The 140,303-nt window shown below is 37.2% G+C and overlaps 17 protein-coding genes, 1 long non-coding RNA gene, 1 other non-coding gene and 2 pseudogenes across 29 annotated transcripts; 11 read left to right on the top strand and 10 right to left on the bottom strand.

The window, feature by feature from the left end:
* On the top strand, positions 6,277-7,228 carry LOC109948895. The gene is made up of 2 exons (XR_002271342.1): positions 6,277-6,330; positions 6,811-7,228. It is a non-coding gene; the product is annotated as an uncharacterized LOC109948895 (long non-coding RNA).
* On the top strand, positions 8,607-11,333 carry LOC18779360 (receptor-like protein 2). Its single transcript, XM_007214419.2, has one exon. The coding sequence runs from the start codon at positions 8,882-8,884 to the stop codon at positions 11,147-11,149; it is 2,268 nt and encodes a 755-aa protein (XP_007214481.2). The 5' UTR covers positions 8,607-8,881; the 3' UTR covers positions 11,150-11,333.
* Positions 28,894-31,332, top strand: LOC18781211 (annotated as a pseudogene).
* Positions 31,469-36,277, bottom strand: LOC18780808. 4 transcript variants are annotated; one of them, XM_020562878.1, is made up of 7 exons: positions 36,190-36,277; positions 34,774-35,186; positions 34,627-34,679; positions 34,318-34,355; positions 33,043-33,436; positions 32,206-32,472; positions 31,469-31,717 (listed from the first exon to the last, which is right to left on the bottom strand). In XM_020562878.1, the coding sequence occupies exons 1-6, from the start codon at positions 36,204-36,206 to the stop codon at positions 32,239-32,241; spliced, it is 1,149 nt and encodes a 382-aa protein (XP_020418467.1). In that variant the 5' UTR covers positions 36,207-36,277; the 3' UTR covers positions 31,469-31,717; positions 32,206-32,238. The 4 variants fall into 4 exon arrangements, with proteins under 4 accessions (XP_020418467.1, XP_020418469.1, XP_020418466.1 ...); XM_020562880.1 differs by lacking the exon at positions 31,469-31,717 and adding an exon at positions 35,464-35,905 and having other exon boundaries at positions 31,921-32,472; positions 36,190-36,238; XM_020562877.1 differs by lacking the exon at positions 31,469-31,717 and having other exon boundaries at positions 31,921-32,472.
* Positions 36,900-42,635, top strand: LOC18778332 (UBP1-associated protein 2C). Of its 2 annotated transcripts, none has more exons than XM_020561550.1 (2): positions 36,900-38,338; positions 40,909-42,635. In XM_020561550.1, exon 1 carries the CDS (start codon positions 37,015-37,017, stop codon positions 38,335-38,337), a length of 1,323 nt encoding a protein of 440 aa, XP_020417139.1. In that variant the 5' UTR covers positions 36,900-37,014; the 3' UTR covers position 38,338; positions 40,909-42,635. The 2 variants fall into 2 exon arrangements, with proteins under 2 accessions (XP_020417139.1, XP_007211635.1); XM_007211573.2 differs by lacking the exon at positions 40,909-42,635 and adding an exon at positions 40,133-40,418.
* Positions 43,991-50,532, top strand: LOC18778424. 2 transcript variants are annotated; one of them, XM_020562101.1, is made up of 6 exons: positions 43,991-44,360; positions 45,657-45,795; positions 45,933-47,598; positions 47,685-47,801; positions 48,566-48,720; positions 50,161-50,532. In XM_020562101.1, the coding sequence occupies exons 2-6, from the start codon at positions 45,700-45,702 to the stop codon at positions 50,326-50,328; spliced, it is 2,202 nt and encodes a 733-aa protein (XP_020417690.1). In that variant the 5' UTR covers positions 43,991-44,360; positions 45,657-45,699; the 3' UTR covers positions 50,329-50,532. The 2 variants fall into 2 exon arrangements, with proteins under 2 accessions (XP_020417690.1, XP_020417689.1); XM_020562100.1 differs by having other exon boundaries at positions 45,681-45,795.
* Positions 50,720-53,747, bottom strand: LOC18778163 (protein trichome birefringence-like 31). The gene is made up of 5 exons (XM_007211730.2): positions 52,854-53,747; positions 52,318-52,489; positions 51,925-52,124; positions 51,447-51,590; positions 50,720-51,192 (listed from the first exon to the last, which is right to left on the bottom strand). The coding sequence occupies exons 1-5, from the start codon at positions 53,228-53,230 to the stop codon at positions 50,838-50,840; spliced, it is 1,248 nt and encodes a 415-aa protein (XP_007211792.1). The 5' UTR covers positions 53,231-53,747; the 3' UTR covers positions 50,720-50,837.
* On the top strand, positions 54,231-59,546 carry LOC18778576 (tRNA dimethylallyltransferase 9). Of its 2 annotated transcripts, none has more exons than XM_020561210.1 (11): positions 54,231-55,040; positions 55,621-55,674; positions 56,402-56,444; positions 56,639-56,747; positions 57,075-57,273; positions 57,446-57,668; positions 57,868-57,962; positions 58,107-58,198; positions 58,460-58,535; positions 58,749-58,888; positions 58,985-59,546. In XM_020561210.1, the coding sequence occupies exons 1-11, from the start codon at positions 54,774-54,776 to the stop codon at positions 59,049-59,051; spliced, it is 1,365 nt and encodes a 454-aa protein (XP_020416799.1). In that variant the 5' UTR covers positions 54,231-54,773; the 3' UTR covers positions 59,052-59,546. The 2 variants fall into 2 exon arrangements, with proteins under 2 accessions (XP_020416799.1, XP_007213909.1); XM_007213847.2 differs by having other exon boundaries at positions 54,234-55,040; positions 58,973-59,546.
* LOC18780643 (malate dehydrogenase, mitochondrial) lies at positions 60,611-63,554 on the top strand. Its single transcript, XM_007213748.2, has 7 exons — positions 60,611-60,953; positions 61,048-61,221; positions 61,333-61,501; positions 61,729-61,790; positions 61,932-62,053; positions 62,384-62,501; positions 63,071-63,554. The coding sequence occupies exons 1-7, from the start codon at positions 60,720-60,722 to the stop codon at positions 63,209-63,211; spliced, it is 1,020 nt and encodes a 339-aa protein (XP_007213810.1). The 5' UTR covers positions 60,611-60,719; the 3' UTR covers positions 63,212-63,554.
* On the bottom strand, positions 64,443-68,669 carry LOC18780547 (transcription factor GTE4). Of its 3 annotated transcripts, none has more exons than XM_020562002.1 (5): positions 66,714-68,669; positions 66,582-66,627; positions 66,366-66,440; positions 66,195-66,271; positions 64,443-64,730 (listed from the first exon to the last, which is right to left on the bottom strand). In XM_020562002.1, the coding sequence occupies exons 1-4, from the start codon at positions 68,244-68,246 to the stop codon at positions 66,222-66,224; spliced, it is 1,704 nt and encodes a 567-aa protein (XP_020417591.1). In that variant the 5' UTR covers positions 68,247-68,669; the 3' UTR covers positions 64,443-64,730; positions 66,195-66,221. The 3 variants fall into 3 exon arrangements, with proteins under 3 accessions (XP_020417591.1, XP_020417590.1, XP_020417589.1); XM_020562001.1 differs by having other exon boundaries at positions 66,366-66,470; XM_020562000.1 differs by having other exon boundaries at positions 66,366-66,473.
* Positions 69,616-71,171, top strand: LOC18780567. The gene has a single exon (XM_007214709.2). It carries the CDS (start codon positions 69,616-69,618, stop codon positions 71,062-71,064), a length of 1,449 nt encoding a protein of 482 aa, XP_007214771.1. The 3' UTR covers positions 71,065-71,171.
* On the bottom strand, positions 77,152-77,745 carry LOC18779510 (CLAVATA3/ESR (CLE)-related protein 1). Its single transcript, XM_007212266.2, has one exon. The coding sequence runs from the start codon at positions 77,645-77,647 to the stop codon at positions 77,414-77,416; it is 234 nt and encodes a 77-aa protein (XP_007212328.1). The 5' UTR covers positions 77,648-77,745; the 3' UTR covers positions 77,152-77,413.
* On the bottom strand, positions 83,004-89,264 carry LOC18779078 (uncharacterized protein ycf45). Its single transcript, XM_020562777.1, has 9 exons — positions 88,833-89,264; positions 87,250-87,464; positions 86,727-86,877; positions 85,843-86,034; positions 85,292-85,454; positions 84,962-85,197; positions 84,068-84,247; positions 83,858-83,980; positions 83,004-83,581 (listed from the first exon to the last, which is right to left on the bottom strand). Exons 1-9 carry the CDS (start codon positions 89,262-89,264, stop codon positions 83,276-83,278), a joined length of 1,998 nt encoding a protein of 665 aa, XP_020418366.1. The 3' UTR covers positions 83,004-83,275.
* LOC109948608 lies at positions 90,200-91,341 on the top strand (annotated as a pseudogene).
* On the top strand, positions 100,211-103,557 carry LOC18780672 (transcription factor TCP4). The gene is made up of 2 exons (XM_020562644.1): positions 100,211-103,096; positions 103,197-103,557. The coding sequence occupies exon 1, from the start codon at positions 101,741-101,743 to the stop codon at positions 103,058-103,060; it is 1,320 nt and encodes a 439-aa protein (XP_020418233.1). The 5' UTR covers positions 100,211-101,740; the 3' UTR covers positions 103,061-103,096; positions 103,197-103,557.
* TRNAI-UAU lies at positions 106,784-106,857 on the bottom strand. Its single transcript has one exon. It is a non-coding gene; the product is annotated as a tRNA-Ile (tRNA).
* Positions 110,584-114,231, top strand: LOC18778623. Its single transcript, XM_007211565.2, has 5 exons — positions 110,584-112,556; positions 112,678-112,791; positions 113,152-113,318; positions 113,398-113,605; positions 113,711-114,231. The coding sequence occupies exons 1-5, from the start codon at positions 111,873-111,875 to the stop codon at positions 113,882-113,884; spliced, it is 1,347 nt and encodes a 448-aa protein (XP_007211627.1). The 5' UTR covers positions 110,584-111,872; the 3' UTR covers positions 113,885-114,231.
* On the bottom strand, positions 114,401-119,261 carry LOC18778416. Of its 2 annotated transcripts, none has more exons than XM_007213894.2 (8): positions 119,163-119,261; positions 118,379-119,058; positions 116,873-117,058; positions 116,284-116,465; positions 116,012-116,157; positions 115,520-115,796; positions 115,059-115,364; positions 114,401-114,780 (listed from the first exon to the last, which is right to left on the bottom strand). In XM_007213894.2, the coding sequence occupies exons 2-8, from the start codon at positions 118,812-118,814 to the stop codon at positions 114,532-114,534; spliced, it is 1,782 nt and encodes a 593-aa protein (XP_007213956.2). In that variant the 5' UTR covers positions 118,815-119,058; positions 119,163-119,261; the 3' UTR covers positions 114,401-114,531. The 2 variants fall into 2 exon arrangements, with proteins under 2 accessions (XP_007213956.2, XP_020417706.1); XM_020562117.1 differs by having other exon boundaries at positions 118,379-119,078.
* LOC18780689 lies at positions 119,382-124,268 on the bottom strand. The gene is made up of 7 exons (XM_007211952.2): positions 123,718-124,268; positions 122,630-122,815; positions 122,036-122,217; positions 121,170-121,309; positions 120,748-121,024; positions 120,343-120,651; positions 119,382-119,864 (listed from the first exon to the last, which is right to left on the bottom strand). The coding sequence occupies exons 1-7, from the start codon at positions 124,112-124,114 to the stop codon at positions 119,616-119,618; spliced, it is 1,740 nt and encodes a 579-aa protein (XP_007212014.2). The 5' UTR covers positions 124,115-124,268; the 3' UTR covers positions 119,382-119,615.
* Positions 129,269-131,315, bottom strand: LOC18778786 (uncharacterized protein At5g64816). Its single transcript, XM_007212173.2, has 2 exons — positions 131,152-131,315; positions 129,269-129,813 (listed from the first exon to the last, which is right to left on the bottom strand). The coding sequence occupies exon 2, from the start codon at positions 129,777-129,779 to the stop codon at positions 129,402-129,404; it is 378 nt and encodes a 125-aa protein (XP_007212235.1). The 5' UTR covers positions 129,780-129,813; positions 131,152-131,315; the 3' UTR covers positions 129,269-129,401.
* On the bottom strand, positions 131,748-136,829 carry LOC18778993. Of its 2 annotated transcripts, none has more exons than XM_020562911.1 (9): positions 136,309-136,826; positions 134,956-135,180; positions 134,484-134,665; positions 134,244-134,389; positions 133,706-133,964; positions 133,449-133,594; positions 132,838-133,099; positions 132,285-132,590; positions 131,748-132,091 (listed from the first exon to the last, which is right to left on the bottom strand). In XM_020562911.1, exons 1-9 carry the CDS (start codon positions 136,709-136,711, stop codon positions 131,843-131,845), a joined length of 2,178 nt encoding a protein of 725 aa, XP_020418500.1. In that variant the 5' UTR covers positions 136,712-136,826; the 3' UTR covers positions 131,748-131,842. The 2 variants fall into 2 exon arrangements, with proteins under 2 accessions (XP_020418500.1, XP_020418501.1); XM_020562912.1 differs by having other exon boundaries at positions 131,919-132,091; positions 132,410-132,590; positions 136,309-136,829.

A 140,303-nucleotide genomic window follows, 5' to 3' on the forward strand; every position in this document is an offset into this window, starting at 1 on the left:
GTCGATAACGCAACTGTTTGGGCCTAAAAACCGTGCACCAGCCCAATTTGGTTATGGACTTCTCTTTGCCAAATTATGTTGGGGCCTTTTTACCAAAAGTGGTGAAAAATCCATACGATTGGTAAAGAAGGGAATTAACTTAATTCAAAAATCCGGTAAATTGGGGGTTGAATTACCACCAAATGGTGATTTAAATCCAAAGAGACCGGATTACTTGAATTAGTCTCAACCCATTTAACTTTTCTTAGCTATCAAGGTATCAAGATGAATTCTCATCGTTGGTAACTAAACTCCAAATAGTTTTGATGACCTCAATAGCTAGAAATTAAGGTCGGTATGGCCTTAGTTGAAGAAATATAGCTATTTATTACAAATCGCCAAAATGCTTTACTTAAAAAAGGATATTTATTGCATCCAACAATGGAGGGTTTTTTGAGCATCATATTCACGCTAGTTCAGGCCTCTCTACAAAAAGGAACGATCTAGAGACATTCTGGTACATTGAGGACCGGAAGCCAAAATGATCAATGCAATGACTGGTAGAGCTTTTTTAGCCACTTGTGCATTAAAATAAGGTTTAGCCTAAGTCTCAAAATATCCAGATTTCCTCATGACATTTTCTTCTATAAATACAAGAGTGCCTGGACTAAACAAAAGACACCCAAACAACCTACCAATCGGACAAAAAGAAAACTCAAAAATCAGCTCAGGCTAACCCAAGAAATCAAAGATCACAAGATCTTACAAGCTACCGAAAGCAAACAAGCAATCTTCCTCAAGAAGGAGTTCATATAACCAAGAGGAAACCAAGGTTTCCTTCGCAAAGCCAGATAAGGTAAAATCAGACAGAATTCAAAAGAGAGTGATCTCTCTTACAAATTTGGTTCAGCAAATTAAATGAAACAAGTAGGAGTCAGGTATTTCATCATATGAAAACCTGAACAAATTTTGCAAAGACATCTATAAAATGTCTTAAAGTTGTCCAGATAACTCAGAACCAACCAGAACAAGTCCTTGCCGACAGTTCTAATCACTTTTAAAGGCCTCTCTATGGCCCAACTTGTTCATAGCTCTGCCAACATGGAACTTGGTATCAAATCCCAGCTAATCTCTTTTTGTTGGGGCTCTTGTGTCTGAAAGAGAGACTTCGTACAAAATCAAATGTACTTCTGCTTCTATTGCTTGGGCTTTTTGTTTTTGTTTTTTTTTTTCGTGTGTGTGTGTGTGTCCGGGTTCTCATTTCAGATTTGAACTTCTTTTTTTTTTTTTTTTTTCCAGATTATTCCAGAATTGCCTAGAGTTATTGGAAGTATAGCTTGGTGGCTGCTAGCTGTGATTGATTTAGGGGATTTCCTTGATTTAGGGGATTTCCTTAATTTAGGGGATTTGATCTTGTTGCTTGTAATTATAGTTTTTCTATAATTAGGGGTTAAAGTCAAGGTGGTGGTTGCTTGTAATTATAGTTTTCCTATAATTAGGGGTTAAAGTCAAGGTGGTGGTCCCTAGCTTATACATATATACGTGTGTAATCCTGTAAACTAAAACACAATGAGAAAACATATTCTCCCCATCATCATATTCTCTCCATCATTTTCCACATGGTATCAGAGCAGGAACCTTAACCGGCCTGTCTCCATTTTTACCTTTCTTTCTTCTGTACATGCTATTCAATAATGGCAGAAGATAATCCTTTTGGCTTTGAAGCTAAAAGCTTCACAGTACCTCCTTCTAGTTTTCCAGAAGCTGAAGTCAACCCAAACCAGCGACTGTGCTCTGTGTTGTTAAATGAGTTTAACTATCTTCCATGGTCTAGAGCAGTAACTCTTGCCCTTGGAGGAAGATCCAAACTCGGATTTGTTAATGGAACCATTGAGGCACCTGAAGATTCGTCTCCGGAGTATGAAGCATGGCTGTGCAAAGACCAACTGGTCATGTCGTGGCTCCTTAACTCCATGGATCCTAAGCTGTCTGAAATCTTCAGTTTTTCAGAATCCTCTCTTTCTCTTTGGAAGGCAGTCAAAGATATGTATGGCAATCAAAACAATGCAGCTCGAGTGTTCCAACTTAAGAGGAATCTTGCAAGTCTCCAACAAGGTGATAAATCCTTTGTTCATCATCTCGGTTGCATGAAAAATATGTGGAACGAACTAAATATGTATCGACCACATACTATCGATGCTGCCATACTGTTAAAGAGGTCTGAGGAAGACAAAATTTTCCATTTGCTTGCAAGTTTGGGGTCTGAATATGAAGATCTTAGAAGCCATATTCTAATGAACCCCGAACTTCCATCATTTGCAAGTATTTGCACTACTATCCAGCGAGAAGAAGTACGTAGGAAAGTCATGAATGTTGACATCAAATCTAGTGTGTCTGAGGCTAGAGCGTTTGTGACAAACCACAAGTCATCTGGAGATAGAGTGTACAAGGGAAAAAAGCCAGATCTGAAGTGCTTACACTGCAATAATATTGGACATCTAATAGATCGATGCTGGATATTACACCCTGAGTTGAAGCCAAAGTTTGAGAACAAGCCTTCAAGAGACTACAAGGGCTCACAAACCAGATCACATACAAACAAAAACCATGCTACTGTTGCTGCTACATCAATTGATGGGCTGACAAACTTCACAGCCAATCCGGCTAACTTGATAAATGAATTCTCTGCCTATCTTCAAACCAAAAAAGGAAGCACAGGCGAAGTATTGACTGCTGGAAATCAAACTGCTCTCCTTGGGCAGTTTGCAGGACTCTTAGCTGAGTCTAATCGTGTACCTCAAGGAGATGTTCCAGGTATTATGTGTGCTCTTTCAACTGCTCTAAATGTTAGTCATTCTCATGATTTTTGGATTATAGACTCAGGTGCCACTGATCACATGACAAATCAATATTCAAAGCTATACAATTTTGAAAGCTACACTACACCATCACTAGTTTCTATAGCAAATGGTAGAGGTGTACCCGTTCTAGGTAGAGGGAAAGTTAAACTAATTTCAGATAATGTTGAGTCCACAGCATTATATGTTCCATCCTTTCCTTTTCAATTGTTGTCCGTAGGAAGGATTACAAATTCTCTCAACTGTCGTGCTATTTTCTCCCCTCACAATGTTGTTTTTCAGGATCTAGCCACCAAGAAGCTGATTGGTGAAGGTCGCTACCTAAATGGGCTGTACTATTTTTCAAAGAACCTTAATGTTCCAAAAGGGTTCCAAGTCAGTTCAAATCTAGAACATCAGTTGTGGCACCAACGTCTAGCACATCCCTCAGAATTTGTTTTGTCTACTTTGTTCCCTAGATTATGCAAATCCTCACTTGTATGTGAAATCTGTCATTTGTCAAAATTTACTCGACTTCCATTTAATTCTTCCATATCTAGAGCTAGCAAACTTTTTGAGATGGTACACTCCAATGTTTGGGGACCTGCACCTCTAGAGTCTTTTGATGGTTATAGGTACTACGTTACCTTTGTTGATGATTTTTCAAGAGTCACTTGGTTGTACCTCATAAAATTCAAAAGTGAAGTCATGGATGCTTTCAAGAATTTTCATAATCTTGTCATGAACCATTTTTCGTCTCAAATTCACATACTAAGGTCTGATAATGGCACTGAATATACATCCAAAAATATGACTAACTATTTGAGCACACATGGCATTATACATCAAACAAGTTGTGTAGGTACTCCTCAGCAAAATGGAATTGCCGAAAGGAAGAATAGGGATCTACTTGAGAAAACCAGGGCTCTAATGTTACAAATGAATGTGCCTAAGAGGTTTTGGTCTCAAGGAGTTCTTGCAGCTACCTACCTCATCAACAGACTGCCTAGTCGGGTTCTGGATTCAAAATCACCATATGAGGTCATGCAAAACAAAAAAATTAACCTGTCCTATCTGAGAATTTTTGGATGTACTTGTTATGCTCATATCCAATCCCATCACCGAGACAAGCTAGATCCCAAGGCAATTAAGTGTGTTTTCATGGGTTACTCATCCACTCAAAAAGGTTACAAATGTTACAATCCATGTTCCAGGAAGCTATTTGTCTCAAGAGATGTAAGGTTTGATCAAAATCGTCAGGGGGAGCACTTACTGGATTTCTTTCCATTACCAAATCCAGCCGAAACAAGTGATTGTGTTCATTCAGTACCTCACACAGTGACTCTCATGCAACCCAATATTGACAACGTGATTATTGGAGATGAAACTGAAGCCTCCGAAGCACAAATTGGAGATAAAACTGAAGCCTCCGAAGCACAAGTTGTTCCTCATGACAATGACACATCATCTATAGAAGAGAGTGGAGCTGAACCTACTGTGATCCCATCTCAACCTCGGAGGAATCCAACTCGAGATAGACATCCACCATCAAGGCTACAAGATTATGTAACGTTCAATGTAAGGTACCCAATTCACAAGTTTGTAAATTACTCCAAAGTCTCTCACTCCCATGCAGCTTTTCTCAGTAAATTGTCAAATGAAAGTGAACCAAGGAATTTTCAAGAAGCCAATCTTCAAGATGTTTGGAGGCTAGCCATGGAAGAAGAACTCAAGGCTTTGGATGAAAATAAAACCTGGAGTGTAGTCCAGCTTCCAAAGGGAAAGAAGGTGGTAGGCAGTAGGTGGATCTACAAAACCAAATTTAATTCTGATGGTTCAATTGAAAGACACAAGGCAAGGTTGGTGGCTCGCGGTTTTACTCAAACATTTGGAGTTGATTATAAGGAGACATTTGCTCCTGTGGCTAAGATGAGTACAGTGAGGGTTTTGTTATCTGTTGCAGTTAATCATGAGTGGCCGTTGTACCAAATGGATGTAAAAAATGCTTTTTTGCATGGAGATCTTGAAGAGGAAGTTTACATGCAATTACCTCCTGGTCATCCACAAGCACAGAATTCAAGTATGGTTTGCAAGCTTCACAAATCCATTTATGGATTGAAACAATCTCCACGTGCCTGGTATGCCAAGCTGAGCTCTGTACTTGAAAAGTTTGGTTTCAAGAGAAGTCATGCTGATTCATCCTTGTTTGTTCGAACTGGATCAGTTGGCAAATTAGTTGTTCTAATCTATGTTGATGATATCATCATCACAGGTGATAATATTGATGAGATTAACACTCTTAAGCATTCTCTTCATCAGAAATTTGCCATTAAAGACTTAGGAGTGTTAAAATACTTCCTTGGGATTGAAATGGCTACTTCTCCCAAGGGACTGTTTTTAAGTCAACGGAAGTATGTGATTGACTTGCTTCAAGAAGTGAAGATGATAGATTGCAAACCGGCCCGTACACCTCTTGATAGCAAATTGAAGTTGGACTTGGAAGGAGAGCCTCTCAGCGATATAAGTTACTACCAAAGACTGGTGGGTAAGCTTATATATCTCACCATTACTAGACCGGATATAACTTACGCCGTCAGTCTTGTAAGCCAATTCATGCATGCACCCACTGAGGCTCATTTAAATGTTGTTAAAAGGATTCTAAGATACCTCAAGGGCTCCATTGGTCGTGGAATTATCATGAAAAACAATGGTCATACTCAAATCATGGCATACACCGATGCTGAATGGGCAGGGAATGCTATTGATAGAAAATCCACTACAGGCTACTGCACATTTGTTGGAGGAAACATCGTGACATGGAAGAGCAAAAAGCAAAATGTAATTGCTCGCTCAAGTGCCGAAGCTGAGTATAGAGCAATGGCTTCCACTGCATGTGAACTCGTTTGGCTCAAGAGCCTTATCTCAGACTTGGGTTTTTTGAGCAACAAACCTATGTCTCTTTTTTGTGACAATCAGGCAGCTATGCATATTGCCGCCAATCCCGTGTTCCATGAACGGACCAAATACATTGAAGTTGACTGTCACTATGTTCGTGAACAGGTTCAGTCCAAGGTAATTCAAACCACATTCACTCGGAGCCATGATCAACTTGCTGATGTTTTCACCAAGTCTCTTGCTTCCACTCAGTTTCAACGCTTGCTCTCCAAGCTTGGATCAATTAATCCCCTTGATCCAGCTTGAGGGGGAGTATTGGAAGTATAGCTTGGTGGCTGCTAGCTGTGATTGATTTAGGGGATTTCCTTGATTTAGGGGATTTCCTTAATTTAGGGGATTTGATCTTGTTGCTTGTAATTATAGTTTTTCTATAATTAGGGGTTAAAGTCAAGGTGGTGGTTGCTTGTAATTATAGTTTTCCTATAATTAGGGGTTAAAGTCAAGGTGGTGGTCCCTAACTTATACATATATACGTGTGTAATCCTGTAAACTAAAACACAATGAGAAAACATATTCTCCCCATCATCATATTCTCTCCATCATTTTCCACAAGAGTCCGGTGGGTACTTCCTGATTCTACTCTTTTTTTTTCCTGGGAAATGATATTGTGGGGCTAATTAGCTAACTGGAGTTATGATTTGGACTTAGGCCTCTGCTATTTTGAGGATCTCTTAGTTGGGTCAGGTCTCTAAAGCCTGTTTGATTTGTATTTCTAATTCTGTGTAGTTGCTTCTGGGGTGCATTGCCCTCCCCACCCCAGTTCACAAAGAAAAAAAGACAGTGTTGGTCTCTAGAATTCGATGATGAAAATTTTCCTCTTAGGCAGTCAATGTTAGCCTTGGAAGTTCGCGTAATTGCTTTTTGAATGCTGTGTTTGATAGTAATTGCCTTTTTAATACTGATATTATAGTAATCTTAAACTGCCATTCTGTTGTACATTGTCTACCTGTTTATTTGTTTGTTTTCAATTAGTTTTTCGGCAATCAAGTATTCATTTATACATGATTGTCTGCTTTCTTGTTATTTTTTGTTTTGATAGGAGAACCTTTTTATTAATGGTGAAGCAGTACCATATGATCCCAAGTACTGTGACGAATGGATAAGAAACAATAGCCGAGCAAACGAGAGAAACAGACGCTAAATCATCTAGATGGGCAAATACAACCTCAGATTCTTTCATTGAAATACTTGTCATTCCTCTCAATTGGTTTGGTGGCCCTAGATTGACCAATATCACAGGAGCAATGAAAATACTTACGTGTTGCACAAGCCTTCGCGCATTCTTCCTTTCAGAATCCTTTATAGCTGCATCGCTTTCAAGCTAACTATAAGAAATTCAAAAAATTAGATGCAAGTGGTTATTGATTACTGATTACTTACTTTCGATGGATATTGTATTCAAACAATATTTGTAATTATAACGTAGTTTGGAAACAAAAACATTAGTTGGTTGCTAATCATGGAGGTAACAAAGTATTGATGTTCCTCATCACGTTTGATAACCAAAGATTACTGCCTTCTTAATGTCCGGGATTGACCAAGTGGTGAGCGAAGACGGAGAAAATTGTTTAGGATTGGAATAGGTCAAATTTTCGGTCCCTTGTAATATAGTCAAAAATATAATTCATGAAGCCAATAGAGTTTAGTCTAATGGAAAACGGCCTTGATTTGTAAATTAGTGGTCTTAATTTCGAAATTTCATGTCATCTTGACAGTATGTGTATGTAAAAAAACAAAAAGAATAAAAACAAAAAAACAAAAAGTATGTGTATGTCATCTTGACAGTATTTATAAATCAGTGGTCTTTTGTATATATAAAACAAAAGAAAAAACAAAAGAAAAAGAAAGATACAATTCATGAATATATCAGCTCCCAATCCCTATAAAACAAAAGAAAGTGTTACAAACTTACAAAAAGAAATATTTTGTTTTATCATTTAACGAAATATTAGCCCACCCTTTTGAAAAAATTTAGTTCCACTCTTACACGTACCATAGCTCATATAAGTGTTATAATATGGATGGAAAGTTGATATTTTCCCATTTTAAGTACTACACTATAAGATAGATAATTATCATTCTTGCACCAAAAAGAATAAAAATAAGGATTTGTTATAACCCAAGGACTTAAAAGAATTTCATTTTACTTTTACTAAAATTCATGAGTTTATAATTGAAACAGACTATAAACTATAAGAAAGAGTTTGAGCAGTGGTGCAAGAACGCAGCCCAAGAGAGGGATAAACGCACGAGAAGATGGAACAGAGGGATCAAAAGTGAGCAGTGGGCAACAAAAGAAAAAACAAACAAAATAGAAAGTGGGAGAAATTGACAAAATAAACAGAACAAGGTGGTGGGGTCCACATCTTTGGTCATCAATATATTTAGCAAGTAGTTGTTAAGTTGTTAACATGGAGTTTGAGAAAATATTGCAGTAGTCGCCTTCTTGTAAAGAATGACTATCCTCCAATTTTGAATATTCTTAGAAGAATCATCAACAAGAAAACAACTCTGAACATGAATAGGACGTCAATGTATAATGTTGGATCAGGCTTGACTGGCACTGTCACTCTCAGGCCATATCAATCTGGCAAGAAAAATAAACTTATCATCATAATGAAAGAAAACACCAATGAGGGAAAGCACACGTCAAACGTGTGGAGATAAGATACTCAAAAGACAAAGATGAGTCATCAACAAGAAAAACAACTTTGAACTTGGACTTTGAGTCATCAACAAGAAGATGAGCTGGTATCAGTTATCAGCCGCCGACTTCTCAATTCCAGTTTGAATTGAACAAGGATTCTGTTTCTCACTTTTATCTTCTTTCTTTTTTCTGGGGAAGACAACTTGGAAAGAAAGACTATCCTCCAATTTTGAATTTTCTTAGAAAAATCATCAACAAGAAAACAACTTTGAATATCTCTTAAGACCCAATGAGGTCTTCTCTCTGGTTTCATTAGTGGGAATATCTATTCAAGCACACAATTTGCATTGTGGTTGTTGTTTGCCGACTTCTCAATTTGTACTGATGTTTGCAGCCCTTTCAGGCATCATTGCTCTTATATATATGTAAATACATGTGAGCAACGGCACATACACAAAGCAACATGTTAGTGCAAGCTTATAACCTAATGGCTCATGGCTTCCTTCTCTTCCTCTTATTCTCTTGCATTATATCTACAAATATCCATGCCTGCAAACAAACTGAACGCAGCTCCCTCCTGTCCTTTGCCTCCACTCTATCTTCTCCTCCTTTAAATTGGACATCCCTTGATTGTTGTCGTTGGAAGGGCATCACTTGTGATCAAGATGGTTGGGTCACCCGTTTGCTCTTACCTTCCAAAGGGCTCAAAGGAGGTATCTCTCCCTTTTCACTTGCAAATCTCACCCATCTCACCCACTTGAACCTTTCGCACAATTCACTATATGGTTCACTTGAAACTCAGTTCTTCTTGTCTTTGAATCAACTTGAGATCCTTGATTTGAGCTATAACCGTCTTTTTGGAGAACTACCACTTTCTCTACCATCTATTAATATACGGAGAGTTGATTTGTCCAGCAATCACTTCTCTGGTGCAATTCCATCTTCATTCTTCCAACAAGCAAGCAACTTGACTAGTTTCAATGTCAGCAACAATACCTTCACAGGGTATGTCCCATCCTCTATTTGTCTTCATTCTTCTCCCTCCCTTAGGCTATTGGATTTTTCTTCCAATGTATTCAGTGGCAACCTTGCTCCTGGGCTAGGAAAGTGTTCCAAACTGCAAGTTTTTCGTGCCGGTCACAATAACCTCTCGGGATTATTTCCAGAAGATATCTATAATGCTACCAAAATTGAAGAAATTGCATTACCTCTCAATTCACTACATGGAGCCATTAGTGATAGAATTGCCAACCTCACTAACCTTGCAATCCTTGACCTCTACTTTAATCAATTGAATGGCGAGCTTCCTCACAATTTGGGGAAGCTCTCCAAGTTGAAATTGTTGACCCTTGATTTCAACAATTTAGAAGGTTCTTTGCCCCAGTCTTTGATAAATTGCACAAACCTTGTAGAACTGCATTTGTTAAACAACAACTTGGAAGGAGATATCTCCATGCTTGATTTCTCCAGACTGAGTCAACTTACTAAACTTGACCTCAGGATGAATAACTTCTCTGGTACAGTTCCTGTAAGCCTTTACTCATGTTGGTCGTTAAAAGCCATTGGATTGAGTAGAAATCATCTAGAGGGACAAATACAAGCTGAAATTATTTCATTGAAATCCTTGTCCTTCCTCTGCTTTGGTCACAACCGATTCACCAACCTCACAGGGGCAATGAAGATATTAATGAGTTGCAAAAGTCTTCATGTACTCATGCTTGATGGTGCCTTTAAAGGTGAGGGAATGCCATCTGATGATGACATGGTTGATTTTGACGGATTCCAAAATCTTCGGTTCTTGAGTTTGTTTAATTCTGACCTCACTGGTCACATGCCTGTATGGTTATCAAAGCTCAAGAATCTAGAGATCTTGCGACTGGATTTTAATCAAATCACAGGGCCAATTCCAAGTTGGTTGGGGACTATGCCTAGACTGTTTCATATCTACTTGTCAGATAACCAATTTTCAGGTGAATTTCCAAAGCAACTTTGTAGGCTACCAAGGTTGGTATATGAACCTAATATTTCATCTCAATTAGACGACACTAGTTATGAATTTGAATTGCCTATCTTCAGCAGCAGCAACTTCGGCATATTTGCAAAGCAAACTGTTCTACAACAAAAAATGTCTTCTATTCCAGCAATGATACGCTTATCTAACAATAACATTAGTGGTTATATACCTGCTGAGATCGGCCAATTACATCTTCTCCGCCTGCTTTTTCTTGACTCCAACAGCTTCTCTGGCGTCATTCCAGACCAAATATCTAACCTAAAAAATTTAGAGATTTTGAACCTCTCCATGAATCATTTGTCTGGAATAATCCCATCGTCATTGGCGAGCCTTAATTTCTTAAAAGAATTTAATGTCTCATATAATAACCTCAAAGGATTGATACCAACAGGCACCCAGCTCCAAAGTTTCGAAGCTTCTGCGTTTGAGGGGAACCCAAAACTTTATGGTGCCCCACTTCCAAATAAGTGTGGACCAAATAAGGACATGGATGTAGATAACAAGAACAATAAAGACGTGGAAAATGTGATTCCATGGTTTTATATCTTTGCAGCGTCGGGATTCTTAGTAGGATTTTGGGGAGTTTGTGGTTCTTTAGTTATTAACAAGACATGGAGATGTGCGTATTTTCGATTCATAGACAATCTACAAGATATGCTCCTCTACGTGATGATAACATTCCCCCTCAACAGGATGAAAAGAATGCTTAGAGGCTAGATATATATTATTAATATTGTACTTTTTATTTTGCATTTTCAATTTGCTTTACCCATTTTTTTTTTCTTCTTCTTCATTTCTAAGTAACTGGACTCAAATTTAAAGGATATATGTTCGGTTCATAAAGTTGTTGTGACACATCCTATACAGCTTATAACAACATGGATATTTCCTGTGCTTGAAAGCGGATGATATAATTTCTGGTCATGACAGATTCACCTGACAAATTTTTCACTGCATTGTCGCCGGATGGACCTCTTCCATGAAGCCCTAAAAGAAAACAAATGCAAATAACTACCCAGAATTTAAAATCAGCCAAACATTTAAAAACAAAGAAGAAGAAGAAGTCTCTCTCTCTCTCTCAAAAACCAAAGACTTAAAATTGAAATGAAAATTCATGACTTACAGCCAGCGCCGACAAAATAAGGCAGACAAAGGAGCTTGGGGCTGGGGGGGGGGGCCGCTAATTCTTCTCCACTCATTTCTCTTCTCTTCTCTTCTTAAGATTTTTCTGTGCAAGAAGTTGAGAACTGAGAAAGATCACGACCTATTTTTGGTCAGAAACTGAAATGGGTCGAATCATATCGAACTCATCCAGAACCCAATACTTAATCTTACAAAGGTTGGGCCAGAACCGACCCAGTTTTGGCCAATTAGCAGAAAAAGTTTATCTTTTGAAATTCGAATTAGAATGCAGAGAATTGGAGAGCTGAAATGGCGAAGAAAGGAAGCTGAAAGTTGAACGTTGCTATTATTTTCTGGGCATAGGTAATTTCTACATCTTGTTGAAAGTTGTAAAGAAGTTGTTTTGTGTTTATGAATTTGATGTGTAAGTGGAGCTGAAAGACTAATTGTTGATGTGGCTGTTGACAAAAATGGAGACCGTTTCTGGTGTGTGAGCTTTCTCTGTTTCAATTTTTGTTTGATATTGTTTATATCAAAATAAACCCGCCTATGAGGATCGGACACGTGGTGCAGTTTGGAATTGAACATAATAGTCTTCGGCACCCAGTCTACTGATTCATTGATTAGAGCAACCTCCTGCTGCAGGACGCGTGGCAAGCCCACAATCAATGTCCGCAGTCCCACATCGAAAATCTGCTCAACAAGCACACCTCTCAAGCCTTATAAGAGGAGCGCAATTCCCCAAATTAGAGGTAATCGGAACTTACGGCATACTGCCTATTGATCTATCAGTTCAAGTTTAACTAAATCCATACTTACTTAAGTATCAGAAAGCCTTCGGCCGGTACCACACAGGTGCCCTAGGTCTTACCGAGCGTTCGATATATTGCAGATCACGCTCTCTACCGAGGCCCGGAGCATACCGAAGACACTCCATCACTAAGTTGAGCGAGAAAATAGACAAACCATTTTTACGCATCAACAGATTGGCGCCGTCTGTGGGAAATATGATCTGAATCAACCCACCATCCCTAGAACATATGAGAACCACTTCAGTACCAACGTTTTTTTCGGAAGATGGATTATCGTTCAGAAGGCAAAGCGGAGCAAGCCCCGCGCTGCCCCCTTGCACCCCTTTCGGTAATTCACCCGTGATTCAAACCACCGCTGAAGCAGAGCTTCTGGTCTAAATCACTGCCCTTCGGCAGGACATGGCTAAACTCCAAGAACATAACAATCTTCTCTCGTCTAAAGTAGACGAAACCCAACAACTGCTCAATCAGCAGCATACGCAGAACATCCAAACAAATCAATTCTCCCAAAGCCTGTAGACTCCCAGTCGGAAAAAGAAGGGCAAGAAGGTAGCGAAGGCAACACCTGCGCCCTCCAAGCAGTTGGTAATCCCAGCACCCAAGGATCAACCACACCCATCGAAAAAGGTTTACTCCGATTGTCACCATGGGATCAACGATCGGGATGCCGAAAGACGGGGATCTCCGATCAGAAACGATGCTCACCTAAGGGACTCGCGGATGGGGGTTCTGGGAAACAAATCTCCCATTCGGAGAGTTCGGGGCTTGGAATCCACCGCCGAATTAGATTATGAGTATGTCCCTTCCAAGACCAAAGAATCTACCTACCGTTCAGCAACACCAACGAGGTACTCAGAGGCTAGACCGGAAAGTCCGTAGAGGCGTTCGGAGGACTACAGCTCCAAAGAAATCCCTTCCCGAGATCCCGTTGTTCGACTTCTTCTTCAGAACGTCCAAAAGATGGAAAAAGATCGAGCTCGTTCTCAGACACCAGACTGGGGAAAACTTCGGCCGGGACCGTTCACCGAACGTATAAAGCACTCACGGCAGGATAGAGACATATAGCCCCTACGTGTACCATTCTACGCCGAGGTGGAGGATCCCTTAACACATCTCCATTCCTTCCAATCGGCGATAAGATGCAAGGGACTCAGCGACGAGGGGCAATGCCTGCTGTTTTCTTCTGCTCTCACTGAAGCGGCATTGAATTGGTTCTATCATCTGAAGCCGGGAACGGTAGACTCCTTCAACGAGTTAAAACAGATTTTTCTTAACCACTTCATGATACAGACGGACCGTTTGTACACTGCCGACGACGTGTACACAATCCGGCAGAGAGAGGACGAACCGCTACGGGAGTACGCGGCACGTTTCAGTCATGAATACTCGAGGTGTCCGGAAACAGACGACAGGGAAGCCTACGGAGCCCTCAAGAGTGGCCTTCGGTCCTCACACTTTCGGTACCTAGTGCACAGTAACAACTGGTGCACTTACGACGAACTGATGAAGCAAGCGGCAATCCACGCCAAAGCGGAATATTTCAACTTGAAATCCGGGCCTTCGGCACGGCAGGAGGAATTAGCGTTGAAGAGTCATCAAGGGCAAGAATCGTCGTATGCCCCTAGGAAAGTTGACGAATCCTCGGCAGGGCATAAAAGGAAAGATGACTGTGACAATCGACAGGGAAACTCAAAGAAAGGACGAGGAATATACGGTCGCAATGGCCACCGTGCTCCACTACCGCATCACGACCGCACTCAGGAAGTCTTCACGTTAATAAACACCACTTACCTCCTGATGAACGAACACGAGGTAATACCTATGCCTAATCACCGAAAGCCTAATCGACAGGACAACCGGGATACCGGCAAGTTCTGCCGATACCACTAGCACAACAATCACAACACCGATGAGTGCATAAGTCTGAGGAAAATTGTCGAGCGATTGATTCGAGAAGGGAAGCTGGAGCAGTACATCGCCAGACCGCCCCAGGCATCGGCTCCGAACGGGAATCGGCAGATCAACATGATTAGCACCATCAACGGAGGCCCAACCCTAGCAGGATCATCCAACCGATCGGTAAAACAATATTTGCATGCCGCTCACTACCCTCAAGTCTTCGGCATAGAGGTCAACCGGCACCACAAGACACCAAAGGTTGGGTAGGAGCCTATCACGTTCAGCGAAGAGGAAGAAGAAGGGATTCTCTACCCCCACGACGACCTGATGATCATTCGAGCTGAGGTCGCCGACTACGATGTAGGATGAGTGTTGGTCGACACTGGAAGTTCAGTAAATGTAATTTTTGCCGATGCCTTCAAGGAAATAGGAATAGCAGAAAGTCAGGTCAATCGGCAGATAACACCACTGCTAAGCTTCTCCGGGAAATTGGTGCAGCCAATCAACAGTATTAATCTTGCCATCGCCTTCGGCGTTGCCCCTCGAAAAACGATGATATATGACCAATTTCTCATTGTCGACTGCCAAACGTCATTGTAGGACGAACGGCACTCATGGGAATCAAGGCTCATCTCTCCCCCCACATGTTGCTGATGAAGTTCTCAACTTGCGATAATACTAGCGCTGCCTGAGGAAACCAGCTCAGTGCGCGGACGTGCTATGCAACGGCCCTGAAATCGGTAGCTGTCAAACCACCAATAGAGGCCATGTCTGTCTAGGGGGTACCGAACGGTAGCAAGCCCATTGACGACCCAAGGGATGAAACACCAACGTCGATAGCGCAGCCTGCTGAAGAACTGGAGACAGTCATGCTGAATGAAAGCACCCCGATCGGTGAGTAAAGATCGGCACCGCACTCAACCCCCACCTCCGAACGAAGTTCATCGACTTCTTGCGGGACCATGCGGAGGTCTTCGCCTGGTCTTATGATGACATACCGGGCATATCGCCCGAGGTTATCAGCCACAATCTCAGCATTTCCCCAGCCCATAAGCCCGTCAGATAGAAGCGCCGATCGTATGATGCCGAACGTTACGAAGTCATACGTACCGAAGTTGACAAGCTAAAATCCATCAGCTTTATCAAGGAAGCTACGTACCCTATATGAGTTGCCAACTCAGTAATGGTTCGGAAGGCTCAGGGCGGGTGGCGGATGTGCCAAGACTATACTAACCTGAATAAGGCCTATCCGAAGGACAGCTTCCCGTTGCCCCAGATCGACCAGTTTGTGGACGCCACTGCTGTCCACGAATTGCTTAGCTTCATGGACGCCTATTCGGGATACAACCAGATATTTATGAACCCTGCCGATAACGAGCATACGACATTCATTACAGACAGGGGGTTGTACTGTTATAAAGTCATGTCGTTCGGCCTTAAGAACGCAGGGGCAACATATCAAGGGCTCGTCAACCAAATTTTTACCAAGCATATCAGCAGCATCATGGAGGTGTACGTTGACAATATGTTGGTAAAAAGTAGGACCGATGAAGAACACCTACACAATTTAGCCCTTATGTTCGATATTTTGAAGGACTATCAAATGAGACTAATTTGACATTTGTCTTTCTTTCCATCTCTGTGCATATAACCAACTTGACATTGGGTTGTAAACTACAATTTACTTTCCACTCAGTCAAAGCATAAACCTACTCTTGGTATTTGAAAGTTTAACGACAACCCAGCTAATTAATTTATAAAGTTCTTTTGTTTCTGTCACAGAAAAACAAAATTCTTATGTTTCATAGCTAATTAATTATATCTGACAAAGATTGTGAGTGTACCTATGAGGCCGGGGATGCTCAGACATCTTCTTTCTAACCTGAAACCAATTGAGGGTGAACGAAAGAGCAATTTTTTAATTAAAAAACAGTTGATTTTAAAATCAGTGCGTCGTTTGATTTTTTAATGTCATTTGGTTTCCCAGGTATCTTTCCTGTTACTGTATATTCTATCGTCTTCATGCTTTGTATGCATTTCTGTGGTGCTTTTTTGTTGCTCTATGCGACCTGGTCCTTGTTAAGATAGCAAGATTAAACAGAAAATGCAGAGAGAAACGAATATAAGCAGAGAGAGTTTCAAAGTAATGAAAAGAAGAATTATTGTATTCTCATTATAACCTGAAGCTTAGCACAATTACAGACTTTATATCAGCTTTAGTTAGAGCCTTGTTTACGTTTTCTAACCTCTCTAACCTCTCTAATATTCGTTGATCAATTACTAACAGTTCTTCCTAATTGCCTAACAATACTAACAACATCTTAACCACTTGACTCTTTAATCTTATGACATGTGGCAAGACTAGGACCCTTGATATCTTTACATTCCCCCTCAATCGCAGGCTTGGAGGAGCCAAGCATAAGATTGGAACACTGGTGCTGGAATAAAGGTGCAGAAAGACCTTTAGTGAGAATATCAGCAAACTGGTCTGCAGAAGAGACATGTTGAACAAGCAAATCACCTCTAATAACTCGCTCTCTGACAAAATGGTAATCAATCTGTAGATGCTTCATTCGGGAATGGAATACTGGATTGGAAGCAATAGAAATAGCAGAGATATTGTCACAATGGATTAAAGGAGGGATATGTAAAGACACATGAAGATCACAGAATAATTGTCGAATGCAGGCAAGCTCGGCAGCAGCAATAGCAAGGGCCCTATATTCTGCCTCAGTGGATGAACGAGATACAGTATGTTGTTTCTTAGAAGCCCAAGAAATAGGACTAGACCCTAAGTAAACAATAAATCCAGAGACAGATCGTCGATCATTAGGATCACCAGCCCAATCAGCATCACTGTAAGCCTGCAGATTAAGAATACCAGGTTGAAAAAGAATTCCAAAATCAAGAGTACCTTTCAAATACCTCAAGATTCTCTTAACCGCCACAACATGAGATTCCATGGGATTATGCATGAACTGACAAGCTTGATTTACTGAGAATGCAATGTCAGGCCTTGTGAAAGTGAGGTATTGTAGAGCTCCAACAATACTCCTGTATTGTTTTGGATGAGAATAAGGCTTTCCTACATCCTTAAGTAATCTGTGATAGGGAAGACAAGGAGTAGCACAAGGTTTCGAATCCTGTAAATCAACTTTATCAAGTAATTCCTTGATATACTTAGTCTGAGACACAAACAAACCAGTGGACTGATATGAAATTTGCAGGCCCAAAAAATAATTCAACTGCCCCAAGTCCTTCATATCAAATTCTTGAGTCAAAGCCGCAATAACTGATGTAAGAAGAGAGGAATGACTGCCTGTAAGGATGATATCATCTACGTAGAGGAGTAAGATCACAGTGCCAAGAGAAGACTGCTGAATAAAGAGAGATGGATCTGCAAGTGATGCTTGAAAACCCAAACTTGGTAAAAAACTAGTGAATCTTTCATTCCAAGCACGAGGAGCCTGTTTTAACCCATACAAAGACTTCTTGAGTCTGCAAACAAAGTCAGAAGGATGAAGCCTGCTCTCAAAGCCTTGGGGTTGAGTCATGTGAACCTCCTCCTGAAGAATACCATGCAAAAATGCATTTTTAACATCAAGTTGCCTTAAAGACCAATTAAACTGAGCGGCAAGAGCAAGAACTAAATAAACAGTGGTAGGTTTCACTACAGGGCTGAAGGTTTCAATATAGTCAATACCTTCCTCTTGACTAAATCCCTTAGCAACCAAACGAGCCTTATGTCTAGCTATAGAACCATCTGCAGTCTTCTTGATTCTATAGACCCACTTACAACCGACAAGATTCTTATGAGGCGGGAGAGGAACCAAGTCCCAAGTGCCTTGTGCATGAAGAGCCTCAATTTCCTCCCTCATTGCAGACTGCCATGCCGAAGATGTAGAAGCAACATTGAAAAACTAGGTTCAACCTGGAAGTAATCAACAGGCTGTACAGAAGCAGAATAAGCCTTCCTTTTGGAAATACCATTCTTAGACCTGGTGGTCATAGGATGAAGATTTACAGCTGGAAGAGGTAAGACTACACAAAGAGTCTCAGGCTGAAAATCAGGATCCACAGGGAGAGGAGACTGTGTAGCAGATTCTAAAACTGGCATATCCTGGGAGGTTGAGAGCAAACAATCTGAAGCATTAAAAGGCAGTGTATTCAAAGATTCAGCGGCTCTAGAGGTGGATGAAGAAGAAGAGGAAACAGGAAGAGAAGATATAGGTGACAAAACAGTGTTATGCAAGGAAAGTAATGGTCGAGAAGAAGAAGTAGTTGGAGACTGAGATGGAGGAACAGATACGGCATGCACAGAGGTGTAAGGAAACATAGTTTCATCAAAGATGACATGACGAGTCACAAAGAACCTATTCGTTTGGAGGGAGAAACAGATATACCCTTTATATTGACCCGCATAACCTAGAAAAACACAGGTGGAAGTTTTGGCTGAAGTTTGTGAGTATTGTAAGGCTTGAGTAGAGGAAAACAAGCACAACCAAAAATTCTCAAATGAGTAATGACTGGTGTAGAACCATACAATAAAAAATAAGGAGATTTGAGCTGAAGAATTTGATAAGGCATGCGATTAATCAAGTAGGTGGAAGTAGCACAAGCATGAAACCAAAATTTAGAAGGTAAATGGGCAGTTTGTAACAAAGTGATTGCAGTCTCTAAAATGTGTCTGTGTTTTCGCTCAGCAAGACCATTTTGTTCAGGGGTATAGGGACAAGATATTTGATGAATAATACCCTTGGTAAGAAGATAATGTTTGAATTTATTACTAAGGTACTCACCACCCCCATCACTCTGAAAAACTCTAAGAGTAGCAGAGAATTGAGTAACCAAGAAGGCATGAAAATAGACAAAAATAGAATAAACCTCTCCTTTATTGATCATTGGAAAAATCCAAGTAAATCGAGTACACTCATCTATGAAACTAACATAATATCTGAAACCCTCAACAGATATTGTGGGAGAAGGACCCCAGACATCACTATGAATTACCTCTAAAGGTTTGATAGATTTAACCACGGGATAAGGAAAAGGAAGCTTGGCAAGTTTGCCTTCTAAACAAGTAGTACAGACTAATTTGGAGTTGTCTAAAGAAAAAGAAATCTGTGACTGACGTAAAAGAGCTGAAGTGATTGTGTTGGAGGGATGACCTAAACGTTTGTGCCAGAGACTTGTATGGACCTGTTGGCCAAGATAACAAAAATGATTCTTGTGAAAAGAGGATGCTTGTTGAAGATTGGATTGCGGAAGGGAGAAAGGAATAGGATACAAGCCAGCTCTACACAGACCCTTGAGAAGAACACTCCCTGTGATCTTGTCCTGAATCCAAAAACCAAAGGCATCACATATAAATCTGCAATTGTTATCTTTACATAACCTATGAATTGATAGCAAATGTTGAGAAAGCTTTGGCACATGCAAAACCTGTTTTAATTGTAAAGAACACTGTGGAACATCCAAAATGGAAGAACCAATATTAGAAATGCTCAAACCTGAACCCCCTGCAGTAGTGATAGTATCAGACCCTGAGAAAGGAGTAGCCAAACTGAGTTGAGACAAGTCAGAAGTCATATGAGTTGTTGCTCCAATATCAGCTACCCAAAATTGCTCCTGAGGGGAAGAAGATGGGAAGCTGGCATGCATAGCACTAAGATTGGTGGAAGGAGGTTTGCCTTGATAAGAGAAGTTGCCTCTATGATAACACTGAATGGCAGAATGCCCAAATTTCCAACAAATTTGACATTGGACTGAGGAGGTAGGAGTAGAGGGTTGATTGTGCCTTTGATAACAATCAGCAGCTACATGGCCTTTCTTGCTACAGATTTGACAGGTAGGAATGTCAGTGCCAGGACCAAGAATACCAGGGCTAGAAGTAGGCTGAACTTGATAATGAGTGCGACCTCTGCCCCGACCCTTAAAATGAGACCCACGATTGATAGAGTAACCACCAGTGTTGTGACCATTAAAACCATTATTAGAACCATTGAAACCAGCATGGTTACCACTAAAACCCCCATTGAAACCAGAGGGAAAATGAGAAGATGGAGCAGACTTAGAGCTAGAAGGATAACCTTGAGGCTGAGAATTAGAGATACCTTCATCAAGAACAAGAGCCTTGCCTTGAAATGTTTGATTTTGAGCCATCATTGCAGATACAAAAGGAGATGCAGAATTAGTTTGTTCAAGAGTGGCTTCTTCAGCAATCAATTGAGAACGAAAATCTTTAAGAGATAGCACATGTTCTCTGCCTCGAACCATGCACCGAAATGTATTATAGTCAGAAGGAAGACCATTAAGAGCCAAGATCACAATATCATCATCTTCAAAAGAAACCCCTGCTGCAGAAAGATGATCTCGAGCATCTTTTATCCTTTGCAGATATTGGGAGACAGGTTCTGAACCCTTCTTGATAGTCTGAAGTTCACTTTTCATCTGAAAGATTCTAGCTTTCGTTACAGTAGAAAATCTATCTTTCAGTTGAACCCACATATCATGATAACTGGTACAGCCAATGACATAAGAAATCGCAGTAGAAGAAAGAGTTGCAATAAGCAACTGCATCAATGCACGATCATGCATTTTCCAAACTTGATAAGCATCAGTTTCAACACCTTCAACATCAGAGTCCTCATCAAATCGAGTAGGACACTTCCGTGAACCATCAATAAACCCCAAAATGCCATGACTCTCAAGAAGAATTTGCATTTGAAAGTTCCATGTGAGATAATTTGTATCATCAAGCTTGACTGTCACAGCAGTAGAAACCGTAGGAAGCAAAGTGGTAATAGGAGATTGAACAATTTGAAGCTGAGTAGAAGTCACCATGTTGAGAATTCAAGAACCAAAAGAGGAGAATCGAAGGTTGAGAAAGAAGAAACTTGCAGAGAAATGAAGATTGAAGAAGAACTTTCAATGAGACAAAAGATCAAACAGGTAATAGGCAGAGCAAATAACACGAATTTGACTGCTATGGTTGAGAAGAGAGAGAGAGAAAACAAAGAGGAAGAGAGTGCGGAAGCAGAAGATCACAAGATCAAGATCGATCCATGGCGAATGATACCATGTTAAGATAGCAAGATTAAACAGAAAATGCAGAGAGAAACGAATAGAAGCAGAGAGAGTTTCAGAGTAATGAAAAGAAGAATTATTGTATTCTCATTAACCTGAAGCTTAGCACAATTACAGACTTTATATCAGCTTTAGTTAGAGCCTTGTTTACGTTTTCTAACCTCTCTAACCTCTCTAATATTCGTTGATCAATTACTAACAGTTCTTCCTAACTGCCTAACAATACTAACAACATCTTAACCACTTGACTCTTTAATCTTATGACATGTGGCAAGACTAGGACCCTTGATATCTTTACAGTCCTGTGGCCATCATTTTGATGTAATACTAGCATATCAGGTTTCTGTTGTCATCCCACTGCTAAAGCTTAAGAAGACGACAAAGGTATTTGCACCTATTTTATATGAACTGTTATCTGGTAGCATAGTTTTGTTTTATTGTCATTTTCCAGATTTATTCTTAGCTCAACAAACACACTATTTTGAGGAGGACATATAGGAAACCTTTAGACTTCATAGAAGAAATGACAACTGGTCTTCCATATCATGGCTTTATCATATTTATCTGAGGTGCCTTGTGCACCTTTTTAGTGTTCTTTTGCACTGATCATACTACTATTTCTCACTGATTTTTAAAAAAAATTAAGTATGGCTGCAGGAATGGCAGATAAGATTCTTGTTAACAGCAAATTCACAGCATCTATGTTTGCCAAGACGTTTAAGAATCTTAACACATGAGGAATTCAGCCAGCTGTTCTTTACCCAGCTGTTAATGTGAATCAGTTTGATGAACCCACCAATACGTTTAAGTAACGAACATGTTTGTATATGGTTTACAGTTTCCTTGATGATTTTCATTTCCGAATTTTATGTGGTAGCTTACCGTTGTTTTCCTGCTTTGATATTTTCCTTGTTGTAGGATAAATTCTCTGTCGATAAACCGTTTTGAGAGGAAAAAGAATATAGACTTGGCAATTTCAGCTTTTGCTATGCTTCGTACCCTTGAAAGAGATGTGCTTCAAGTTCCTAATCTGACTGAAACTTCCCTGACAATTGCAGGCAAGTTCCTATCACTGAGTAATCTATTAATCTTACTGACGGACATGTTATACTAAGTTGTCAACTTTGTCGAAAGACTATATGATATTAATAGCGTATCAATAACCAAGCAGAAGCATGCAGTAATCACCTGGTTGTGTGATGAAAGCTTTATGGATCTTGCAATTTAACTATAATATCTCGACGTGGAAAGACATTCTTTTGTTTTTTTCTCAGTAAATTATGAAAATGCCTGTAGATGTTATATCTAGAATTTCTAGCGGGCTTGTGAAGGCCTACATTCCTAGTCAAGCCTGGCGTTGTTATTTGGGAAAGAAAACGAAGCTTATGTAGAACGAATAGCAGTAAACTATTATGCTGTTATCTGATTTAGCATCAGATGGCTCTTTTAAAGCAAACTTGTCAAACTTGCTTTTCCCTCTTTGCCTTTGCTTCCCCAAAGTCTTCCTCACATGCATACAGTTTTATCAATCAAAAAACAAAGCCACCGAAAGCACTTGTGAAGCAAACAAAGTCAAGGTAGGTGCCCATAACAAAACACATCACATGCCATCAAATTTAAGCCAATTTCAACACAATTGAGTCGCCATGAATTTACTCCGAGTGTGTTATCTTTTATGCCTTTCGTCTTTTTGCTTGATATTCCACTTTTCTTAAGTTCATCTGTTCGGTCATGTAGTTGATAGATGGTAGTGACTTGTGAATGAAGAGCGAAGAATGAGATTTGCTACGAATGAGTGTGACATGAATAGGATGTCAATGTATGTAATGTTAAGATAAGACTTGACCAGCCATGTCTGGCATGCATGCCGTATTAAATAACACCATATATCTTCCAAGTTTCCAAGAAAAATGATCAACACATGCCGCTTCACTAGATTTGTTGATTTTGTGATACACCTAAACATCAGCAGGTCTTGGTTTTGCATCACCGCTGCTTCACAAAATTTAATTCAAAGTGCTGGTTTATTCACGTTTCAGTTGGTCAGTTTATTCAAAGTACCAGGCTATGATTATATTGTTCGTCTATATTAGCCGCCAAGTATGGGATTACAAATCTTGGTGATTGGCATTATGGTTGGTAGTTCTCCAGAAAAGAAAAACTCCCAACTCCTTCCGAGGCCTTTAGTCCTCAAAATCGGACCTGTAATAACTCTATATGTCACGACCCAATTCGAAAAAATGGAAAAAATTATTATTAAAAAAATAAAGCTAAAATGCAAAAATGGTTGGGGGTTAAATGTGAAAAGATATATAATTTTTATAATTTTCAAGGGTCTTTTCATAATTTTTTTTATAATGATTTTTCTATTTTTAAAATACTCTTAAAAAAAAGACTAAAATACCCTTAAAAATAGTTGGAAAATTGGATGATGTTAAAGTCAGGTGACAAATCATGAATTTTGAAAAATTCAGGTGACATTTCACTTAAATTTCTTTTTCAGGTGACAAATTGAAACTAAGGTGTGACATTTTAATGAATATCCCAATTAAAAATAGGTTTTTTGGCTGATTGGACAGTACAAGAAGATAGGCACAAAACATCTTACGTATACCTTTACTTTTACTAAAATTCACGAGTTTATAATTGAAAGAGACTATAAAGAGTTTGAGCAGTGGTGCAAGAACGCAGCCTAAGAGAGGGATAAACGCACGAGAAGATGGAACAGAGGGATCAAAAGTGAGCAGCGGGCAACCAAAGAAAAAACAAACAAAATAGAAAGTGGGAGAAATTGACAAAATAAACAGAACAAGGTGGTGGGTTCCACATCCACCCTCTCCATCTTTGGTCCTGGTTGGGACTCATTTTATTGCTATCAATATACTTAGCAAGTAGTTGTTAAGTTGTGCCCACTCAGAGGGTTGAACGTTATTGCTCTACTAAGAAACGTTATTATAGTAGTGTTTATCCGTTTTGATGTAGTTCTTGTGGTGGTAAGGTAAAGTTTCCTATTGGTCCGAAAATTATTGACGGTCAACAAGTTAACTTTCTTTTATGTACGAGCGTGCCATTGTTAACGGCTAAAAAACCTCAACAAACTATGAAATGTAATAACTTGTGCCTCAAGCTATTGACTTTGATCAAGTAATTGTGAATTTGGATGAAGAATATCTTCCAATAAGTTCTTTTCTTGCCTCAAGCGGGTGAGGACTTTACAATTTCCCACTGTAAAACTAGTAAGTCTAGCCAAAAATGAATGTTGCAAATAAAACAAAGGCTTATTTACTATAGTACCACTTGAAACTATGGTCAATTCTCACTTTACCACTTGAAAGTTAAAGTGACCTAAAATGCCACCTTGACCAAGGTTTGGTAGTTCACTTTACCCCTCATCGTTAACTCAGTTAAAAATTCTGTTAAAGATGATGGCATGGCATGAAAGGGACCTACCTTTGTGCTGAAATGTGTCACATATGAAAATAATAATAATAATAATTAATATTTCTTTTCAAAAATATATTTTTAAAATATTGTTTTTTTCTCTCTCCATCTCTCTCTCCCCATCTCTCCTTCTCCATTCTTCCCAACCCATCGATTCAATATTCCCCAGTGCCAGCCCCCAACCCATCAACCCTTACTGCCCCTCGCCCTTCCCATGACCACCCCCTCCCTTCTGCTCTCTACCTACAGAAACTTCTCTATGCACCCACCCCACATCCTAAGACCACCCCTCCCACATCCTCATAAAGAATTTTTCCATATCCTCCCATATCCAAAACTTCTCAGCCCTACTTTTTTATTTCTCAATTCTCACCACCAAAACACCATATTGTTGTATTTTATTTGATTTGGGAACCAAAAGTCTCCAAATACCAAAATAATGTCCTACACCATATGAATTTTTTTTTTCTCATCAGACCCAAAGAGACACAGAGAGATAAAGAGAGAGGAGTTTGGGTTTGGGGATGAAGAACAACACGGTGGCTTTATGGGTTTTTAAGATGATGGGTGGTTATTGCATCATTGGGTGCATTATGAATTTGGGTGCACAATTAATTGGTCAATTTTAGAACTTTGAAGGTAGTGGGTTTTGGGATTTTTGATTTGGTTTGTTTGATTCTTTGGCAATAAGAATTGAATTCATGAGCGGGAGAAAGACAAGTCACAAGGGCATGGCTTTTGGGTGCTCTGTCAGTCATGGATATACATATTTAGATTTAGGGATTTGGAAATCAGTAGAAGAAGAAAAGAGAAAGGGGCGGGGATGGGTTGTGTCGTGAGTGGGTGGCTGTTTGGGCGGGGATGGGTTGGGCTGTGATGGCTGCCCCCAAGTGGGTTAGTATGGGAGGGTGTCGGGTACAGAGAGAGAAAGAGGGAGACAAAAGATGGAAGTAATTTTCTAAATATTTTTTCCTATTTGTAAAATATTTTATTGATTTTTCACATGTGGCACTTACTTGGCATACATTTCATCAAAAGGGTGGGTCCTATTTATGCAATGTCATCATTTTTAACAAAACTTTTAACAGAGTTAACGGTGAGGGGCAAAGTGAACTACCAAACCTTGGTCAATGGGGCACTCTAGGTCATTTTAAATTTCAAAGGGTAAAGTGAGAATTGACCATTAAGGGGCACTACAGTAAATAAGCCTAAAACAAATCAGTTCAAAGAGAACTGTCTATTACACAATCAAACAAAAGAGAACTTTCAAGTCCATAATGACATCAGAACATTGGGCTTCGATTTCTGCTTGGGTTGTTGTCTGCTACTCAGGCTGGACTGGATGCACCTGTGTTGAAATTGCATGTCAACACCTTCAACTAATAGGGATAAACTGAAAATCGATACCAATGATGAGATTGGCAGAGCTTTAATCAGATGTAGCCCTGGAGAGGCTTGTCGATTGGGCAGAATTGAGATCTCTCTGGTCCAGGCTAGATTGACGATTGCTGGCCTGGAATTTCACTTCAGTACCTATTATGCTTGACTATGGATCACCTGAGAGCTATTCTGATGATTCTGAGACATCAAAGTTTCTCTGGAAATTTGTTGAGGTTTTCATATTATGAAAAACTTGAACCCCACTTGATTCACCTACTCTGAACCAAATTTATAACGAGAGAAATCTCGTTTTCTTTGTGAACTTCTTCTTGCTTGATTTTGTCAGTATGATTGAGAGTGTTTGTCTTGATTGGATTTTTTTGCTGTCGTCCTTGATCCGATTCACATCCTCCTATATTTATAGGAAATCAGCATGAGTGATTATTCCTTAATATCTGGAGGATACTTAGAAGTAGTTGCCTTCTTGCAGGGCAAACAACTTGGAAAGAATGACTATCCACCAATTTTGAATTTTCTTAGAAGAATCATCAACAAGAAATACAACTTTGAACTTGGACTTTGAGGGGTCGTTTGGTACACAGGCTTGGCTTGGACTGGATTGGACTAAATTTAGTACCATGTTTGTTTCATTTAATTCTAGTCTTAGATGGGATTGCTAATACCGGGCCCACCAAAAATACCTCACTAGGAGGGGACTACTAAACCCATGTAGAAAGGGAGGATTAGCTAGTCCTATGTTCACCAATATATAAGATGCATATATTATATTGTAATACTAATAACATATATTATTATTATTATTATTATTATTATTATTACATACACATATACTATAATGTACATATATATATGTATATACACATATACATGTATATATATAAATACATATATACATATATAATATATATATATAAATACATATAGATATATACACATATATTATTATAATATACTCATATACACATACATATTAATATTATAATAATACATACATGTATACATGTATATATGTAATATATATATTATATTATATATTAATGTACATATATACACGTATATACATATATATATATAAACACATATATACATATATAATATATAAATACATATAGATATATACGCGTATATATTATTATAATATACTCATATACACATACATATTAATATTATAATAATAGCATACATGTATATATGTAATATATATATAGGTATATATACATATATGTATATATATATATTATACCCATGTATGTATTATAATATACATATACACACGTATATACACATATACATTATATATTTATACTATATGTATATATATTATAATATACATATATACATGTATATTATTATTATAACATACCCATATATATTATCTATTATAATATACATATATATGTATATGTATTATACCCATGTATATATTATAATATATAGATACACCTATATACACATATATTATATACATGTATATACGTATATATATATATATGTATATTATAATATATAATATATATACATATATTATATATACATATGTATTTTATAATATATATAATGTATATGTATATATAAATACATATATAATATACATATATACACGTATATACATGTATATTATTATTATTATTATAACATACCCATATATATTATATATATTATATTATACATACATATATATAAATATATGTATATGTATTATACCCATGTATATTATAATATACATATATACACCTATATACACCTATATATATATGTATGTACGTTTATATTATTTAAAATATATAATATTATTATAATATACTTATATACATGTATATATACATATATATATATATTATATGTATGTATATATACATATATATTATATATATTATAAAATACATATATACATATATATATATATAGATATTTTTGAAAAAATAAAAAAAATTCTAGTCATAGTCCAAGCATACACCAAACGCAGGATAAGTGTTATCCAACTTAGACCAAGCCAAGCCAAGCCAAACCAGTCCCTAAACATAGTCCATGCCAAGACAGTCCTGTGTACCAAACGAGCCCTGAGTGGTTAACATGGAAGATGCGCTGGTATCAATTATCAGCTGCCTTAAAAATAAAAAGCAATAGTCAAAACATCAACAAGGATTCTGTTTATCACATATATTACGGTCAAGTCCTCTCCTGGTGGCCCAAGGGTTTCAATATCAATAATTTGCATTATGTGGTTGTTGTTTGCCGACTTCTCAATTTGCGGTGATGTTTGCATCCAAATCTGAAAATGCATTAACTACATCCGTGACATTTTTTATTGGGTGATGCTAGGGAGACCAACTTTAAATACCAACTTGTGTACCAACTCTCTAATAGAGTATGGGACCCATTGTATTGGTGGGCTCCACCTCTATTAGAGAGTTGGTACACAAGTTGGTATCTAAAGTTGGTCTCCCTAGCATTTTCCTTTTTTATTACTGTTCAAAAAAAAAATCATGACACATCCTATCAGCTTATAACAACTCTGCAATAAACAAGTTGTAAGACATTTGCAATTTATCTCGACTGTCATAAACAAGTTGTAAGAAATTTGCAACAACTTTTAGTACTTTGTGTGAAGGCCTCAAATTAAATAGGTCAAGTCCCCTCCTGGTGGGCCCCTCTTAGGTGGTGGTTGTGGAAATATATCTTCGACCTATAGAGGGGTTTCAATATTAATAATTTGCATTGTGTGGCTGTTGTTTGCTGAATTCTCAATTTACAGTGATGTTTGCATCGTTTTCAAGCATGGTTGCACTTATATATATACACACCTAATTTGCAGTGAGGCAAAGGCAAATATACAAAGCAACATGCTAGTGCAGCCTTATAACCTAATGGCTCATGGCTTCCTTCTCTTCCTCTTATTCTCTTGTATTATACCTACAAATATTCATGCCTGCAAACAAACTGAACGCAGCTCCCTCCTGTCCTTTGCCTCAACTCTATCTTCTCCTCCTTTAAATTGGACATCCATTGATTGCTGTCGTTGGAAGGGCATCACGTGTAATCAAGATGGTTGGGTCACCCATTTGCTCTTGCCTTCCAAAGGGCTCAAAGGAGGTATCCCTTCTTCTTCACTTGGAAATCTCACACATCTCACCCACTTGAACTTTTCCCACAATTCACTATATGGTTCACTTGATACTCAGTTCTTCATGTCTTTGAATCGACTCGAGTTCCTTGATTTGAGCTATAACCTTCTTTCTGGAGAGCTACCACTTTCTCTACCATCCAGCAATATTCGAACAGTGGATTTGTCCAGCAATCACTTTCGTGGTGCAATTCCACCTTCATTCTTCCAACAAGCAAGCAGCTTGACTAGTTTCAATGTCAGCAACAATACCTTCACAGGGTATCTCCCATCCTCTATTTGTCTCAAACATTCTTCTCCCTTCCTTAGGCTATTGGATTTTTCTTCCAATCTATTCAATGGTGACCTTACTCCTGGGTTAGGGAAGTGTTCCAAACTGCAGGTTTTTCATGCCGGTCACAATAACATCATAGGATTACTTCCAGAAGATATCTATAATGCTACCAAACTTGAAGAAATTGCATTACCTTTCAATTCACTACATGGAGCCATTAGTGATAAAATTGTCAACCTCACTAACCTTGCCATCCTTGACCTCTCCTTTAATCATTTTGGCGGCAAGCTTCCTCTCAATTTGGGGAAGCTCTCCAAGTTGAAGTTTGTGACATTCAACTCCAACAATTTAAAAGGTAATTTGCCCCCATCTTTGATGAATTGCACAAACCTTGTAGAACTGCGTTTGGGAAACAACAACTTGGAAGGAGATATCTCCATGCTTGATTTCTCAAGATTAAGTCAACTAACTAAACTTGACCTAAGGATCAATAACTTCACTGGTACGGTTCCAGTAAGCCTTTACTCATGTAGGTCCCTGAAAGCCATTGGATTGACTAGAAATCATCTAGAGGGACAAATACAAGCTGAGATTCTTTCATTGAAATCCTTGTCCTTCCTCACGCTTGGTTACAACCGATTAAGCAACCTCACAAGGGCAATGAAGATATTGATGGGCTGCAAAAGTCTTCAATCACTCTCGCTTGCTGGTTCCTATGAAGGTGAGGGAATGCCATCTGATGATGACATGGTTGATTTTGACGGATTCCAAAATCTTCGGGTATTGAATTTGGCTGATTCTGACCTCAATGGTCAAATACCTGTATGGTTATCAAAGCTCAAGAATCTAGAGATGTTGACTCTGGATGGTAATCAAATCACAGGATCAATTCCAAGTTGGTTGGGGACTCTTCCTAGACTGTTTTATATAAGCTTGCGAGACAACCGAATTTCAGGTGAATTTCCAAAGCAACTTTGTAGACTACCAAGGTTGCTTTATGAACCTAATATTCCATCTCAAGCAGACCAATATGAATTTGAATTGCCTATCTACGCATTCAGCAGCATAACCGCAAATCAAATTTTTCCAACGCATAAATTGAATTTTTATCCAGCAACGATAGACTTATCTAAGAATAACATTGTTGGTGATATACCTACTGAGATCGGCCAATTGCAGCTTCTCCAGGAGTTGTATCTTGACTCCAACAACTTCTCCAGCGTCATCCAGACCAAGTATCTAACCTAAAAATTTAGAGATTTTGAACCTCTCTATGAATCACTTGTCTGGAAGAATCCCATTGTCATTGGCGAGCCTTAATTTCTTAAAAGAATTTAATGTCTCATGCAATAACCTTGAAGGACCAATACCAACAGGCACTCAACTCCAAAGCTTCAACACTTCTGCATTTGAGGGGAACCCAAAACTTTGTGGTGCGCCACTTCCAAATAAGTGCGGACCAAATAAGGACATGGACGTAGATAACAAGAACAACAAAGGCGTGGAAAATGGACTTCATCAACTTCTATGGTTTTATATCTTTGCAACATTGGGGTTCATAGTAGGATTTTGGGGTGTTTGTGGTTCTTTAGTTATTAACAAGACATGGAGATATGTGTATTTTCGATTCATAGACAATCTACAAGATAGGCTCTATATGATGATAACAGTCCCCCTCAACAGGATGAAGAGAAGGCTTAAAGGCTAGATATATATTATTAATATTTTACTTTTTATTTTGCATTTTCAGTTTGCTTTACCCTTTTTTTTTTCTTCTTCTTCTTCTTCTTCATTTCAAAGTAACTGGACTCAAATTTAAAGGATATATGTTGTTCGGTTCATACTGTTATGAGGGAAAAGAAACCCTAAACTCACGCAGACAAGTGAAAATACAATACCATAACCCAGTTCAGCTGTAGGAAAAAATCTACAACATCGTTATGAACTCCTCAGTATGCTGTTTCTGATAGATTTGAAGAAAAGAAAAGATAATATATGATGCTTCTTTCCAATTTTTTTGGGAGAAAATAAACTACAAATCTCACAACTCATGGTTTTCTTTCTTCCATGCTTAACTTACAAAACCTTGGGGCTCTATTGTGGAGTTTGCATCCATCACACAACCCCTGCAGAACAAAAAAATTGTTTACAAACTAAAAGAGAAGAACCAAATCCGTGAGGTTTTTTACTACCGTTAAAAAAATCATGACACATCCTATACAGCTTATAACAACTCTCAATAAACAAGTTGTAAGACATTTGCAGTTTAACTCGACTGTCTAAAGTCAATATCACAACCAGCATGGATATTGGCAACGCAAATCAGATATTTCCTATGCTTGAAAGCGGATTATATAATTTCTGGTCATGACAAATTCACCCAACAAATTTTTCACATAAAGCTGTCGCCAGATGGACCTCTTCCATATAACATTGGAATGAAGCCCTGAAAACAAATGACCAGACTCTTGCGACTAGTTGGAAAAATGCATCCAAGAGTCCGATATTTTCTCTTTCTACAAACCATCAACAAATGAACATTAAGCTACATAAAAACAAGCAAATTGTCCCTCTTTAAAGAAGAAAAAAAAGTTGCCCTCCATACACCTCTTACCTCTATTTCAACTGCTGCTAGGCATGTGGAAATTTAAGCATACTCCCCTGGTTTCTTGTTGGCTGCATGAACAGAGGATAAGGCTTCCATAGTTAATTCCATTCTTTTGTTTTTGGCAGCTTTGATCTGGTCTGCAAATGAAAATTCTTTCTGCATTTTTTCTCTCTTCATAAGCTCTAGATCCAGTTTCTCAAAAGCTGAGATATGCGACATGACTATGTCCCCTCGAGCAGCAACTTGTCCATTTGTTGAAGTTTTTCTTTCCAACTATTAAGAAGAAAGAGAATTCAATAACACGCTCAAACAAACAACATTGGAAAAGGTGATGCCATTTAAAAGCAACAGATTAGAAAACATGAAGGAAAATAATTAATATGCTGATCTAGCAAGGTTCCGTAAATGTTTAAAGCCAAGAGATCAAGAACAGAGAATGAGATAGTGCGGATATCAAATTGGCCTCAAGAAGAAGAAATTTTGCAAGCTGGTTTATGAATCAGGAAAATAATTTTGCAAAATACAAGATTTTAACCTTAGCCCTGTCTCAAATATGAAAAGCAATAATTACCCATTTTTACTATCCACCGTCAGTTTCTTTACATATATCAAAGCATTATGGTGCAATGTTAAACAGATTTCATCTGTAATTTGAATAATCCTCCCCCTCCAAAACTCACTTCTCTTTGACCTACTCATGAACTTAACATTGCATGCTTAGCGATACTATTTATTTATGCTAAGTTTGTGAGTGATATGTCATGTATTTCTAATTTATATATGGTGAACTACATAATTGCTTCTACCTATAATTCAGTATTGTCTTGGCTACTAAGCAATTACCTTCATTAATCTCTGCTTACAATTCCGCCCTTGAAGAACTGTCAACTCTTCAGTATCTTCATAGACTTCTCCATCTTTTCTCCTCTCACAAGCAATCCTTGCCATATTTTTTTCTTTAACTTGTTCTGCTGTCGTTGCTCTTTGCTTTGTCCTCTCCTTCGCCTTTTCCTTTTTCTTTTCAGCAGCCAGCTGAAGCTCTTGGAGATGTAATTTTTGCTTTATCTTCTCATAGCTATCCCAACACAGCTCTTGCTGTCCTCTACCACCTTTCTTAGCTGCCTCTGCTATGCTTTCAACCCATGACAGAAATAATTTCTCCCTTAACCGTTTCCATTTTAAACGCTGTCCCCAAACACGTCTAAGTGAAGAACGCATTTTTGCCTTGGACTCCGCGCTACATAACAGTCCATTTTTTTGTCAAATTTTTTGCCTTGGACTCAGTCACTCAAAGGAAGAAATAACTTTAAACAAAGAAAAAGAAAAGAGTAAAATAGAAAATGTATCTTTCATCAAAGATGTGCTGCAACCCACAACTATTGGCTTCTACTAGTCACATTATGTTCATGAAACCAAAAAAATCATGTTTACTTGTTCAGCAGGCCTAAAAAACCTTAAACTAAGTTATCTCTCTCCCTCCCTCCCAAAAAAGGTAAGGAAGATAAAGCTTACAAGTAGATATTCAAAGTTCATAATACAATCTGAGGCCCATTTAAGGGGTTTCACAAGTTTATTTCTTCCCCTCTTCCTTTGATGAATGATTGATTAACTTGCGAAACTATTCTCGCTGGAGAATTCGAGAAAGAAATAAACATATAGTTTAGGGCGCTTGCTGTCCTTTACATTATATCACCGTACCACTTATGATTACGCAAACAATATTCAAAATGACAATCCAATGGCCCATACAGGCCTAATAACCATTCTAACAGGAAGCGACCGTTAGAATTCGTTCAATCTTAAAGGTGCCTCCAGACAAGTTTACAGCATTAAGTTCGCGACTTCCGTGCATGTAATCATTTTGAGAGTAATCAAATAGGCATCAATCACAACATTTGTCTTTCTTTCCATCTCTGTGCATATAACCAACTTGACATAGGGTTGTAAACTACAATTTACTTTCCACTCAGTCAAAGCATAAACCTACTCTTGGTATTTGAAAGTTTAACAGCAACCCAGCTAATTAATTTATAAAGTTCTTTTGTTTCTGTCACAGAAAAACAAAATTCTTATGTTTCATAGCTAATTAATTATATCTGACAAAGATTGTGAGTGTACCTATGAGGCCGGGGATGCTCAGACATCTTCTTTCTAACCTGAAACCAATTGAGGGTGAACGAAAGAGCAATTTTTTAATTAAAAAACAGTTGATTGAAAAATGAAAGCCTTTTTCTTTTCTCCTTACATGAGTTGTGTAGTGCTTTTAACTGAAAAGGGAAATCCAAAAATATGATTGACAAACTTCCAACCATTTTCAAAACAATTCTGTTATTGCACCTTTTGATATAAACTCTTACATTCTAATTCAAAAAGACCCATATCATGAAGAAAATATCATAAAACTTATTGAATCTTACATGACTTCACCTTGGGGTCTTTTAAGGCTTCTGTTGTTCTCTGTTTGATTCGCGCACAAGTCTCTGCATTACGTGGAAGATCACAACTTTAGATTCAACCAAATGTATGAGATTTAAAATCCAATAAAAAAAAAAATTACACTCTATCTCTAGTTACCCGAACTATGTTTCCTGCCTTTGTTCCATGGTACTCTCCCTTTGTTGGCTAGTCCTATTTTTTTTCGTCTCTGTCTTTCCTTCTCTTCCTTGCTAATACTGTCTGGAGAGTCAGTATGATGCATTGATTGAACCTCCCTGATCGAGCTTTGCTTCTCATATGAATTCATGCCAAGTATAGAATGGCAGACATTGAGAATATCAAATTTCTCAGCCATGTCAGCACTGACGTGCATGGCTCCCAAAGAATGAAATCTAGGGAATGAATGAACAAAAGCATACAAGGGAGGCCAATTCTTCAAAACAGGTAAATGATAATTCAAATGCTGTGTGTTCTGTGGGAAGTGAGTGGGTTCCACCACATAACCAAACAGCGGAAAGTGATTGAGAGTTGAGTGTGAAGCAGTCAATCTCCTGACAGAAACCCAAAAATGTGATATCAGGACGGTGGTTATACAAATTCCAGATCAATCTGATGCCGATTTCATTTATTAAAATTATCTACATGTATATATATATATATATATATGAGTAAATGCACCATACATGCAGGAGAGAAATAACTCTACCACAATATTAATCAGATGCAAACCCTCCATATGTATGGACTTTTAAATCGACCAAGCAAATTATCATGCATACGAGGGACATATGCTAACTACATGCGAGACCATTTGTCCAAGAACTTCACCAGAATGCCAACATGGTTTCATAGCCATCGTAGAAGTGTTGTCGAAATGAGGAACAGAAACCTGAGCGGCAAGTTTACTCATAGAGTAACTGTACTGGTAACAACTCAGTTTGATGACATATAAAAACATCAAATGTGTGACAATTCCCCACCCTAAGCACTGTCAGCTACTCAGCAAGTATGCAAATTGATAAACTTCATGTTAATTGCATGATGAAATCACCCTATTGAGCTTAGCATTGCTAAATAGAACCAGCCGCACTAGGGATTTGAACTCAAATCTTCATGCTAGCAGTAGAACAATCCTTTGAACATTGACAACTCTTTTCAATTATCAGTATTGCATATGTCACCACTAGTATCACTTAGGAAACCTCAGTTCTGATGCACATTTCTGACATTTGCATATAAACCCAATTATATAGCACACACCAAATCTGCACTGAGGTCAGAAAAAGTACAAACTCTGATTAATGAAACTGCCACTTACTGAGGATATAACCCACACACCCCACGCCCCCAACCCCACCCCAACCGCCCCCCCCCCCCCAACAACTGAAGCATTCACAATCTTTGCTTTTCCTCTAATTTCTTTTAAAGTCTCAATTTTTGGAGGTGATTGAGAAAATGGGCAAGAAGAGAAACATAATATGGAGGAAACCGCTTTCAAGAAATACGTTAATCTTCGAGAGAGAGAGAGAGAGAGAGAGAGAGGAGCCAACTTACAGGTGAAAGAACGGCATTTCAAGGTGGAAGATAAGGTAGACGAGGGTGCAGGCAAACCAGACCCGTTTTGCAACAAAAAGCGGATTTTAGAGCTTTCAATTGGCACCCGCCTTTTCGACAAAACAAAACGGCTTGGGCCTTGGCCCAAATATATATACCATACAGATTTTGCTACGACGAGTCGCACATGTGGTCGTCTCCCATGATAATGTGGACTAAAATTATACATTTGTTGTTTAATAATGTGGACAAAAATTATGGCCTTACCATTTAAAGGGAGACAAAACATGAACACGAGAGACACAAACATATAAAAATACATTTCATCAAGAGAGAACAAACGTATAAGTGCAGTCACACCATGCACTTTGAAACCAATAAAGAACTAGAGAACGAGATCTCATCACGAATAAACTCACGACATCTTACAAACCAAGTTCCAGTACCGTGCTAGTCAATCACTAGCCCTAGATGTTTAAAATATCAGGGAATTGGCCAACAATGCATCGATCGAGCTTAAAAAAGGGGAAATTGGACTCGAAAGAGGCCCGTTGCAATGATGATGGGATGATGGGCCATTACAACTAGTGAAGTTAAAGGGAGCAAGTTATATGGATTTGGGCTCTTACGAAGCCCAACGTACCCAACGCCGCTCTTTGACCGCAGCCCATCCCTTGTGCAAACCACTATATAAAACGGGACCACACAGAAGAACCAAAGCAAACCCCTCCGAATACGCAGTCACAAGATTCACACCCATCACTCTTTACTCTCTCTCTGTTTCTCATCCAAAGGGTTAGGGTTTATCTTCTCCTCTCTCTCCCAATGGATCCATCTAAGAAGCGAAAGCTGGACGAGAACGGCGTCGTTCTGGACACCGACCCCTCCTCCATCCCTAAACTCTCCCCTGAAGACGCTCGCAAGCTCATTGAGCGATTCAACCCCGATCAACTCATCGACATTCTCCAAGACGCCGTCACCCGCCACGTGGACGTCCTTGACGCCGTCCGATCGATCGCCGATCTCGACGCCTCTCAGCGCAAGCTCTTCATCCGAGGCCTCGGCTGGGACACCACCACCGAGGGCCTCCGCGCTCTGTTCTCCGCCTACGGCGAGCTCGAGGAGGCCATTGTCATCCTCGATAAGGTCACCGGAAAATCTAGGGGCTACGGCTTCGTCACATTTAGACACGTCGACGGCGCTCTCTTAGCCCTAAAAGAGCCGAGCAAGAAGATCGACGGTCGCATGACCGTGACTCAGCTCGCGGCCGCAGGGAATTCGAGCTCCAATGTCAGCTCCAACAACGCAGCCGACGTGTCGTTGCGGAAGATTTATGTAGCCAATGTGCCGTACGACATGCCGGCGGATAAGCTCTTGGCGCATTTTTCTTTCTATGGGGAGATAGAGGAGGGGCCGCTAGGGTTTGACAAGCAGACTGGGAAGTGCAAAGGGTACGCGCTGTTTGTGTATAAGACTCCGGAGGGCGCTCAGGCTGCGCTGGTCGATCCGGTGAAGAACATCGAGGGGAGACAATTGACTTGTAAATTGGCGATTGATGGGAAGAAGGGCAAGCCAGACGGGCCCGGTCAGGGTCAAGGACCTGGGAGTGGCCCTAATGCGCATGGGGATGGTATGGGGCTGGCACAACCGTCTTCGATTGCCGGGCAGTATGGCGGGCCCGGTGGGATTGGGTCGTATGGTGGGTTTTCCGGTGGGCACCAGGGCCCACCTCCGTTGGGTCATCATCCATTGGGTGGCCCCGGGCTGTCGTCTGTTGGAAATCAGGTGAATTCGGGTTTGGGTGCTGGTGGTGGGTATGGGGCCGGGTTGGGTGGGCCTTATGGTAATTACGGCGGGCCTGGTTCGGTGGGTTATGGTTTAGGTGGCACTGGTGGGTTGGGTGGAGCTGGTGGTGGACTTGGTGGTGCTGCGTCTGGTGGTGGAGCTCCCGGTGGCGGTGTGGGTACTGGGTCGTCTTTGTATGGATTGGCGCCAAGTTCAGCTGGGTTGCCCTCTAGTAGGTTCCCAGAGAGCGGGCACTACGGCTTGTCGTCCTATCAGAATCAGCACCACCAGCAAGCTGGAACATCACCCATGCCTAGGGTTCCGCCAGGGGGGATGTACCCGAATGTGCCACCTTATTACTGAGGTATGTTCGTTGCTTTAATACTGTGCTAGTGATTTTTTGATGCATTAATTGGTGCTTTGTTAGGATCACTGTGCATTGTGGCTTGCGTGGTTGCTGCTTTATAATGGTTGTTCTTTTGCGTCAGTTCTTGCATTTGTTCTTTGTTACACGTGCCTTGCCTAGGATCCATGGCGTCTCTGTTCGTGAATTTCCTTGTCTTTGTGACTGTTTAAATTCACTTTGGTTTTGTTGCGAAGTGTTTTCTTTTTGCATAAATTTTCCCTTGGTTGTAGTATTTCTCTTTTCTTTGCCTTCTTTCGTTATGAGTGTTTTTTTTTTTTTTTGGTGTCAAATATTTTCATGCACTTCTCTGTATCCTATCCTCCTAGTGTTGCCTTCAAAGTTTCAATCTGAGCATAATTATAAGATAAAATATGTAACAGTTATGTTATAATCTATCTTGTTAGATCATATGTAGTAAACAACCTAAACGAATGGAGTTGCCAACTGAATCTAATTCGTCAAAAAAAAAAAAACAAGGAGGAGCATGTAGCCTGTCTTGTGCCTATATTAGCCTATATTTTAATTTCTAGTAAGCTCATATGACTGAGTTTGAGTTTTAATGAGTTTCACATTGCTTATTGTTTTAGTCTGTGATAGTTGAAGTACATATTTCTGTTATTGTAGTGTTTGCTACTTTTACTTATCTAATGTATTTCATAAAACTGGATGATGCATTCATTTTTACTTTTTACCTCTTACATATGGATGATTGTAGGGATGCTGGGATGCTGGGTCTTTAAGAGATGCTTTGTTCAGTTGATTGTGTTGTCAAACATTTTTGTTCAGTGATTTTGTTCGAGTATGGATGAGGTTGCATGCGCATTTTATTTTAAATTAATTTGTATTGAGGTCCCAAATGTCTCTTTTTCTGGGGCGCTGGGGGAAGCTTTTTTTCTTGTGTCTGGTGGTATAGTTTTCATTTGGGATGTGATGGGATTGATTCAACATCGTAACATAATTTTACGTTCAAATGTGGTGATCATGGTATTACATGCCTGATGAGCTTTGTGTGGGGTTGGAGTTTTCTCAGTGTGTAGTTTTCATCCCATTCTTTGAGTGTCTCTCGATATAAGTATTCTTGAATAAATATAAGGTTTCAGATGTGAACTGTGATTGAATTATTTGGAGGTGACGTATAAATTTTGGCTTTAGACATTGAGGCTAATGTAGTTGAAATTGTATGGGTTGATCTTTAGTGATACAATTTAGTTGAATGGTTAATAAAGTAGTGGGATTATGCTGGTGCTTTCCTTTTTAATGTATTCTCAATACAAACGTTTATATGATGAAAATGTGTTTTTTAACTTGTTGGATGGAAACTCTGGCTTGGGCTCTAGTTCTGCATTAAACCATCAAATTGATTTTGATTGATGGGAGCCAACTCTTTATTGTAAATGTTACTATTATGCCCCCTTTAAAATGCTGCTACATATTTGTAGCCTGTTGTAAGATAATAGAAGTCATTTTCAGAAATTTGATTTGGCTGTGCCATAAATTTGTTTTTGGGCATTTTTGGTTTTTCTTATCATTAATGGCTGCATTTCTCAGCTTGGTTGTTCTCTCTTGTTTTACCATTGTATTAAAAAAAAAAATTGGGTAACACATGAGCTGTCGCCATGCTTCGTGTGCTGTTTTGGTTATTTATTTCAAGTTGCGTGAACTCTGTTTTGCATGGTTGTTGAGTGGAGCTGTTTGTGTGCTTTATGGTTCAATTGAGCGATGGATTGAGTTGTTGATGGATGTTTGATTCAGGTGTATGACCGCTTGTTGGGCGCTGATGCTTTATCTGGTTCTGGTGATTGCGTGATTGCAGATATATGCTCTGGTTTGATGATTGTATTAGCTGTGCTTTTATCGCCTCTTCCTCACATCATCTGAACCTTTTAAGATGTAGGTTGTTTCTGAGTTGTGGTAGCCAAAGTGACTAAATTAGATTAGTCTTTTGTATTCTGTCAGGTACTGATGTGTTATGTGAGTTATGTTTTTTTCAATATAAAGTATAGTTTTGTTTTTATAATTGCAGATTTACATTTTCTTTTACATCGAGAAAATATGTATGGCCGTTGTTTCTCTGACATGTTTATTTGATTATTGGTGTGACTTTGTTTTTATGGAGCTCTTCAAGGTGGCTGCTACCTAGTTTATTACTGCTGTTATTTTTGTATTAGAAATGCACACACACGTAACAATCTTAAATGTACACAGTTCTGATTCTGCTGGTGAGGTTATTCCCTACCTATATTTTTTATGAAAAAGCATAATTGTTTTCTGTTGGTTTTTAAACCCAATGCAGGAATTTTGGTTCCCTATTTATCAGATGTCTTGACCATATTGTCTCTATAACTGCAGTGTGTTTATTCGTGAGTTTGTTATTTTATTCGTTGTGAGGTTTCATTTCGCCTCCATGTTTATACTTTGATAAATATCTAAGGGTTTGATTATTCATCAGAGGAGGTCAAGATTAGCCTTGTGTGATATGTATATTTTTGTATAGACAGTGCTTATATTTTGTGGTAATATTGTTGCAGCGGAACATAGTAGGCTTCTGGTTGTTGAATAAAAAGCTCTGTTGTGTTGGTGACAGTAGAAATCTTGATTGTGAAAATGGCAGAACATACATCAAGCCTTTATGATTAGCTGTCTTTGTTGGACTTTCTGAAAGTGAGTGTAGCATTGACTGCAATTGAGTTTTGATGGACGGTTTATTATGTTTTGGTTCCTGTGGTGTTTCTCAGTTTGAGAGGAGGTTTTTGGTTGATTGTTGGGAGATGTTCATTTGTTTATGGACATGAATATTTTTATTTTTATTTTTTATGGGGATGGGTGGGTGAGAGGGCCAGCTTTTGCGCATTGTGTTGTTTCTGCTTAGTTTTTTATATGACAACTTTTTGGTCTATCATGGTTTTTTGATTTCTTAGTAGACCTTGTGCTGCATCTCAGTTCAATTTCTATGTAGTTATCCTCTAGTGCAGCGATTTTGACACTGCTGGTCTATCCATTGTATCCAGTGTGATGATGTAGCTTTCTCCTTTCCTTTTTTTATTATTTATTTTTAGATTGTTTGGTGTAGGTTAGATTGTTTGGTGTAGGTTGACTGACTTGCTCATTTACATTTATTGTGACTTATGGTTGAGCTATATCTGCTGTTTTTTAGGCAGGTTTCAGTCTTTGCTCTTTCCCGGTTCCAATAGATATGGAATGACCTCCTAAGAATTATATGCTCTTTTGTGACTGAGCTATCAGCGTCCCTACGCAGATGTGTTGGATTTCCTAGTTACACATTTTTTTTATCTTTTCAAATTTTGAACTTCGAACCTCTTCTAACAAGGTGGAGGGAAATACCACTAGACTAATATGGCTTTCTTTGGCCTGTACTCCTTTATTCTGTTTCTTTCTTTTTTGAGTTTGGAGGGTTGAATTTCCCCCACAAAATGAAAAAAAAAAAGTGGTTTGTCTCGTGTCCTATGCTAAATTCCCTAGCTTTGTCGGGAAAATAGTGTTCTTGACATCTCTAGGAAATGTAAAGTAAGTGTTGAAGTGGTCGCCATCATCATTAGAAGTTTGCCTTGACTTTTTGCTGTGGCTGTAAGCTGAATTTCTTTTAAATTGAATGATTGTGGAAATGCGGTAAGTGAAAAATGGGTCGACTAGATGTTGCTGGGCTTCTAGTTGTTTTTATTATGATAGATAAACATGCAAGTTGCACAATTTCAGACATTTAGTTCTGTATGACGTCTTGATTCTTTGTGTGCTGTTATTCAATTAGTGGCTGGACGTGCTTGTTTCTTTGGTTCTTCATGTCTTCCGTATGTTCTTGTACATGGTGGCTGACAACCATTGCATTATATACGCTTGATTTTCTGAAATTTTGAGTTACCCTCTCTTTTTTTGGTTCACTGCGAGTGAGTTTTTGGTGTTGAGGGTGGTGTTCAATTCGAGGGCCACAAGTGATGTAAGGAGGGAAATTGTGTTAACAAACACCTGCCAGATGACCGACCAGCAGAGTGGTTATCGGGGTGCAGATGACATTTGCTGCATTGAAGCTCCCAATGCCTAAAAACGATGTCGAATGGTGGCTGCCAAAGGCATCATGCTTCATGCTTTCCTTTCGGATAAATGATGCCGGGCGCTCCGTGTGTCTTTCTTGTATAAAGTTGAAATCCTTGGATGTTAAAATTGAAAATACCCTCTGTACCTGACCAATAAAAAGTTAATGAAAAGTGAATGGAGAATCAATATATCCAACTTTATTCTTGGTGCCTTTGTTTTATTTATGACGTGGATTTTGTCATCAATTGGCGACTTGGATAAGCATGTGGAAACTTAAAAGCCAATTTAGTTGGCCTCAACTCAACTCAGCTGCTTCAAGTTGGCATAGTCGTGTATAATATCTAACCATGACATCATAAATGTGCCTGTTCAATTAAGAATTGACCCCCCAAAAAGAGTAATGGCTATCCCAAATTGTCTTTTTCTTTTTTTACTAGTTAATATATTTTTTTAAGTAGGGGATCGAATTTGGGTATAAGGACACGGACACAATCAACTAGTCCAACTCCAACCTTTCCAAAATTTCTTTAATATAAGTTACTTGACCTCGACTTTTCATTCAATTCAGAAATTGATAGAACAAGACATACTGAATCATGCTAGCCATGCCAATTATTTTACTCCCTAACTCTTTAAATCTTTAGGTTCTATGCAAAATCCCAAAACAAATTTTTTTTTTTTTTTTTTGCCGGAGTTAGGAGAGTGGGTGGGGAACTCACACGCACATGTAGGGTTTAGGGAGCACACCTAAAATTTGGGCGACTAACACCCCTTTTTATCCTTTAATATTCTTTGGAAATTATGATTTTTTTTTAAATTAACAAGGGGACTTATAAGCCTTGTTATTTTTTTTTATAAATACCTTTTATCAGGTCGTAATAAATTACTGTCACCATAAACAGAATAAACTGTTAATTCATAGTCATAGCGGAATCAGATTCGTTAGAGGTTGTGGCTTTTAATTCAAGTCGACTTACAAAGGCTACACCAGTCCAAGGCATATGCGAATTTTATTTTTTTTGGGGGGTCAATCAATGCGACTCTTTTTATCTGTCATGATTTTTTAAAATCTTTTAATCTTCATGAGTTGGAAGACTTTATGCTAACCGTGCCGCAGAATTTGGTTCTTGTTTAATTCATGTTGAAACTTCACAAGTTCTGTATGAAAGCCAAGAAGATGATACTTCCAAATTTTAATTTCAAATCAATTATTTTTTTATATATTTATAGAAAGCGACAGATTTTATTCCATGGAGAAAACTAACAGAAACAAAAGTGGATTATTTTTTTGGACGAAAAACAAAAGTGGATTAAGGCTGAAAGGATCAGGCGAGCGTCTCCACATATAAAAGCGAAGTTATCCGACTAATACATTCATTAGCTTACTTTTAATTATTTTACTTATTTTTTTGTTGAAGCTGATGCTCTATAAAATAAAAGCACTCTTGTAGCAAGAACACTATCCGAAATCCAAATGTGAAAGGCAAGAACAATAACATAATCTTTAAACTTTACTCTCAATTATTGAGTACTAATTAAAAGTCACTTTCAATTTAAATATTTTCAGATCAAATTATAGTGAAAAGGAAAACAAAATGTTATAATGCATACAATAATGGGATCAATAAACTTTTGGTCATTGTCTTGTAACTTTTCCTATATCTCTATAAACCTTATCAACAAAAAAAAAAAAAAAAAAAAAAAAACCCTTAAGAAGTTTAGTCGGACTAAAATTATACCTACTTATGTTTTGTAATTTTTAACTAAGTATTATTTGAGTAATTAACATAAGAAAGAGGTTCTTAAAACCCTGCCCACAGCCCTTCTTCCTAAACCTCTCTCTCTCTCTCTCTCTCTCTCTCTCTCTGCCATAACCAAAGGTCCAAGTTCAACTCAGCTTACTGGTCGCACCACAGGCTACAGCTTTCCGGTAATTCATCTCCTCTCCATCGTCCTCCTCCTCGTGCTGCTGTTTTTTTCTCTCTTCTTCTTCATTCAAATTTCGTCTCTTTTTCACTCAATTTTTTTTCTTTTTGGTTGATCATATTCTTATTTTGGAAAAAGTTTTTCTTTTTCCGAGCTATAGTAATTAAGTTCGTGTATCTCTGTATCTTTTTATGTATTCAGAAGGCTACAGTTTTTTATTATAAATTTTTTGACAATGATTTAATTGAAGTATGCATTGGGGTACTGAGGTTGAATTCTATGATTGCCAGAGAGTATGATCAAGTTAAATTGATCGCCTAATTGTGACAGTACGTAATTTATGTTTGAAAAACTCTGCTTTTGTTCTTGGGTTAATTGATGGAGGACGCATATATATATATATATATATATATATATATAGCACAATTGTGACAGTACATAATTTACGCCGTATATATATATTTTTGTTGAAGAGCTAGTGAACAGGCAAACTTCTTGAACTTGAGAATTTTGAAATCGAAGAAATCGAATAGCACAATTATGAGAGTGTTTGATTTCCCCCCTGCATGTTTTTACTGTTGTGTGGTATGTAAACAAGTATTTTATATATTTATTCTACAAAATAATGATCCTCAAATAAATATACAAACATACAATCTCGGTAGTGATGGTTACCGTGGATATTTTCGGTTCACTGTGTTCTCCAGAATGCTAACCCTCAATTCCTTTAAGTGGTTTGTGTAGACCTTGGTTTCCTATTTCTGTACATCCAATCTTATTACATTTTTCTGAGTTTTCGTTTTTTATTCTTTTTATTTCCATCATAAATAATTTGGTTTATTGATTGATCATTTCATGCATTTATTCACCATCAAGTTTAGTGTTTACTTTGATTCTATTTTCTAGTTATTTTGACTTCAAAATATCGCATGTGGTGATTCTGTCTCCTATAGTTTTTGGTATTCCATTTTATGCAGTTATGGTGCTTCCCATAACCTGTACCTTAGCCTTTTGTGCACAGTTCTGATTACACTTGAAAAATTTGCAATCTGTTACTTAATGTTAGTACTTGTAAAACTCTGCCAAACCCTTTGTATTTCATATACTGTGATATTCTATACAAAGCCTTGGAGGACACTGAAACTTTCTTGGGATTGAATGTATATTTTTTGGTGAGAGTATAACCTTTATGTTTTAAGATGTTCAAACTAGTCAATTTGATGGCTATTAGTTGCTATTGTGTTTCTTGCCTGGGATGTTAACTTGTACTGTCCTCTCTGGCTAATGCAAACCATTAAAGAGAGCATCATTTGACTGGCTGTAGGTGAAGTTCAGAATTCATCATGGATTTAAAAAAACTCAAAGGTATGAATTGGGTTGGAAACATTTACCAGAAATTTGAAGCAATCTGCCAGGAGGTGGATGATATTGTGAATCAGGTAATAATGAAAGAAAAAAAAAACCCCAAAAAAGAGGATCTTAAGTGCTTCTGGACTTCGATTAATTTTGTTGCTGCTGCTACCTAGTGACTGCAGCTATCAATTCCTCTTGTAATGTTGAATGATTTCTTTCACAGGATACAATTAAATATGTCGAAACCCAGGTGCAGACAGTGGGCAAGAGTGTGAAGAAACTCTGTTCTGATGTCGTCCAAGATTTAATTCCTCCTTTAGGGAATCCTGTTAATCATGACACTCAAGAGGTGGCTATTACATATAATTCTACCATTAGTACTAAGTCAAGGGAACACTTGGAGGAAAATTCTTCCGATGAAATTGAAAAGCAATCACCTGCAGAGCCCAATGTAATGGATCCTGTGATAAACCAACCGAGTCTTGTCTCTAGTAAATATTTCCTTGCAGATCAACCTAGTTCTCCAACATCAATGGATAGTTCTGAGGTGTCAGAGTCCGATGTATCTGTGGGAAAGATTCGTGAAGTTTTTTCAAATGAAAATTCTTTAGGTGCAACTGAAATGAAATCACCTTCAGAGCCCCATGTAATGGATCCTGTGACAAACCAGCTGAGTACCATGTCTTGTAAATATCAACTGGCAGATCAACCTAGTTCTCCAACTTCATTGGATACTCTTGAGCTGTCAGAGTACGACTTGTCTGTGGAAAAGATAGATGAAGTTTTGACAAATGAAAAGTCTTTAGATGCAACAGAAGAATCACCTACAGAGTGCAATGTAATGGATCCTGTGACAAACCAGCCGAGTCTTGGCTCTAGTAAATTTTACCTTGCAGATCAACCTTATTCTCCAACTTCAATGGATACTCTTGTGCTTTCAGAGGCTTACTTTTCCGTAGAAAATCAAGAGTCTTTAGATGCAACAGAAAATCAATCACCTACAGAGCCCAATGTAATGGATCCTGTGACAAACCAGCCGAGTCTCATCTCTTGTAAATGTCACATTGCAGATCAACAAAGTGCTCCAATTTCAATGGATACACTTGAGGTGTCTGAGTCTGACTTTTCTGCGAGAAAGATTGATGAAGTTTTGACAAATGGAATTTCTTTAGATGCAACTAAAAATCAATCACCTACAGAGCCCAGTATAATGGATCATGTGGCAAGCCAGCTGCGTCTTGTCTCTTCTAAATATCACCTTGCAGATCAACTTAGTTCTCCAACTTCCATAAATACTCTTGGGGTGTCAGAGTCTGACTTGTCTGTGGGGAAGATTGATGATAATTTGACAAATGAAAACTCAGATGCAAATAATGAAGAAATTTCCATAAAAATGCTGGATTTAACTTCTCCTGTTATGTCAGAACACTTTACAGAGTCACCATTTCAGGTATTTGCTCACAGTAATTATGAAAATAGGCATACTTTTTTGCCTGAGGTTGCACCTATATCCCCAGCACATGGATTGGAGTTTGAATCCCAGCAAAAATGTACTGTTTGTTCAGATGAAATTTTGAGTGTTTCTGGTGCTTCAAATACTACTACTAAAATGGTATTTTCAGATGTATCTGGGGAGGATACTCCGCTAGGAATTGCACCCTTCAGCAGCTGTAATGCAAAGGAATCACTTAGGCTCTTTGAATATTCACCTGAAAACTTATCCCTGGAAGCAATGTTTTCTCATAATTATGTTGAGGAGACTGGGTGTGTTTCTGATGTTTCTAATGAGATCCCAACATCTGCTTCACCATTAACTGTGTCGGGTAAAATTAAGGATGTGGATATGGGACTTTCTTCATTCAGAGGTGTCCTATCACTGGAACCAGTTGGTTAGTATTTTTTTGGTTCTCTCATTGTCGAAGTATTCTTGTTTTTCCTTAGACAACAGGCATTCATTAACTTTTATAAATTACAGAAGAAGGCACTTCCAGAATTACGTTGACCCTGCCTCCGACAGTACCATCTGGAAAACAGCAAGTTCAGATCTGCGAGTCTGTTCAATTTGATGCTCTTAATTCCTTTTCAGATATTGGTATGTTCTAGAATGCATATGCGGCACTTTAATTTATTTCCTCTCTCATCTCTCACCTTTGAAACCCCATTGGCCAAAGTCTGGAGTCTTCATTTATTTGGATTTTTATTGTAGTAACAACAATAGTGATGAGATAATAATTCTTATGTTTCAATCTTGCAGAACCTTAATGCTAAGTATTATCTTTTAAGTGATCTAGATTTGCCCCATTTTGTTTTCCAACTTAAATGTTTGTTTCCTCATTTTATTCCTCTTTGAGTTTCATTTCAAGCAATTAGATTCCTGAAGTTTCTAAACTGAGGAGGGCATCTGATTAATAACATAACAAGCTATAAGCCCAGAATCCTTTAGTAAAAGTAATTTGTAACATCATAGTCCTAACCACTTCTATTAGGAGTCTATTTCTGTTCTACAACCTTATATTTTTCGTGGAGTATAACCACATGAGATTTGATGAAGAAGATTGCAATGCACCTTTAACATACACAAGTATGAATAAGAATGTCAAATTGGACCTGACCCTTCTTTATGACATACTTGAGATGCAGAACAGAGTTCATAATGATGTTTCAATATATAACAATGCTGGCCATGATTTTATTTTGGTATTTTGACTCTACGACTGAAGTGCCCTCTTTGTGCTATTTTGCACATTGGTATACTTGGCAACTGAGGGAACTATTTTAAACCATAACTGTCCCTTGCATCTGCTTTCTATGATGTGTTTTGGATGCTACCTCTCTAAGCTTGCAAAGTGTTTACAGGCCTTTCAGATGAATCAAGTTGTGATTTTTCTCACTCTAGCATGGAAACCATTGATTTGCATGATAAGGTGAAGCTTGAGGAGAGCTGTGTCATTGTAGACGATAGCGTACTACATGCTATCTCTTTCAGAACAAGAAAGCTAAGATCATACAAGGTATTCCTTCCACTTCTCCAATCCCCCCTTTCTGTTTAGGTAAAGGAAATGTTATTTTAGAAAGGTTCTGCATATTGCATTTGTTATGAATATTAACACGATGGTGGCATGCTCTGTTTCGTGTTTGAAGTGTTCTTACATAGTCTTAGTTAGAAGTCACAATTCCAGAGGGCATGTTAGGAAAGAGAAGCTGAATGCTATAATAGTAGAGTGTTCTTTACCATGACTTTCCATGTAAAAAAATTGACTTTCTGCAAAGGAGGATTAGTGTATACTGCACTCTCAACTCTGGCCCCAGACTTTCCAGAATCTGGCCTAGTTTCAGGAACAAATCCTGGAGTTCTATTTTTTTTTTTCAAGGGAAAAATACAATTTATTTCCCCTCTTCGATCACTAAATAGGAATAATTAGGTTTAGTGGGCAACTGAAGGTTGACTGTGGGAAAGGTTCCTTCCTTCAATGGCGATGCCTGCTAATGGTCTGTCCAGAGTAGGTTAAGAATGTATTACATCTCCTATTTGCATGAATGATTACTTAGAAGATTCTCATTGGCTTGGGTGATGCTCCTAATATTAAATAGCTTCCTTGGGTTTAATTATGAGACAATTTATCCCGCTTCATAGCTGTCTCTGTATTTAAATGGAACTTTACGTGCACGAGGGCAGTTTATCATGCCACACCATGAGGTCGAAGAAGAGAGTGAGAGACATCCGATAATTTTCCCTTGGTCTTTTGTGCTATCTATGCTTAAAAGGGTATTCCCTTTGACTTCTTTTGGTGCACTTTTTCCTTTCAATCCACTATTTCGGAAACTTTTAGAACACAAAATTGAGTCATATTTTATGAGTTTTAAATACTGATTACGGACAGCCCTTTCTCATATATGTGAAATGTTTTGTGTTGTTAGTATCCTTGATTAATCTTTTTGCAATAAACAGACTGGTGTGAAGTGCTCGAACCCGGCATATAAGATGCCCTGTTTGACATACACTGTGCAATCACAGCAAATTAGATCTGTTGAGTTCCAATCCACCCAATTGATCGCAATTTTCTTAAAGCATGTTATATGGTTTTCACTTGTCCAAACATTACAAATTTCCGTTGAAACCAATTAGAAAATAAAGAACTACATGCATCATTTCAGACTCGCATCTAAAATACTTCATAATATGGTTCTGGATTCTTTCTCATATTAAAAAGGCATATTTACGGTGAACCCATAATAAAGATTTAGATTGCAGTCACCGATCTGAACTTTGCTGAGAATCAATGAATTATCAATTTTTCATATATAAATAAATTTCTTGTAAAGAAAAGAAACTAAACATGTTGCTTGAAGGTGATGCCATCAGAAATGTGAAACTGTATCAACAAATTATGTGCCTCATTAGCATGATGAGCCTGACTGTATCAATTTTTCATTTGCTTTGTTGTATACAGAAAAGAATCCAGGATGCTTTTACATCAAAGAAGAGGCTGACAAAGGAATATGAACAGCTAGCAATTTGGTTTGGGGACACTGATATAAATTCCAGCCAAGAAACACTCTCTAACATGACAAATTTGCAAACTCATGATGCCTGTGACTCTGAATGGGAGCTCCTTTAAGTAAATTAACGCGTCCCAGTAAATAATTGGATTGATTACAAGGCTGCTTGCCTTTGCAGGTAAATATGTTGGAAATAATACCATACCGAAGATTTATGATTGTGGATGATGCCACTATTTCGTTGTTGAAATACACAAAATAAAGAAGTTAACCTTATAGTATTGAGTTCTATCTGGTCGGTATTTGTTTCTTTCTGAGAGAAAGCTGCAATACTGTGATACCCTTGGTGCGTGGATTTTATCTTCTCTCACCAAATTAAAGTTGTTTGCTGGTTAAAGAACGACAAAAGAGTTGCGGATTTTATTTCTCTCTGGTCACCAAAATAAAGCTGAAATTCGGTTGAAGAAAAGAAAAAGAAGACCAAAAGTGTTAAATTAAATACAAGTTCCGTCGCAGGTGTCATTTCCTTTTCTTCTTCCTCGCAAAATGCTGCACTATTGATCCTCAATATTAACATACAAATGTACCTCTCATAGATTTTATCCAAGGCTCAACTGTTTAATTCAACTTACAAAAGATTTTGATGGCTCTTTAACAAATGTGCATACAAAATCTCATTCCATGTATCAGGAACCCCAGGTAGGCACCAGTGAATGCAATCAGCAAAATTTTTAGGATCAGATCTTTGTTCCTTTGTCAAGAGCTTCCCCTTGCGTTCCCCGTATATGGATGTATGTGCGTCTTTTCGGTACTCTGACAACTGGGTAATATTCAAAAATGTTACCTTCACTTTCAAATCCTGTATTTGGTCGTGTATCATTTCCATGATTTCCATGTTTGAACCAGTACCCCAATATGAACCTTGAATTGGGTAAGACTCGTTGAAGCAGTTCTCATCACTTCCAGCCTTCCATTCCCAACTCCTACAAAAGAAATTTCAATGATGCTTTCATGATTACAGAATAGTTCAGGACTTTGGAGAGAGCTTTTTGCAAGCTGTAGTTTTATTTTCATGGGATTAGGCAGGTTTGATGAACTCGGTCTGAATTAGGCCTGCGGATTAACGTAACTATTCCATAATTGTGAAGCATTTGGATTTAGCTGTCATTTGGGTTGAAAGGTTTTAGGACTTTGGTTTTCTTTTTTGAATATGTTTGAGTGGAAGTGTGAAACTCACCATAAATGTGTTGGAGACATACTCATGAAGAAGACCTTTTGTCTCTCAGGGTTGATGCTGGATTCCAACCATTCTGCCCAAGTTTGTAACGCCAGTCTGTATGCTGTAGTGACATTATATTCTTGGACATCAGGAGATCCATATCTGGGGAAGACAAGCAAAATATAATTCATTGTCAAATCCCAAATCCGACTCTCGTCTCAAAATTCACTCAACAAGACTTAACTTAAATACAAATGCCTTAAATGTTTCCATAGCAGCAACACCATTTTCTTTTGCAATGGTTTTTCGCCTAGCGATTTATGTCCATGCTATCATAAAACGTTAGGTGATCAACCAAGTTTGGCCATGAAATTTGAATTCAGGATTCAGGACCATCAACAAAGTGGAGATTGAATGTCACTAGAAATGCGTTAACCAATTGAAATCAGAACGATGAAATTATAACATAGGGGTCCCCTACAAATATGTCACTCACGTAGCATTGATGGTAGGCTTGTGCATCCACCATACATAGCTCTCGAACACCAAGATATCTACTCCTTCCCAGTGTTTTCCATGCTTAGCTATAGAGTCTAGCTTCACCAGCCGTTTCAGTACAGTATGTTTTGTTGCATGGTCCGAAATCGACTCCACAATAAATGGAGCCCAATAGTATTCAATGGATGCATCAAACTCCTGGGAAAGGGAAAAAAGAGTTTGCCTTAAAATGTAGAACAAAATGAGAAGTTCCTAAGACCTGAAGAGCATGAGGGGGAGTCGAACTCTTACCGTAACCATGGGGTTAGTGTTTTAAGACATGAGCTTTAAGCCTCACTAATGAGAAGGTTATTTTGCATATGGAATGTCCCACAGGCAGTAGAATGTTTACCTCAACTTTGAAGATCTTTCTGGGAGGGGCCCTTTGGAGAGATTTCTTTCCTTGAGGAATTATAGATTGAACCATACAGACTAGGGATTCAAACTGCCCTCTCTGTACAGAGTCTCCAACAAACATCAGCCTTTTACCCCTCAAAATCTGCATTAGCTTCAATGGATCAAACCTGAATTCAAAGCCAAAGCCACTCACTAAAAAAAAAAATTGAAAAACATGAGATGGTTCGACCCACATCCCATATAAAATGCTTGAAAACAAGTTTCTTGCCCAATTGACATGAAGTGGGCATGAAATAAATCCACTTTTTTTCCCAGTGAAAATCCAATTTCAAGATTAAAAACAATCAGAATAATTTCATGGGCCACTTTTGAAAAAGAAAAATCGGTACCTCTTGTGATGTTTTCCGAAGAAATTTTCAAAGCACATTAACTCTGCTTTTAAGAATGATTATTGCTTCATTGTTTCTTTCTTGGACTGTCATATTGTGCCCTTAGAATTTAGGATGCATGCAAAAGTGTAGAGTTTTTTACCTTGGGAGGTTGCAGTCATTAGGTTGCCACCTCCAATTCTTATAGTAAGAATCAGGCCTACCATTTCTTTGGCAAGTAACTTGCTTTACCAAGTAAGGACAGCTCTCTTCTGTATAGTGTGGATGGGACACATTGTCCCACACCCATTTCCCTTCAAACACATTGCAACTTTCATCAATCCTGTCCTCAGGGGAAACAACAACTGCCGGACTCTGTTGTTGACCTCTTGGCCTGCCATATAGCTGAAAGACAAAGCTGTCATTGGTCTTCAAGGCGTCGAGCACTAGTTTTGCAGTCCCAAGGACAAGCAGAGAAGCCAACGCAACCGGGAAGAGGGATTGGATTCGACGGTCAAGAGAGAGCTGGTGCCTTGTCATTTTGGGAGAGGTGATGAAGATGATGGCTATGGTTTATGTTTGATTGTTAAAAGACATTTTCTTGGTGAAGTATTTGAACAGGTTACCTTGAACTTTAAGTCTTTTTGGTGAAGTGACACATGCAACCACCAGTTGGTAGGATCAAGTTTTTTAGGTATTTCTCATTTTTAAATTGAAATAAGGCTGTTGTTCTTTTGAACTCCTATGTGGGCCTTCAGATAGTAAACAATCTTCTTGATGCCACAAGTGATTTTCTTCCCACTAATTTTTTTTTTTTTCTTCAAGTAACATTAGTTTTCATTGATGAAGAGAGGTGGCATGTTAAACTCCCTAAGTTGGAGCACATCATCAGTGGTTGTTGATTGTAGGCCCTTTCGGTTTTGACCATGTATCCATCATGATCATATGGAGAGAAACTCTCATGTCATGTTTGTTATTCCTACTAATAATACAATGACCTGTTTAATAACTTTTTTATTTGTCATTGTATTATTAGCCATGAATAATAACACCGTGTTATTCCCGTCTCAAGAGAGTTTTTTTTCCTCATAATTAGGGGTGGGCATCGGGACCGGAAAACCGGAACACCGAACCGAACCGGTGAAAAAAAACCGAAAAAAAAACCGGTTGACCAAAAAAGTCAACAAACCAGACCGGAACTGGACCGAACCGGTTCCAACCGGTTCCGATTCTGGTTTTACATCTCTCCGCACCGGACTGGACCGAACCGGACCGGTCATATATTTTATATTTATATTTTTACAAAATTTTAAAATCTAATGCCATTTTTTAACTTTTATAATCACTAATTTTCCAAGTTCAACTTCAAAAAATTTCTAAATGTATGAATTGGATTATTTGTTCATTTTTAAGCTAAAAAAAAAGTTATTTATTATAATTTTTTTATTTAAAAAATTTTAAAAAAAAATTTTTTTTTTTAAAAAAATTTAAAAAATAATAAATTAATAATCCGGTTCAAAACCGGAACCGGTCAGAACCGGTTAGAACCGAACCGGCCGGTTTTCGAAATTTTTTTTGTCTAAACCGGACCGAACTGGACCGGTTAAATAATACCGATTTCGATTCCGGTTTGAGGTGAAAACCGGACCGAACCGGACCGCGCCCACCCCTACTCATAATGATCAATTATGCATTGGTCTTGGGGCAAAGACCTTTCTGAAACTGGAGAAATTATTGTAAAATATTATAATACAATCCGTTCCTGTATCATATGGATAGACAATAAAATTCATAATTTTTTATGTAGACAAGTTATACCATGTACTTACGTCAGAACTCTAAACACCAAAAGAGGTCTTAATTGAAAAAAATGAAAAAAAAAAAAAAAATTACAGAGAGAAAAGAGTGCACAAATATCTAAACCCCCAAAAAAACCCCACAACCTCACTTTAATCCATTTCCCCTTTGGTGTTTACAAACTCTGAACCCAAAACCCCTCCCTAAACCCAAACGGACAAAATAACGAAGTACAAAAACAATCGAATCCAATCCTATCTGAGCTCTCTCCCTCTCTACCCAAAACATGATTATCAGTAGTAGTTGCGTGCGTACATTTTGCCCGCGCCTCCCGTCGTCGTCGAAGAAGCGTGCCCTCCGGACGGCTGCGCTGGTGACTTTCACTATCCGCCGGCGTCGTTTGAGCACCGCGTGCTCAGTTTCAGCCACCAAGAGTAAAGAGAAGGAGAAGGTGATAGTCGTATCTGGGCCCACTGGAGCAGGGAAGAGCCGCCTGGCTTTTGAGCTCGCTAAGCGGCTCAATGGCGAGATTATCAGCGCCGACTCTGTTCAGGTTTTAGCAAACACACAATACCCAGTTGTTGGTTTTTGTTGTTCTCTGTTTGGGTGCTGAGAAAAAAAAGGGAAAGAAAATGGAAAAATGTAGCTTCTTTCAAAGTAAGCAGCAGAGTGGTTAGTTCATTAGTTGGGTGTTCTTGAGATACTAATTTGTAAGTATGGAGAGTTTGGTTTATTGGGTATTTAGTCATAAACCATTTTACTTACTGATACTAATAGACAAAAAGAAAGTTGACACTGTGTTATACCAAATAGATTTGAATTACTTAAGTTGAAAATTTGAATTGTTATAATCAAGCTTGCCTTCAATGAGTAATGCTAATTTCTGTTTATAGAGGCCACAATAATCTAGATAAGGAACTGAAATGTAAAAAATTCCAAACAAATGATAAACATCAGGAAATACACAATAAAACAACTATGGGCATCGAAATGGAAGACATCTCAAAATATCCAAATCTCCTTCAATATAACATTGCGTTGTTTGGATTGCCTTTTGTTTATGCTTATAACACTTAACAGGCAGTGCAATATTGCTTAAAGTGATTTTGTTTGGTATGGCTTTGTCGCCTCAGGTATATCGGGGACTTGATATTGGATCTGCCAAGCCTTCCCCAGGTGATAGACAGGTGCTTGCCTAATTGAGAAAATTGTACATTTAGTGTATTCATCTACCATTGAAATTTAATTTATGATAATATAGACTTCTGGATTATGTTGGTTTCAGTTGCATTGTATGCCATATTAGTTTTATGTTTTTTTTTCATTTTGACCTTTTAATGTTTGTATCTATGATGTTATGTCGTGCTTAGATTTTACATTTTAATAATTGTAATATGATTGTTGTGGATGTATTGTTCCGCCATTTCTGACTTGAATTTTTTACCCTTTCAAGCACTAGCAATTCATATTATATTCTCTAACAAATCACATAATATCCTCATTTAATTTTATCTCTTCTCTGCAATTCAATAGTTCATATGGAGTAAGTCTATTGTATAGACTGCTTGTCTGATTATTAATGCAGAATTTCATATGTAGGTAGAAGCCTTTATGTCCTAATGAAGTTTTGCATGGAAAAAAGAAATACTTCATCATATTGATAAAACAGCAAGTTTCTAGCTAATCCAAAATATAACAAAAACAAAGAAAAACAAAACTACTATAATTACAAAGTAGGTTTGTTTAACTTGATACTAAATTTTACTGCTAATGATTGATTGGGCAACTTCTCCCCGTGTAATCTCAACTGGTCTGTTTTTTGTAACTGGAATTTGACCAAAAAATTGTGTGTTTTTTTTTTTTGATTTTTTATAATAAAAATTCTTATTTTTTGTTTTTCTTTCTTTAATGCAGGAGGTGCCGCATCATCTTGTTGATATTTTGCACCCATCTGAAGGTGTGTTGTCTACTAAATTTAAGGGCAGATAGATATGTATCATAGCATATTATATCTTCATCTTCTAGGATTTGGAGGCTATAATTGAAATTTGGGTGTTGTGGGATGCTTGGATGATGTTGAGTTTTCTACTGCTAGGTTTGGAACTTTGCATATTTCTGTTCTCCCAATTCAACACATGTTTTATTCTTCAGACTATTCCGTCGGAAAATTTTATGAGGATGCAAGGCAAGCTACAAGATCTATTCTTGATAGTGGCCGTGTTCCCGTAGTTACTGGTGGCACTGGATTGTACTTGCGCTGGTATGTGACAATATCTTCTTGCGTAAATGCTAGTTTCGATCTTTGTTTCTTTATTTGTTTCTTCTTGTTTTAGAGTTAGTATGTTTTTTTGGTCTGTTTATAGCTAGAATGTTGAGTATAGATTAACATAAATGGTCTCTTAATGTAATAGCCTCCCATGTAAACTAATAGCTTTTGAAATGACATCTGCTTATTGATTGATGATATTGGCAACATTTAATTTGGTTGCTTAAAGGTGAATTTGAATAAAAATTTATGTAATTAAGAGCAATAACCTTCATTTTCTCTCTCTTCTTTTTGGTTGTATTAATAGCATTTTTTTTTTAGGCTCATATATGGAAAACCAGATGTTCCCAAAGCGTCTCCAGATATTGCATCTGAAGCGTATTCTGAGTTAGTGGATCTGCAGAACAATGAAGACTGGGAAGCAGCTGTGCAGTTAGTGGTCAAAGCAGGTGACCCAAAGGCTCAATTTTTGCCTGCCAATGACTGGTATCGATTAAGACGCAGCCTTGAGATCATTAAGGTTGGTTTGTGATGTATATGCATTCCTTGAACATAGACACAGGCGCCCGCATATCACTATTTTTGTTGATAAATTTGCCTCAATATTGACTATTTAGTTGCATTGTTTGAAGCTTATCCCCTTCAACTTCACTGATGGTGGATGTAATTATATGCATGTTCTGAAATGACAGTCTAGTGGATCACCTCCATCGGCATTTCAAGTACCCTACGATTCTTTCCGGAAACAATGTGATTCTAGTATAGTTGACAGACATGACATCAATCCTTCAACTGATGTTGTGGAAGAAGTAAAATCAAAGGAATTGGACTATGATTTCATTTGCTTTTTCCTCTCAAGCAAAAGAGTTGATCTTTATAGATCAATTGACTGTCGATGTGAAGATATGCTGTCAGGTGAATCGTACTTTGACACATCACTACAAATTGATCATTCATCTTTGAGTTTTCAAACTCAAATCAGGCAATTTCATTAGTTTTACATATGCTGATCTTTTGGGATCATTATTTCAATGAGGGTGGGGTACTCTCTCTCTCTCTCTCTCCCTCGCACTCTCTAATCTTTCTTTTTCTTTTTTTTGGGAACTTTCTGCAGGAAGTGATGGTATCTTGTCTGAGGCTAGATGGCTTCTTGATAGCGGTCTTCTTCCAAATTCAAATTCAGCAACCAGAGCAATTGGTTACAGACAAGTATACCTCTGATATTCCTATATTATTTTTCAAATATTCAAGCATTTTTTGTCTGATTTTGTTTCATTAAAATGTATGTAACATTTTTTGTCATTTTATTATTATGTGCAATAGGTAGTAACAGTAAGAAATATTTGATTTTAGGCAATGGAGTATATATTGATGTGCAGGCAGCAAGGAGGTAGCTCTCCAAGAGAGTTCTTCAATTTTTTATCTGAATTTCAAAAAGCTTCTAGGTAATGCATTTTCTCTTCAGATTTATGTATCAAAAGATATAATTGCCTAGGAAATATGTTTCGCCAAGCTTTCAGACATTTTCAATGTAAATTGTTTGTAACTTGTATAAGCAACAACAGATGCAAAATATATTGTCTGGAAAAGAAAATTTCAGTTATAAGTATTTATAGAGCGAGAGGTGGAGAACTACACGATTTGTAGAGTTTACAAGATTCTCATACATTACATTCCTCAATAGAATTTGTTAAATTCATGTGCAGAAATTTTGCAAAACGGCAATTGACGTGGTTTCGTAACGAGAGTATCTATCACTGGCTTGATGCTTCCAAACCCTTGGTATGTTTTCCAATTTTGTTTTCATTTGTTTCCATTATTTGTCAGTAGAGAAAGATGTAGCTTCCACCCCCAGTTGTTATTCCTATATTATTATGTCAATCAAAGATTTGGTTTTGTGCACGGTTCTTATTTCCCTATAGCCTGTGAATGCTTTAATTATATATATGTTTTCCTTAAGCTTGTTCTGATTGGCATAGTGGATTGTTTTTGCAGGAAACGGTGCTCAACTTCATTTATGATGCATACCATGACAAAAGTGAAAATTTGGTTGTGCCTGAATCACTTAGAATGAAGAAAGAGTTATCAAGCCGCAGAGAAGAATCCGAACTAAAGGGCTATCGAACTCAAAATAGGTATAATTTATGAACATTGAAGGTTTACAGTTAATTTGTGGACACAAATAGTTAAATATTAAATCGTTTCATTTACACATGAAGGCATTTTGTCAGACGTGAAGATTGCTCAGACATCCTAGACTGGATAAGGAGAACACAAGGCTTAAACAGTGAATCGTAACCTGATCATTCACTTCATTGAGTCTTGATTTGATCATTCACTTCATTGAGTCTTGATTTTTGCCAAAGCAATCAATGCAATACGATCATCCCCTATTCCGACTGGGCGGGCCTCTGTTTGTTTGTACAGGATCAGAAAATCTCATGACACAAGTTTAGAGTTTGTTCCTCTGCAAAGGTTAGTGTTTGAGCTCTTGCTTAAAACAGTTGTTTGTGTCAAGAACCCGTCACTGATGTATCTCTGCAGCAAGTCGAGGGCTTCACGGGCAACCATTTTTTGAGCCTTCATTCATCTTCAACTTATGGATTTCTAAAACAGCATGAAAGATATCTGAGTTTTCTGATTGTAATTTTTTGTCCACCGACTTGATAAGTTTTGTAATCTGATTTTGTGAACAAATCCACAAGATTGTCACTCCAATGTTCAATGTAGCTGTTATCAATTATGATCTTCATGAATGTTAACATTATAAAACGTGATTACCAACATTTCAAATGGGATGAGATGAGAACCATGCATGTTTTTTAATTAGCAACGCTGACAATGTAACGACCAATCGGTTAATGGCCGCATCTGCTTTATTTTGCTTTTTCTTTAATCTTTGTACCTTTGTTTTGACAGCAAAATCCCAACGACAAAGAAAAGATAACATCTGAGTTTTATAATAACATGTGATAGCCTAATTAAAATATAAGAGAATCTTTAGAGATTAAAATTCATTGTCAAAGTAAGATTCAGCAATGTTGTGTATAAAATTAGATAGTGAAATGGTGATGTTATAGCTTTCATAAACTATAAAAGTAATCAAAAGATGAAATATTCTTATTTTATTCGTCATAAATTAATATAAAATCTTCTGAAATAAAATTTCTTGTTTTAAAGATTAAAAGGCGCGAAAAAAAAAAGACCTATTAGTGTGGTGGTTTGGAGCAAATCCTCCCCAAAAGTTCGAGTCCTAACATCCTTATAGCATGGGTGATTTTAGGAGCTCTCTGAACAATTTCAACTCCAACCATACTCTCTAATTTGGAGAGTCATAAATGCTATAACTCTTTTCTGATTGGTCAATCTCTATTAAAAAATAAAATAAAAAATAGTTTGCATTAAATAAAGGTTTGAAATACTCATTAAATAAAGTTGCATTAAATTGTAAGAAGCTACTAAGAGTCTTTTCTCTCTCCTCAGATTTAGGAGCTCCTAAAGGACTCCCTAATTTAATAGGTGGATAGGGAGCATGGGTGGAGTTGCATTTTTATAATTCCTCTAAAATTTGTCTAAAGAGGTGGTTTAGGGAACCCATTGTGAATGCTCTTATTGCTCCTTTTAACAAGAAATATCGAAAATAAAAAAAAAGATTAAAAGGCAATCTATAAAATTTTAAAAAAAATTAAAAATAAGATTAAAAGGCAAAGGTTTATGGAAAAACGTAATATTCTAAGAATATACCATGAAACAAGATCAAAGTATAAAAATTTTAACTACCCAGACCAAAAAAAAAAAAAAAAATCAAATAAACACTTGACGTTAAAATAGTATCCAACAATTGCCTGCCCTAGCCAAACCATAAATATCAAACAAATACATACACAACACTTTGCAGTTGTTGTCTAAGCAGCAGAGTAGCAGAGCAGAGAGCAGACTCTTCGACACTCCCAAAGCAAAACAAAGATGAGGCCTTCCGTGTCCCTCGTCAGATCCGTACAACGAGTCACTCGCCGGAGCTACTCGTCCGAGGCCGTGCCGGAGCGGAAGGTCGCCGTTCTCGGCGCCGCCGGCGGCATCGGGCAACCTTTATCGCTCCTCATGAAGCTCAACCCTCTTGTCTCCCACCTCTCTCTCTACGATATCGCCGGAACCCCCGGCGTCGCCGCTGACGTCAGCCACATCAACACCAGATCTGAGGTACTAAAAACCCTCTCTTCTTCGATCGCTTGTCTCCGATTGAATGTTTCAACTTTCTTATTTATTCGACGATTTGATTGATTGCGATGATTAGGTCAAGGGTTACGCCGGTGAAGATCAGCTTGCTCAAGCCCTGGAGGGAGCCGACGTCGTAATCATACCCGCCGGTGTGCCCCGAAAGCCCGGCATGACCCGAGACGATCTCTTCAACATTAATGCCGGTATCGTCAAGGGTCTCACTGCCGCCATCGCCAAGTACTGCCCCAATGTGAGTATCCCTCTGTGTAATTCTTTTCTACGATTTTTGTTTCCCAAAGAGTTGAGTTTTACTTTTATTATTTTTGTTTAACTTTGGTTGTTGGGTGATTGTTTTGGGTAGGCACTGATTAACATGATTAGCAACCCAGTCAACTCTACGGTCCCGATTGCGGCCGAGGTGTTGAAGAAAGCCGGGAAATACGACGATAAGAGGTTGTTTGGTGTCACTACTCTTGATGTGGTCAGGGCAAAGACTTTCTATGCTGGCAAAGCCAATGTTAATGTTGCTGGTATGTACATTATTGACCCACTTTTATTCTAAAAGCTCTTTCCTTTTAGTTATGTTTGTATCATTTCTCTGTTTTTTCTTTCTGGGTTTTGTTAAAGATGTTCTCAACTTAGCTAGGTGTAATTAGCATTTCTACCGTTTTTTTAATGGGTTTTAGAAGCTCAGTTATAATGTAAGCCTTCATTTTGTTCAATAGCAAATAAAGAGAATGTTTTTTGGTGTGTGCAGAGGTTAATGTACCAGTCGTTGGTGGCCATGCTGGCATCACCATTCTCCCACTATTTTCTCAGGTACATATCCCTCAAATTGTTTAATCCTTTGATTGAATTAGATTGTTTGAGTTTAATTGCGGTGCTGCTACTGAGGAATGTGATTTGGTTGGGTTTGGCTTATAGTTGGCTAATTTTGTGCTGCTTGTTTGAATGTTTTAGGCTACCCCAACAGCAAATTTGCCTCATGATGTTATCAAGGCTTTGACAAAGAGAACACAAGATGGAGGAACGGAAGTTGTGGAAGCCAAGGCTGGAAAGGGATCTGCAACATTGTCAATGGCGTACGTGTTCGGATAAAACCATTGCATGCACACTTCGTTTTGTAGTAGATGCCTTGATTTTGTATTTCCTCATGGAATGTGCCTATTTTCAATTAGAAATACATATTTGCTCATGTACAAAATTATACACAAACATTTCGTAATTGATTCTCTTGTCTGCATTATGGTTCCATTGCTGTTGCAAGGTGTTAAATGCTTCTTCCATCACATTGTTCACCTTTTTTCGTATTACTCCATTGATTTCCTTGTTTATATTTTCGTTTTCAGTTGTTGGAATAAAGAAAAAGAAATTTACGTTTTTCTCGGACTAACTTGCCTATTATCTTGCAGCTATGCTGGAGCTCTTTTTGCTGATGCTTGTCTGAAGGGACTTAATGGGGTCCCCGATGTTGTGGAATGTTCGTTCGTGCAATCAAGCGTTACTGAACTTCCTTTCTTTGCTTCTAAGGTTAGTGAGATAAACCAAAGTTAGTTCTTTACTTTCGTTTTGCCTCAAGCTATTTTTAATTCTTCCACATCGTTAATACGCCAAGATTTGGCTTTACTGGTTAATGCTTCATTCCTGTTCAACTTGAGTATTATTGTGGTACTTCGCATGTCTCCAAATGCCATTATTTTTGTAGACATGTAACAATGTCTTTGCTAAGTGTGCACCTCCCCTTTTGGTTATTGATGTCTTTTCAATGTATGGTGGTTTTAATATACTTGTAACTAATTATTATTCATTGATGGATGCGCCCTTCAATGTCTCAACCATTGCTGTTGCATGCAAGTATGTTACATGAGAGTTTAAAACTTGCACTGTCACACATAGTCATGGACTGCTGACAGTAAATAGATGTAGCATATTTGGTCAGTTGAATATCTCCATAATGGTTCATCCGTATAAGCTTGTACAATGCCCAGTTTTTAATCTTATGTACTATGTTTGTCCAGTTGATTATGGACACGATACTGCTATATTTTTCTTTGCTGTTCGTATGATGAGTAATTGAGAGTCCTTTGATTGGTTTGCAGGTGAGGCTCGGAAGGAATGGTGTGGAGGAAGTTTTGGGGTTGGGTAATCTCTCAGACTTTGAAAAGGAAGGATTGGAAAGCCTAAAGCCTGAGCTCAAAGCATCTATTGAGAAGGGTATCAAGTTTGCCAACCAGAATTAGTATAATGTATTATTAGTTCATTGGGGATGGAGGTTATCTACCCATCCCCAATTAGTAACCCTTCCAAATTTTGCATTTGTCCAAGTAGTGTTGTATTTTTAGTGCTGCCAGCGGCACGGGCACCGGCTTTGCTGTTTTTATTGGAGTAAGCTCTGATAGACAAAGGTTTTATCAATAAAATCCCCAGTGGCATGTTATGGGAGGGGTTAAGCTATTTGAACTTGAATGAAAATGTTTCATTTATTCAAGGAATGAAAACTTGATTACTGTTTAGTCATTGACTTGGATTATAGTTTGTGACCGCCATCATCTGGCAATAAGTAGTATTCTCCTGATTCAAGGAAGATTTCCAGTCTTTTCATTTCTATTCTCTGCATGTTACTTGGATGTTTTGAAAATAATGTTACTGGAAGATAATCTAGAACCTTTATGCCCCGTGTAATTTTGTAAAGTAACCTTGACTTGGATGATTGCGAAGTGATTTGAAGAAAATGTTAGCAAATTTTCTGTTCGGTTCTGGTGCTGGCCACTACACCGTAGACCAGACAACAACCTGAAATAGATTGATGAAAACAGTTTTATGGTCAGGGGTGGGTGTGGGTTTATTTCAGTCCGCTACCCTTTAACCTCTGGCATTCTACATCAGAGCATGCTGGTGAGACTTGAGTAACTGTCCGATGTTTTTGTCTGGTGGGCCGGATGATTAAAAATGTAGTGAAGCTTTTATACTAATATAAGCATTTGGCTCCAAATGGACATGTTTGTATGGTTTATGACTTAGTTGGGTGATAGTCTTTGTTGACGCTCCAAATGCTAAAGGACAATGATCCATTGAACTTGGGGTTTGCACATTTGCATGTGGAGTTTCCATCGGAGGCCGGCATTCTACAAAGCAAGCACAACCTCACGCAAAAGTGGACCCTCTTTTTGTTTCTATTTTGTTGTGCAGAAGAGCGAGTTAAAAGATGATAAGGTACAAGTACAACCCAACCATATAAAACAAACGACTTGTTTTCCGTTTGAAACCAACCCTATGACAGTAAGTTTTTTAGTCCTAGAAATTAACATTAGACAGAATATTTGAAGTGATTTCTAAACCATAACTACAATCCATAACACTAGCTCATTAGGCAGAGCATGTAATGATATGGCCTCTGAATTCAACATGTGCAGGTGATCACAATAAACCTTCCCCGCCAAAGTTAAAATGGCAGCTCTGTTGAGTGAAAAATTTTAAGCAAAAAAAATTACTCTAATATATAATTTTGGGGTGGAAACGAGGAGCAACTAGTTTGCAGTTTGCACATTTGTCATAGAAACTGTTTCCTGCTATCATAATATAGTTTGGTTCTGTTACTTTTCATACAATTTGTTCACAAGGAACAAGCACTGCTAATTAAGTTTTCCACATTAATATACACCTTCGAAGAACTCTGATCAGAAGCAGCATTAAGATGGACCACTTTGGATGCAGCTACACCAACCATATCCCGGGCTGAACAAAGACTTCTAAAAATCTCTGATATGTCAAGAAGATGGGAAAAACTTATATCAGACGCCTTCATAATTGAAGCAAAATAATTAGTGAATGACTGAATATCTCATGCATGTACAGAATCAGTCAATGGCATACACTTGAGTTTAAGGAAACTACTGCAAACTTAATACGTTTATGAATCAGGACTAATAACATAATTTCACCCAAGTTGATAATACATAGTAAACAAACTGCTGCAATTGCATATCCACTAAAATCCAACATCTTAAAGATTGCCACGGCATTAACAACCTCATAAATACTGTTCACAACATTTTATCCTGCGATATTGGGTTTTGCATATGCATTTAAAGATGCACATAGCACACACAATATCTGTCTACAGTGTGACACATGATATCTGTCTACAGTGTGGGACAAGCTTATATTACAAGGGATTTCTGTAATGCAAACTCAGAATCCGAGTATATTCACTAACATTTAGAGGTATTAACCATCTTTTAAAATGACTGTTAGAGAGGGGACTCTTAAGTATTGGTCTCAAACTAAACTATCAAGAGTTTTCCTGCTACAGGAGTGCACACACACACACACACACACACAAGGTGAAAGACTCGCTGGATGCTAGAGTAATGATGGTATGCTGAAACACAGAATTGTGAAGAAGAAGACAGCTTCCCATAGGTCTCACAAAAAGTCGAGAAAACTGCTGTCAAGTCACCCCAAATTTTTATAAACCTTCCAAGCATTTTATGCACATATTCAACTTGGTCTCCCGGTAATTACAATTACCCAAATAAAATGCAAAACTTATAACGAGAACATGCACAAAGGTCTAAGGGCCAGTTTGGGATTGTTGTCACTTTAAAAAAAGAGTTGCTTCTGTTGTGCTTTGAAAATAATTAGCTGTAAAATAAAGCAGCTCCGTGTTTGGTAAACAATATTTTTAAAGTGCTGTTATAAGTAAAACAATTCATTAAAGGCTCATCTCTACTTCTTTTGAAAGCAGCTGGGAAAAGCAACCCAGAGCCTGCTTTTAAAAGCTATTGTCAAAAGGTCACCGCTTTTAAAATAAACAAGATATTTTATGTTTACCAAACACCTTAAACTGCTTAATTTTAAAGTGGAGTAGGTTTTTGGCGAAAAATAGCAATCCCAAACGGGGCCTACTCTTCTGCCACGTATCTCTAAATTTAAGTCTTCAAAATCAGCCATTTATAGAGTGGAGAGAAAACAAAAGGAACAAACCATAATTGCTGCAATGACAACTGTTTCGTTTTCAATTTACCTTTTTATTAAATAAAAGATACTTTTCTTGTTTCCTTTTATGGGTTACCAAGATCAAAGAAGCCCAATTTTAAGCAATCATGGAACCCCAAAGATTGCATATTATCATTGCCTAGTTATTATCTATCTATGATTCAAAAGACTTTGACTCAAAAAAAGAAAAAAAGAACATTCATTAACAAAGATAATGCCACCTACCTCAAATAAATCAATTCATGTCCTAGGTCAACGATTTGAATCTGATCCACATCCAGATGAACTATCATTGTCAGAATCTGCACAGAATATAACACAACAAATATATTATTGACAATCTTAAACAGCACTGAGACCTTACGTGAACAATAACAGAAAAACACTGAAAATTACCACTTGAAGAGGATCCTGATCCACTGCCAGAACTACTTGATCCACTCACATTATCTCCTTGCTCTTCTCTTCGAACTGGGGAAAATGCATTATTGTTGTTTTCAACTGCTAAATATGAAACCGGTTTAACTGACACAGTGCTAATAACTAGACTGTCATCAGATCCAACAGTCACCTCAATAGAAGTACCACTATGCTTGCGTGTTAAACTTATACCTGCTTTGGCTTCTTTTTCTGCCACTGTAGTGTATGTTGCCACATTCTGCGAAGATGATAAGTTTAAACATCATCTGTTAGTGAGAAGAAATCAAAAGTAAGAAACAAGGCAGGGACTATTTATTGTCTTACTGTATCCTGGATGGCATGGCCAGGTTCTGCTATTGATTGAGGAGCAAGCTCTGTTCTTCTCTTATTTTTGCTCAAGCTTTTTCTGTAATTAGTCACGAACCTATCCAGTTCCCAAAGCGTTTCAGGATCAACACTTTCAATGTCCACCTCAATCTCATCCTCGTGCTGACAAAGCCCTAGATTCCTCTTTTTAATAATCTGGACAATGGTATCTAGTTTCTCAGAGGGCAAAGTCTGAAGGTTTGTGCTGAGCCTCTGCTTCTCTGCATAAGTCATATCCCTTTTGTTGGGGTCCCTGGCTTTTGGCTTCTTCGGAACTGGTGGTCGACCTGTATGACCAGAACTCACAGGTTTCAACTTGGGATTAACAGGCTTTGTCGTAGATTCTGCTCTATCTAGAGTCCTCATCTCCAATGGCAAAGGAGCAGCCGCAGGAGCTTGAATTTTTCTTGAAACAGGTGGTGGCAAATTTGAATCATTCCCTATTTCATTTCTCCTATTAAGATTATACTCGGCCTCTAAAGCCGCCCATTGATCTTCAAACATTTTCAACAATTGCTCCGCCATAAGATGAGCATCCTGCTCTTTTGGGTTATACAACATTGCATTATTAAATGTAAGTCTCACCTCCTCTGCAAATTCCACAGGAGTCTTATACCAATTCTCGTTCAGCCTAGTCTTCACCGTGCCCAAATCCATCGGTTTCTTAATAATCGTATTGTAATCGTGAAGCCCAAGCGCCTTCACATCTACAGGCTTCTTAAACACCCAGCCAAACTTATGCTTAATCAACTTGTCAAGCAACGTACTACAACTCTTGAACAATGGACTCGGATTCTTACCTTTCCTGAACCAAGGCCCAACTCCACCCTCATCTATTGTCCTTCCATTGGATTTTAACTTCTTGCTACTCCCTAAAGGTGGTAACTTCTCCTTCCCAATAGGAAACTCCGAATTCCTAGAACATTGATTTGCCTTCCACGTCCTCTTCTGCTTATCCATATACTGACCAGCCCCACCATCATCCTCCGCCCCCGAAACACTCAAACCCCGATACGGCCCCGAATCACGGAGTCCTACAGAACCCACCTCCGAATTGACCTTCATTGTAGTTTTAGTTTTAACATTATCTATCACATCATCAGCTGTAAACTGTGACTGAACATACCTCTCACTAAGCTCAGCCTCCTTAGCTTCAAGATTCTTCACCAAACACCTGACTTGTTCAAGCTCACTCATCAGCTTCCACTTAATCTCTCTTAGGTCAGCCTTGGACCAAGAATCCAACTGAATCCGCACCATGTTGCCGAACTTTGAATATCCGCGTGGTCCATTGTCTGGCTCGGCATGGCCAGGAAGCGAGCCACTGTCGCTCGACGAGTCGTTCGACGCCAGCGCGCCACGGACTTGCGTCATGATCTGGGGAGGCGACGAGTGGTGGAGGACATGATTGGGATTCTTGGAGTAGCTCTGGTTCTTTCGGGAATAAGCCTTGTTGCTCGCTTCGTCACCTACCAGTGGCCCTGAAACCATGCTATGAAACGCCCTCAAACAACCCTAAATATTAGGCTCTGCTAGAACAAGGCTTCGGGACAAAACCCTAATGAATTATTACATGCCTAGGGTTTTGCTTCAAGGAAATAAATATGGCCTCAGAAACCCTAACTTTCTAATTTTGCCCAAAAACCCTGAATTTTTACATTTCCTCAAAAACCCTCAGAAGTGAAATCGAAGTTTATGCTGGGATTGGGAAAAAGACTCCAACTTTGTGAAAACCAAAGGCTTTGTTTTAGGGTTGGGGGAATTGGGATGCAGCAAGGGCTATCGCCGTAGTAGGTTGTATCAGCGACTGTGGAAGACAGTGGCTCTGCAAGTAGGAAATGCCAGTGTTGCCTGCCTGCGTGTCGTTTTCTTCTTCTTTGTGTTGTAATTGTTGTCGTCTGAAATTATTATTAGTTTTTGGCTAAACAAGTAGGTAAACTATAATATAAATGCCTTCAATTATAACATTTATTTTTTGTTAATAGAATGCCTTCAGTTTTTAATATGAGTTTGTTTTAGGAAAGTGGTAAAGGTATTTTATTTAAGGAATTTGATTTAGGGTTTGTGTTTGAATTTGAGGATATGATTTGAAGATTTAGGGCTTAAAGACGACCTAATACCCTGCTAACAATTGTATGGTTTGAATATTTGGATACTTATATTCTTCTTTATAAAGAGAGATATATAGCTTTATATGTGTTCTTTATCAAGAAATAGATACATGAAATAATTAGGAACTATCTCCTAATTAGACAGAGAAATGCAAGGATATATTAATAGGAAATAAATATCCATAATTTGCTAGGAAGTAAATCTCATTAATTGTTATATTAACTCAAGTCAAAAAATCATTGGAGATTTTGATGTAGCCTAGAATTAACAAGATTATGTTGCACCATGTAACTTGTCAATAAGTACGAGTTTTCCACATAAGGTGGCAAATATTGAAGCAACCAAAAAATTTATGCCACATGAACTCAGTCCTCATTTTCATGGTCACTTTGTCACAGGCATAGGCATCTTCAAGTGAAACCAAAAAAAAAAAAAAGTGGACATGGTCAAATATAGAGTTGAAAGTAAAAAGTGTTATCAAAATTGAAAAAAATAGGAAGTAAAATGCAGAGTTGACATAAGATCTCAAGGAAGGAGGTCATGTGTTGCAGTTTGCATATAGATTATGCACAAGTTCGAGGAGATCCGGCATCAATGGCCTAAAGCATTTATAAAACACCAACTTATCAAAAAGTCTTCGTACGACTTACATTACCTAAATTCATACAATATTTATCAACCATCCTTGATTTATGCACTTGGCTTAAACAAACAAGCCAAAGCTTTCTTTCAGAATCTCTAATCAGCAATGGGGTTGAAGCACCAAACTCCCAAAAGCTCTTCTTCCAACTTCTTCTCTTGTAGATATTCAACCATTTTCACCTTACTTCTACTCTTTACATCCTTTTTCCTCTTCCTTGCATCACTTAGGAACCTTCAGGAACCATTCTTCTGGGCTGATTATACCCAATTCAATGGTGATCTTAGAGATGCTAAATTCCCATGGAACAAACTTTGTTTCGGACCAACTTTCGAAAAGCTCAAGATTGCTGTCTTCTCCAAGACATGGCCTGTTGGTGCAGCCCCAGGTGGCATGGAGCGCCATGCTTCCACTTTGTACCATGCACTTGCTTCTAGGGGCCATGAGATTCATGTCTTCACTGTGCCTTCAGATAGGAGGCCTCGCTGGGACATACATGAAGGTAACCTTCATGTCTACTTTGCAGCAAATGATCATGGCTCAGTCAACATCTCTTTAGCATTTGATGTTTTCAATAAAGTGAATGAAAATGGGGCATTTGATTATGTGCACACTGAGAGTGTTTCGTTGCCTCATTGGCGTGCGAAAATGGTGCCTAATGTGGCTGTCACTTGGCACGGGATATGGTATGAAATTATGCACTCCAAGTTACTGCAAGAGCTTCTTTCAAATCCAAAAGGGCAGCTATCAGAGCCTATGACAGAGCTTCATGAAGCAATGCCAAGGCTTGTCGAGGAAATTCGTTTCTTTAAAAGCTACACTCAACACATATGCATAAGCAGTAGTGCTGGTGAGGTTCTAGTTAACATCTATCAACTTCCCCAAAGAAATGTCCATGTCATACTCAATGGGGTTGATGAAACAGAATTTACCCCGGATCAAGAAGCAGGTGCAAGGTTCCGAGAAAAATATGGGGTGCCTGCCAATGTGAGCATTGTGATGGGAGTTGCAGGGCGGTTGGTCAGGGACAAAGGGCATCCACTTCTCTACGAAGCCTTTTCTTCAATTGTCAGACGCCACCCCGGTGTGTTTTTGCTTGTAGCAGGCTCAGGTCCTTGGAGAAGAAGGTATGCTGAATTAGGCCCCAATGTGAAGGTTCTAGGAGCATTGGAGCCATTGGAGCTGTCTAAATTTTACAATGCACTTGATGTGTTTGTGAACCCAACATTGAGGCCCCAAGGGCTTGATCTTACATTGATTGAAGCAATGCAAAGTGGGAAGGCAGTTCTAACCCCAAACTATCCAAGCATAGTTGGGACAGTGGTTGTGGATGAAGAATTTGGATACACATTTTCACCCAATGTCAAGTCTTTTGTAGAGGCCTTAGAGTCAGCAATTAGAGATGGGCCTAATGTGCTGAAGAGGAAAGGCCTGGCTTGCAAGAAATATGTGGTTTCAATGTTCACTGCAACTAAAATGGCATCTGCTTACGAGCGTTTCTTTCTCTGCATGAAGAACACAAAATATTGCCAGTACCCTCTTCCCACAGACTGTTAAAAGTTCGTTCGGAGTTCCACCGTTGAAGCAACATTTGGTATATGAATATTTATACACTTTTGAATCTTATTTACTTATATATATGATGTACTTATCCGGCCAAATAAATTTGTGCATTAGCCTTCTTGAACGTTTTTCCATACTGATACCAATTGTATCTCTTTCCTTCACAGTTATAAGTTAAACTTGTATTAACATTCTTTACAAATATGTACTTGTTTAAGTGTCCTAGTTAAACATGTAATCTGATGACAGACCTTGGCTTGAACTTGTGAGAAGGTAGCCATCCGGATTTTGCCCCTCCTTTCAGTTATTGCTTGAAATTATCTCTGTCTGAATGCACCTTAGTTCAAAACAAATTGGTACTTTCAATGTGCTTCTTAGACAGATTTGTAATTAAAATAATGAATATGAGGAAAACCATTTCCAGTTAATGCATTGCGCAGTGTTGAATTTCATATTTCAAGATGTTTGATTTATTCATTAGACTCTAATCTGTGCTGATCGCTAACGGTGAAACACTTAGAAATTGGTAAAAATAAATCTAAAGGTTGCAATTCTGGTGGGCAGCAAAAACATTCCCAAATTGCTGCTAAAGTAGAAACTTTGGACAGAACTGAATGTGTCATTTATCACATTACAGCATCAAAGCTAATCTATAACCAATGAGTTTTAGTAGTGAGTCAGTGTTAGTATTGAGCCAGTGAATCCTATGGAACCAGGCACATTTAAATCATGCTTAGGATTATGTCTGCTATGAAAGCAACATAATCAGATTAATCATATTGGTGAATCTAGCACTAGTGCAGAGTGTTAATGTTAAGTATGAAACTTTTCATGATCTAGATGATCTGGCATTAGTAGTTACTGAGACAAAACTCTAATTAAATGAACACAGCAAGAGCAGAATTATCGGTCGTAGATGTCACATAAATTAAAAACCGGATCAGTACAACAATGGCATACATATAAGGGGGTACAAAAGTTAGCATGGTGTAACTTGGAAGTTCAACTGGTAGGGCATGCATTTCACAGCTGATAACTAGAATTCTCAATAAGGAAATACTTTCTAAGTTTACAAAACCAAAACAAAACAAAACAAACAATTGGAGTGAGATCAGATCGCCTGAAGAAAGGTTGTAACATGATGAATAAGAGACTTTCCAGCTTGATCAGATTTGCAAAAATAGCGCTTTTCATATCTTGGACTGCTCAGATGATCAAAGATCCTTGCCCCCTGGCAAATGTGTAATGCTAAAGACACCAAAACAAATCCCAACACTTTGCATCCCAACTAATAATAACATACTACTATGTCATCTGCTACATCATTTGGTGACTAAATTTTGAGAAAAGTTCTGGTGACTCTAGTGTTATTTCTGGCAAAAACATTCCCAAATTGCCTAATGATGTTGGGGATCTGGTCCTCCGGGTGAGGTTCTCTTTATATCTCCACCCAGAAGAAACCTTCTCTGATAAGACTCATTTTTTGGTACATGAAACCCCAGTTTACGCAAGAAAAGGCGGCTATCAGTCTTATGTGGCAGGGTTGAGAACACAAGAGAAAGACGTGCCTCTGAACTCACTACAAGCATTGACAGAATGATTAAGAATGCTATCAACAAGCTTGCCTTTGGAAAGCTAGGCATAATGATCATTAAAGGGCTTAAAATTAAATGACAACTAAGAAAGGAAGTAGCTGTAAATCTAATCACCAAGGTGAAGTAAGCAGCTTTGAGCATAACAAGAGGCCCCCTATATAAACATAACTAGAGGGAGACACGGTGAAGGGCTTAAAATCAAAACTAAGAAAGGAAGTATAGCTGTAAAGCTTAATTAATTACAAAAATGAAGCAAATAGCTTTCAGCATAACAAGAGGCCCCCTATATTATATATATATATAGAGGTACAGTTCATCAAGTCGAAGAATCTCTCTTAGAGGCCTTTGATTTGTGTTAAGCTCTAATGTGTATTTGAATACTGCAGGATATCAGGTTGTTAATGGAAAATCTTATAAGCAGATAACTACAATTCAGGAAATGCCTGTCTTGTCTGATATGGAGTTTTATATACACTTTCTTAAGTCACTCCCAACCACACAATTGGATCTTGCTGACATTGCATTTTAAGGATTATCCGTAGCGTGCGCCGCCCTTCCCCCTACCTACATAGTCCTTCTCATATATAGTACATGACCATACAAGTCTGCCTCTGATATTGCTAATCTTAGTGTACATTTATATTCTTAGGTCCTTCTGACCTAAAAAACAAAAGAAAGATTCTTGGGTTAGGTCTTGCTTAAGTATGTTAAAACTTCTATAGCATAGCCAATGTGTAATTTGAAATTCAAAAGCATCACACACATATATTCTGTAATCCATTTGCATTAGTTCTTTCTAAATGTATCTCTTCCTCTGTAATCGCTCTCTTTTTTAATGAAGTTTCTTTGTGACCAGAAGAAATAAATACAAAGAGCCAACTTTTTCATAATATATATTTTTTCTTCAAAAAGTTCTTGTGGAACTATTAGAGGCAAACAAGATCAAGATGGATGGTAGAAAATGGCAGGAAGGTCAAGAAAGACATCATTTCAGGATTTGATGAGAGAATCACATCTTCTCTGGAAAGCTACTAGTTAGCAATTTGGATAATGGAAATTAAGGGACTCATGCCTTCACCTAATTAAGATCCTATCTACTCTACAGACAGGAAATTGGATAAGTATAAAAAGCACTATGCATGAAACACTGACTCATCCAGCTTATAAGTCAAAGAATGAGTTTAGAATTACTAGTCATTCATCATTTCCTCCATCTCTTTCCATTTGTTAGGAGATTATCTATTCATATAACCTGAAGTTTTTTAGTTACCCCCTGTAAATCATTTCCACCCATGGTAATCTGTACCCTGTTCTTTTACCCTCCAAATGATTTTTTTACCATGTTTTCACACAGCTAGATGCTATTGCTAGCATACAGGGATCTGGTCTGCAGGTAAAGCCATTTGTGTTTCCTGCAGTTTCTGTCCTGCCAATATTCAAGATAGATACCTGTCAAAGTGCTCCTTAATTTCATTTCACTTGTAGAAAAATAATTAATTAGGGACAAAGAAAAACATCTTTCTATATACAATATAGTATTGGCAAGCCAGTGCTAAACAAGAGATTAATGAAAGTTTTCAAATTAATATTAATTTGCTGATAACTTTATTGATTATGACCTCCCGTCTGTAAACAATAAGAGATAACTCTTGTTCTGTTTGGGGCACTACTCAAAGTTTGAATGGGATGGATTGCTTATGATTGATGAGAGATAAACTAAAACTATATAAATAGTTATTATATATATGTATATATGCAGGTACATATAAACTAAAACTATATATAATTTCCTAGAACAGCTTTAATTTTTTTTTATCAGTTTGTTTATTTATTTATTTTACTTTTATCTACCCCATGACATGATTCAAAAAAGTTAAAAGTTACTCACTCACCATAGAGAAAGTTACATATCAATTTCTAATTATTTATCCATGTTCGATTCAGACTACAAGTATCAACATTCTAATCGGGGGAGAAATCATCAGTTGATTAGAACTAGAACTTTATGCATCTCATTCAAACAAGGAAACCTAGCTAGTGTTGACGGATACAAATTTCAGTGAAAAAACTTGGTAGTCTCACGAAGTTCAAGAGTAGCCAACGATCATTGGTCCACCAGCATCGAGTCTCCAGTTTAGTAGAGGTCTTAAGTTCAAATCTCATGAACGACACTTGATGAATAAAAATAAAAAGTTCAACAGTACAAAAGTTTCCAAATGATCACAAGTTAGTGATGATGTCCATCGGGGCCACCGGGACTGACTCGCTTGGAGTCCGTTAATCCACTTCCTAAGGCTGCAGCTTGCCTTGTAATGCTAGCCCTTAAGGCTTTAATCTGCATCAATGCCTGCTGCTTGCTCATCTTGCTTAATAATGGAGCAGGATGAGGACGAGACTCAGAGTTGGAAAATATAAGCAAAACCAGGAAAAGGCAGAACCCAAATTTGAGGCTTGCACGAGGAGCCATTGTGTAACAAATTGGGTCTTAAAAATTGCTCAATGTGTAGAGGGTAGAGACTTTGAGCCAGGCTTGTTGGATATGTATGAGTTCTATATATTTATAGAGAGACCTCCATGGATTTTCCTTTCTAATATTCTATTAATATTGAAAGCACTAATTAATGGGGGTAAATAGAACAAATTAAGACCCTGTTGAAAAGGGTTAGTCTATGCAATCCACTACCAAAGAAAACAAATTTCCATTCACAAGTGAAATTTGCTTTGTTTTTGTAGTATCAAATTGTGCACGTGAGGTTTTCGTGCATGATTTTTTCCATCATTTTTCTATCATGTCTTAATTTTATCATTTAAAGCTATTCTTATCTTATTCTCATAATAAAATGCTCTCTTATATAAGCATAGGGATTCTCATCATGATCTAACATACATGAAACAATTCAACGTGAGATTCACAAAGATGATCAACGACTGTCAATCATCCACTATACACGTGAAAAACTGACTAAACAAAATATGAACATGTACACATATTATATTCTATTTTGCCGTCAGTTTGCTTTTAACTAGCTAGGTCTGGGTCTTGATTTGCATTGCATAAAGGAATGTTTTAGATACCAATAGAGTGTCTCTGCAAACGCATAGAACATATAATACTAGTTGATATTGCTATTCATTCTTGTATGTCATGTCTGATTATTACCTTTAAAAGTTGGTGCCAAGCCAAGTCATTAGCTTGGCCTTACGCAGCATGCATGAGGTTTTTTTTTCCTTTCTTTTTTCATTCATATTTTTTTTTCTGCAAGTGATGCATTATCGAGCTTTCGAATATTTGCTTTACCTTCAATAATCCAAGTTGAAATATTATATTTGTAGGAAAAGTTCAAATACTTTTTGGTACGTTACGTATGAGCTTTTCCAATTTGTCTCTTCTATGTATACTCCAAATTAAGTGATGCCCGCCTTTTCACTTTCCTTTCTTTCTGCTTCTTAATTCCTTCTTGTTGTCTAGTCCCGGTGCTTCGATTTGATTGAGCTATAGAGATTGATAATCTCTGTTGAACTTGGAAGATCTCTGAAAAGCTTCTTCCACATCAATATTATTAATAAATTTGCCATCGTTTAATAAGTAAATGAAGATTCTGCGCGGTCAGAAAATCCGATTTGCGTAGTCTTTGACCTCCACATTAACTCCAAATATTTTTTTGTTCATCAGCTTCGGGGCTCGATCGACCCACAACAAGATAAGTGATGCACTATAAACTCAGGTGGCCACTTTCATCATTTGGGGTAAGCTGTAGATAAGTTTGATTGAATATAAAACTGCTTTTTCCCAAAGTCAATCTTTATATAATTTATATTGCATCGATTATGCCGGTGAGTTGAAAATCAATGTGGGTTTAGGGTTTCGATAAGTACAAATCCATCTTCTAATGTAAGAGGTTCCACCACATATATAACCCACGGCTTATTAAACAAAATTGAATTGCTGCTAATAGAGTCACCGAAAGGTTAATGGATATATTTTTTTTTGCTTTTAATAAACAAAGGTTCATGGATCTTTGAAGCATGAATAGTCAAAGTGCTATTATAATTCGTAATGAAAGAAAAAGCAATTCAACTCATTTTCTTCCTACCAACAACTGCCTCATTATAGCATTTCCGACCAAGAGCCACATCCTCAACACCAATAGTAGTGTTCTATGTTAGTTGTGACACTATTTTCTTAAGGCCACTATGTAATGGGCCTTTTGATCACCAGTAATGCTTTTAAATTTGAAAGCGCATAGAAAATTGATGACCATTGTTTTTTTCTTCGTAAAATACTACGAGGTGTCCCCACACCTAAAAAAACAAGATTAATTTCCGTTCGAAATTCGATTTGCTCTTGACCACAAATTTCCCCCACTTGATGGCCATTATTTTGGTATAACATACATTGTGCAAAAGGAAGGAGTTCATTGAGAATACCCCACACCATCATAAAATGGTTAATTAAATGTTGCATGCATGATATGCATTATCCATATATGAAAATGTTATAGAACTTTTTATTATTATTCGAAGGAGTTGCATCTTAATTGGGGAATGATCCTAATTTGTCACCACATTCAAATGAGATACAAAGTTCCACTGCATATAGATAGATTGCACTAAATAACTAGTAATGAAGAAAACTTGTACACGCCTGATCTATTGCGTTGGACTCTCACGATACGTAGGGCTTACAATAAACAACACTCATTCTTGTAAAAGCCTAATGCAACTCGAATGCTTCATGTCGGGAGAGACTAATGATGATGTCGGGGATCGGGTCCTCCCGGACTCACTCTTTTGGACGTCTCGAAAAGCTTTCCAACTTGTCTTTCGATGCTAGCCTCCAACACTTGTTTGGCACTCTCCATCATGGCCTCTCTGTTGTTGCTCTTGTCTAACAATGGTGCAAGAGGACGGGCTTGATCAGAACTTGAAAATGAAAGCAAGACCAGCAAGAGACAGAACCAGAATTTGAGGCTAGCCATCATCAAGGTTGGGTTCTCAGAGCTTCTAAGTGTGGAACTCCACGTTATAGGGTATGGTCGGGGGTGTATTTATAGAGAGAGAGAGAATCCTTTAATGCACACGTCCTCGAATTAATGGGATCAGAGAACTTTAAGTAAAGCACAATTAATTTGGCTTTTCTCATCATGCTATATGCGGTGCATGAATATTCACATTCCTTTATTAGTCTAGATTTTCTTTAAAAAAATTGCAGTAATAAAAGATTTGATACGAGTTGATGCGACAAGAATTTGATAAGTTCACACTTCACATTCACATTCATTTTCAGTTCAAATTCCTTCTTTAATTGTTAATAACATCTCTCTAATTTCGTAATGAAGGGAGACTCACCTGAGACTGTGAATAAAGTGGGTCTTAGTATCTAACAGCTATACTCGAAAATTTTAAGTTGTTGAGGAATTGGCTAACATTGTATATCAAGCTAACAACCGTATGTGATAATCAAGCCGATTCCAAATTCTTAAAACGAATCAAGTTATACTAGGTCTATTTTTGTAAGAGATTAATATAGTCATCACAAATGTGTTGTGAGAAGAGAACAAATATTCAAATAATCTCATGGTGTTTATGCGTCTCTCTCTTTTCTCATAAGATCACCTAATGACACAAAAGAGATACGAACCGTCCCATCCGAATCTAAGTTTTGTAATTGTGGGACATGATCCTTTGCTTAATAATACCATGTCTCTTTTTCCCTTGCCTTTTATCGGCTTCCTACAAACATATTACCCCACACAAATCTATCTTTGTCGACTGTGTTAATTTACTTAAACTCAAAGGCAAAAGATACCAAGGGCCCAAAATTTCTCTTACACGTCATAATATTAATACGATCATGAATCTCCTGAAGTCTCTTTTGGCCGCATGCAGCATGCTGCATTTTTGTCAGCAAGTAAAAGTTTGCTGCCCAAGGCTTCGAACCATTAGATCAAGGTTACTATTTAGAGACTTTATTCACATACATGTCTGAGGAAACTGCCAGACAGACTATAGATACTAATTGGAAATTGGAAAGCTTTCCCATTACCATAATATTTGTCTGCTTCTGTTCTCCAATGTCAGCCTCAGAAATTGGAGCAACATCAACAGTACTTTCCCATTTCAAAGGTGGGTTTGCATATATTTAATGAATCTCCAAATTAGTCTCTAGAGTTGCTGAATGTTATAGATCCTGCATGCTTTGTATGTCCACTCTCTTTAGTTTAAATATTAGTGATTTCGTTCTTTTGCATCTGAGTTTGATGCAATGACGGATTCATGTTTGGGCTAAAGTGGGTTCTAGTTCAGTGTTGATTTTGGAGAGAGACGAATTAGGTTAGTTGTGTAAGATCAATCCAGAAAAATTAAATAATAGCCCACCACTTTTTCTAGAAAGCACCACGTATCAACAGCCAAATACTTTAATACTTCAATTACTATATCTTTTTTTTCTCTCTCTCTCTTCTTTAGTTTATTCAGCTTTTGATTTGGCTCTAATAATGTTTATATATTTCTCTGATTTTATTTTTTTTGAATTTATTGATGTTGCTTCTTTTGGAAATATTGAAATATGGACTCTCCCTAAATAAACTACTCTGCTAACCCAAAGTCCTCGAGCTTCAAATTGTTTTTCGTCTGAGCCTTTGAATTTTGGTTTTTCTAGATTTTCTTTGTTCAGTTATCTCTCTGAAAATAGTATTTTTCTTTTAATGAATTCTGAAAATAATTTTTAATCTCGGAAATATACTCAAAAAATATACCACTTGCATTAATCTGAAGGAAATGTTGCTTTTGATTTATATATATATATATATATATATTTGTTTAAAAATAGGGCATATAATTGATCCCAACAAAAAAATAATTTACCCACTCTTATAAATATTCTTGAATCTGCCATTAGTTCGATCCCTTTTTTCGTACATTAAAGTGATTGTATACGAGGTTTAGATTGGCCTTGAATATTTTTATCGCTCGGAGTTTCTATTCGTTGTTCATCTATTTTATCTTATTCAATTCCAGTTGATGTACCTGTACATGTAGTTTATGGTTACAGTAGCTAGTGTTGCAGGGCAGCTAGATAATCACCACCCCCTTGATTTAATTGTCGTTTTCCTTCAGTTTAAAATATTGCTGACAAGGACAAACCTATGGAATTATGATGCCTTAATTCTTGCCCAAAAAGTGCTAAATCCAAATAACACATACGACTTAACCCCACCATAACGACTAATATTAATAATGCCAAAAGGGGAATTCGCAGGCTTATTTCCTCATCCACCAATATCATTGTCGTCTTTGCTCATCTTTGTTTTACACTAAGCATAAATCTTTGTGGATTAATGATACAAAAATATTGATTTTTTTTCAAAAAAAAGAATTGATTATTTATTTGATCAAGCAAAGCGTAAGCCATTTAACCATTTGATGGTGATCATTTCAATATTTTTATGGAAAACAGTTGAATCACTGAAATATAGTGCGAGTAAGTTTCATCATGCGTCCTCAAATTGCACTATTTTAGAAATTTCTCAACAAATAGCCAATGGTAGATGTGTATATAGTTAGAGGGATTCAATTGAGGAATTTCTCAGATAAGTTTATTTAAGGGGTATCTTTGTAGGGTTCATACATTGTATTTCAATAATCTGAACCATCTTTAACATTTGTATAGTATTCTGTTATATATTGCCTTTATTTTATGCAATTGGGTACCCTATGAGAAATTTTTTAGTGTGAAAGTCTACCGAAAGTATAGTATTAATTAATAAATAAATACACATATTATAATATGAGTGGAATGATAGCATCACATAATGATGTGACAATCACACCAAAATTACTTAGCCCTTAGGACTTTTTTTTTCTTAAGAAATTATGGAATTCAGCTAAAAAAACCACTAGTCACAAAGGTTTAATATAAACTAGTCAAAAAGGACCATTACAATTACGGAGAAATTTGATATCAATATTAAGATAATATGATGCACCTCCACTAACGATCACACATTGCTGTCCAACTAAGATTGCAAACTTAGAATAATAAAATAAATAAATAAAGCTTGGAAAAACTAAGTCAGAACAATACAAATAAAAACTCTCTCAAAGAGATGCGAAAAACTCTCACAAAAGATAGATGAAAAACTACACATAAAACCCAAAGAGAGTACTAGCTGGATTGCAACCCCACTGTCACAAAGCCAACCCACTGTTCGCAAACACTAGAAGATAACAGATCCGCACCAATTGACTTTCCTCTTCAATAAATAGAGCAGAGTCACAAAAAAATGATAGATCCGTATAGATCTATTATAAAATTACGCCACAAACGAGTCAATGAAACATAGAAGAAGAGAATGCGTGAGGGGGAAGCAAGGTGTATGGGAAGTGGGGGAGGTGGAGAGGAAATGAAAAAGAGAGAGAGGGGACAAAAAGCATGGTAGCCACCACCCCAAAAGAGATGGGCGATATAGGACTTTTCTCTCTTAAGTTTTGATTAAGATTAGAGCCTAGATAACCGTCTCAAACTCACATTAAAGGAGGTATAAATAATTAATTGTATATTATATTTAGGAAAACATAATATATATATATATATATACATAAAATAAAGGAGTCAAAAAGAAAAGAAAATAAAAGTTTGCGTGTCAAAGAAACAAAATCGAAAGCTATAATAAAATAAAAAGAGTAAACCCACACACAATCACATCACAGCATGCAGTAATGATGCATGCATTACCGGCCCATTAATTTTCAGGTTTAGTAAACCCATAATTAACATAATGTAGACATCCACAGCCGAGCAGCATGTCACGATGTGTCTGGCTGGCTGGGTCACTCCCTCGCGCATTATATTATAGTGGCAGTTGACCACAGCAGCAGGGCCTCAATTTGATTATTTAAGCATTTGACAATTAATATTTATGTTAATCCAGGAACTTATTATGGATAATGCTTCACTAATCATGATAGGGACTTTGACATTCTGAATGAAAAGTTGGTTTTTAAGGATATGGAAAAGGATCTCAATGAATTCATCAAATGATACGACAAGCAACTTACGCATGATTTTTGCCTGCATCAATCAATGTATACTAGCAACCTTGTGCAATTGGATATCAGTTTATTGGCTCTTGTGTCTTCTCAACTTAGGGACGTGAGTTATCGAGTTTTTATCATCCTGTTTTGCCATATAGTGTAATTTACTGATCGGAATTGTCTATTTTTTATTTTGGAAGAGAATAACGTGAATGTATTATTGAAGAGGAGGTAATCAATACAAAAAGAGAGACTAAAGTTTAGAGGATTAGGCGAGCATTCCTACACATAAGGGTTCCGTAAATCGTCAAACTAACCATAACCAACCTCTTTCTGTGAGACAAATTATCTGTGGGACGGATACGGGTGAAACACTGACCAAATCTCTATCTTTTAGATCATTACCGACCGATCATCTCTACAGCCCCTTTCAATTCTTCAAATTATACCTTCTCTTGCTTGTTCGAAATATACATTTAACATACATGTTACGGTTGACCACATTCAAGTCATCAACGTTCGTGACAACGTGGAAACCATAATACCATATCCAAGAGCTCTCTCACCAACCGATTCTTCTACGCATAGAGACGTGAGAAAGTACAAAAGGCTGATTGGATAATTAAGATAAAATTAACAAGTTCATTAATGATGAATGACGATAAGTTGATGCAATTAGGAGGTGGCTCTGCATAACAAATGTTGGTAATTGCGTGATGATCAGGCTATTTTATTGCTTATTATTTGTTTCTATGTCTCGCCAATATCGACTTTCTTATAGACTTAGCACTAGCTGAAGCTCTTCATTTATATGAATCTATACGCTTATCAACTATCAATAGTATCCCTAGCTTTTATGTAATCTTTTAATGCATACTAGGACTAAAAGGCACTACCCTTTTGTAAAGTTATAATTATCACTTTTTTGGCTATAAAAGTCAGTTTACTTTATTTTTATATTTATTGGCACAGCCTTTCAAACAAGAAGTTGCTTGGAGGTCAAATAATAAGAAAGCAACTGTTTTCATCATCTTGGCTTGAATTCATATTTTATATGGGGATGGGTTGTTGAAAAGAACAAGGTTGTGGAGCTGAATCGGATTAAGCTAGTGGACGGCTGCTTTTCCAGCACTGCCTAGAAATTTAGAAATGTTATCACCTCCACTATCTCCGTTTCATGCTAGTGTTTCTCTTGAAGTTGTGATCATCTGTAAAATAGAAACTCACGAAAAGAATACAAAAGAATGACATATTTCTCTGCAAATTAGTACCTGAAACTAATCACATTTAACAGAAGAAATCTATAAAACATAAATCAAGATCATGCAGCATTTTACTTAAAATTATCATATCATTACATAGATGATCAATTGTCTTCTTCATCTTTCACTGTGTGTCATCAACATTGTAGTTCAAATGTAATATTACAGATTTGACTATGAGTGAAGATATTTGGCCATTGGTACAAGATCAGACTGTGGCACAGTGCACGCACAGACACCCTTAAGCTCGAAGGTAACGTCATGAATTTTAGCATTAAAATGTAACAATGTTCTATGGCAACATCCTAATAACTATTCAGGAAGTAATGGTAATCTGTCTACATTGGAGAGTGAACCATTCCTATCATTGGTACCGAGAAAGTCATCAAATCCACTATCAGCATCAATTATTTTGCTAGTATGATTCTCTTCTGTCGTTGTAGTATGAAATGGAAGGATACGGAGGCGCACATCTGGCTCCTTACCAGTTCTTTCTGCTTCTAGTTGGTATTTTCGAATAAGGTCAATCTGAGCAGATATAATGTGAGATGCCCTTGGAAGAAGTTCCACAGGTTCCCCTTTTGGAATTACAACCTGCTCAACGGCTATTCTTGCCTCCTGTATGATGAATAAATATTTTATGGAGCTGTATTGCATGCAAAGTTATTGAACTAAACTTTGATTAGACTCAACGTCCCAGAGAAATCCCTCAACCAATTATTTGTAAACTAAAGCACAGATTTCTGCCAAGTTATTATCAGATTTCGGCTTCAGCTTTTAACTGTCTGGATTGGCTTGTGCTGAAGATAGCATAGTCAATTCTTGCCCACTTGAAGCAATCCAATCACAAATTTTTAAAGAAAATGTAAGTGGGGGGAGAAGGTTCATAATCACCTCTAAAGCATCAATCTTCTCAGATGACTTCATATTGTCTATCGACCCATAATCCTTCAAACCATCTTTATGATCACTCATTAATGCCCGAACTGCCTTTCTTATTTCCACCAACGAGCTTGACTGGAAGAAAAAGAGAAACCAATGGTGAAACCATAACCAAAAAAAAGTTACTAATAAAACTAGCAAAGCTAGTGCAATCTTGATTACCTTAGTCACATAAATGGGTATTCCATAAGATTTAGCAACTGCTTGAATTCGGGGATTCTTCTTGAGCTTGGATTGCAAGGCAAGTAGTGCATCTGCCTTGCTGATATCATCTATGAACTGGACAGCAGCTTCATCCATCTTCAACTGTTTAATCCCTTGTATCACGCTTGCTTCTAAGATCTAAAATAACTGCTCATTTTGTAAGTATTAGGCTTGAAAATAACTTACGTAATCACACTCCAGCTTCTATATTTTGAATCTATTTTATTTCATTTTTATTCTTCTTTTTGGACTGAACAATGCTGTAATTTCAGTTAACCAGGATAAGATGAGTATTAACCCCAGAATTTACATGCCTTTTTTTATTGACCAAAAAGCTATGAGGTATAGCAAATATAGCTTTTGTGAAACATCAATCAGTAAGAGGCTAAACCCTGTTTCACCGACCGCTTAGCCATAGCCAGGAGTTCAAAAGAAAAGCTGCAGTTGTGTATTCAGGCGGGGCCGCGGAAGACAAGAATATGCTACTCTGCTATTTAACTTGTCATTTCCTCTAACTAAAGAAACATAGGTGAGCCACATTGAAGAACATGGCACATGTGATTGGAAGATAAAATGTTGTGTCAATATCCTATAGGATTTATAATCTTCTCTGATTTTTCTTATATTAGATATTACTATTAGTCACTAGGAAGCACAGGTATGATAGCAAGCTTGTCACAAAAGATTCTTCGTTCAATAGTTGCCCCATCTGTAACAAGGGTGATGGGAAGCAGGAAGAATGAAGACCTTTAACAGTTTCTAGTTCTAATTGGTTGTGAACTGTTACAGAGGTAGCATTTTTCACATTGTCCTCTCTTTCTCTCTCTAATTTTCAAGGTAGTGACGTCTTACCCCATAAACAAACAAGCGAGGTTGTATCCTTTCATCCATAGAATCCTCTTGCATATTGGGAGAGACCACAGGAGTGAAATCAATATGGCCAAATCCTCTGTCAGCCATATCTGGAGCATCTTCAATAACATATTCGTCCTCTTCATCCAAGGAACTGTGGAGAAAAATTTCCCTTTCAGTAGTTACTTCTGATCCCCGAGAGTGAATTTTACGAACTTCAAAATTTGGGAAACGACCTTCACCAGCATAACATGATTTTCAGATTTAATTCATAATTTATGGGAAAGGAAAATGAAAGCAAAAAGAAATTACGCTTCCAAAGAAGCATACCTGAGAGGATAGTATCCACTGTTGTTTCTAAGCTACGATGAACTCTCAACTCATCCTTTGAAATTATCTCCACCCCACAACTAAAGGTTGCAGGTCCTTTCCTTTCTTGCACTGTCTTCTGAACCCCCCTCCGGCTGGCCTCTTCATCCCCTAGTGTCACGCTCTAAAAAAATGATTGCAATGATGTAACTGAACAGAAATAACTTGAACTCATACAACCATTATAATTAAAATAAATAGAAGTCAAAGAGAAAATTATATGACTTAGCAGAAAGAGATCAATGCACTGCCATCACTACTTTAGCACAACCCAAAGACCGACACTTGATTGTCAAGCTCAGCAAGAAAAAATGAAACACCAAAGAGAAGGGAGAACATAAACATACTAAAAAGAAAGAAAGAACTAATTATTATTTAATAATGAAACTAAACATACTAAGTTTAATGCAAGAATATATAAGCGGTATATATATGCGATGATGCCATGCCAATGTTATTGAATGTACTATATGTGGTAAATTGCAATATCATTTTTACTATGGCCAACTAACCTGTATTCCTCCAACAAGCATCTCTAATGAAGGATTCATTATCAAATTCTCGATAGTTACACCATGAGCAGTGGCAACAAGCTGAATTCCACGTTGCGCAATTGTGCTTGCAGCCATTGCTTCAAGTTTAGTGCCAATTTCATCAATTACAATCACTTGTGGCATATGATTTTCAACAGCCTCTATCAAGACCTGAATAAAACGAGAGATATGAGCATAAGAATCAATTAATGATGGAAACACTCACATTGTAACATGCTGCTAAATATTTAAATGTGTACAAAATGACAGTTACCATCTGTACTCTGTCATTTTAAATATTTCCAAGTTGATGCATTTTGTTCTAAGTTCTATCTGTCCAAAGAGATTTAGGTATTTGTAGATATTGGATTAAGCCCATCCCCAGGCACAGATGCACACACACACACAGATATACAGAGACAAAAAGAGAAGAAAATAGAGGAATGAGAAAGGAGAATGACATTGTGAAAGGTATTTTCTGGGAATTAAGGTAGCATTACCACAAAAATGTGATGAGAAAAGATCCTGTAGATTAAATAGCACAGCATACCGCAGAAAAAATTAGTCCTTACGCTATATGAGCTTATGGGGGAAACAAAAACTTTTCTTTTTATCTGGGGAGGGAGGATTTGAACTATGGACATCTTCCAACAAAGTGGAGAGAAATACCACTAGACCAATAGCTAGTTGGTAAGTCCTTACTCTATATGCATTCTTCACGACTATAGTTCAAAATTTTCATTGGCCTACACATTTGAGATCCATCAGAGAAAACTCTAATTAATGAAAATTCACCCTTATCTTGTCAATACAAATAACAGGATTTAACAAAATAACTGATAGAATACACTTTTCAATCATGCCTTATGTTGCAAATCAGAGACGGGCACTTGCATTCGCCGAGCATTGCCTATTCCCGAATGGGGTATATCGCCATCCCCACCAATCTCATTTGAGGTGTCAACAATCATGACACGTTTCTTATAATCATTTGCAAGCATTCGAGCTATTTCCCTGCAAGTTAGAACATTTTGGCGATCAGATTGATAGACTCATGAAAAAGCATCCAAAACCTGCATGTTCTAAGATTGCAAAATAACTACAATTTTGATACTTGTGATAAATGTAAACAAAATAACTATATTATCATAGGATTTAATTGATACTTGTGATAAATGTAAAGATAATTCAAGATATTCCTGACTGGAAAACATATCAGTACAACAGAGTGCATAACTTTAAAAATTCTAATTCCTTAGTAAGTATACTATCTGCCAGATCTTGTGTAAAATGCATTGCAACTTCTATATTTCCTGCATTCTATTTTTACTTAGATATTGCAACAGTGTGCGTTCAAGTCAAACAGAGAGAAAAGGCAAGACTAACCTGATGATTGTTGTTTTTCCTACACCTGGAGGCCCAATGAGTAACAAAGAACCACCATCTTGAACCAAATCTCGCAGCAAACTAGCACTGCCACATATTGCCCTACCAACACGGCAAGTTAGACCAATGATGGCACCTTTTCTATTCCTAATGGCACTAATGCGGTGTAATGTCCTGCTAATTCCTGCCCGATTGTCGATGGCAAAATCGCCAACCTACAGCATCCAGATAGTTAATGCCAAATATGGTACTCTGTTATATAATCAATTTTATAAATAAATAAATAAAACTCTAGAACAAAATGGGTGGTGGTACCCTTGAGCTTTGGCTAAGCTAGTAAGGGAGGGTGAGGATGGGGTAGGGAAATTTTGAAAACTAGCCGACTTTCAGACCTTTTAAAGACTTTTAGCCCTTCTTTTAGATTCTGAAAATTTTGACCACTCAAAGGGGACTCAAGTGGTTATATTTCTAAACTTTAATATATAAAACATAAAATAAATAAAAAGGCTAAGTCTTTAATGGGTGCAAAAGATAACAAGTTTTCAAAATCTCCCATATAGAACAAATTTTAATGCTTCACAACACACTTTTTGGTATTCGCTTAAGGACATGACTAGACTCTAGACTATCTCAATTCGTAATTAGATATTTCAACTTTTGACCTCTACCTCATTTATCATTTCCATGCACAATTTCAGCCCGAAAAGTCCTTTTATACCCTAAATCTAGTCTACGTGAATGGTTAAAACCATTTTTTGTATCCTGTGATATCAAGCCACTCTCTTTCACAGTCATACAAGTTCAGGACAAACGTACAACATTGCACCATAATGGCAATTGTTATATCGCCCTGGGTCTTATTAATCCCCCAATGAAAAACTAACGTATTTGTACATGCAAACTTCATATAAATGATCTTTGGGTTTGTCATTCTTCCTTTTACAAGGAACTCCAAGTCCGCAAAAATTAACAAGGCGGCATAAGTCTGATGGCTTATAGTTCTCTCTCACCCTCCTGTTTCTTTGTACGTGAACAAAGGAGCATTCTTCAAAATTTACAGGGGAGATTATCTTATAGGGAATAATCATAAAATAGAAATACTATATTTGAACTGTTAAGAAGAAAAATGTGTCCCGACATGACAATGGAGCATAAATGAATAGATAACTCATACTGCAGATCAACCTCTTATTTCTCCCTCCTAACTCAAAATCCCACTAGGCCATTACTAACACTGGGTAATAAAACATTTACACAAAAGTCCAATGAAGAAAAAACTAGTTAATTACGCAGCGCTCAATGATAGTCCTTTCACAATGCAAAGTACATCGATAACCTCCTACTGTTTTAGTCTACATATTTAACCTACTTGCAACAAGACGAAAAGCATTTTCCATAACCTAAACCCAAAACTCAAATCAGTTACGTTTTGCATAGCTGACCCAGCAACAAAAACTCATGACATTCAACAGCCATGATTAATATCCACACAAAACCATCAACCTAAAACTACCACGACACATTAAACGTGTATCACAATCCAAGTCAATTTCTCAAACAGTCAGTGGGCAAAAATAGTTCACCTGAGAAGTAGCATGCTCAAGATCCTGAACCGTAATAGGAAGCTCCGACAACACAAAATCCCCAGAGGGAAACCGAGCCAAGGGCTTTCGACCCAAGTCCATAACCACTTCAATCAATTGGTGAAGCTCCGGGTGCTCGCCAACTTTCTGCCGCATTTCTTCTGGCAAAAGCGCCAAAAGGCGGCCCAATTCCACCTCCAAATCTTCCTCGTCCGGTGAAGCAGAACATGATGATGGACTTGAAGAACACAGAGAACCCAGAAATCTTGGGTACCCAGAAGGGATTTTGGTGAGAAAGTGAGGAAAATATGTGTTTGGCGGGGATTTATGGAAAAAAGCTAGGGTCTTGCATTGGAATTTTGGAGGTAAAGTTAAGATATGGAGTTGGGTTAGAGGTTGTGGGTGAAGCAGATGAAAACAATTACTGAGCATCTGTTTTGGAGGGAAGAGTAAAATGCATGAGTCACAGTTGGTGATCCAATTCCAAACTGTTTTTTCTTTTTTCTTTTCGCATATGAATTTAGATAACGGAGGGAGAGATTAAGGAGGTGTCTCTCAGTTGTTAAAGGTTGGATAGGATGTGCCAAAATTTATGCTTTTATTCTTTTCTGATATCTATAAGGGGGCATTGGGGGGAATATGCAGATTCTCAGCCACAATCGATTGCGTTTCAAAGCGTAACATGTTTTTGGTTGATAAAAGAAATAAAATAAATTCCACATTTTCAATGGTGAATCACAGAAACAAACAAAAAGAAAGGGTTGGGCCTGAGCCGATATTGTTTAAGCTGATGTTTTGTAACTAGGCTATCATGATGTAATGGCTGTCGGCTCCATTGGGCTCAGTTATGAATGTCTAGAGCTGCAACTCATATATTTTTTTTTTTTAAATACAAACTCTATTGCTTGGGCAGCAAGGTTGATTGCTTGGGCTGCAGGGTTACTAATTTGTTGTCCTTAGAATTATAAATAATTAAAATATTACATCACTTTTAAAATAAAAAAATTTAATCTCAGTTCAAGCATAAACCAAACGCAGGATAATACTGTTTTCTTATCAAGCTTCTCAATTTGCCATTACACCAAACTCTGGACAAGTCTTATAAAACTAGAGATCTTTTGAGCAATAAACGAGGCCTATCTACATAATTCTAACTCTATAAATAGAGGTGCTAATAAATCATGTAAAAACAAAAACAGGCGCTATATTTTCTCTACTCTCTCTCTTCCTTGCGTTGTTCCCGAAATACTGGACATCAATCTATTTAGAGAAGACAAGGGCAACAATCCCAAAATCATCAGCGATTCTCAACAACGTCGTTTCAAAGGCATAGAGATCGTCGACAAGGTCATTCAGCTCGACAAAGAATGGCGTTAGCGTAGTTTCTCTCTCTCTCTCTCTCTCTCTCTCCCCTGAGCTTTTTTCATGAGCTTTTAGTATTGAAGTTTTGATCGTTTTGGTGAAAATATGTAAATGTTAGTCTCAATTCAAGCTCGATAATCTTTGGAAAGAGTTCAATAAGATCAACAAGCAAGTTTCTCAGCTCAAGATGACAAGATTGTCAGTATTTCATCTCTCTCTTAATTTGGTTTTTTTTTCTTTTTCTTTTTCTTAGTTTTCAAAATTTTCTTAGGTTACAGGATAGTTTTCTGAAAATATGTTGTTTAGCTAAAAATCTATGTTTCTATAATTCCAAATAAGCAGATTCTATTATTAGTTCCATCAAAAGCAGTTTGACTGAATTTGTTTTCTTTGGGATTCTATATTTCTTTTTTGGAATCCTGGTTTGTTATTCATGTATGATGTAACTGAATATTAAAATTTTCAGGGATAAGAGGTTGGTGGCGGAGAAAGAAGTTGAAGTTCGAGAAGCTTCAAAACAGTTGAATTCCAAATTGGAAGTCATTAGAAACCCTAATCCAAAATCTGATTGCTACAGGTAGAAGATGACAAATATCGGATTGCTACAGCTGAACAAGCACTTTGTGCCTATTATATGAATGATTGGATCCATCCATCCCAGCTACCATTAAGGTTGTAACGTCTTGCTGGAAGTTTTAGCTATAAAAGAGTTATTTGTATGTTCCGCTCATTAATTTTTAGGATTCTTTCCTCAGATATGCTGGATATTCGTCTTGTTTCCGTAAAGAAGCTGGTTCACACGGTCGGGATACCTCGGGAATTTTTAGAGTTCATGAGTTTGAGAAAGTTGAACAGTTTTGTATTACAAGCCCAAATGACAATGAGTCTTGGGAAATGCACGAGGAAATGATCAAAAACTCCGGGCATTTTTATAAATCGGTGTTGTGATTTTCAGTTAAACCTCCCCTATCGTGTCATGGCTATCGTTTCTGGTGCTCTGAATGACGCCGCAGCAGCAAACAAGTATGATCTGGAAGCATGGTTCCCTGCATCTCAGACTTACAGAGAGCTGGTCTCTTGTTCAAACTGTACAGACTACCAGTCAAGAAAATTAGAAATTCGATACGGGGGAAAAAGGTTGGTCTGAATGTGATGCATATTCTTCTTTACTGCTGATTGCACTTTTAATTAACATATAGACTTTGGTTATGTGTGCCTTATATATTCAAAAGGAAATGAGCAAAGATAAGAGGGAGTTTAGAACCAATTACAATGGCCCTAGGAAAGAAGCTCCAAATATTGGACTGGGCCTTTCTCTCCTTGATTGGCCCTTAGATGAGAGCCCTTTTACTTCATGTCCTGACCCAAGAACCCACTTAGCTTGAAACATACCCTCACTCTTTTTCTTTGACAAAAAATTGAAGAGAGTAAACAATTTTATGTCATTTCCCTTGTGTTTGACTGTTGCAAGAGTTCCTGAACTGAACCGCCACTAGTTAAGATCTCTAAGGAGATGATGATTTGTCAAATATCATGGTGATTGATGGGTAAGTTAAGAGTTGTTTTTTAAGTGGGTCCAAAAAATTATAACTCTTTGCTTCCAAGTCAATATCTTAAGTTAAGATTCATATCATGCCTTGTATTTTGGCTTATAATAAAGCATGATTTTGAAAGTTCATTTGAACTTTTCCAATTTTCTTTAATAAGTGTGATGCTCTGTTTGGTTGAGAAGATACCAGACATACCTTGATAGAGACAAGTGCATTGTTGCATTGTTGCCCCAATTGAAAAGTGTTCACAATGATTATAAGTTTTGATTTTATCATAAGGCAAACGAGGATGCTTGTTTGCCCTTAATTGGTATGTTTTAATACATGTACGTTCCTCAACGGTCGAGAGTCGTCCACTTGTATAGTTGAAAGAAGAAAATTAAAATTTTCACAAGAATACTACAATCGAAAGAAGATTAAAAATCGACCCCCAAGTCAATTTGACCCTAATTTTTTGTTAGTGCATTTCCATTTATTTCCAAGACAATTAACTATCACAAGTACACATTTGAAACCTAATAAGGAAAGTTTTTTTCTCAAGCTTAAATAATAAGCTAAAGTTTTCTTGCTCAAGAAGCATTGATCCTTTTCTCAATTGTCAAATTCTTAGACATGCGCATTTAGAAAGGGAGAAATTTCTATCTTTCACCGTCAATTGAAAATAACTTTGGTTTCTAGTGGAAAAGGAATCGTGTTCTCAGCAATGCATGAACAACAAAATGAGAGAAAAGAAAAACTATCCAAGCAAATCCAAGATTCCATTTCGTATGGAAAAAGAATTGGCTCCTTATTAACCAAACATAATTTATTTATTTTTAAATTTTTAAATTTACCAACAATTTTCTAATTGGACACAACACAAGAGCAACAAAAATCAGGGTTAGCAGCATAAAAGGTGTGGAGAAGGTTCCAAGTATTTTTATGTCACCGTCCCGCAGCACATGACAACAACCAAGCTTTTTGACAAAACCCTTCACCACACCACACCATGTCCAAAAAGATGCACTCAATTTAGGCATGCTTTCAAACTCACCCACCATCTCTCTCTTTCTCACTGTCTGAAATCAACAAGTATACATGGACCCTAGCTATTTCATTTTAATACAAAATAATGTATTCTAATACTGACCTAAATTGATAAAGATTTTGTAGTACTCTTCAAGTTGCGTATGTATCTAGTCAATATACGTATAATCGGTTCGTATCTTACCCTATGACAAATCAACGGATACAAAAGTTTTTGTCTTGAAGAATGTCCATGGACACATTAGGCCAATGGACACATTAATGGTGGAAAAAGACTGCATTGATTGCACCATCCACATCATTTAAACGTCGTCAACATTGTGGTTGTCAATTGCCTTTGAAATGCCTAACCGCAAAAGGCTAACAACCAGTTGGGTCCTAACTGTAGCACCTTATAATTGTCAATGTAACTTGAACACAAGGGCATTGAGCCATGCCTACATTGGAAAACCACCGGTAAATTAATCTGAACGCATTGACATTCCGTTTCCGGCCAATTGTCAACTTCGAAAATGACTTCCCCAATCAAATTGACAATCAAGAAAATGGATCAAATGATGCCTCTTGTTTATCTCATGTGTGAGTAGACAGTGTAAGAAACTTATTTCAGAGTGCATGTATAAGGTTCCAAATGAAGAGTTCTTAAAAGCAATTACACATGCACCCTGAGATTATGTATTCGAATTTCTCCTCTCCTGATATCACTCGTGTAAATACAAAAAAAAGATTATATTCCAAAATGAAAAATGCTTCATGAGTAGTAAATAGTAATCTGAAAATCATTTCCAGTGGGCCTTACCTCACATGCCCAAAAGCCCTTCACCTTGGGCACCCTAGGACCCATGTCCATGACCCCACACAATCAACACCCACACGTGATGAGAAATTCCACGTGTCCTGTAAATTCTATCAAATGATTATTGTTGATTATAAAAAAATATAAAAAAACATTCGTTTCCCCATATGAAAATAAAATAATGAAAAAATATATACATGTACAACAAAAACTAGACCAACTGTAAAGTGGTTGGAAAACTATGGAGCAGTGTTAACAGTAACCCAGAAAAAATATTATTTTCTTTTTTCCCTCTCTTTGTCTCTGCCTGAAAAAGATAGGGCGCCGAATAAGGGACGCAACAAAACCCACTCCTAACCTTTTCCACACGCCCACACGTGTAAAGGATAACTCACAAATGGTCCTCCTCCTCTCATCAAGTCTTCTTCTTGTCCAAAAAAAAGGAGAAGAAGAAACTTTTCTAGATTCTATACGATCATATGCTGGTGATATGGTACAACAATCAATTCAGCAGACAACATTTTTGTCTACATGGAAGATGATGCTTTCACAATCCACTAAATTATAAATTTATAAGCGATTAATCTTAAATTATATGTATCTGTTAAATTTTATTTGAGTTAGAATTCTAAGAATCGAGTTTAGGACTTTGTCCAAAATGCTTAAACTCAGTTTCTGTTATTGAATCACATGTGCAAAGAATAGAACATGTAATACTTTCTTTGAGTATTATAGTAGAATATGTAATACTTGCGCTAATATATATGACAAGTTCTTCACTTAGTAGTAGTTGTGGGTAAGAAACCATTCAAACGATCAAATCAAATCAATCCAAGTTGTTTTTTGGTTCAATTTTTAACATTTAAGAAAATGTAATCTTGGATTAACCAAATCAATCTATAATTAATTTGGTTCGGTTCGGTTGATCAATTTGAAAACCGCCTAAATCGAATCAACAAGAATTTATTTTATTATTTTATTGATATTTTGAATTTTCTCATTGATTATGACCATTTACTATTATCTTTTATCATATATAATGATTGATTAACAGGTTCAGGATCAATTTATGCAAACAATGAGACTCCCAAATCTCAAAAGATCAAAACTATTGGGTTGACCTAAAATGATTTTTTCTTTTTTTTTTCTCGACATCCCTCCCTGACCAATAAATAAAATACTTATATCTTCAAAATCCCAGGGATTCTGTCTTCTCTTGCATTTTATTCAGTACTGTAGCTGCACATTCTTTTCCATTCTCCATGAGATCTATGCTCTTTCTTTTTTTCTTCTTTTTTATTGTCATTTCTTGCTAAGTTCCATGAGATGTCTACATAAATAGAAACAATGTATTTATTTTTCTGTCTTGGCTTCCCTGACCAATAAAATAATTCATTTCCAATTTTCTATGAGATTTCTACGGTCTAGCTTTTTTCTTCCCAATTTTCCATAGCTTTTTTTTTTTTTTTCCTTTGCTAAGTTCCACGAGATTTATACTTCAAAGATTGATATTTATAATTTCTTGTTCTTCTCTTGATCCCTAAGCATCAAAAGGGTTCTTGTCTCTTGCGTTTTCCTCACTGTTCCAGCACATTCGTGTTAACAACTTTCTAGAGAATTCGAGCAAGTCATTGAAAGAATTAATTAATTATTATTTTTCAATGAAGCACAATATGCATATGGGTTAAATTAAATATTTGGTGTGTCAAATTATTTTTAAATAGCGGATTAGATTGATAAAATGCCAAAAATTCATGCAGTCTGAATAGAGTAACTAATCTTCTAATATAAGTTTGAGATTGAAATGCAAAAAATTTGTAGCTCAAACGACCAAGAGAAATTATTGTTTCGTATGAGATTCTGTTTTCAAAACTCTCATTCTTCAATATTGTTTGCATCAAAGAAATTGAAATTTGATGAACAAACTTAAATCACCAAGGAAGCCTAAATGATTGTGAAGTAGTAATTGAAGTTGGCTTTGAGATGAAACCCAATATGTGGAGAGACCTTTTTATATACATATATCAAAATGAACTCCAAAAACTATATATTATATGAATGATGAGTACAATACTTATCCATACACAACATTTTATATCTTTAACAATTATATTTATTAATACATCCAACTACACATGTACAAGAAACATTTCCATATCATTAGCAACTTGCCAAGGCTTGCATGCTCAGCAATTAAGTCTCAGTCCTTATAATTCCATGGTAGGGTTGTATTTCTGTTTCCTAGCTTCTTGTAATTATGTAGGAAAAGAAGATCTTCTTTCCAAAGTTTAGTATTTTGTACCTTTTTCAAGCTTTATTTCAAAACCCTTTTTTTTATTATATATATATCCTGAAAAACAGAAAAAAAAATATCATTGTGGGAAACCTTAAAACTTTCGAGCACTTCAAATTGATCCCATCTTTTGAGGTTTTGTTGTCTTCAAAGGTGGCAGAAGGGAAAAAAAGTTGTTCAAAACGCATTCTCCAACATATAATTTGTGCACCATTTTGCTATACCAATTTTCGTGCGTTGGCAGCACCTTGTTAGATTGATCGAGAGCTAGCTAGCAACAATTGATAGGCGCAATCTTCTAAGCTTGACAAGTTGCAAGGTGAACAGGCACCTTTTGACAAGTTGCTTGATTTTGAGGCTGCTCTATCAGAAATTCTGACATTGGGTTAGTCAAGGGACTAGGTTGTCGAGTCATTTGGCTAACTATCGCTTTTGATATATAAATCCTCAATTTCTTGAGTGATTAACGTAATTTCATATTAATCAATAGGTGTTAGTTGGATTGATTCAGATATTTGATGTGTTCTCAAGTGGTTTTATAGTTTAAACCCCCCATAATACCAATGTATGTGAGTTTCTCTCATCTTCTTCTTAATTATTGGCGATTTTCTTTTTTCTAACCCCCTCTCTCCCAAAAAACATTTTTAGAATCATTTTTACTTTGAGAGAGGAGGAAGCCACTATTCTTCCTCTTCTCTCTTTTCTCCCCTTCTCTTTTTCCCTCTCTTCTTTCCTCATTTTCAGACACAAAAAGTTTTCCCTATTTGTCTTTGTTTTGTTATGATTTTCCTTCAACCATCACAGGTGGCTGCGTCTCAGTGTCATATCTTCACCACCATCTTTTTTGCGGTTTTTTTATATTTGGAATAAGTCACAGAGATTCTTTGAGTTCTATGTGTAGTTTTCACTTCTTCTTTGTGAGAGCTTTTCACCTCTCTTTGTGTGAGTTTTTCATCTCTCCTATGTGAGAGTTTTATTTGTATTGTTAAGGCTTTGTTTTTTCAAACTTTATCTCTTTTTTATTATTCTAAGTTTTCAATCTTAGTTGGAATACATATCCCAGAGTTTCTTCGATCGTTAGTGGATGCGTACATATTGTCTTAATTTTGATGTTAGACCGCTCCGTTATTATAATGGTCATTTATAGCTAATGACTTTTTTAACTGAATTATGAATGTAATCCTAAAATTTTTCCACACACAAAAATAAAAAAGTATAATTTTTTTGACAAAAGGGTATGGAGACTAAGGTGCTAATACAAAAGACCAATGTGATATTATTTATAATTTGGCTTATGTTTCTAATTAAAAATGTAATTCTCATCCCCACAAAAATGCTGAATAACGTGGTTTTCTTTTTTTAGTCTTTTTCTTTTTGGTTTGTACCGAAAAGAAAATTATTGAGGTGTTAGCTAACTTTTGGTGATGCAGGAAACCTCTGAATGTTGTACAAAATTCATGTAATGGCCCCGGAAAGAGGATATTGCCAAGCCAAATAAATAATAATTTCCGACAGAAAAAATTAATACTAAGAAAATGACTTGAATTGAATCATGAATGAAGTAATCTTAAAATAAAATGAATGATGAAGTACTATATATATTTTAAAAATATATTTAAGAATTTAAATCAGGCGTGTCTAAAATTCCTTGTATCATATATTATTTTGTCATTACACTAATGTGCCCTTTGGATTATCTTAATTACATAATTAGCACCTAACACAGCAAGCAAACAAAGCTTGAAGCATGCAAGACTGCGATGTGAGATTTACAATTTACAAATTACAAATCCGGGCTAATAATATCCTTGACTCATAGTTGATAGTCGTTGGTGCTAATTAATATATCAATATTTCCACCATAACACAAAATAAATCTCACAGTTTAAGTATAAGAATATTCGTTTATTAGAGCGATGGGACTTGCCTAATCACCCATCAATGTCAGTTTCGTATGTTGTCTGTTTGTAGGGTCAATTGACCCCAGTGAATTTCATATTCTCTTATTTGTATATTGATATTATTTTCCTTTGCATATTGACATGGTTACTACATGTGGATGTGGATTTATATCCTGCACCGAAGTTCTGTGTTCGAATTTTACTTTTCATGATCACTGGCAGGCTAAGGAATTTTTAGCAAATGAGTAATTTTGGCCAGAATTTATAATTTTTTAAATTTTTTATTATAAAAAAAGTGCGTTGTGTAGCAGCGCAACACAACAAAGCAGTACGGCGCATCGCGCAACAACGCAGCACAACAACAAACTGACTTCATTTAGGTTTTTCGTCGAACACCTAGAATGCACCTCTCAAGCTGAGCAGAGGTGCAATATGCAGCTCCTATAATGGTTTTTTCGGTGAAGAGAAGTACAAATACAACTCCTTACGCCTTAATATGTTTGTCACTGTTCATAATATCGTTTGTATAAAAAATAATTTAAAAAATCTTATTCTCCATTGAAATATTACAATTACAAAAAAAAAAAAAATTAAAGGTATTAAATATCTTTATTTTATGTTGAAGATAATAGTCGATACTTTTCTTTCCCCTTGGCATAGCTTACAAAATTTTATATGTTTTTAATATATTTCTAGAAGAATTGACTAATTTGCCTCTGGAAAAATTATGAGAAATGAAAAATGAGTTATTTATAATAGTTGATGTTCCTAATTATTACGAGATAAAAATACAAATAAAAAATGAATGTAGGGTAGATAATTATTATGAATATATGGTGGATAGCCTATTTTAGAAAAATATATATATATGAAAAGGAGGGGAGCATTCATGATTGAACCTGACATTCACCAAACTGGAGAAAGAAGACCGACTGACAGCTGTCCCAAAAAAGAACATCTCTTTCCCTTTTCTTCACTCCAAGATTTGAAACGTTATTTCGAAATCAAATATAAGGGTCAAAAACACCATAGGTGTTACGTGATGTGCATGTAACATACAATTTGATTCCCAACAAATATTTGAGAGGGAGCAGTTTAGTTGCCGATGCTCCCATTTAAGAAAAGCTTTTTGTCGTGTTCTTCTCTCTATCTCACTCCTCATTTAACTAATGAAATGGGCAGTAAGATAAAAATAAGTGACATCGAAATTCTCTCCCCATTTAGGGTGTTATATTCTAGACCTCCAAGTATTCTCAACTTGCCATGTAAGGTTATGCCCCCAGCTCAGATTTGAGGGAAATTTTCATAGCTAAATACAGATAATTCGAATCTCATTAACGAGTTGCTATTCGTATTCTAAAAGTTTCATTCTACACTCCTTTAGTTTGCCCGTTTATTTCTTGAATTGACATGAAATAGCTTATTAGATGGATATTTGCATCAAATCAAAATCTCCCTATATGAAAAGCCAAGACAGGTTTGAAGAATGGAGCAAGATGAGGACTTCAAAAATATAGAAATTTATTGTATCTCTAATGAACAACATGCGTAGGTGCTAGAGGTATGCACATAGAAGAATGTCTAGGGTTTTAATGACATTGATTAGAGTTGGTGGTCACTGGAACAAGGATATAGGACTTCTTTTTCTTTTCTTTTTATGGCCTTTCGATAAGTAGGTAGGATTTTATATTATTTGGTACACTAGTAAATGAGTCTCAAAGTTGAAAGCCGATACAACATCAGCATATGGAGATCAGGGAGCTAAATTCGAATTCTCACTTTCGCATTAGTGCAAATAAAAATTAAGAAAACTCTCATAGAGCATCAAATCTTATGTGCATATATAGATATTCCTTTAGTTGTGAGGTTTTAATTTAGAAAAATCTTGGTGCAATTGTTAGTGGACGGCTTACTTTTAAACCGTAAATTATTATGGTATTTATTTAAAATGAGATCGTGGCTATTCTCACATCCATAACCTGTATCGAGTCACATATCTTCGACACTACTAATACTATCAAATGTGTAGGTTTTTAAAATTTTAATTTATACTAATTTCTAGGGTATTTTTGAAGGACTAGAGTTTCCGAGTCCATAGAAAATTACGAACCTTAAGTCTAAGACATTTTAGTTTACAAATCATTTCATATTCAGCTTTAACAACATACATTCGTTTACATGCATGCCATTTTAAAACATTAAGTTTATTTTTAAGGAACTTTCATATTGAGAGGGACTATAATGGATTAAATTTACACATACTACATGAATGCTACTCAAATTTAAAAAGAAGAAATTGCTTCAAACTATTATACTAGTTGGTCTTTTACTAAAATATTAAGCGCTTTTTATCTGACGTACACGATACATTAAATTGTTAAAAAAGTACCATTAGTAAAAAGAAGAAAGAAAGAGACAGGTCCCAAAAATGTCATGTAAAGTAAGCAGTAAACCAGAACAAAGAAAAAAGTGGTCTGAGAGAAGGACACTGAAGCGTAGCAAAAGAAAGAGGAACAGGAAAAAATAGAGAGAGATGACGTTGTTGCTTAACTTTCCTTTCAAAATGGAAGAGAGAGGAGAGAGAGGAGAGAGAGGACATAAAAAGGTGGAAGAGGGTCGCTTTCAAAAGGCGTGGTGGTGGTGGTGGCATATAAAGGATCTAATCTAATCTACCAAAGAAAGCATCCCTCCGCAGACAGTGCCTTGAGCTAAAACCAAAGGTCGTAATTTGTGTCTGGCAAGTAAAAACCTGAATTTAAAACAACTGTGGGGGAGAGAGAAAAAGAGGTGAGAAAGAAGGTTAAACTGGAAAAAGAAGTTCAAGTTAGAAGAAGGTGATTGAAAATGGAAAAAAGGGTTTGGATTTGGAGGGTATTTTGTATAGTGTCAAAGTTTAGATGGTAGAAAGAGAGGAAACCACAGCAGACGCAATGATGAGATCACAGAGATCTTTAATCCTGTTTCTGACCAGACACTGCCACCCTTACCACTGGCATCATCAACTCCCTTCCATAGCCCAATAAAAAGTAGAGTTTTCTCTCTTCTCTCCCTTTATTTCCCAATTTTTACTCTCTCTCTCTCTGGAATTGGGAAAATTGGGATTTGGGTGTGTGGGTTTTGTTGCCTGCTCAGCTGGGTATTGTTAACCCCTATAAACCAGTTTGGTAAGTCCACATATAGAGCAGAAGAAGCAGTGTATAATTAAAGAGGCACAAAAATCAAAAGTTAGACTAGCATAGAGGAGAGAGAGAGAGAGAGATGGGTTAGGCTGGCAGGGAGCTGGTTTAGCCTCTCTCTTTGGTCTGGTTTGGGTTTTTAATTAGGGGACCCTTTTGGAAATTGGTGGTGGTGGTGGTGGGGTGTTGTGTGTTATGTGATATGGAACTGAAAACATTGAATGGCAGAGGCTTTTGGGAGGGGCAGAAGCAGCAGCAAAAGAAGCAGCTTTCAGAGAAGAGGTGGCAGCACAAGCAACAACAGCATCAACAACAAGATCAGGAGATCAGAACCCACTAGCAAAAAAAAGTGTTGTAGTAGCAGAAGCCCAAATAGTAAAAGTAGCAATAGTGGTAGAAGAAGAAGCAGAACAAGTACTGTTCCATTAAAAGCTGGAAGAAGAAAATCACAAGGGCCTGACTCTGGATCCTCAAAGGAACCATCACCACCATTATCTCCACCTTCCTCTGCATCAAAACCAAAACCCAATTCTCAATTTCACCCATCAACAAGGCCAAGAAGAAGAAGAAGAACATCACCAAAATCATCAAGCTTTCAACTTTCCGCAACATCCTTATCTCCAACAAGCAGACCAACAGCAACAACACCACCAGCATTTCTTTGGTGGCTTATTGTTAGACACAAGATCCACAGAGGCAGCAGAACTTCAAGCCCAACAACAACAAGCCCCAAAGAAACGCAACTTCTTCACTTCTTCTTCTTCAACTTTGGGGGAACAGAGCATCGAATATGCAAGATCAAAAATGGGCGACACCCACCACCACCACCACCCCGAAGCAACGACGTCGTCCAGACTGGGGATAAGGCCGTCTTCGGGGCTCAGCGCCGACATCGTGGAGGTGGTTCGAGGCAGCCACATTGTCCGGTCCACGGGTCGAAAAGACCGGCACAGCAAGGTCTGCACTGCAAAAGGCCCAAGAGACCGCCGCGTCCGGCTCGCTGCTCACACCGCCATTCAATTCTACGACGTCCAGGACCGCCTCGGCTACGACCGGCCCAGCAAGGCCGTCGATTGGCTCATCAAGAAGGCCAAAGCCGCCATAGACGAGCTCGACGAGCTTCCCTCATGGAACCCACATTCAGTTTCGACCACAACAGCGTCTACGGCGGTTACAGCCATGGAGACCCAGAACCCAACAACCACTGGCTTCCACTGCTTTGCGGCGGTGGACGCAATTGGTTCTGCTAATCGAAGAGCAACAATGGTGGGGAGTGGAGTTTCAGAGCAAATTGTTCAAAATCAAAACCCACTTACCAACTCGACTTTACTCCCACCATCGCTGGACTCTGACGCCATTGCAGACACTATCAAGTCCTTCTTCCCAATGGGTGCTTCTGCAGGTACAGCCGAGGCTCCATCGTCGACGATACAGTTTCAGAACTACCCACCAGATTTACTGTCCAGAACAAGTAGCCATAGCCAAGATCTACGCCTTTCTCTGCATTCTTTCCAAGACCCAATTCTTCTGCAGCATCAACAAGCTCAAGCTCAGCACCACCAGGCTCAAACCCATCAAAATGAGCAAACCCTCTTCTCAGGAACACAGCAACAAAACCCACTTGGGTTTGATGGGTGGACAGAGCATCACCAGCAGCAGCAGCAAGCAGAGATGAACAGATTTCAGAGAATGGTAGCTTGGAATAGTGCTGGTGGTGGAGATACTGGTAATGGTGGTGGATCGTCATCATCAGCTGGGTTTGTATTCAACTCGCTGCTCCCAACGCAACAGAGTACTAGTTCTCTGCAGCCATCGCTGTTTGGCCAAAGCCACTTCTTTTCTTCTCAGAGGGGACCCCTTCAGTCCAGTAACTCGCCTTCAGTTCGTGCTTGGATGATGGACCAACAAAACCAACAATCGATTTCTCATGACCATCATCATCATCATCAAATCTCGCCAACCATTCATCATCATCATCAGTCTTCGTCTTCCATTTCCAACATGGGATTCGCCTCAGGAGGCGGATTCTCCGGCTTCCACATCCCGGCACGAATTCACGGCGAGGAGGAACACGACGGCATCTCCGACAAGCCGTCCTCTGCTTCCTCCAATTCTCGCCATTGAAACAAACAAAAAAGAAGACTGAACTTCTCTTCAAAGGTGCTACCTTTAATAAATTTTGTTCTGTAATCTCCTGTTTTGCTTGTTTTGGATCAATTTTACACATTGCTTACTTTGTTGGGTTGGTTTGTTATTGCAGGGCTCAGACTCATCTCTACCTTCCACAGGGAGATAAAATGAGTAAGCTGTTGGTGCCAATTCAGACATGGCCACAGAGAAGATTTTCCGGTCCCTTTGATTCAATGGCGTGCGCCTTGGGAAGAAGAAATCTGAGTGCATTTTCGGGTTTTTTCGATCTCTCGGCTTTAACTTTGTTTAGCTTTTATTTCATAATTTTGTTGCTTATGTTGTTGTAGCAGCTCTGTTTTCATGTTTGAGTTGAGCTCTTGAAGCTGAAACTTTTTGCTTACTCTATGTTAAATTTGCTCTGTGTTTCTGTTGCTAGACTAGTAATGTGTTGTTGGTTTGCTTCATTTTTCATTCCTAGAGTTGATTGGAAATTCTATGTCTTAATTCATTAGTTAAATTAGCACAGACCTGAGCCACCGAATTTGGTATTGTTCTGAAAATACCAGATCACCCAATATAGGAAATTTTGCTGATTTTGGTTTGAGAGGTAGTTGATATTTAGCCTGTTTCATTCCAGAAATGAGAGAGAAGTGCAAAGTGGCCTTCCTTTTCATCTCACTTAGAAATAGTAAATTTCTCATGTAGGTGGAAGAGAGTCTTAATTCCCTTTGTCATTTTTTTGGTCTTTACTACTTTTCAGTGAAAGGGTTCATGCCTCAACAACTTTCTCAAACCTTCAAAAAAAATTGAATGAATAATGTATTTGATCTTTTCGATCTCTATCCTTGACCAGCACAGTCATTTTCCATAAACAGTAGGAATTGTTGGGGACGGAGTAGACTAGTAGCTGATCCTTTTAAACCCTTATCTTCCCAAAGCTGCAGCAATCTTTGGGAAAATTCCTAACTTAAGCAGGGTTTTCCCTTTTAACTCCATATTGCTTTGCTTTTAGCATTGCAGTATATAATGAGCAAACTTGAATGTGGATCTGAGACTAGGATTTTTTTGAACCATCTAAACAATTTTTACATGAAAGTGAGAGCATAGTTTGATGGATGTAGAAAAACCCATTTACCCAATTGAGTGTCAGTTGAACATGGTCCTGTTTATGCTTTGACTTGCAGAAGTAGAATAATCACTGTCACCCTTACTTACATTGAATCCCATTTTAACTGAACTAGTAGAATTGGGTTCAACTAGCTAGTTTGGCCATTTTACCTGGAGCTCCTATATGCCTTTTTTATTGCAATGCAAAGATCAAAGATCCGCAGACTTGGGTTAGGCCGGTTGGTTAGGGCATTGAGTAAGTTTGAATCTCCCTCTTTGTATAGTAGATTAATTTAGAGTATTTAGACTATCGCTTATATTTTTAAAAAAAATTGAAAAAAACGAAGGACTAAAGATCCAGTAAAAGTTAATAGCAAGTCCTGAAATTTACTTATGACAAAGGGTCCAGGTTTTGAAGGGAATCTAAGGGTCGTGGTCTATGACCTATAATGAGTACGGTTTAGACCAAGTGGGGCTAAGTGGGAGTACATCTGCAGGAGGAGCCATGAAGGAAGGGGATTGGGATGATCACAAACTCAATTATGGAGAGGGAATACACAGATGGATACCACCAAAATCTGGTACTTGCCCATCTGTCTTTGGTCCCCTACTACTACCCTGTAAATCTCAGTGCCTTATTAAAATCTTTTAAGAGCATAGCTGGAAACTTTCTTTTCTTTATTTTTGGGTGCCTTTCAAGATAAAACACTTACCTTCTACTGAGATGGTGACATTTTGTTATGGTTTCTGGTACTTTGATTGAAAAAACAAAAACAGTATGGGGGTATATAACCTTTTGGTAACACAACAATAGAATTTGAGTGAATATATACATGAGGAGCGTTCAAGCGCTAACAAGCAAGAATCGGGTTTCTTATGTTAAAAAATTAGCAAAATTAGAAATCGTCGTATGTATGTGTATGTGAGAGTTGATGACTTGATGGCTAGTTGATCCCTGTGCTGTGTTTCTTTCTTTTTTTACCGATGAAACCAAACATATGATCATGGTGGTATACGCATGAGTTGTAGGAAGAAATTGGAAAAGGGTGGTGAAGACATAAAGATTTTGTCTGGATGCAGAAAACCTAACAAAGCATGCTCTGTGGTGAATGAATCTTATATATATTATCAGTTTTTACGACTGTAAGATAAAGCTGATCTTTTCCCTGCATGCTTACAGCTTTTAGCCCATCAACCCCACATCTCACATCCCTTCTTATTCTCTTGTTAATTTAGCATTAAACAACATAGATTATAAATAATAAGAGATTAAAGAATCCAAATCATTGAGTTGAGCAGTTTTTAATCATAGGTTAACGACATACACAAGATCTATAATTGCACGAATGAGCACTTTAAATATACAAATAATAATATCATATATAATTGTAACCCACTCCTTTTATTATAATTTATAAAATCCCACCAACAAACACAAGTGTACAAAACCAGAACACACAAAACATATATCCTACACCACCTCTTAAATTCCAATCTTTTCTTTTTTTTAATAAATATCTTTTTGAATAGTGAAAAACTAACAAAGACTCCTCATCCTGCAACAGCTCAAGAGGTTAAGAATATTTACCATGCATCCGAAGTTTAGGGTTGGATTTACTCCTTCCCAATATCGCTTGTATGAAAGAAAAAAAAAACCAGAAACAAAAACAAAAACAAAGATTCATCATCCTGCCTGATATTATAACTTCAACCCTGTCTTCTCTGAGTCCTTTACCTGCAACTCAACCAGTTATGCTGCCATGCATTGAATGCCAGATATCTCAGCCTCGATCGGATCTATTTCCCAGGAAAAAAAAAAATCTGATAAATGATAATAACAAATGAACATGTCGCCTTCGTTATCATCACTCTTTGGAACTGGACCAGTGGATCTTGGTGTCGTGTGAACACTCGAATTGCCAAAGGAGCAGACAATGCATTTATTTACTTTTTCCCCACCTTTGTTTGTTGCACAAATAAAGCTTGAGCTACAGGCCAAAATGGGTTGTGGAGGTTGCACGACACATGCATTGCTTCTTGATTTTCGGTTGCAACAACTATCGTCCATGAAATTTGAACTCAGGACATTCTTCAACAAAATGGAGACTAAGTGGCACTAGACCAAGTGATCATGGATAACCCTGATTGCCAAAAGTTATAGCCTAGGGGAATACTCAAAATTTTGATCTCTTGGTCATCATTGACGGTGAAAATCCATGGTTGCTTACTTGCCAAGGCGCTGTGCAAGTAGAGCATTTTTAAAGTTTAAACAAGACAGAACGCAGTAGCTGATTGCAGATGCAATATTAAACAGGAGTGAATTCAATCAGTTTCTGAATCTAGAGATTGTACAGGTAACAAGTGCGCCACATGCATGGCAGGTACTGCTAAAAGCAAAAAAGCAAAACCTACTTTGAAAGGAAGTTTTGAAGAGAAGATGCAGGTGGCAAATACATGAAAATTAGGCATCCTATTCCTCATGCATCTTTAAGACCAAGCATAACCAGCGGCAGATGCCTTGGGGTTGTTATACTGTGTAAAAGAACAAAAAGAAAAAGAAAAAGGAAACGAAAGCTTCTCAACCATAAAATAACACATTTACCCAACTTATGGTCCCGGCGGGGCTCGAACCCGCGACCTTCGGCTCATAAGACCAACGCTCTAACCAACTGAGCTACGGGACCTGTTTGTTATAAGATTCTTTCTTTTAAAATTTAAACTCTTCAGAATAAAATATTTATACTCCAATTTCAAATATTTATACTCCAATTTCAAATATCCATGCACATATGAATCGGTTATTTTCTTAGTCTGTATAATCTCACAACTGTTGATTTAATTCGTAAATATCAAGCAAAGTCTACCCTGTTTAGGACGCACTCTAGAAACATATTTAACATGGAGAAGTAGGGTTGAAAATGCGTTCTGAAATGGTACAAGAAAAACAGAGACGAAACTCTAGAAACTACAATGGTAGGAGAAAATCATTTATTAGAAATGATTGCCAATGTTGAATTAGTTAAACACAAATTAAGTAACACACTGCTTAATGGGAAGGATCGAGAAAAACTTACCTATACCTGAAATACCATCGTGATGTTATTTCGAACCAATCACCCATTGTCATGTATTTATAACTTTCCAATATGATAATGCATAATAGGTTTGGGATACTGCGATGGTGACATCCCCGTTACATATAAAGTTCTTCTCAGAATAATCGGGAATTAAAGATGGGTGTTTTTCTTATTTAATTCAAAATCACATCTTTGAATTGCACAATTATTGAAGAACGTAAAAGGTCTTTCCACAATCAAACCTCCAAATAAGTAGCAAAATCTTGTTGATCTTGAGATTTGAATTTAAAAACCTACTCCAACAAATGGAGACTAAAATAATGCCAGTACTAGATCCTACGATCATTGATTGAGGGAGGATCTAAATTTAAAATTTTCTATCTATCTCAAGATTTTGCCCCAACAAGGTTGTATTCCAATCACGTGAGAATTACTCTATTTCCCAGCTTTAGTAAAAAAATAAAAAAATAAAAAAATATATTTATTGTGCATGCGGCATTGCGGCATATGATCCTCAAGAAAATTCACTGAAAATCCTATGTTCCAGGTATAGCCACAAAATATGAAAAATGTGACAGAAAATGACATTCAATCAAATATGGGCTAAAAAGTTATGTCACTAGGGAGAAATTACAATATACTACGATAGTATATTTATGTGGTACATTTTGTGCACATGTATAATATGGATGGACGACATGGTTTATTTTTCCACTTTTAGGGAATAGTATTAATAAATATCTACTTATATCTAGTCAGTCTAACACAACTTGATCCTCTCTATATCTCAACTACTAATTATTAGCCAAAAAAAATTACTTGAATTAATAATTAAATGGCATTTTAGAAATAATAGTGGGTAGAAAGATATTTGCATTTTTTCAAATTTAAGTAGTAAATAAGATAAAAAGTGAATGAAGAAATAAGACAGAGGGTGAAAATATCAGCACTCATTTCATAATCGTCATCCATAATGTTTTTCATGGTTTTGTTTCAATCATGGAATAGCATACACATTAATGTAACTAGTTTTACATAATTATCTGCGCAAAAGGAACTCCAATGCTCCTTTTGAAAAAAGAAAAAAATAGAGGGAATGAGTGAGAACAAAATCACAATTATGAAATGATAGTGATACCTTGAACTAGAAAGATCTCACTCATAGAAACCAGCCCCATATTTTTTTCACATTAATGTACTAAATAAAACAAATTTGGACAAATGACCCATCAATTTTTATGATGCATACCAACTACAATAAATTCTTGGTTGTTAACTATTATAACTTCAACCCAATGATGATTTCAATACCAAAATGTTTGATTATATATTCAATTCAATCAACAAACCCTAGAAATAAAGTTCGGTTTCTCTTGTCTCAACTTCCTAGTGTTTCGATGTGTTTTGTTTTTAAAGAAGCCAATTTGGTGGTTCATAAATTAGCTTGCTTTGCTCTATTGCTTCATAAGGTATTTGAATGGCATGAGGTCCCTCCTCATATCGTTCAAGATACTTTAATAGAGGACCTTATGTAATTCTTCATTTATTTTTCTAATACCATCGCTTCATTTATAACAAAATAAAATAAAATCCTAGAAAGAGAGAAAGCAAGAATGAGACAAGGTAAATATATACATAGAGAATCTTATTGGTAGATGCCTTAGCCTTATATTTTGTGTATCCAACAAAATCTTTGGCTTGTTATGTTGACAAAAGGAGTGGTGTCATGGAGGCTCCACTGTCCTTCTCTATGGAATATGGATGGTGGGTGGCTGGTTTTCTTGAAGGCACCATTTTTGTTTTGTTATGAGTAAGTTTTGGATAGTTTGTTGTGGCCAAATTGGGTCCCTTGCAAAAGGTAGATATAGCTTTGCTCATTTTGTATGTCACGAGGAAAGATTTGAGGATTCAATTATAGTGACCTCTCAGCAATTGTGTTTCCTATTTCTGTTTCATATATTTATCACCACATAATGATTTAACCTTATTTAATATTAATATGCCTGGAAATTCTGAGTTGGCTGATTTGCTGTCAAATTTGTATATTGGATGGCATTTGAATTTTTGCATCTAACGGCTCATCAACCAGATGAAGATTTAAGTCAGGAGGATCTAGTGTAGTAGCATGTCCAAATTTGGTAGATTTTCATTTTCCATGATAGATAGAAATCTTAAAACCTTAATCCAAACCCTCATCACCAATAAATTTCAGAAATTCTCATATTTGAAGTCTTTAATTATTGCCCTAATTATTATAGAATTTGAATCAGACCGAATGATTCGTCTTGGTTCATAGAAAAATTGATGATATAACAAACAATCCGTCTTGGTTAACCAAAATCAACTAAAGGGTGGTCAAGAGCGTTTATCCTACGCTCACAAATAAAGAATGTTAATGTTGAAGATATGATCCAACAAAACTCAAGAAAAAAAGTGCAAGATACTTGTAGTTCAAGTAGTTAAGACCGTTTATCCTACGCTCTTGTATTTGAATCTCTCTCTCAATATTATTTTTGTATAATTATCAGAATAAATACTAATGCGAGGTAATTACTGAGCATTTTTATATTTTTTTGGATTAATGGAATAAGGGGATTCAAATTTTGAGACATCTTAAATACAAAATTGATTATAAAGCTGCATTGATTTGAATGGCGAAATTAAAGGGCAGCATCTTTGTCCGTCGATCTTGTTAGGCCTCGCACTGCATTCTACATTTCATGTCCTCTTAAGCTTGATCTTGTCTATCCAATACAAAGGGGAAAGCCATTAAAATTTGATTTAGTCTATTATATATCTTTCTTCACCTACCTGTGCATGCACCATGTCACATTCAACTCGGTTCTTGCTAGTTTGGTAAGTAGCTATGAACCTCAGAACAGCTTTCCTTATAAAACTTTACCTTTCAAAATACTTACTTAATAGTTATCAGTAACTTCCTATTTAATTTCAATAATAATTTCTTAATGGCTTATTAGACAATAGAAACTAACATAGTTGTAATTAAACCAAAGAGGCGGCTCAGGTTATTGAGGAAGTTTTTATCCATTTGGCATCAGGGTATACCCACAACCTCGAGTCAGAAGGACTTACGCATGCACCCAATTGTCAGTTGCCATTAGTATGAATTTATGTAAGAAATTACAGATCGGGCACCAATTAAAACTGCTGGCAAGGAGACTCGAACATTGATAAAGTTACACACAATACATAGACGTTATCAACTGAACCAAACCCTCATTGTTATCTTTTGTTACTCTTTTTTCTTGTTGTTCTAATAAGTTTCAATCATCTTTTTATCAAAAAAAAAAAAAAAATACAAAGGGGGCAAGTAATAGCTTTTTTCTTTTTAATTTTGTGGGGGTAGGTAAGACAATGGGAGATGGGGTGGGTAGAGTTTGTCATTCTCCCCTCACCATGCATCTTTCAATGCTTTTTCTTTTTCTTTTCTTTCCTATTAAAGATGATAAATGTTTACATTACATGCATAAAGAAAATAAATCAATTAATATATTAAAAAAACTTGCACTTGTACATCTTCAAAAGAAGAAGTTCCAAACTAAAATTCAACTAAATACATGCATGCAAGCAAAAATTCAAATAAAAATAAGAATTTGAAAACTCCAATGTATGTTACTAGGTTTGGCATTTGATTTGGGAGGTGGTGAATTCCATGCAATGCAAGTGTCGGTGTTAGGGACACTTTAACGGGCCCCACGTGGGGGTTGAGGTGGGTCCTACCATAGCTGCAAAAGCCAGCCATAGATGCCCAAAAATGAAACAAACAAAGCTTATGGTGACATTGGCAAGCCAAGACTCTGGATGTGGCTGGTAGCTCAATTTGGTGCTCCAAAAAAACTTTATTGGAGAGCAAAAATCTGAGCTTTTGGTTCACTTCACAAGGAGAGAAAGTAGTAGTGAGAGAGAGAAAACAAAGCTCATAAGAGTCGGTCTAGCAAGGAAATGAGGAGTGGAGCGAGAATGTGGGCTACAAATTTGAGAAAAATATTATTCATAGTGCTCTAGATTTGCATGGTTTGAATTTCAAAAAAGAAAAAAACCCAAAAGAAAAGAACAGATTTTTTGGTAATAAATTTGCATATATAAGCTCTGGCATCTGATCTGTCTCTCAGACAAACAACTGCATGTGAGAAAAATCTGAAACCCCTCAGATAATCTCTCTTGCTCTACACTCTGTTTGCTCTCTCTCTCTCTCTCTCTCTCTCCCCCTTCCCTTTTCAATTTTTCAATTTTTATTTTTTGCTAAAAACTTGGCTAGGCTCTTGGGTTTGTTCCTCCCTTAGCGAGATTTTGGGCAATCTTAAATTCCTCTATAGAGTTTGTTTTCAAATCATGGTTCTTGAAAATCAAAGATTTGGGTCTCTCTCTCCCATCTTTGTTTCTTTGTTTCCTTAAACACCCAAAAAAAAAATCGAATTTTTATTGATGGAAGAGAAGAAGAGGAAGGGTGACAGAGACCAAAGCCTCGAGATGGTCCTAATGAAATTAGCATCAAGAGCAAGTTCCTCTCTTATAAATCCCCATTCTGATTTCTGGGTTTGATCCAAAATTCCTTCTTGTCAATCTGTTCATTTTGTAAAAGTAGATGGAACATAGCAAGAATGGCTCAAGAAGACCAAACTCAAAAGTGTAGCAATACTAGTAGTGGTGCTAGTCTTGGCTTTGCAAGCATTACTAGATCTTCATCCAAAAAAACCAAGCAAAAAAAAGTGCCACAGAGAGGACTTGGTGTGGCACAGCTTGAGAAAATCAGGCTTGAAGATCAGCAAAAGAAAGCAGCAGCTGCTGTGATTTTGTCAACCCCATCTTCTTTATCCTCACCGACCAAATCCACATCCTCATCATGTCCTTCTGTCCCAATTAGACATTTTTATCACTCTAATCATAATCAACCACCCTCTTCAATCCCATTTCCTTCTCTACCATCACTAGATCTACCTTCACCAAACTCAATTTTCAGGCCACCATTAATTCCAACCCAGAACATTGATGTAATTAGGAAGCCAATTAGCACTGTTCCATTGGGAAATAACAATAATAATAATGGTGGTCATGGGTTTGAAATTCAGGGACATGGCAATAATAATGTTCCTAACTTGTGGAACCCTTGTGACTTCAATCTTGATCAGAAGGAGAGTTCTAATTCTGGGATTGATCCCGGATTGGCGTTTCGGTCTACTTTGAATTTGCCTTTTGAGTCCAACAACCCCATTTGGCCTCTCACCAATGTGCCACAAAGAACACAACCATATCATCAGCAGCCTCCTCCTCCTCCTCCTTCAATGGTAAGACATTTTTTCTTTGTAGTTTTTGACATTGTTTTTAATTATTGGGAAGAAGTAAACTTTTATGATCTCCTGCTTTTGATTATGTTGAGAAGGAATTTTGGTGTATGGAACTCTGCAGGTGAATGTGTCATCAGCAACTTCATCATCATCTGTACTAAACTTTCAGATAGAGCCCCCTTCAAACCAAAGCTATTACAGCAACTATACACCTATGTGGCCGGATGAAGAAAAGGTTTGTTCACCTCTATATTTAGTCAGATATGATCGTTTCTCTTTCCTGTCAAATTAAGTTAAATTTCGGAAATTTCTTACTAGTGTATCTATAAATGCTTCTTTTTCCTAGTGGAAATTAGTAGAAATTGTCAGTTAAAGGAATTGCAATGAGTGGGTTCTGATTGGATTCTGGAAATCCTAATTTAGATTTTGAAAATCTTCTTCTCTTGAAAGGAATGTTAGAAGCTGCAGAATTGTATTTCATTTCAGTTTGCTTTATTTTGTTGTCTTAAACTTGGATTCAGCACAATTTGTTCTGTTAATGTGTGAGGAACCTGAGAGATTGGTCTTAATGCTGACTACCTTTGATATGTAGTAGATGGTTGGCATGAAGAGGCCATACCCCTTTTCTCTAGACAATCCACCAGGGCCCTCCATCAACTTTAAATTCCCTACTTTTGTTGCTCCTATGAGAGCAGATGAAGCAAGTTCATGTGGGAACAGATACACCTTCAATTTGGAGCCTTCAGGCAACCCAATTTTCAGGTTAGCTTTTCTTTATCTTCCAAAAATTGCACCGGTACATATGTATGCTTGCTCATGGTTTTCTTTGCACCATAATCAGAGAAGCCCCTTCATGCTCAACTTCAATTTCGGAGTCGAATTCAAGGAACAGCATTAAAGAAAATGGGAGTGTCAATGGAGATTTTCTCACCTTAGCCCCTCCTACAACCAGTAGTAGGACTTGTCCCAGCCCAAAGTTGAACCTCCCTTCAACTTATCTAGCGTTCCATAACCGCGAAGTCCCTGAGTTTGAATCATTTTCTTATCAAGTGAGATAAATCAACAGAAACTCACTTATAATTCACTAGTTTTGTTTAGTAATCTCATCTCATTTTCTAATTGTATTTTGTGTCTTTCTATTGAATTGTTAAAAGGGCAATGCAGAGGACACAAATTTCCAGCCAGGACCAAGCTTTTCACATCCACAACAAGCTTTCTACAGCTTCTTCCCACCAGCAAAGGCACAAATTGGAAGAGCAGCAACCACTATAAACAACAATTGTAATGGTGAACTAGGAGAAAGTGTGGATCTCAATTTGAAGTTATAAATCTGATCTTTGGCAGGCTAGTTGTTTCTCTCTGTGAACCATATTAGGAAATTCTTTTTTTTTTTTCTTTTTTGCTGCCCATAAATTTCAACATATCAGTAGGGTAGATATGTCTAAATTTGCATATGTAAGCTTCAGACTTGTGAAGGGTGAGAATTAGAAAAAAGACAGAGGAGATGCAGATCTGTCTGTTTGAGTGGTTACATATATATTCATGAAGCCAAATACCAGTGGTTGTTAACTTCTTGTGTGCCCTTGGGATTTTGGGGTTTTCTCTGAGTTATGTTTAGATTGTTTTGGTTGGTGGATGATGGATGACAGAGGCAGGCAGCACTGAGAGTTGCTAACAAACTTTTGCATGTGGTGGATTGTGGGAGGATCTGATTGTGCTTTGTCCTATCTTCTTTATTGTGGGCTCCACAGATCTGACCTTCATTATAGTTGCAAACGTTTGATGTAAGAGTTGTGGGCCATACAAGGAAAATCAGCTATCCAAGGCAGAACAGAAAGATAATAAGAGAACAAGCAAAGGTGTTCAATTGCTTAACATAAGCAGAACAGAAGAATGTTTCAATTGGAAAATTTGTCCAAAATCACTAATTATTCTGCACTAGATGAAAAGCAAGCACCCTGAAGATCTCATCAGTCTAAGACCAACCATAAACATAATCCAGGACATAAATGAGTGCCACGGAGAAGGGGTAAAGTAGGAAAGCGATTGAAGATGTCCAGAGAGGGAATACAGTGCGGAAACTGCTAAACACACCCATCACAATGCAGACAATGAGAATAACCAGGACTTCTGCTGAGAAGTCCCATTCTAATCCTCTGAAGTAAACCAGGGCCAAAAATACCGATAGGCAGAGGACGTTGTTCATGGTTGCCGATCCATACAACTGCAACACAACACAAAGAGGTAAAGAGGTCTTATTTCCGTACACAATGCAGTTGCCAGATGTTAGAGTTGAAAAAGAAAAAGAAAAGAGAAGAAACATTCATGATGCAAAAAAGCTACTTGAGAAAAGATTTTGATATGTGAGTGCATTGTATTATGTCAATGGAGAAGCTAATCGAGTTAAAATGGACTAAGTTTTAAGTTCGATGTTTGGTGAACTTAACAATGATAAGACTGGACTATTAAATTGGAAAACTATAGAACATTAAGTGTAAAAACCTGAGAAAATGTCAGCGAGGCAGTTCTGATCTTTTTGCGGCTAGCGAACATTATTGCAGAGACAGCCTCACAAGAAGTAGCCAGAGGTAATGCAACAAATGAGATGAAGAAAGTTGGAATGCTTGTGGCACTTGAGAAGTTATCAACAACATCTATCAAGGGATCAGCAAATGCAGCCGCAATGAGAGTTCCTACCAACAACATCAGTCCTGCTTTGAAGGTCGTCCACTTGGGACTTTCAACACCTTCAATGATCTCATCGCTTTGACCACCTGCCCCGAGAAGATCGTGCTCTTGCTTTGTTCTCTGCCCATAAATTTCCAAGCAGTTATTGTTGGGAAGAATCCAAGGTCTTATAGCTTGGTATGCAAGGCTTAGAATTCCCAGTGAGAGAATATGAACTTTTGACACTTGTAGATTAGCATAATAAATTCTCGAAATTTTGGTAAGCATAACCTTACCGAGTGAAAGTCGAATAGAAATTTCATCGTGTGAGGATCATTGTTGGAAGAGTCATCTCCCGAACGCTTTGCCTCGTGAATCCATTTCGAGATACCAGTGAGGAACTCTTGAAGATCAATACGAGAATCGCAAGAAGTGTCAAATTCTTTCATCACTTTGTCCACAGCATCATCCCTATCCAACTGTATTTCATCAAACCGGATACCGACAATCATTGCTCTTAATTCAGAAGCTGAAATAGATCCATCTCCGTCCTGATCCATTGCATGAAACAACCTGACACAACATATAGTAAGAAAGCAAGAGTGATAACAACATCTCTAATAGAAAAGACAAGAGGCACAAAGAACAGACATGACTAAAATGCTCGTGCTTTTAAAAGCACTTTTAACTAGTGCTAGAAGTGCTTTTTCAGTTATCTGAAAATGGTTTTAAACCTTCTAAAACCACTTTTTGCTACTCCATTCCTGATACTAAGAGACAATACTAACTTTTTTATGATTTCTTCGTTAGGTTCACCATCTCCTTTAAGGAGACTTCCTAATGCGCGCGTCTTTAGATGTTGCAAGATTCCTGATATAACATGCTTGTGCTTTGCAAAAGCAATTCGTCTCCTCTGGATCCAAGGCTGAAACACCTGCACCAACAATTAAATATAAGACAAGTAAATAAACAAATACGACTTTGCAACCAAAAACCGAACTTAAACGTATTTGTGAGGTCATGCAGAGTATGTAATTGCTGCATGAAAATCACAACTTACCTGATAAAGGCAGTAAGAAAGAAATAGTGCGACAGAGACAATGAGGGAAACCAAAACTGCTATGTCTTTTCCCAAGTTCGAATTGAGAAGCTGCGGTAGTTGAACAATAATGAAAGGGATGACAGATATAACCATAATCCGTGCAGCATAGCTAGTCCAGATATCAGTACTGACACCAGAACCTGCAATTACAAATAGCTTTACTTACAAATCAAACATTTCAAAGGGAGACAACGCATTATTGTGTCATGTAGACCCAGTGGCGGAGCTAGGATTCTTAGCATGGAGGGGCCAAAATTTCAAAATCACTTCCACATAGTTTTTTCATCTTCAACTGGGAGGGCCATCACTAATCTAATTGCAGTAATTATATTGCTATATCATATATTTTATAATATATTATAAGAGATTAAAAATTAAATGGGGGGCTTGCTATGCCTCCACCCCTGCGTAGACCGGCTCATTACCTACAAATCACAGTCCGACACACATACATAAGTAACTCGTCAAAAGAACAAAAGAAAAATTTATTTACATATGTCAAACTACGATTTGTCTTTAACGAAAAAAGGGTTCCTTATGGACATACCAGTTAAGCTAAACCCTTTGGTATCTTTGTTATCAATTGCAACGGAGTTCTGAATATCGCATTTGCCAACAACAACACAGGAACCCCATATTAGTGTAAGAATCAATACAGTTGAACCAGCTAGCAACCCCATTCCAACTGAGACTTGGCTTTGAGCTGTTTCTGTACTCCCAGAAAGTCCAGATACTGAAAAGAATAGGCAATTTGAAGCTAATTATTAATTACCTGTACATACATAGGAAAACAAACCAAGGAATGAAAAGGAAACCTTTTTTAATTTTTTTTTATTTTTATAATATTTTTTTTTTTTTTATTACCATGCGATATTCTATGCTGCTTTAAATTACAAACTACCTTGACCAAGAAAAAAAACAAACAAAAAACTACGAAAGAGAATTTGAATTGAAGTACAAGGGAGCGACACATTGCTATGGCTAACTAGTTCTTGTTTCTTTCGTATTTATTTTTCATCTGAACTAAGATACCAAATAAGGCTTAACCGTGTTGGCTGGAGTGAATGCACTCCCCACCCTGCACCTAAATTCAAATTTCTCTCTCCATAATTTAGATTAGTTTAAACTAGATTATCACTTGTAAAAAAAATATATTATTATCCCAAACAAAGTCCAATGATTCCAGTTTCCAGACCATGTTCTACTAAACTTTTCATTAAAAAAAAAAAGTCATTTTCTAATCCCTGTGGGTGTGGCGTTTTGAAGAAAAGATAAGACCACTAATATGTAACAGTAATCACACTCATTTTTAGTTAAATTTTAGCTAAAAACATACAAAAGCTATTTTAGGAGCTCTTTATAAAATTTTAACTTCAACCATACTCTCTAGTTTATGGACTTATAAATGCTATAACTCTTTTTTAATTGATCCATCACTATAAAAAATAGTTAGCATGAATTAAAGGTTTAAAATACTCATATAATAAAACAACATTAAATTGTAGGGAGCCACTAGGAATCCTTTTTCTCTTCTCATATTTAGGAGCTCTTAGAAGTCTCCATATTTTAGGAAGTGGATAAGGAGCGTGGTTAAAGTTATATTTTTCCAAATCCTCCTTAAAATTTGTCTAAGGAGGTGATTTAAAAAGTCCATTATAGATGCTCTAAGTAAATGCATTTTTTCACTAAGCTTGACCTCGTTAAGTAGATGAGTCAAGTTTATCATAAGTTTGGGCTCGGTTGCGGTAAAAAGCCGAGGTGCGTGGAGTACGAGTTTAAAAAAAATAAAAAAAATCATATGAGCCAAGCTTAAGCATAATTCTATGAGTTTTGTTTGGAAATTAAGCCGAACTTTAATATCAAGTAATATTTATCCGAAGGAAGCTTGATAACCTTAGTATTGGACTTGACTTTGACTCATTTCCACCCCATGTCTAAGCATATCACAAGTCAAATCTAATACACTCTCAAAAAAGTCGTCTTCTTAATATGTTTTTTTAATGAAAAGCAAACAGAGTGGAGAATGAGAGAGGAAGTAGAGAGAGAGATTCACCGAGAATGAGAATGGCATCGGGAAGCGAGCCGAGGATGGGGAGAAACAAGCCTCCCACAACGCCGGGGCCGAGAATCTCCAGCAACAGCTCGCTGCCATTGGAGAGGTACGTGGCCGCCAAGTACATTAAGTATCCGTACACCAAAATCAGGAACAGGTTCCCCAGAACGCTGCGGGTGCACGGTAAGAACCCGTACGTCTCCTCGCACGCGCCGTCCGCCTCCGCCGACAAGGACTCGTTGAGGAGCTTGAGAGCTAGGTGGGGTGCTGTCGAGTTGTGGGGCCCCACGTGGACCCCATCGGAGATAACTGCTACATCGTGTGGTGAGGATTGATTGCCGAAGAAGAAGCGGCCGTGGGCTAGGCCGCAGAGGAATATTAGAAAGATGAAGAAGAAGAAGAAGGGACGGGGGAGTGCGTTAACGCGGTTAGGCATGGCTTAATTTTCAGGTCAGCATTACTTTGAATTCTTTTGTGTTTTAAATTTTGGGTCCAGTTTTGGTTGTGATAAAGTGGACGTTGTAGGCCACATATTTTTGATTCTCCATCGCTGTCTACCAAACCCCTCGGCCAACCAAGCGGACAAAAAAGCAAGCAATGTAAATTTTGGGTCCACACGATTTGAGAAAATTACATTGTCATTGGCGAGAATCCCTTCCCTTTCACGCTTGAACTTCAATCTAATCCAAAGGAAATCGGACTTTCAATGGACCACCAAACGGGTTGGATTAAGTTTAGTAGAGTCCGTAAAAGACTTATAGCTCAAATAGTTAAGAACACTTACCTTGCATCTGAGATTCGGTGTTCGAATCTTCTTCTCCCAATATCGATTGTATCAAACAAAAAAATATGGTTTAGTCTAGTCCAGCCTCTCCTTCAGCTAGACGTAGGACTGGATTGGTTGTACAATCCGACTCCTTATCCCACACATAAGAGAAGGCCTAAGAAGGATAAATTGTAGTTAATCGGGATAACAAGCTTACTTCAGAAGAAGTAAAACGTATGACACAGAATCTGTGCTTTTGCTTTATAATGAGAAAAACGGCTGATAATAGTTTAAGTGCTCCCAACAAATCTCAGTGTTGCTAATGGTAATGAAACCAAAATGCCTGCCTGCTCACAATAACATTATCAAGGATCATATAAACCATAGGAAAAATGAAAGGAAAACGAAAAATATATCGCTTTATAAAACCCGAAGAGCACCCCAATGTACTCAGATCACCTCGTCGTGAGTCTATGACCAGCCTAAAACATAATCCAGAACATATACCAGCGCCAGGGAGAAGGGGTAAAGTAGGAAAGCAATTGAACAAGTCCAGAGAGGGTAGTTGGTGCGTAAACTGCCTAAAATACCCATCACAACGCAAACGATGAGAATGACCAGGACTTCCGCTGAGAAGTCCCACGATAGTCCTCTAATGTAAACCAGGGCCAAAAATACCGACAGGCAGAGGATGTTATTCATGGTAACTGCACCATACAACTGCAACAAGGAACACACAGATAAATAGGTCAAACTTCAGCATTCCCTGTTTTTGCCAAATATTACAGTTGAAACACCCACCTACAACATTTGTGTAGAATTTTTTTTTTTTAAAATTTTATAAGAAATTGAAATCCCTACTTTTGTGTGGAAAAAGAAACCAAAAAAGGTTACTAGATACTACTATCCATCCATCAAAATGGTTAAATCATGGCCAACAGAATAATTTTATCGGCTATTTGTACGTTGCAAAATATGCGAAACAATATAGAGATATTGGTTAATAATGATTTTGATATGCGACTGCAATTTGTCATTGGAGAAGTTTAAAGCTTAAAGTCTTAAGTTTACAAATGTATATAAGAAACTTCTAAGAGTTCAACTGATAAATTATCAACACAACTGTTAAGAGGTGAAGTATTGTCAGGCTTGCAGAGTGATAAAACATAAAGAGAGATGGAATATGAGAAATACAAACCTCAGAAAATGTCAAGGAGGCAGTCCTTATCTTTTTGCGGCTAGCAAAGATTATCGCTGATACGGCCTCACTAGAATTAGTAGCCAGAGGTAGTGCAATGAATGAGATGAAGAAAGTTGGAATGCTTGTGGCATCTGAGAAATTATCAACAGCATCCACCAAGGGATCTGCAAATGCAGCTGCAATAAGAGTTCCTACCAACAACATTAATCCCGCTTTGAGGGAGGTCCACTTAGGATTTTCAGCACCCTCGACAACCTCATCACTTTGATCACCAGCCCCCAAAAGAGCGTGCTCTTCCTTTGTCCGCTGTACATGAATTTCCAAGGAGCTAGTATATTAGCGCAGATCCAAGTCTTAATAAGAAAACCTTTTATCTATCAGAACTTAATAATCAAACATTACCGAGTGAAAGTCAGATAAAAATTTCATCGTGCGATGGCCAGGGTCAGAATTCGCATTTCCTGCACGCTTTGCCTCCTTAAGCCATTTTGAGACACCAACCCAGAACTCATCAACACTGATCCTGGAATCATGAGAAGTGTCAAAATCTTTCATCACTTTGTTCACAGCATCATTCTTATCCAACTCTATTTCATCAAACCGGATTCCTACAATCAGTGCTCTTAATTCAGAAAATGAAAGATATCCATCACTGTCCTGATCGATTGTCTTAAACAGCCTGAAATATATACAAACAGAAAACAGTGTAAATGCAACAATCTCTAACAATAAAAGAAAAACACAAACAATCTCTGATAAATAAATAGAGGCACAAAGTACACACATGACTAAATTCTTCGTTGGTAATACTAATAAGCACTAACTTTTTTATAATTTCTTCATCAGGTTCACCATCAACTGTAAGGAGCCTTTCTTGGTTCGTCAGATGTTGTAAGAGTCCTGATATAACATGCTTATGCTTCGCATAAGCAATTTTTCTCCTCTGGATCCAAGGCTGAAACACCTGCACCAACAATTAAATATAAGGCAAGTCAATAACTATCCAAACAAGCATGACCTAAATATCAAACAGGAAAGAGAAAATTCAAACAGATTATGGTTAGCTACATAACTAAATATCTGACTGAATCAGAATGGGTTTAAAAACCATGCCATGAAAGAATTTACAAATTATGACTGCAATTAAGAGTACTCAGTCATTTTAAGAAAGGAACCTACAAACTCAAAGGGGCCTGCTCACCCTTGATCCCAAAAAGGGGTTGTCCAAACATATTCCCACTTTTCCATAAGAAATTGGAATCTATCATTTAAAAATTCAAAAGTGAACCAATCTAATTCTATGAAATCCTCGGAAATTGCCAAGTTATATGAAAACTTAATAGCAGTAAGTCACAGGGCATGGTTCGAACACCAGCTATTGACAGAAGTAATCTATTGTTATGTCATCTTCAATTCTTTTTCCTTTTCTTCTTACACATCGACAATGTTTGCTTTCACTAGGCATAAATAGCAACTTCAGCATGCAACTCAAATTACAAAAATGTAAGAAAAATGGTCAAATTCACAAGATGTAAATCATAAACAAACAAAAAAGAAATACATTTCAGAACCTATTGAGAAAGTAATTCAACAAACACATAATTTAATTTCAGCAAGAAAGACTAAAAATGAAAATTTCAAACTACCCAGTACATAATGGCTGACCTGCTGTATGAAAAACTATAAGTACCTGATACAGGCAATATGAAACCAATAGTACCACAGAGACGATGAGTGAAATCAAAACTGCCAAGTGTCTACCCGAGGTTGAATTGAGCAGCTGCGGTAATTGAACAATAAGAAATGGGATGACAGATATAGCCATAATCCTTGCAGCATAGCTAGTCCAGATATCAGTACTGACACCAGATCCTGCAATTATAAACAATTTTGCTCAATTTATCTCTACTTATAGATCAGAGATTTCCAAATGTATGATTTATGAAGAGAGAAACCACAATCATTTAAAAGATTCAGTCAACAAGGCGTACAACTTAGCCCACTACATGTCTTTTGGATTACAATATTTCCCTTGATTCATTTTTTATCTTTTCAATCCCCCGTTCCTGTGGATCTAAATTTAACAATCATCATTATGTTATGTATTTCTGCATCAACTTTAACAACCTTTCTTTTGAAGAAATGCAAATCTTTAAATAATCCCTGACCACAAATAAAAGACAGATATTTGTAAGGTGCAATATGCGGAGTAAAATTACGATCTCCATTTATCACAGGTGACCAGTAAGTCCTAAATAAAATAATAAAGAAAATATGGACATACCAGTTAAGCTAAGCCCTTTTGTATCTTTGTTATCTATGGCAATAGAATTCTCAATATCGCACTTGCCAACAAGAATACAGGAACCCCATATTACCGTAAGAAGCATTACAGTGGACCCAGCTAGCAACCCCATTCCAACAGAGACCTGACTTTGAGCAGTTTCTGTAGTCCCGGAAAGTCCAGATACTGAAAATAATATGATAAAGCATATCAGAAGCCATCCGCAATAGGAATTCAACTCCTTATTTTGATTCCAATTACGGATTAAGTTAATTCTTAAGTAAACCATCAAAATAGGGGTAAAAAGAAACAAAGGGTAAAAATTAGAGTATCCTATCCTTTTTGTAGATAATTGCTCAGATCCCCAACAACAACAACCCAACACGGGTTGCTAAGACTGATGTGAAGGTTTAAGGTACTGAAGAAATGGATCCATCACATAACATAAAAGTTCCAACTTTACATATGAAAACGGCTAATTCTGCATAATTAACACTACAGGAATCGTCCCTTTGGTGTTCTTGTTTTTAAATAATTTCTTTTTGGTTTTTTCCATAATAAATTTCCTTCTGAACTAAGATTATTAACTCAAACACAGTCCAAAGATTCTAGATTACATATTCCAGCAAAAGTTGGTTATAAGGACGAGGTGTAGGAGCAAACAGAGAGTAACAAGGACAAGTGGGGTCGTTTTATAAAGCTATACAACTCTCCATCCACTGTGTATCACAATACAAGATTTATTATGTCCACTGAGATCCAAAGGAAAAAGTTGTGTACAGAAAAAGTAAAGAATTTTGTTTTATTTTCTTTAAATACAAAAAGAAAAATCATAAACTCGTAGAAGGTTCAGGAACTACGAGATTTGGAAACGTTTCAAAGGTATAATTTTTATTTTAAAAAAAATTAAGAGTCACAAAAACGGAGTATGCAAAGACACTATTATAATATGGACGGCACTCACCGTTAAGTTATCATTTAAAGACGTATAATAGTTCCATCCGAAATAAATGAAAATTGTTCATTTTTATTCTTCGTTTTCCTTCACTTTCTAGGCAACCAAACAGAAAAGTTATAAAGAGACTGACCGAGAATGAGCATGGCGTCAGGAAGAGCCCCGAGGATGGGGAGAAACAAGCCTCCAATGATACCGGGGCCGAGAATCTCGAGCAACAGCTCGCTGCCATTGGAGAGGTAGGTGGCGGCCAAGTACATCAAATATCCGTACACCAGGATCAGGAACAGATTCCCAAGCACGGTGGTGGTGCAGGGCAAGAACCCGTAGGTCTGGTCACACGTGGACTCCGCATCCACCGAGAAGGGGTTGAGAGTGAGGTAGGATCTGGGGATGTGGGACAAGTGGTGGTGGACGCCATCGGAGATCAGATCTTGAGACGCGGATTGGGTGTCAGATATGAAGCGGCCGTGGGTGTGGCCGCAGAGGATCAGGAGGAGGAGGAGGAAGGGGACGTAAGAAGACGACATGTGGCTTTGTTTTCAGCTTCAGCTGGACACGAGTGGATTTGGATGCGAAGTGGCGGTTGGTGAGTTGATAAAATAGGGAAGGGAAAGGAAGGAGGGAGTGAGAGAGTCGAATAGTCTCAGCGTAGGTAACGTGTTTGTTGGTTTTTGTGGGCTATAAATAATAATAAAATATTACTAACTTACTATATGGTATAGAGTGGTGCGACGATTTAAAATAATAAATGGTTAATTTTGGATTTTTTCTCTTTAAATAATTTTTATATGGATTTTTCTTTCCAAATAAGTTGTATATGCAATTTTTTATTATTTATAATTTGTCATGTTGGAGCCTATTTGAAAAGCCATGATAATATTTGGTCGAACTTTAAACTAGGAAAGCGACATGAAACTATTTTTGAAATGTTGTGAACACGGATCAGGAATTCATATAGGAATGGGCTTTTTTTTTTTTTTTTTCTTCCTTTTAACAAGCAATTAAAGTCACGCGTCAGAGTTTCTTCGATTATGCGTGATCGTTAGTGAAAACTCACCATATTGTCTTTATTTTGATGTTAGATCGCTTTATTATTGTAATAAACCTTTTGTGACTAGTTTATATTGACATTTTGTGATTTATGATTTTTTTTAGCTGAATTATGAATCTAATCCTAGAATTTATTAATAAAAAGAAGAAAAAAAAAGTCACGTGTAGGGGTCGGCTAAGTTTCTAATTTCGACAATATTGAATTTTTTTTTTTTAACATGTTTATTATTAACACCTTTTTTTTCTTCTCAAAAGATAGGGTGGGCTAGAATCCATAGCAGCCTAAAGCCTCTCGAGTCACGTTCAATATTGAACTAATGAATTCATTGTTGAGAGTGTTTGTCCCACATTGAAATGTTAAGGGACCTAGTCTGGGTTTATAAGGAGTTGGACTACTCCCCCCCATTGCCAATTGGTTTTGGGGTGGAACCTCAACTTCCTTCATGGTATCAGAGCAAGGCTTCACGTGTTGGGCCCAACGGCCACACGTGCTCCCACGTCACCCAATATGTGTTGTCCACGTGTTAGGCTTGAAAGTTCGCCACACGTGCGGGGGCGTGTTGAGAGTGTTTGTCCCACATTGAAATGTTAAGAGACCTAGCCTGAATTTATAAGGAGTTGGACTACTCCCCCCATTGCCAATTGATTTTGGGGTGGAACCTCAACTTTCTTCATCCATTGAAGTTGAAGTTTTCATGCCGTTTACATCTCTTAAACTATTGAAGATGACCACAACACCCCTCTCTAAGGTTCGCAACTATTGCAATGTGGTTTGGGCGTAGTGTGTAATTTCATTCTCAAATGACAAAATTGGCATTTCATACTCTTTATTGAAAAAAAATAATTATGTGAATACTGTATTATTAATCTTGTACATGCTATGTATGTGAGAAAGTTATTACTCGAGAAATCGAGAATTTAAAAATAAAATAAAAAATAGAATAATGAAAGAAAATACTATTTTCGCCTGCAAATTTAACTTATTTCTTTTTAGTGTAATATAAATAAGGGTATAATTGGCACTTTGCCGAACCTTATCTCCTCCAAATAATAGTAAAGGTGATACATATCCGTATTTCTTAGGATTGGATTTTGCTGCCGACTTGTTTCTATGGGAGTCAAAATCAGGCCGCTATTTAGAAAATATAATTATTCATGCTTTGACGGTTTCCAAAGGATTCACAAGTTGGGATTTGTTTTTCACTGTCTCTTTTACTTCGTTTCAAACTCCTTTTCATTTTGTAGAGGCTAAGGAATATGCTTATGCTTGTGGGCCCACCCAAAATATGGTGCGCACATCGTAAACTTAGATGAATCCATCTTCTAATGGAAGAAAAACACGTGGCAGTTAATAATAATAATAAGCCATGTTAGGTTTCTCAATGTCAATTATTAATTTTGGTGGAACTTCTTGTCAAATATGAACATCAAATAGCTCACTTAAAATAGAGCATTATCCTTATTAGGAAATGAGATTAACTTTTAGGTATTTTTATAGAAAATTAATAGTTTAAATGGAAGGGTCAAATTTTGGACGTTGGAGATCCTTTCTTTGAGAAAATACACGGCTAGAATTGGAAATATAATCAATATTAATATAGGGTAATTTGAACAAATAACCTCAGATGCACGAATAATAACTCTTAATCACTTGAATTACAAACTTTTGCATCGAAAAAATTCTAAATTGAACATAATTTTTTACACATGGAATTTCAAACCTCTTTCATTAGAAACAAACATATGTTACAAAACGCCATCATGATTCATGTCCGACCCGCTTCCCAATCTCAAGATAAAGACGTAGGAAAAATGGCCTCCAGGGATCTCTTACCGCCCAATACTTTTCTTCCTCGTGTGAAGAATTCCCGCGTCTGAAAATCAAAGTGTGACTGACAGGCGACGTGTCGTAAATGTAAGAGTTGACGCGGATACAGGTCGGCCAGCCCCAGCAAAGGCTCCACTCAATGTCAAATCCCAACCCACTTGAAAAGTTCGACCCTGTTCCTAACTTTCAAATTTGATCCAATATTAATGTTTTCCACTCCTTTTTTTTTTTTTTTTTCCTAGAAGCGTCTGACTAGTGACTAGGAATATTGATATCAATAAACATTTTCCACTAATAAAAAAAATATTTGAGATAGTCACATACGCGTAGATGATTTATAATTATACTTAGTATAGTGGGATTTACATTTGCGTTCACGTACACATGTGTAGACGACTGTTTTTAACATATTTATATCCATTGATACAATTTCTTCTCATTATTCATATATAATAAAATTATATTCTAATTTCAAACGAAATTTCCGAATCGCGTTAAATTTGAAATATTCATATGTAGTGAAAAAGGAAAAATTTGGAAATTTTATTGCATTGCTTGGTTCATTAATCTGAAAAGCAAGGACCATCAAGGTGGAGTGAAGGGCTCCCATGCTGTCATAAAGAAACTAATAAAGTGCATTATTATGCAACTTTAATAAACATTAAATTATTTGATGTAGTTTGCTCGATGAAGATGCAAAAAGTACAATTAGTGACAGAGACTCTCTCAATTTAATAAGCTATATATTAACTGCCATGGAGATGGAGCTTTCGTTGACCCAGTTGAACATTTTTCCAGGTATATATATATAGTACACATATAAATGCCATCATTGTTTACTACAACTAACAAATATTCCATGCATATATAAATTTTTTTTTCTCCAAATATTAATTTAAAAAATAAGTAATTAGAGAGTTAATTGAGGAATATATGAAAGTATTAATGTTTTGAAAATGTCATATTTTCTAATTATATTCTAAACTAATTTTGTACTCAATGTCATATTTTCTATTTGATTACGTTATTGACGGGAAATAGAAAAAGTACTATCCCCGAAAATTTCTCAGGGTGGTGGGGTGGAGTTAGTTGTCAATGGTCAATGGTGGTTGATAGAGTGACATCTAGAATTCCAAAGTACATGGAGTGATATTAATGAAAATTAATATGAAAGGTGGAGCGGATAATACAAACATATTAAATAGGTGGACAACTACCCATCACAATAAATAATAGGAAAATTATATTTGAATAATTACGCTGAGCTATTTTTTTTTCCTAAGCTTAACTTGTATTGCTAGCTAGTTCTCAATCCCAAACCAAATCCAAAATAATACGATAATAAAAACCCAAAATAAGCGGCAAAAGTAAAGGAGACACTTTAACTGATTCTCACTCCAAAAAGAAAGCCAACTTACCTACCAAAACCTCCAAGTTCCAACCAAAAGAAGAGAGTGAGCACCTACCTCTCAAAGAATAACAACCGAAAGAGAGTCACCTAACAAAAGAGTCACACTGCTACACTAGACACACCAAGCTCATCAAATATCTGTAACTAGTAATATTATGTCGATGGAGGAAAACAAAGAAAGGAAGATAGTTTATTGAATAACTTTTCGATGTGACAATTGCACTTTATATGATCATAACGCTTTATTCGTTTTATAATCGACACACTCAAATATTGAATTACTACGCATTGTACGTGGAGCATATATTGAGAACCCATAATCCCACAACGAATTTCTTAAACAAAAAGTTCATAGTTTTCAAGTTTTATAAATTATTAATGTTTTGATTGTTGAGTTGAGACCGGTCGCGCGCAAGAATTATTTTTAGTTTCTTTGATCCCTTATATTATTTAGTTATGCCAATAAATATATATGCGCAGGTGAGAGCACGCACTGTTGTTTATAATTTGATGATATTGTCCTCTGTCAGAAATCTACTTTAGGATTACAGGCTACGTGGAGGCATTACCTCATTACATAATAAATCCATGAATTGTCGGTACAATCAATCTCCTCACCTACCTTCATCATATTTTATTATATACAACCAAATTTGGCAAGCTCCACCTGATTCTTGACTAAATCATGTTTCAACTTCATGTTTTCTTGGGTCAAAGGGCAATAAACTTAAATGGAACCATAACTTTGACTGCTCGTATGAATGATGCTATTTCTCACAGCTTCCTTTAACAACCTTAACTGTCAAAATATATGCAAACTACCTACATATGAATTCTTTATCTGAGCTAACGGAGTATAGTCAAGGGGAGAAGGAGCTTGACTTGCAAATTATGTTCGAATTCCTATGGCACTTAGGTTTGAATTCCTATAGCACCTTTGTAGTGTGCGTATGAAAAACCATTCTCCTCTTATAATTTAGATTATCACTTATTCTTAAAAAAATAATTCTTTATCTGAAACACATGTGTTTTGTTTTTATAGTGTGTGAGTGATTGCAGTAAATCTTCTTTCAACTACAAAACACCAAAAAAAAAGGAAAAAGAAAAAGATTCCATGGCTTGGTCTTAAACACTCTAAGCATAGGATTCGGATCCCTTAAAAATTGTACCGTTTTCATACATTGTAGTGGCGATGATGTGTCTAGGATGGCCAGCAAATTTTTCCTTTTTATAAATAAAAAAATACACTCACCAAAGGAAGCCAAGAGAAAAAGCCCAAACACATACAGACACTCGTATAAATGGCCAAAGCCCAACAACCAAGTTAACAAGCTAAAGGCCGCAGAACATTAAAAAAAATGCAACGAGGAGGGTGGATGGCCAGCAGTTTCCTGACGAAGAAAAATACTGATGATAAGGGGACTTGCACAAGCAACATTAATCACATTCATAATCAGAGAATTTATGTCAGAAAATGGGAGTGACCAACACTATGATAACTCCCCTTGTAACACATGTTTCTCATTTAAAGAGAACTTGAGGATGAGAGTTTCAAGCATTCACTCTGGCATCTTCTAAGGCAGATGTCATTCCAGTTTGGTACTTGATGCTGGTTTACACAAACCGTCCGCGCGCATGCATCCGCGCAGGCATCGAGCTCAGATACACCGCAGACAGTGACACAAGTATCAGGAATTGGGTCCTTTGAGAATGCACCAACCTTTTTCAGCATTCTCTTCGATGTGCACACCCTCTCACATACAAAAATTTCATCGGAACTCTTCTCCCTCCCTCTAGCACTCTTTATTCTCTCCTCTTCCGCACGCCTTTTCTTCACTCGAATTGCTTGTCCTGCAACCACTGCAGGGATAGCGGCTAACAGGGACCACCACACTTCCACCATCACCAATGCACTGGTCAATCTCTTCTTCAGAAGTCTAACAGAAAAAAAAAGAAGGAAATACAATGAACTTTCTGATCATTTAGTTATCATTAGAATCTTCGCTTACGCATCACTTTACAAAATTCTACTTGTCATTTTGGCATAATCCAATGGTTATACAACTAAAGCCTGAAATATTCAGGTCACTGTGAGAGAATCCTTGAATTACATGTAACAGATACAATGTCAACTAATAAAAAAGAGAAACATATAGCAGAAGTTGTAGAGCAAAATAAAATGAATCCCATGCAAGAACAAGGCCACAGAGAAAATGTACAAGCATTAGTCCGACCTTTTCTCTAATTCAGTTCCAAACAAAAGATCGCAACCAAGTTGACTCATGTCATCTTGTAGAAAAACAATAGAGAAAACAGGAAAGATTGCTAAAGGGGGTTGGCATTTGCCAAAAAAGCCTAGATAAGATATTTTCATTTTTCTTAATATGTTCAAAAGAATATTGGAGTCACCTGAGAAAACATTTGAATATACTCTTGCCTTGAAAATAAAAAAGTAACTATCATGAATGTACAGCCATTATACATTTTAAGTTCCAAGGGATATAGGAATCAGGCCACTAAGTTTGAAAATTTTGAAACTGAAAAACTGGGGACATCAAACTTGAAAAACAATATAACTCGCACATTTCCTACATTGCAAGCCTCTCTCTGTCAATTTTTTCCGGGTTCATGTTTTCTAGAAATTTGTTTGACCAAGTCTCAGTAGAAAATATCTGATGACTATATATACACACATGCAAATTGATACAAGGTGCAGCCTTATTCAACTGGAAAACAACCCAGTTTATGTATTTCAAAAAAAGCAACCATCTTAAGCACAATAGCACAATTTCAGTAAGTTTCCCTTTAACAAGAACAAGTATTTCAAAACATCTCCTCAATATTTTTCTTGTCCCCTTCACTTCAGTTATTGGAACTTAGTTAAATAATAATAATAAAATATAAAAATAAGCAGATAGATAAACCCTTATGCATACGGCAGAGCAGACCCACTAGTTATTTCCAATAACACAATTTGTCACAATGCATCATATGATACATGAATGCCTACTAGGAAGACTACAAAACACACAGAAAAATTACAGTCTCAAACTCTCAAAGAGGCATTTCATCAACCATTGCAGTCAAGCCCAACCTCGTGATCAAAGTTCATATCAAAATCAAGACTTTCCCAAATCAAAATTTTCAAAAATGGAAAAACATTACAGACAAAAATCTAAAATCGCCAAATTAAAATCAATTTTCAGTAAGGGCGGCCATGGCAGTAACTGATTCAAAATCCTTGAAAATTTCGAGCAGAGAAAAGGATAACTCACTGAAAAGTATGAAGCTTTGGGAGTTGGAGAAGTAAACGTGCAAGAGTTTGCGAAGTTGAAGAGCTCCTGGAGGTGCCTGTGAATGTCGTGAAGGTGAGGAGCTTCTGAGAATCTGAGGCAGCGACCGGTTAGGTTGAAGAAATGTTTCTTCTTCTTGGGCCAGAAGCCCAATCTAAACAGTAAAACCCAATACACCCAGTTCTAAGTTCTAACTGACGATTTTTTAAAATTATTTTGAATTTAAAACTTTAAAAAAAAGCTCAAAAAGTTGAAGAAAAATCCATGAGCTATATGGTTTGGTTTATTTCTGTTTTTATTTTTTTTAAAATATTTTCTAATCATGGATAAAATTGGGAAATTTGGTTTTTTTTTTTTTTTTCAGAGCTGGGTGTATTAATAAGATTCTAGGGTGCATTGTACAACCCATGGAGGATGGTATTTTTTAGAAGAAAAAAATAAAGAACAAAAAAATAGGGGAAAAAAAAAAGAAGGCAATCCATGTCCATTATTTCCATATTGTATATTATTAATTAATGAATCGAAATAAAATCTACTCTAATAAAAAATGACAAAACTTTGGGATAAAATAATTATAAAAAAAAAAAAGAAAGGAAAATTTGATTCTAAATACATGTGCTGCTAAGTTACAAAAATAATAATATGCTTCACACTGTAGTAGTTTGGGTATCAATCAAGTATATTTGAGAACGTCATTGAGAAGATAGACTAAAAGCAACGAAACAGGGTATAGCAGGTAGGTCAAGAAGGCTGTCCAGAGAGAAAAGGTTGAAACAAAACTTGCAATGATACCCATTACAGTGCAGACAATTAGAACCACCAATAATTCAGCAGAAAATTCCCATGTCATTTCACGAGCATAAATTATTGCTAGAAGCACAGAAACTCCCAGCACATTGTTCATAAAAACTCCACCATAAATCTGCATCCAATGAAAAAAGAGAGAAAGGAAAGTTGGTCAAGATATGAAAATGAAAGAAATTTGAATACAATCGATAGTCTAAACTGGGGGGTTTCTCACACGCTGTTAGCTACTGATTTGCAAGTCAAGACTATTTTTTACTGATTTAGACACCGTTGGCTAATTGAAAAAATGAACTTAGAAAATCACAAACCTCAGAAAATGTCAAAGAAGTGGTTCTTGGTGTTTTTCTAGAAGCTGCTTTAATTGCTGAAGTGGCTTGCCTAGCATTTGTTGCCAAGGGGACAAGCACAAATGCTACACAGAAAGAAGGAATACCTGCAGCTTCGGAAAAAGCCTGAACACTATCTATAAGAGGCTCTGCTAGAACTGCTAAAACAACAAATCCAAGCACCAAATACGTTATGGCCTTCAACCAAGCCCATATGGACTTGTCTACAGATGATCCACCTTCGCCTTTCTCTTCATCCACCAACCTATCTGTTTCTTCCCAAGTTCTCTGCATAATTTCACTTTAAAGAATTAAATTTTACAATTGTATGCATGCATGATAGTTCTTTTCAATCAAAATATACTCGGCTCGTTATGTGTGAATCACGGTTTGATACGTGTGGAGAAATTTTATATTTTTTGTGTTTTAACTCGTATATGTGTCGGATTGTGATTGACATGTAAAAAGAAGTGTCTCATATACCAAGCAATATTGTTTTCAGTCCATTTCCCTTAAAATTTTTACCGTTACTTACTTGATAGATATCGTCTTCAGATTCACGCGACGAGGAGGGGGGTTGAGTACCATTGGATTTATTTATCCATTTTGTTAATCCAGTAACAAATTCTTCCTCACTGATCATTTTGTCTCCATTTGTGTCAAGTTCTTCTATCAATTTCACAACTGATTCATCCATGTCCCCTGGAATCTTACCAAACTTGATATCCGCGATCAGTTCTTTTAGTTCTGCTTGCGATATATTATTATTTCCATCAAGATCAATCTTTTCAAACAACCTGTTGTTTTCACGTGGAAAGGAACAAAAGACATAGATTAATTGCTGATTAATTACATCTATATGATAGTTATGTTAGATTACCAAAGACTCTCATACTATGTTACATTACCACCGGACTCGAAGCTTAAATTGTTAGAAAATGAACCAACATTGTATATATATCAAGCTAACAAAGTGTGTCACTATTATTAGTATAATTGTTTGTATACTAACTAATTCTTGGTCTACTGGTATTTCTCTTTTTAATGTTAGAAGATGTGGTGCTAGATTCGATTTCTCCCTCCACGTTGATTGAAAAATAAAAAGTTTGTACGCGACACACGTATAGCAACCAAATGTGGTCTAACCTTCTAATATTTGGTATATCAGGCATGCCATCTTCTGTGAGAATGCTTCCAAGTGAATTGCTTTGGACATGTCTTAGTACTTCTGACATTAGATTCTTCTTCATTTCACGTTCTCTTCTCCTATTTTCAATCCAAGGTTGAAAGACCTAATAAAGCATATACAAATTAATGAGGAAAATGGAAGTAATATTATGAATAAGGCAATATATTTTTTCACATAATGCAGTATGTAAATGTTAATTATATGTTCAAGTTACCTCATATATGTTCTCCAACGATCTTTGGGTATGTTGTTTATGCACTGCCTTGACCTCATCAATCCACTTTGTGAAGCCATTGATGAATTCATCTTTAGTGATTTTCCCATCACGATCCAGGTCAAACTGTTTCATCACTTCTGCTGTTCCTTTATCCTTATCGTCTTCTGTTGATATGAATTTGATTTCAAGGAGAAGTTCTTTCACTTCAGAAAGTGATATATAATTGTCACCATCTTCATCCACTTCCTCAAATAGCCTGCAATGTATACACATTGTTTCATTAAGTTAAGCAGAGTGATCAATAATAAACAATATATACCCTCTAATTCTTAGTTGAAAATCATATATATGACCCTACTCCAAAACCGAACCTCTTTTACTTCTTATAGATAAGACGCTAACACGTGCACTGACGGATCATTTGATGAGTAAATTTGGTGACTCTAGCATTATTGACGGATACACAAGAATGAAAAAGAAAACGCAGAGCTCCAGTGGTAGAGCAAATATCCACGCAGTTCCAAGGAAGCCTCACCTTCTGATAGCATATAAATTCGGTGCCCCTTGGACAGTGAGGAGTCTCCCTAGTGCATGTTTTTGTACATGCTGTAAAATGCTTGACACCAAATGCCCATGTTTGACAAACTCTAATCTTCTTTTTTGAACCCAGGGCTGGAAGATCTGCAGGGTTTTAAGATGTTGAAGATTATGAGTTCATCATAGACATTATAATTAGTAACATTAGCAAGCAAAAAGATTAAATAGATGTGTATACCTGATAAATAAAGTACAATAAAAGGAAGAAAACAGAAACACAGAGAGCAATCAAGATGGCAATGCGTTCCTTGGAAGAAGATTGGAAGATATTTGCAATTTGCATTATAAGAAATGGTGCTCCTGAACAAATCATAATCCTTGCAAGGCGGCTGGTCTCTACATCCGTAGTAATACCACAACCTATGAATTCAAAGGAAAAGTAAAAAAAATAATAAATGAAAAAGTTGACAGTGAACATTCTTCAAAGTAATTATTGTAATTATATGGTGCATTTTTTAAATTAGGTCGAAACTCAGTGTCTAGAAATATATATATAATCTAATCTAAACTACGAGAAGGGGGATTCGAACTACAATGGAGAGTCGGGAGCACATATGCTCTAGCCAACTTGACTAAACCTATTTTCCTTATTTATTACTGTAGAGAGGATACATGATTTTTTTATTTTTTATTTGGAAATAATCCAATACCTGTCAAGGATGCAGGTAGTCTTTTCCATGATAAAGGTGGAGAGGAAATTGAATCCTTGGAAGCCTCAGAGTCAGAGCTGAGTTCATTTGGAAAGTCTTGGCTGCCGACAATTACACAAGTCCCCCAAAGTATTGTTAAGAGCAAAATTGATGTTCCAGCCAACAACCCAACTCCAGTATACACATATTCCGCAGCAATGTCCTTGGAGTTAAAAAGTCCAGAAGCTGTAAACAAGGGTTTTCAAATTAAAATTACAATTAGTCAGTCATATGCTATATGAATCTATATGTAATCAAAGTAGACTCTAGTACAATAACCAAGCTAAATTGCAACTTGCCTAATTAATTTGGTGTCATCAATAATTCAATTGTTTGTTTGATTCTTTTATTCCCTGATTTGGTTTTAGTTTCTGTGCGTCTTGTATGTCGTAGATGCAGAAATACTTATATGAAACGAGATAACACTATTGTGTTATTTCCAACCAATCACAGACTGACATGTTTCATATAATTATTTTGTTATATAAAACGGGATAGCACTATTTTGTTATTTTGTTATAATAAAATCTTATATTTGTTGCATGTAACTCACCCATTTGATTTTACACCCCCCCCCAAAAAAAAAAGAAGTGAATGTTGACTCTTCCAAGCCGTACAACATTTGACTTTAGCCAACCGTAAGCCATGTTGTAACTTGTCCATTAAATAATTGTATCAGAAAATTTGTCCAACAAATTTGCAAATCACAGGCAAGTATATGTTTGATATCACATCATCACTATTGACAGTTGGCATCCCTCACAGCCAGCAATATTATGTATTAATAAACAACAAAAGCTGTATTTTTATTTGTGAGAGTCACATTTTTCATATATAATATAATTATTCTAATGCCAGCTATGTTTTCGTTCAATGTCAATTTTTTTAATGTTGGAAGATGCAGTAAGTTTCCGCTTAATTATATCATGGATGAAAATAATCATTAATTTAATGAATAATGATGTGTAGTTCAGATTAATAATTCGACAATGCAATATATCAAATGATAATTTAATATTTAAGATGCGTCATTGACATAACATGTTTAGCGATATTTGAATAATTAATCAGAAATCAGATCCTATCCACATAAGTCAAGAGTAGGGTTGAGAGTGTATATGAAGGTTTATGGATCATATATTGTAGAACATTTAGCATCCTCTATGATTTTGTGACAACATAGGAAGAAGATAGAAATTTGTAAGTGTATATATGCATACACACACACACACAAAACCAATCAAAGTGATATAAGAAGAAAAAAACTAATGAAAAAAGAAATTAATGAAGAAGATGGAAATTTCAGTTACCTACCAAGAAGTAAAAGAGACTCAGGAAGGGCACCAAGGACATGAAATGCACTGGCACCAAAGACACCAGGACCCAAAATCTGGAAAATCTGCTCACCCCCAGCAGCCAAATAAGACTCTCCATGAAACAGCAAGAACTCATAAACCACCATCAGAAACACTTGCCCATACACACTGTTGGAGCATGGCAAGAACCCATAAAGCTGCTCACATGTCTCCTCTTCTGCAGAATCAATTCCTTTGAAAAGCAACAGGGAGCTGCTGCTGCTTTGATTTTGATTATGAGGATGATGATGATGATCTGTTTCACCATCTGAAACCAATCTAAAATAACGGCCTCGGACTTGGACTATTATAACAAGAAGAACCAAAACCCAGTATGCAGTTTTGGTGATGATGTTGCTCATATTCTCTTGTTGCTCTGCTTGGAATGAAGAGGGGAGCTACATGCCAGTTTTCATGGTTTCAAAGCTTTGAAAAGAATAGCTAGGGAGATTAGTGTGCACTAATAAGGTCAATGTGTTCTTTTTGTTGATTGTTTATTTAGTGGATTAGGTGATCTTTGGTGACTTTATTCCTAATCAGAAAACACAAAGCAACCAATTGTTTCATAAGTCTGAAAGGTGTGCATAATTTTTTTTTAAAACTTTGTAACGTTGTTTTTCTTTTTGGGTCTGTCCAGTCTCATGACCTTGGTGGCCGTCATGTTTGATGCACATGCATTTGTTCATTTTTGTTTTCTTCTTAATTTTCTAATATATATATATATATATATATATATATGGTTTAGGGATTCGTTATTATAAAAAATCACTTGAATTCGATATCATTTGACCACTCAATTGAATTATTGAAATTTTAGTACTTTCTTGAAGCACCATGTTTATTGATTTTGTAGGACACAATTGAATATCAAAATGGTTTCTGGTTTATTTAATTTTTTGTAAGGATGATTTATGAATGTAGACTTAAAAAATAGATTATTTGGATCATTGAAAAAATATTTGAAGGGGACCCTAAAGGTTGTCCCTCAAATAAAATTATTTGAAGGATCCTTCAATAGAAAGAGACTATAATTATTTAAGGATGATGATGATGATGATCTGTTCCACCATCTGAAGCCAGTCTAAAAGAACGGCCTCCGACTTGGATTGTAACGACCCGGTCCTAAATAAATGGTAAATATTAATTTATTCAGATAAAAGACCATTTTGCCCCTAGAATATTTTATTAAGTTTAAAGTTGACTTTTTGACCAGGAAGGAATTTAGGAATTTCAACTTTACCGTTGCGTAGAGCACGGCGAGTTGAGTCTTTAGACACGTAGTGGGCTTGAATCGGAGCTGTGACGAAAAAGTTACGAGCAAAACATCACTAGTGGCACAATCGTAAATTTTGCAAAAAAGGTTTGATAAAAGTCAGAAAAGCCCTCATCTCTCTCTCTCTCTCTCTCTCTCTCTCTCTCTCTCTCTCTCTCTCTCTCTCTCTCTCTCTCTCTCTCTCTCTCTCTCTCTCTCCGCGCGCGTAGCCTCCCTTCGTTTTTCTACACAGCCGTGGCTTCCAAGAGCCACCGTCGCCACCACGGACCACCACCGGCCACGAGGCCGGACCCGTTCAAACTGCGGCCACCTCATCTTCCTTTTCTGATCAACCATAGCCCCTGGAACCACCGGTGTTGGCCGGAAAAAGTAGAAATTCGAGCGGTTTTTGACAGATTTTTCGAAAGCCCATTCGGACGTTTCCGGTAACCAAATCATGCGATCCAGGCATGCTTTTCCATCATCTCAATGTGATCTAGTTGCTGGTTGGGTTATTTAGGATCAATTTCTGCATTTTGGTTGTCAATTAAGCGATAGAAGTTTTGGCCGGTTTCGGCCTCTGATTTCGTCACTTCGGTCATTTTTCGGGGTATGTTCAAGAACAAAAGTGTCTCCAAATGGGGTTTTACACCTAGATTAGGAAGCTTGGCCGGTGGTTTAGAGTTTTCCTAGCCGCCAGAAATTATTCAAGGCACCTACGCGCTGTCGGCGCGTGGGCCAAGTAATGGATCGGCGTTATGTCCTAAAGTGATCTCCTGGTCTTCACGAGCACGTAGGTACTTTCAGATTCCAATTTGGTTGACATTTGAACCCCGAACGGATTTTGCCTATTGTACGTTATCCGGGTTCGATAGGTTTGAACAATTGGATAGTCTTGAATTTAATATATGATAATCTAGACATTTCTAAGATCGTGTAGGAATTCGCGGATCGTGAATCGGAGCCCCGGATGTTTCGGCGTATGGGGGAGATTATGTGATGGTTCGGTCACACATGACGTAGGTTATTCGGCGTGTTGACAGACCCCATATGTGGCGTTGGATGTTTCGGCATATGGGAAGATTTTGTGATTGTTAAGTCCCACGTGGCGTAGGTTATCCGGTATGAGGATAGACCCCATATATGGCGTTGGATGTTACAGTGTGTGGGGGAGATTATGTGATGGTTAGGTCACACGTGGCATAGGTTATCCGGTGTATTGACAAACCTCATACGTGGCGTTGGATGTTCCGGCTTATGGGGAGATTTTGTGATTGTTAGGTCCCACGTGACGTAGGTTATCCGGCGTGAGGACAGACCCCATACGTGGCGTTGGATGTTTCAGCATATGAGGGAGATTATGTGATGGTTAGGTCACACGTGGCGTAGGTTATCCGGCGTGTTGACAGACCCCATACGCGGCGTTGGATATTCTGGCATATGATGAGATTTTGTGATTGTTAGGTCACGTGGCGTAGGTTATTCGGTTTGAGGACAGACCTCTTACGTGGCGTTGAATGTTCCGCCATCTTAGGGAGATTATGTGATGGTTAGGTCACACGTGGCGTAAGATATCCGGCGTGTTGACAGACCCCATACGTGGCGTTGGATGTTCCGGCGTATAGGGAGATTTTGTGTTTAACAGAGAGATGAATAAAGGTATTGTATGTGTTTAGAATCGGGATTTAGTAGAAAGAATTGCGTGTGGCTTGATCCCTCAGTAAGGGTATGTAGACAGCCTAAGGTAGCGCCTAGGTGCAGCCGCTGACTAAACGTTATAATGTTGTTTTTAGGTTTGATTATATGGTATTATGGGCCGAGGCCCCTGGGACTATTGGTGATAATTCATAGATGGTAGTTGATGCATGCTAGAAATTTGTGGGATGTTATTTAATGTGGATTACAGCGGTACTCGTAAAATTTATTTGAGTTCTTTAATTGCATTGTTAGTATATTAATTGACTTAAGAGTACCACTAGTGGTTCTGCCTTGATTTATTTGAAGGCTGGAGGCCTTGTCTGTAAACTGTGTGCTATTACATTGTGTGTGCTGGCAGTTGGCTTTTTAAATTGTGTTTTATTGCAGGTTGAAAATTTGGGGAATGTTTAATTCACAAAGGGGACTCTGCCGAAATTTTGGCAGAAAGTCTTGTGCCTTATTTGTTTTGGAAAAAGGAGACTACAGTTTTACCAAGTGGGCCCGACATCGGGGTGATGTTGGAATTTCCACAAGATTCGTCCCAGATTTTGGGTAATTCGGAGTAGGTCCTGTCATGGACTATAATTACAAGAAGAACCAAAACCCAATATGCAGTGTTGGTGATGTTGTTGCTCATATTCTCTTCTTGCTCTCCTTGGAATGAAGAGGGGAGCTACATGTCAATTTTCATGCTTTCAAAGCTTTGAAAAGTATAGCTAGGAAGATCAGTGTGCGTTAATAAGGTTGTTGATGGTTGATATCATCACTGTGAGTCAAGCCTATCAGAGAGCACCGTGTGGCCACAAGAGACCAAATATCTCTTGTACTCAACCGACCAGGTTGACCACCCTGGGTGTTGATAAAAGGCCTTCTAGCCGAACCTGTCATAAGATAGTGTGAAACCTTGGTCGGGCATTCGAACACCGACCCGAACACCGTGATGCTGTGTAACCAAAGACGTGTTGTTATTTTAACATGACCAGACCCCTGTTGAGTCAGTCACT

This window comes from Prunus persica, chromosome G4 (assembly GCF_000346465.2).
Source record: "Prunus persica cultivar Lovell chromosome G4, Prunus_persica_NCBIv2, whole genome shotgun sequence".
Taxonomy (NCBI): domain Eukaryota; kingdom Viridiplantae; phylum Streptophyta; class Magnoliopsida; order Rosales; family Rosaceae; genus Prunus; species Prunus persica.

Excerpts from the sequence above, each read along its gene's own strand:
- LOC18779360 (XM_007214419.2), top strand. The coding sequence starts at position 8,882 with ATGTTAGTGCAAGCTTATAACCTAATGGCTCATGGCTTCCTTCTCTTC.
- LOC18780808 (XM_020562878.1), bottom strand. Across the intron at positions 34,356-34,626 it reads AAGCCTTAAAAGACCCCAAG|GTTAGAAAGAAGATGTCTGA; the intron begins GTGAAGTCATGT and ends AATTGGTTTCAG. Across the intron at positions 33,437-34,317 it reads GAGCATCCCCGGCCTCATAG|CGCGGAGTCCAAGGCAAAAA; the intron begins GTACACTCACAA and ends ACTGTTATGTAG.
- LOC18778332 (XM_020561550.1), top strand. The coding sequence starts at position 37,015 with ATGGATCCATCTAAGAAGCGAAAGCTGGACGAGAACGGCGTCGTTCTG.
- LOC18778424 (XM_020562101.1), top strand. The coding sequence starts at position 45,700 with ATGGATTTAAAAAAACTCAAAGGTATGAATTGGGTTGGAAACATTTAC. Across the intron at positions 45,796-45,932 it reads TGGATGATATTGTGAATCAG|GATACAATTAAATATGTCGA; the intron begins GTAATAATGAAA and ends TTTCTTTCACAG. Across the intron at positions 48,721-50,160 it reads GAAAGCTAAGATCATACAAG|AAAAGAATCCAGGATGCTTT; the intron begins GTATTCCTTCCA and ends TGTTGTATACAG.
- LOC18778163 (XM_007211730.2), bottom strand. The coding sequence starts at position 53,230 with ATGACAAGGCACCAGCTCTCTCTTGACCGTCGAATCCAATCCCTCTTC. Across the intron at positions 52,125-52,317 it reads GAAAGATCTTCAAAGTTGAG|GAGTTTGATGCATCCATTGA; the intron begins GTAAACATTCTA and ends TCCCTTTCCCAG. Across the intron at positions 51,591-51,924 it reads AAGCCTACCATCAATGCTAC|ATATGGATCTCCTGATGTCC; the intron begins GTGAGTGACATA and ends TGTCTTCCCCAG.
- LOC18778576 (XM_007213847.2), top strand. The coding sequence starts at position 54,774 with ATGATTATCAGTAGTAGTTGCGTGCGTACATTTTGCCCGCGCCTCCCG. Across the intron at positions 56,748-57,074 it reads ACTGGATTGTACTTGCGCTG|GCTCATATATGGAAAACCAG; the intron begins GTATGTGACAAT and ends TTTTTTTTTTAG. Across the intron at positions 58,889-58,972 it reads GGCTATCGAACTCAAAATAG|GCATTTTGTCAGACGTGAAG; the intron begins GTATAATTTATG and ends TTACACATGAAG.
- LOC18780643 (XM_007213748.2), top strand. The coding sequence starts at position 60,720 with ATGAGGCCTTCCGTGTCCCTCGTCAGATCCGTACAACGAGTCACTCGC. Across the intron at positions 61,222-61,332 it reads TCGCCAAGTACTGCCCCAAT|GCACTGATTAACATGATTAG; the intron begins GTGAGTATCCCT and ends TGTTTTGGGTAG. Across the intron at positions 62,502-63,070 it reads TTCCTTTCTTTGCTTCTAAG|GTGAGGCTCGGAAGGAATGG; the intron begins GTTAGTGAGATA and ends ATTGGTTTGCAG.
- LOC18780547 (XM_020562000.1), bottom strand. The coding sequence starts at position 68,246 with ATGGTTTCAGGGCCACTGGTAGGTGACGAAGCGAGCAACAAGGCTTAT. Across the intron at positions 66,628-66,713 it reads GCCATGCCATCCAGGATACA|AATGTGGCAACATACACTAC; the intron begins GTAAGACAATAA and ends TCATCTTCGCAG. Across the intron at positions 66,272-66,365 it reads ATCAGGATCCTCTTCAAGTG|ATTCTGACAATGATAGTTCA; the intron begins GTAATTTTCAGT and ends TATTCTGTGCAG.
- LOC18780567 (XM_007214709.2), top strand. The coding sequence starts at position 69,616 with ATGGGGTTGAAGCACCAAACTCCCAAAAGCTCTTCTTCCAACTTCTTC.
- LOC18779510 (XM_007212266.2), bottom strand. The coding sequence starts at position 77,647 with ATGATGGCTAGCCTCAAATTCTGGTTCTGTCTCTTGCTGGTCTTGCTT.
- LOC18779078 (XM_020562777.1), bottom strand. The coding sequence starts at position 89,264 with ATGCTCAGTAATTGTTTTCATCTGCTTCACCCACAACCTCTAACCCAA. Across the intron at positions 85,455-85,842 it reads TGCTTGTTGGAGGAATACAG|AGCGTGACACTAGGGGATGA; the intron begins GTTAGTTGGCCA and ends TCATTTTTTTAG. Across the intron at positions 84,248-84,961 it reads CTCGCTTGTTTGTTTATGGG|ATCTTAGAAGCAAGCGTGAT; the intron begins GTAAGACGTCAC and ends CAGTTATTTTAG.
- LOC18780672 (XM_020562644.1), top strand. The coding sequence starts at position 101,741 with ATGGGCGACACCCACCACCACCACCACCCCGAAGCAACGACGTCGTCC.
- LOC18778623 (XM_007211565.2), top strand. The coding sequence starts at position 111,873 with ATGGCTCAAGAAGACCAAACTCAAAAGTGTAGCAATACTAGTAGTGGT. Across the intron at positions 113,319-113,397 it reads TCAGGCAACCCAATTTTCAG|AGAAGCCCCTTCATGCTCAA; the intron begins GTTAGCTTTTCT and ends CACCATAATCAG. Across the intron at positions 113,606-113,710 it reads TTGAATCATTTTCTTATCAA|GGCAATGCAGAGGACACAAA; the intron begins GTGAGATAAATC and ends AATTGTTAAAAG.
- LOC18778416 (XM_007213894.2), bottom strand. The coding sequence starts at position 118,814 with ATGCCTAACCGCGTTAACGCACTCCCCCGTCCCTTCTTCTTCTTCTTC. Across the intron at positions 116,158-116,283 it reads TTTCTTACTGCCTTTATCAG|GTGTTTCAGCCTTGGATCCA; the intron begins GTAAGTTGTGAT and ends TTGTTGGTGCAG. Across the intron at positions 115,365-115,519 it reads TTCTATTCGACTTTCACTCG|AGAACAAAGCAAGAGCACGA; the intron begins GTAAGGTTATGC and ends ATTTATGGGCAG.
- LOC18780689 (XM_007211952.2), bottom strand. The coding sequence starts at position 124,114 with ATGTCGTCTTCTTACGTCCCCTTCCTCCTCCTCCTCCTGATCCTCTGC. Across the intron at positions 122,816-123,717 it reads TGACGCCATGCTCATTCTCG|TATCTGGACTTTCCGGGACT; the intron begins GTCAGTCTCTTT and ends TATTATTTTCAG. Across the intron at positions 120,652-120,747 it reads TTTTATCTGACTTTCACTCG|CGGACAAAGGAAGAGCACGC; the intron begins GTAATGTTTGAT and ends ATTCATGTACAG.
- LOC18778786 (XM_007212173.2), bottom strand. The coding sequence starts at position 129,779 with ATGGTGGAAGTGTGGTGGTCCCTGTTAGCCGCTATCCCTGCAGTGGTT.
- LOC18778993 (XM_020562911.1), bottom strand. The coding sequence starts at position 136,711 with ATGAGCAACATCATCACCAAAACTGCATACTGGGTTTTGGTTCTTCTT. Across the intron at positions 133,965-134,243 it reads AATTTATATGCTATCAGAAG|GCTATTTGAGGAAGTGGATG; the intron begins GTGAGGCTTCCT and ends TATACATTGCAG. Across the intron at positions 133,595-133,705 it reads CGTTGGAGAACATATATGAG|GTCTTTCAACCTTGGATTGA; the intron begins GTAACTTGAACA and ends ATGCTTTATTAG.